Raw genomic sequence first — 144,179 nt, 5'->3', positions numbered from 1 at the left:
CGGCATGCAGAGAGGATTCAGATCCCAGTCTGTCCTGTCCTAAAGTTCTTGCTCTTTTGAAAACAGGTATTCTTATCTCCAGTTTTCAAGACTCTGGCAATAACCAGATATTTTTCACCATAACATGCTAGACATGCCTCCCCCAGCACTTTCTTTTTAGTGTGCCTAAAATGTTAAGAAATCAAAGTTTCCAATGGGATGCAAAGCAGCGCACACAATGGGCAGGTAGATGGACTGGGCTAAGGTTTTGGATGTGATGATAACAGAGAAAAATTTAGTCAGGAGTAGGGAGTGTCCCACACTCTGCTCTGCCAGTTGTCACTGCTTTCCCAGCATTTAATTCAATGAAAGACCAACATATGTTCAATAGGTGTCAGGGGACCCCTGTATAAACGCTGTGACCCTGCCCCGCATCCCAGTTCATAACACCTTCAAGGGGACTGTGACGATGGGGTAGCACAGTATTCCAGCCCCAGCACCACTCTGAGAAGCTTTTTCTCCAATTTGAAAATGAATTCATGACCACTGTAGCTGGAACTTAAGGGTTTCCCCACAAAGAAATGATGAATGTGTTCTTAGGCGTGTGCACATAGCATTTCAAACACAGTTACAAAAAGAGATACGGGCTATTATTTCACCTCACTCAGCTATCATGTGTAGAACTGTTTCATTTTAGAATAAGCAGTCAAAATGCTTCATAAATATCTTGAAATAAACTTTGAATTCAATCGAAGAGTTAGAGCTGGCTGGATTAACATTTGTTTTGCTCTGTGTTGTTCTGTGATCAAGAAACCATTGAACATTTTGTCTTGAGCTCTTGTGTCTCTTCTGTGAAGAAATATGATTTGATTCAGCTTTGTTTGCAGGATTAATCACTGGCTTGAAAGATATCTTGCCACCTGAATCCTTCCCTTTTATGGTGCCCCTGAATTTCTCCTCTATTTTTGGTGGTGTTCTCTGCCCCCAGCTACTGAAAAGCTTTAACCAGATTGGATGGGCTCCTTCTCAGAGTTAAGAATCCAGGTTTTTGGCCAACTGCTGAGGCGTGAAGCTGCCCCACTGCTGCTTTGGGGGGGACAGCAAGGGGACAGATGGGAGGCAGCATGGGGCTGAAGGCGGGCAATGGTTGCAAGACTGGAGTCCATTTGTGCATTTGTGCTTTGTCCTCAGTGAAGTGTTTTCTTAGCACTAACTGAAGTCAGGGCTTTCCACATGCTGCTAGTGGTGCCTGCGAATCCAGCAGATGCAGGTTTGATCCCTGGGTCAGGAAGATCCCCCGGAGGAGGGCATGGCAACCCATTCCAGTATCCTTGCCTGCCTGGAAAATCCCATGGTCAGCGGAGCCTGGTGGGCTACAGACCATAGCGTCGCAAAGAGTCGGACACGACTAAAGTGACTTTAGCATGCACGCATAGTACTTTTCTTAAAGCAAACTTTTTCTCTAAAAATATTCAGGAAGGAGGTCAGCATAGTCCTGTGAGCACAGACCCAGACCTCACATCCTTGCTGCTCCATGAACACCCCGCACTCGGGGCCTTTGGGGACATCAACACAACTGCTCTGAGCTTTCCTGTCCTTCAAGCCTCAGCATCCCTGCCACCCTCGCCCCGTGAGCTCATTCCAGTTTGCTCGTAGGATGGTTATTTCCCATCCTCTGTTAACATGTGCTTAGAGTCACTTGCTTACTCTGCGGCGTCCATCCCTTTTTGTAGCTCCCTTCCCACATTACAGCACTCAGGGACAGGCTATCAAGAGGCAAGCGAGAGAATCCATCGTCAGCCAGAGAAGTCCAGGAAGAAGAGATTTATTTTGCACATTTTTGGTAGAAACTGGTTGACGGGAAGCCTTTAGATCACAGGAGAAGTGCTGATTCTTAGGTGGCAGGGAATGGATGAGAGCAGAGAAAGCTAGAGCCTCCAAACCCAGGCACCTGGCATCCTGGCTCTCTGTAGGGGAGATCAAGAAGGAAAATGCGGTAGAGGGCACAGAACGATGCAGCCCTGACGCCAGGGGCCGGGGTACCAGCGCTTCCCCTCTGGTGCATCAGTGTGCTGTCTAGACTCGTCAGGCTCTGATCTCGTTGTCCCCGCTCTGCAGCCTCGCAAGCTGTGGCTCTCGCTGAGAAGCCATCTGCCATCGTCTCCTCCTTGAATAGAGACTGAACAAGACACACACGGAAGCTGATAGGAAACAGTGGGCTCTGTCAAAAGAGACATCGTTTTTCAGAAAATCCTGGAGCCTGGTGTACCGGGATTTGCTGGGGGTGGGAGGCAATTAAGTAGAAAGGATACAAAGAGGACGTTGGACAACACCCCCCACCCCGCTCCCGGCTCCTTTCCTTTGTTGATTCACAGCAGCTAGCAGGTCTCTGTGGGTGAGGGGAGTGTGGGGAAGGGCAGGGGACTGCCCTGGCTTCTGACACTTCCCCGCTCACCTCTCCTCCACCACCCTGGCTCTCTTCTGCTGTTCTGCCTCCTCGAGTCAAGTGAGTTTCGGTTGCTTCAAATCGAAGTGCTGAATTTAGATACGCCAGCAGCGCCATGCTGATGGACGCACCGTGCTCTGCATGCCAACAGAAGCCGCCTGCTGTCCCCAGGCGGCCTAGCTGTTCTCCCCGGGCTCCGGGCCGAACCCTAAAAGGCAGAGCTGGAGGCTTTGCTTCACTGCACCCATTGCCCCAGTCCCTTGAAACCAAAGCTTGGAAGGGGTGCTTTCATCTGAAAACGTTCAGATTTAGAAATTTTGTATAAATCGACACCGTCATTCTTTTTTCCTTTACTTAAAAATTTCATCCAGTAGCACATTAAAGCTTAGCTGAAAAGGTTTTAAAAAACCTCACGTTTATGTACCTATGTGTAGCCTAAAGGCATAAGTGATTTTGACTTAACGGTTTTCTACTTGTTTGACACAGTATCTGGAGCTGAGTTTGGGAACAGAGAAGTAAAAACTGCTCATGAAAATATATACAGCTCATATCCTTATAATGACCTGCTAGAGAAAATCAACTGTGGGTGGGTGGGCAAGTGACACTGGAACCCTCTTATGCCCCCACTCATCTGAAGAGCAATAGCTCCTTCCCCCACCCTGTTAGCTGATGTGACCATTCTCTTAGGAATGTGCTTTGCCAGGAGAGTCTCTCAGTCCCCAGCCCCAGCCTCACAACTACTGTGACCTTGACGCCAAGCTGACCTATGGGCTGCAGTGATGCTATAAACACTGTGCACCCAGGTACCCCCCATGTGAGAATGACTGGGGTACAGGCACATTGGCACTTCACTTTCAGGTGTAATTGACATGCAGGAACATGAAAGTCATCCCCGAAGAGCTAAAATTGCAAATAAAACCTATTTTGGAGTTTCCACATGTAGTTTGGAAAAAGCTTCTTTTTTTTTCCTTTTCTTAATCCTGGGGGACTAAGAAATAAACATTTGCAAAAGGAATGCAAATGTCATCTGTAAAGAAGACATGCATGCCACACTAGCGCTCAGGACTGTTGAGGATTTCCTCACCTCAATGGACGCTTTCCTTTGTATTAAGGTTTGAGATAAAATCTCCTGTCCCTGCCGCCAGCCAGCTGCCTTAGGCTTTCAGTATCTCTTTGCTGACCCCATTTCCAGCACGACACTCCCAAGAGAGGGCAATCAAGAGAAACAGCCTGCCTGTCATCTGCAGTGTGGGTTCCAAGGCCAAGGCCAGACCCCCTAACAATCAGTCGAAAGCTCTGAGGATTCCCATTTCCAACTCTCGGGCGGCAGAAAAGTGCTATAAATCTTTATAGATGAGGAGATGCTGCCATAATGCACTACTGTGGAAGTAGCAGTCAGAAAAGCTGCCTGGACGCAGCTCTGCACTCGGATCACCTGAGATGATGCCGCTCCGGCTGTGGGTGGCAAGCCATTGAGGACAGATTGCTGGCTGGAGGGTCTGGAGTCAGTCATCAGAAGACGGCTTAGGAGCCTGTCAATCATCACACTCAACATCATTTCCTGAGCTGGGGCTAACACTTAGTGCCCTGTGGCGGTGAGTCTGCCAAAACAGCGGTCAACCCTGCAGGAACTGGGGGTCCAGTGGAGGAGGGGACAGGTAAGAGAGCAATTACCAGATGGGTTATTGTGGTTGTTTAGCTGCTAAGTCACGTCCAACACTTTGGGACCCCGTGGGCTGTAGTCTGCTGGGCTCCTCTGCTCAGGGAATTTCCCTGGGAAGAATACTGGAGTGGGTTGTCATGCCCTTCTCCAGGGGATCTTCCCGACCCAGGGATTGAACCTAAGTCTCCTGCATTGCAGGCAGATTGTTGGTGCCTTAAATGGCAAGGGGGCCACCTGATGGTGTGATGGGGTTGAGGAGGGGAGATGCATGTTGACGGCAGGAAGAGGCATGTCAACCATTCTCAGGAGTTCCAGCTTTATTCTGCCACCCCCAGGGAAGCAGCAGCTCAAGACCAGAGGCAGCCGGAGAAGAGAGACCAGCTGAGGACGCCTGGCAGTGGTGGTGGGAGGGAGAAACAGCTCCAGCTGCAGGCGCAGTAGCTGAGGGTGTGGTGCTATCCTGAGCTGGAGACTGCAGGACTGAGCCAGTGCAGGTGAGCAAGGAGTTCAGCGTGAGTGACAGTGTGACTCAGGGCTTCGGTTTTGCCTGGAAGCCATACCAATTCTCTGAACGCTATAGACTAAATGTCCATGTGCCCACACCCCACATGCATTTACTGAAGCTCCAACCTCCAAAGTGATGGCATTTGGAGGTAATTAGGGTAAGATGGGGTCATGAGGGTGGGGCCCCCAGGCTGGGGTTAGTGCCCTTGCAAGAGGAGACACTAGAGTCTCTTCCTTCCACTGAACACCAAGGAAGGTCACCTGAAGACACAGCAAGAAGGTGGTTTACAAGCCAGGACGCGGGTGGTCACCAGAACCCAAATCTGCCTGTCCCTTGCTCCCAGACTCCACAACTGTGAGGGTCCCCTCTGTGACATGGCATTACAGCAGCCCCGGCAGACTAAGACATGGTTAATGGAGCCGCAACAGGAGCAGACGGATGGGGCAGGAAGGGCTGTCTGGGCATATCCTGTTTGATCTGTTTTAGAACCTCTGGAGGGGACTTGCCAAGTGGGTGGGTGGATAGAGGGTCCAACAGCCTCTCTGGGTCCACCTGACCCTGCATCCTCACCACAGCACTTGGACAAAAGTTCAGAAGTTCCCTCTTGCTCTGTCCTTGCTCCTCCCTCCTACCCATTCCCTTCGGGGAAGCTTTTCCTACAGGAAATCATGACCCCCCTTCCCCTCAGAAGCCACCAGGGCCGGTTCAGCAGGGAAGGCCAGGGATGCCATGTGGATGTGGCCCGGGGGCCAGCCCTCTCTAGTACACTCTGATTTGGAGGCCTGGCTGCTGCCTGGTTTTGAGCTTGTTTCTGATCTCATGGCTGTCTCAAAGCTTCCTCTTGTTCTTAACAGCTTCGGTGGCTAATGTGGTTCCTATTGTTTTCAAAGGCAGATCTGTCCTTCTTGAGCCATGATGGGAGAGACTACAAAAACACACTCAGCCTGACACTCCATCCTGGGACTCTCTTTTATCAGTTACAAACCCCAGTTCTTGGGAATAAAATTCCATCCCCATGTAGTGCTTAGCCAACACCTTCTTTTCTAAGGATCCTAAGAAGGTTCCCAGCCTTGTCTACTGATTAAGAAATTCCCAGACAACCCCAGGAGCAGCCCATCCTCCCTGGCCCCTCAAGGGAGGGAGGAGATAAGGGACCCAAGGTTCTATTCCAGTTGTCGCCGGGTCCCCTTGGCAGCACAGTTCATGCCCCGAGACTCCCAGAACTCGCATGCTAAGTGGCAACTCAGATCCTGGGCCCAACACCTCTCCCCACCAGAACCCCGAAGGTCCAATGGGTGGGAAGGAGAAAGAGAGGGCAGCTCCCAGGGCCTCAGGATGATGGGCCCATTCCATAGGCTGGCTCCTCCCCTCCCCCATCTCCTATCCCCAGGTTCCTGTGTGGAGGGGTAACAGCCCCTCTCCAAACCCCTCCTGAGACACAACGGAGGCACACTGGACCACTCCCACCTCCACTGGTCCTGCAGGTGTCCTTCCACTATGAGAGGACTTACAAAGGTTTTGCTGAAGAAGATAGATGGCTTCCTTGAAAAAAAGCATTTGAAATTGAGAAAAAGACTTCCCTATGCTCCAGTGGTTAAGACTCCATGCTTCCAAGCCAAGGGGCACATTTCCGATCTCTGGTCAGGGAACTAAGATCCCACTTGCCGTACAATGCAGCCAAAAAATAATTTAAAAAAATAAGATTGAGGAAATGAGCAAACAAGACAGATTGCTTCCATTACAGTTCCACCTGTGCAAATTAAATTTGGAACTAATAATTCCCAGATGAGTGTTCATAAAGGAAAAAAAAAAGAAAAAAAATCCAGCTTATTGATGAAGCTAACTACATTACTTTGCACACAAAGATCCATCTAGTCAAAGCTATGGTTTTTCCAGTAGTCATGCATGGATGTGAGACCTAGCCCATAAAGAAGGCTGAATGCAGAGAATTGATGCTGTTGAACTGTGGTGTTGGAGAAGGCTCTTGAGTCTCCCCCCTGGACTGCAAAGGAAATCAATCCTGAATATTCATTAGAAGGACTGATGCTGAAGCTGAAGCTCCAGTCCTTTGGCCACCTGATGCAAAGAGTCGACTCATTGAAAAAGACCCTGATGCTGGGAAAGATTGAAGGCGGGAGGTGAAGGGGATGACAGAGGATGAGGTGGTTGGATGGCATCACCAATTTGATGGACATGAACTTGAGCAAGCTCCAGGAGACAGTGAAGGACAGGGAAGCCTGCTGTGCTGCAATCCACAGGGTCACAAAGAGTCAGACACGACTGAATGACTGAACAACAACACATTCCTGAAAATTAAAAAGAAAAAAAACCACATAAATACTAATGTTGAAAACCTTCAGCATTCCTGGTCCTTTCAAGTGCCCCATCCCCGCAAAGTCCACTCCCGGGAAAACAAAATTTAATAAGCATAATCTCAGTCACCGCTCTACCTCTCCCCTCTCTTCCCATCCTACTAGGAGGTTCTGGCTCCTAGGAGTAGACTGTGGAAGCTGGAAGTTTGTAAGAATCACTGCCACTCTACAGCCCAAAGTTAGCTTATAACACGACAGAGAGGGGTTTTCTACAAACAGAAGCCCCTTTGGAGTCTCATCAAGCACAAATCAGTGTTGACAATTGCTCTTTTTTATATTTATAATCACAGATGTGGCCTTTACTCTCCCATAATCACTCCTCTTGATTCACTCCATTTTTTATGCTTCACACCATCACAGCAGCTGAAATTCAGGCTAAGGGACTAAAGGAATGTGTGGAGTCTGACGCAGAAAAGAACAGTATGAGATGAGCTGAGAAGCCTGCCATTGGAACTGGCTTTCTCTCCCAGGTTTGACAACCCACCAGATGCTGGATGAGCTGCTCTAAGACACATTGTCCCAGAAAACTTGAGAGCAGCCTAGAAAGCTCTCCAGCAGAAAATGGGAAGAAGGATGATGACCTGCCTGCCTGCTCTGGCTCTATCCAGGGCTCGGAGGACCCAACATCCTGGCTGCTGGGACCTGCTCCTGGCCAATTCGGAGATGACAAGGACATTGCCCCCTACGATCCACCCACAACCCTACCCCTACCACTCCAAACTCCTGGGATTGCCCACCTGCCTCCTCCCACCTGCCTCAGTCTGGGCTTTGTCGGCATGAAAGCTACAAGGTATAAAAGACATTAGCTGGAGACAGACAGGCATGGTTAAGGTGAGTCAAAAAACTGCTCAGACCCTGCATCCATAAGCGTCCCTGATTTCTATCACCAACGCAAGTCATGTGTTGCTGCTTTTCAAAGGTGAACCTGAAAGCAAGTGGAGACAGTAACTTTTGGATCAGGCAGCAAACTTCATCCTCATCTTCCCAGCTTCCCCTTTCTGGTTCCATACAGTATTGACAGCACAAACTAAATTATAAAATTGAAATTCAATGCCAATGTACTTAAATTTAACACAAGTAGAAGGAGTAAATTCATTAGGAAGGATTTAAAAGTGTTTCATTATGTGATGAAAACATACAGATATAATCCCTCTTGGCTACCTGTATTTTCAATTAGCATATTATACTGAAACTCAAATTCATTTTGCAAGTAAAATCAACATAAACTTAATTTTCGGCTGCTTATTTATAAAACAGCCAAGTGCCCCTGCGTTTACTAATTTTCTGAGGAGCTGCTCTTGTCGCTGTTGCTGTTGACTCGCTTAGTCGTGTCTGACTCTTCGCGATCCATGGACTGCAGCTCGCCAGGCTCCCCTGTCTTCCCTCATCTCCCGGAGTTTGCTCAAACTCACGTCCATTAACTCAGTGATGCCTTCTAACCATCTCATGTCATCCCCTTCTCCTTCTGTCTTCATTCTTTCCCAGCACTAGAGTGTTTTCCCATGAGTTGGCTCTTTGCACAGAGTGACCAAATTATTGGAATTTCAGCTTCAGCATCAGTCCTTCCAGTGAATTTTCAGGGTTGATTTCCTTTAGGGTTGACTGGTTTGATCTCCTTGCAGTCCAACAGACTCTCCAAAGCTATTATTTTACTTATATTTTTGAGGTGCTTAGAAATCCCAAATTTAGCCTTAATGTGCCTTTACTTACTCTGTCCAGCTCAATGTGAAAATATTAGCTTGCATAATAAAGCAAGGAAGTAAAAAGAAACACACAAAGTTGGGAACGTATAAAAAATTTCTCTAAAAAGTTCTAAAGAATAAAAGAAAACTACTAAAACAAATAACAGAATTTAACAAGATTGCTGACACAAGGTTAATATATAAAACAATTCTACTTCTCTGTATTAATAGCCAAAACAAAACTGAAATTAAAGAAATTCTATTTACCATAGCAAAAAATAACTAAGGTGTGCAATACCTCTTCACTAAAATCTACAAAACTGGTAACAGAAATGAATAAATAAAGATGTATAAATTGTTTGATTAAAAGACTCAATATTGTCAGTATGGGAATTGTCTCCAAATTAATGTGTAACTACAAGATAATCCCTGTCAAAACCCAAGCAGGAATTTTACAGAAAGTGGTAAGCTGATTTAAAATGCACATGGACATGCAAAATTCCTAGAATAACAAAACAATTTGAAAATAAAAGAACAAAGGCAATGGACTTGCCTTATTCCATGGTTGGCTATGAAATCGTAGTAATCAAAGAATGAAGTATTGGCATAAAATATTGACATAGATATATAGATCAATTCACTGAGTCTTGGTGTGTGGCCCAGCAAAAGCACTATTCTAGGGAACGTTCCATTTGAACTTGAAAAGTATGTAGACACAGCTGTTTGGAGGTACAGTGTTTTGGAGCTGTTCACGAAACCAAGTTGACTGGAAGTGGGTTCTACTCTCCTGTATACTTAGGGATTTGCTTCATTAGTCACTGAGAAAGGCATATGCAATCTCCACACATAATGGCTGATATTTCTAGTTTTCTTTCAATTTTGCCATTCTTGCTTAATATATTATGTGCATAAACATTTGTAATTTTATTTGTTACTTCTCTAGTTTCCCTTTCATCATCATGTTTTTTTTTTTTTTTTTTCCTCTAGTTTGCTTTAAGGCATGTTTTGTCTGACATTTAAATAACCATTCTATTTCCCCTTAGAGTTTGCAAGGTATATTTTTACATCCTTCCCACTCATCCTAGCTATGTCCTTGAGTTTAAAGTGCTTCCCTCTCAGGCAATATCTAACTGCATCTTGCCTACTCATGAAGTTTGAAAAGTTGAAAACTTCAGGCAATTGTTTATGCCATTCACATCTAGTGTATTTTTGACATGAATGAATTGATGTCTGCTGTGATGCTAATGTTTCTTATCAATTTGTTTCTTATCCTATTTTTGATCCTCTGTCCCTATTACAGATTTCTTTAATTCTAAACAAATATTTTAGTGCATATTTTCTCTTTTTACTTTTTAGCTATATTTCTGTATATGTTTTCCTGTGGTTGTTGTGGGTATTATGATATAAATCTTTAACTTTGCAAAGTCTACTTCAGGTTAATATTAACTTACTTCTGGTAAAATGTAGACATTTAGCAACATTGTATCTCCATTACAACCTTTCTTTCTTGTTGTACATATTTCATGCCTTTACATTATAATTATAAAAATACAGTCGTCCCCTGGAATCCTTGAAGGACTGGTTCTAGTACCCCACCACGGATAACAAAATTTGAGAATACTCAAGTCCTTTATATAGCATGGCATAGTATTTGCATGTAACCTATACACATCTTCCCATATACTTTAAATTATCTCTAGATTACATTTAACACCCAGTACTATGTAAGTACTATGTAAATAGTTGCAAATACAATGTAAATGCTATGTAAATACCTACCAGGTACAGGGAAAATTCAAGTTTTACTTTTTGGAAATTTCTATAATTTTTTTGATTTATGTCAGAACTCATAGACAGGGAACTCACAGAGGGCCTAGTCTACAGTGCCACAGTTTTGCTACAAATAGACGTCTGTCTTTTATGGAAATTAAGCGAAAAAGTAAAAACTCTTTTAAAGTTTGCTTAATATTTGGTGGCGCTAGTGGTAAAGAATCTGCCTGCCAATGTAGGAAATGCCAGAAACACAGGTTCGATCCCTGGGTTGGGAAGATCCCCTGGAGAAGGGCAGGGCAACCCACTCCAGTATTCTTGCCTGGAGAATTCCATGGAGAGAGGAGCCTGGTGGGCTACAGTCCATGGGGTCACAAAAAGTCAGACACGACTGAGAAACTTTCACTTGTTTAAAAAAGAAATATTTACTCTTCCTGGTGTATTTTGTTCTATCTTTCATATCTAAGATAGCCTCTGTGACATGTTCCCTCAGTTTAAAAGACTAATAAGCATTTCTTCTAGGACAATCCGGTTAGAACAAATATTCTCTGTTACTAATTTCCTGACAGTCTTTTTTTTTTTAATCAAGAATCATTTTGCTGGGCATTGCATTGTTATGCAATGCAATTTATTATTGTTACCGTTACTGTTATCGATGAGTTATTTTTTCCTTCTTTCAGCATTTTGAGTGATTCCATCCCAGTGTCTTCTTGGCTCCAATGTCTCTAATGAGAAGTTAACTGTTAACTGTATTGTCCCACTGTGTGTAACGCACCAATGTTCTCTTGATAATTTTATGATTTTCTCTTTATTACTCAGCATTTTGCCTGTTGTGTTTCTAGATTTTATTTTCTTTGCATTTATTCTATTTTAGGTTCACTAACATCCTTAGATCTGTAAATTGTATTTTCACCAAATTTGAGGATTCTTATATGCTGGTTTTAAAAGTAACTTTTCAGCTTCTTTCTCTCCCCTCTCTTCTCCTGAGACTCCAATTACATACATGTTGAACTTCTGCTATTGTCTCAGAGACCTCTGAAAACATATCATTGCTTACATGTATTCTTTGTTTTGTGTTGGGTGATTTCCATTGTTCTGCCTTCTAGTTCATGATTTCTTTCTTCTGTCATCTTGAATCTGTTATTTGACCTAAATTTCCACTGAGTTATTTTACTTTTCGGTTCTGAAACCTCCATTTGATTATTCTTTATTGTTTCCACTTGTGTGTTGAAAGTCCATTATTTATTCATGTATTAATCGCACATGTTCCTTCATTCTCTGTGCATTTTTTAATAATGTAAAAATCACCCATTTATTTTTGGTTGTGTTGGTTCTTAGTTGTGGCATGTGGGATCTTCATGGCAATGCTCAGGCTTCTCTCTAGCTGAGGCTCTTGGGGTTGGTTGCCCCAAGGCATGCAGGACCTTAATTCCCTGACCAGGGATTTAACCCGTGTTCCCTGCATGGGAGCGGGGAGGGGGGGGGTGAATTCTTAAGCACTGGACCACCAGGACAGTACTTGTATATATTTTAAATACTAGAAAATATGTTCAATAACTACTTACAAACTTCTGTCTGCTGAATCCAATGTCTGAATATGTTTGGAGTCTGTTTTTACTGACAATTTTCCATAACGATAAGGTGAACCTTCCTCTTTCTCTGGATGTCCAGTAATTTTAGCTTGAAAACTGGACCTTGTTGGGACACTTTTGTAGAGTTCTGGGTTCTGTTTCGTCTTTTTGAAGGTTTTTGGTGTTTTAACAGGCAACTGATTTACCTAAACGTAAGCTGTGAAATCTATTCTTAGAGATTTCTTCTTTTAAAAAGATTATTGGAGTACAGTTGCTTTACTGTGTTGTATTATTTTCTGCTGTATGGTAGAGTGAGTCAGCCAGATGTATACACATATCTCCTCTTTTTTGGATTTCCTTCCCATTTAGGTTATCACAGAGCATTGAGAAGAGTTCCCTGTGCTATATAGGAGGTTCTCGTTAGCTATCTGTTTATACATGGTAATGTATGTATGAAAGTCCCCATCTCCCAGTTCATTGCACACCCCCTTCCCCCCATTTGATGTCGTATGTCCGTTCTCTATATCTGTGTCTAGTTCTGCTTTGAAAATAGGCTCATCTGTGCCATTTTCTAGATTCTACATATATGCATTAATAAATGATATTTGCCCTTCTTTTTGTGCAGTCTTTCCTTATAGATTTCTATTTATCCTCATAGATCATGGATCCTATGTTGCTTCTGCTCGTGTATATTTTAAGCTGGGACCATATGGGTCTCTCCTCTACTTGAGTAGTCTAGTGGTCAGATAATAACTTGCTACACTCTTCTCTCAACTAGCAGAATTTTTGTAATTAGCTTGGAGCTTAGTTGGTAAAGGATCCGCCTGCAATGCAGGAGACCCCGGTTCAATTCCTGGGTCAGGAAGATCCCCTGGAGAAGGGATAGACTACCCACTCCAGTATTCCTGGGCTTCCTTGGTGGCTCAGCTGGTAAAGAATCTGCCTCCATTGCAGGAGACCTGGGTTCGATCCCTGGGTTGGGAAGATTCCCCTGGAAAAGGGAAAGGCTTCCCATTCCAGTATTCTGGCCTGGAGAATTCCATGGACTGTATAGTCCACAGGGTCATAGAGTCGGACACGACTGAGCGGCTTTCACTTCCACTTTCCAGCTCCATGTGGATGAAGACGGCATTCGAAGCGTGAGTCTCCCCAGCCTTTGGCTTTTAGTTCCCCACCTGCATGCGTAATGTAGCAGCCATCCCTGGGTATGTGGTGAGTGCCTTCAACCATCCATTCATTTCTTACTTCAGTATCTCCACCTAAATTTGTAGCCGCTCTACCTCTACCTCAAACCGAATTTGTCACCAGAAGGCAGAGCTTCCTGTGTTTTGCTGCCAGATGTGAACGGGGGTGTCCATTGACAAGAACACTATACAACAACATTCTCATTTAATATAGTAGCACTTTTTCATGAGAAAATATTCCTCATGCTGTTGTCTACTTTTGGTCATTTCTCATATGCTGAAACAGTCGTTTTTAACACTTTAATCAGCTTTATTCTTTTCTTCTGCAGGGGGAATTTCTCAACCTTTTCACACTGTTGTTACTGGAAGTTGAGTTTCCCAGACCGACACTTCATGACAATCTTCATAAGAAAAGTCTTGATTTATTGATACACAGGGTTTTCCTTATTTTCCACCACAAAAATGAAATAAAAATGTGCAAAAAATTAAAATAATTCTTCCCAAAAGTTCTATTGATCTAGCTTGAAATAATTATAGCTAAACCTAGCATTTCTTGGGTGTCTGCCAGTGTTGTCCAGCACTTTATGTAATATCCCACTTAATCCCCATACGAGGAAATCATAAGAAAAATGGTATTCTTACCTTTTTGCAGATGGAAAGCAGAAGCACAGAAACGAAAATTAATCTGACTAAAGTTAAGCAACTCATGAGGAATGAAGCCAGAATTCAAACCCAAACAATCTTGTCCCTGAGCCTGTGGTTTAACCACAGCACCTTTTACCTCTCAAGTTCCTGAAACTGTGACTCAGACAAGACTCAGAGCCAGATGCCCAGGGCACAAAAACAGCTCCACTCCCTCACCTGGGCAGGTGTGTGCCATCCACACCTCTGTGCCGGTCTGGTTCCTGATGGTGCCTACAAGATCCAGTCTGGTGAGATTCCTGTATTTTGTATGCAGAAATGAGAAGGCTGTGATGGGTTCATTTTTTACAATTCTCATGTACCGTATTTCAAGTCTGAGGAAGTAACAAAAATAAATGTCTGTGTTAAGTGAAAGCAAGATAGCCATTCATGAGGTATATTTTAGAAGTTCCTTGTATGATAGTATCATGGGAATATCACATCTGAATTCTTGCAAGCAGCCCTAAAACCAAGGCTCAGAACACTGGAATGGATTCACTGAAAGGGAAGTGTGTCCGTCGCTGACCAGCCCCTGCCTTGTCTGTGAAATGTTGGCCGAGAAGGGAAAGGAGGGCATGGGTGGATGCATGAACGACACGGAGGAGGTCTGGAGAGAGGAGAAGCTGGGGCTGAATCTTTTAAAACTGAAAGCAGGGAGAGGAAGTTTGTTCCACAACACAGAGATTCCCCACACTGCCTTTGAAACAGAGGTTTGTCTAGCCTGCACTGTGATTATGTCTTTTTTGCAGTCAAGTTATCTAAAAAGTACGGGATAATTTCTTAGGTAATCTGAGAGTAGAGAGATGCTTTGAAATGACGTGTCTTTAGCTGCCCAGCCCCCTTGCTCATGCATTTTGTGTGATGAATATGTTTCCCTGATGGGCTCATGTTTACAATTCCAGTAATGTGCTTAATGAAGCTTGTGAAAGCTTTATCTATCATATTGACTTTTTAAAAACCAGATTAGGATTTATTTCATTTCATTTATTCATTTCATTTATTTCATTTCAGTTATTTGTTTTCATTGTTTCACATTGTTTTTTTTTATCTATTTCTCTTTGATTCTTTGTATTTTGGGGACATTTTCCTCAATTTATTGATGTGGATACAAGTGTTTTTTATATAGTTTCTCTTACTTGAGTAATGGTAGCAATCATTATATATGGCATTTATTTCACACTGTAAGTTTTTGGTATAAAATGCTCTTGTTTAGTGCTTTCAAAATAATTTTAATTTCAATTTTTATTTTCTCTTTAATTCATCAGTCATCTAACAAAATGTTCTCAATATCTGAAAGATCAAGGTTTTCTTTCTTATCTTTTATCATTTATTTCTAACTTTTTTAGCTCATATTCAGAGAATATGATCAAAAATGCCTCTACTTTTAAAAAATGAGCTATGCCTTTTGTTGCTAAGTATATACCAACTTTTGTAAATAATCCATATATACACATACAAAGCACTCTCTAAAGAAAGTGCATTTCTCTGTACATATTATTTACTTACATGTTTATACACTTTAATTAACTTTTAAAATTTATGTTATTATTTTCTTAGGAGAAATAGCTGATCAAGTGATGTTTATAAAAGTCTTTCATCATGTTATTATGTTTATACTTCTAGTTTTTCTCTATGCTAAGTTGTTTGGAGTATTAAGATTTATTACTGATGCATCTTATTCACAGATTGGGACTTTTGCTTTTGTTATAATATCTGTCTACATTGTTTAGAGTTTTCAGTATTAAATCCTGCCCTATCTGATGTTGCTCTGTACTGCAAATGATGACTGCAGTCATGAAATTAAAAAAATCCTTGGAAGGAAAGCTATGAAAAACCTAGACAGTGTATTAAAAAGCAAAGAAATCACTTTTCCAACAAAGGTCCATATAGTCAAAGCTATGATTTATCCAGTAGTCATGTACAGATATGAAAGGTAGGCCATAAAGTAAGCTGAGCACTGAAGAATTGATGCTTTTGAACTGTGGTGTTGGAGAAGACTCTTGAGAGTCCCTTGGACTGCAAGGAGATCCAACCAGTCAATCCTGAAAGAAATGAACAGTGAATATTCATTGGAAGGACTAACGCTGAAGCTGAAGCTCCAATAATTTGGCAACCTGATGTGAACAATTGGCTCGTTGGAAAAGACCCTGATGCTGGGAAAGATTGAAGACAAAAGGAGAAGGGGGCAGCAGAGGATGAGATGGTTGGATGGCATCATCGACTCAATGAACATGAATTTGAGCAAAGTCCAGGAGATAGTGGAAGACAGAGGAGTCCAATATGCTTTAGTCCATGAGGCTGCAAAAAGGCAAACACAACTTAGCGACTGAACAACAACAAAAGCACTCTTATCTCTTGTTCCCACTTCTAACATCATTAGTTGCTAATATCAATCCGTGGGTAAGAGTTTGACAAAGAACAGGATATGTTCCTGGCTTCAAAGCATCTCTCCAAAAATGACTAATTATAAGTGGAGAAAGAACAACTTTCTGTTGCAACAACCTGGTTGGCACCACTTGAATGAAATTATCAACGATAGTTTTACAAATGAAGAGACAAAGGACATTCTGTGGCTATTGACATGAGACACAGAGAAGGATTCAGCATGACTTCTGCAAAGTTGCTGCAAAATATACGACAAGCTAAATCTACCGATGGGAAAATGTGAAACAAATCCAAGCTGAAGGTGACTCTGCAAAATAGCTGGCCTGAATTCCTTAAAAATGGCAATGTCTTGAAAGTCAAAGAAAGGTTGAGGCATTCTTCCATATTGGGAGAGATGGATTATATGTGACAACTGAATGAAATGTGTGATCCCAAATTGGATCCTTCACAGAAACAATTTGCTATAAATTATATTATAGAGACAACAGATGAAATATGAATGTGAAATACCGATTAGATAATGGGGGCGTGAATTTCCTGATTTCGACCATTCCTTCTTCTTAGGGAGCTCACACTGAACTGTCTAAGGGTAATCAGTGATCCTGGGTGTAGTACTGCGCTGTGCTGCGCATAGTCCCTCTGTCGAGTCCGACTCTTCGTGACCCCATAGACTGCAGCCCACCAGGCTCCTCTGTCCATGGAGATTCTCCAGGCAAGAACACTGCAGTAAGTTGCCACACCCTTCTCAAGGGGACCTTCCCAACCCAGGGGTCGAACCCAGGTCTCCTGCAGTACAGGCAGATTCTTCACCATCTGAGCACCAGGGAAGCCCAAGAGTGGTGGGTTGGGTAGCCTATCCCTTCTCTAAGAGATGTTCCTGACCCAGGAATCAAACCGGGGTCTCCTGCAGTGCAGGCAGATTCTTTACCAGCTGAGCCACCAAGGAAGCCCCATCCACTGTATAACTGACCCTCAAACAGTTCAGAAAAAATGTTATAGATATTAGAGCATGATAAGATAAATGTGACAAAATAGCAATGGATGGTTCTGATGGAGAAAGTTCTTTATAATATGCTTACATCTTCCCTGTAAAGTTGAAATTTTATCCAAAAAAATGTGTACCAAAAAAGAGAAAATTGTACATATTCATATTTTAACTGATCTACTTGACTTTATTCCCTCTGTCTCACCTAAGCTCATTCACTTTGTGTGTGTTTTTCTTTCCCATACTTGTGCTGTTTTGGTCACCTTACTACAGCTTCCCTTTGTATGTTGACAACTTTGCAGTTGTTGCATTTCCCATCCCCACTAGTGGATATTGTCCATTTCTCCGTGGTGATAATTCTACGGGGACATCTAGATAATTAGTGACAGCAAAGGACAGCCTATTTCTTCCATGTGAGGCCTTTCTCACACACCCCCCACACCCACCATGAGACACAGAGAACACATCTGCTGCTTGTTCCTACACACATATTTCTTGTCCTATAGTGTCACCACTCTGCTCCCAGGGGATCTCATCTTTTCCTCTCCAAGTTCCATGAATCCCGTCGCAGCATCATCCACCAAAGGCAGAACGTCTCCACTCCCAGGGCCGAATCCTCACCAGGCCCTCACAGGCTGAGCCAATATTCTGGCCTGTTTCTTCTCTGTCTCCATGTGCTCCCTGTTAGCAAATATCTGCTTATGCCATTGCCTGACTTGAAAGGTCAGTGGGGCCCCCCATTGTCTGAGGATGTAACAGGGGTGAAGATGGAGGTCATGAAGCATCCTGCATGTGTCCTGTGGGACCTCCTTCTTCTTGACTCAGGGTCCTGATACTCTGGGCCCTGGTGACCCCGGTGCGTCTGGAGCCTCCATTCCTCATGAGCAGCTAGTTGTCTCTTCAGAAAGCTCTTCTCCTCTTCTCTATCTGCCCAACCCCTCTTTACTCCGTAATGTAAAAGTCAACACCCTTGTCCTCTGGAATTCTCTCTGGATGAGAGAACCACTCTGGCAGAGTGGTTACTTCTGTGCCCCTTTATAACATTCATCATCAGAATCATAATGATGTGGTCTCCTCATAGCAGAGAGCCTGTCCCATTAACCTTGGCTTCCCTGAAGCCTCAGTAGACAGGATATATTTAGTGAATAAATGCATGAGTGACTTTACAGGGAACGGTGAACAGCAGACTCGGGAATCACTGCACATGTCATGTTCTCGCAGGAGGCAGGTTAGCTGGGGGTTTTGTGGTTTCTATGAGAATAACAAAGCAGTCCTGCAGGCAAAAAACTAATGATGATCTGGTTCCATCACTTCATGGCCAGTAGATGGGAAAAATGGAGACAGTGACAGACTTTATTTTTTGGGCTTCAAAATCACTGGGCATGGTGAGAGCAGCCGTGAAATTAAAAGACGCTTGCTTCTTGGAAGAAAAGCTATGACCAACCTAGACAGCATATTTAAAAGCAGAGACGTCATTTTGCTGACAAAGGTCTGTTTACTCAAAGCTATGGTTTTTCCAGTAGTCATGAATGGACGTGAGAGTTGAACCATTAAGAAGGCTGAGTTCTGAAGAACAGTCGCTTTCATATTATCGTGCTAGAGAAGACTCTTGGGAGTTCCTTGGACCGCAAGGAGATCAAACCAATCAATTCTAAAGGAAATCAACCCTGAATATTCATTGGAAGGATTGATGCTAAGGATGAAGCTGCCATCCTTTGGCCACCTGATGTGAAGAGCTGAATCACTGGAAAAGACCCTGATGCTGGGAAAGATTGAAGGTGGAAGGAGAAGGGGGTGACAGAGGATGAGACACTTGGATGGCATCACTGACTCAATGGACATGAGTCTGAACAAACTCCGGGAGATGGTGAAGGAAAGGGAAGCCTGGCGTGCTGCAGTCTGTGGGGTCACATATTAGTCGGACATGCCTGAGCGACTGAACGACAACAAGGCATCTTCTGGGCAGACCTCAGGTCGTGCCTCCTCTCTCCCATCACTCATTTCATCCGCTTAAAAGTGGAACCCAGAAGGATGCCCTCTTTGCAGCCACAGTATTTGTGTTCCTTTCAAAGCAGTCACGAGGAAAGTACTCATACTGGGCTCGTGGTGAATGTCAGGGCTGCTATGTCAGGCTGGGATGCTGAAGAGTCAGTGGGGAAAGATCCCACACTTGCTGATCCTGCTGCTTGCCCCCACCAGGGGGAGAAGGAGAACTGTGGCAAAGACCCTCGATGAAGGCAGCCTGTGCTACAATTAACAGGCACACGACACGCCAACAACAGTGGGTGTTTACCCCAGGCCAGGCTCTGCGGAGCTCACCGAGCATCCTGGGATGTCTATCAAACCCAAATCAAAAAGAACAACAGATCGCATTTCAATAAATTAAATGAACTTGAAACCAAAAAAAAAAGAAAAAATACAACCCACAGAATGATGTAGTGATTTCTAATTTGAGACTATAAAGGAAGAAAGAGAAGGGCAGGTTCTTAATGGAGCTCCTGATGGCCATTAAACATAGGGAGAAAAAGCTATTTCCATAAATTATGGAAATACTCACTGGTCTCAAGTGGCTCCCATTTTCATATTGTTTTTCTGCCTTAATGGCAGAGGCTATTTTTGTAACATCTGCTTTTAGGGACCCCCCCTCTCTCCTGGGCTTCATTAGAAATTCTGTGGCTCTTCTTTATAAGGAGTGTTGGTGTTGTCAGGGAAAGGATCGTGTGTTATTGTGTTCCTCTCGGGGCCATTATGTCTGAGTTGAAATGGTTTATCCACAGAGTCTGTTAAGATGTGACCCCGAAAACAGTATCTGGGTGATGTAACAGCGGATGTGGTATGCCGCATGGATGGATGCGCATCCAGGAAGGCCCAGGGGTGCTGGGCAAGGACGCCCTGGAAAGGTGATCTGAGGATACACAGGAGGATGTAAGGTTGACTGTCCCCAAGCAGTGTGAATTCAAAGGGCTGGACAGAGACTGTGTTGGATGAAATTTTAAGAAAAATCTGAGTTCGTTATCCAAAGCAAAGGTACTGCATTTCGTCCAGCTTACAGCACACGCAGAAATTAAACCCCGGCCGTCAAGGACTGCAAGGCCAAGGGAAGCATGATGGAAGTTTAATGACACCCTGGAGTGGGTGACAAGCCGCTCGCGTTGGAGCTGCAGAGAGGGTCTGCCTGCAGAGGGCTGCCAGTCACTACAGCAGCAGGCGCTGAGCGCCACACTGGCTCTGGGATCTCAGATGAGCAGGAAAACAAGGAGGAGGAGAAAGAAGGAGGTGAGGGAGGGAGGGAGCTGGTGAGCAAGTGCCAGCCCCCCCTCTTCACTCGCACAGCAAGAGGCACAGGGTCCTGGGGCCACCAGCGCAGTGGCTGGACCTTCAGGTCCCCAGCCCTCCATCCTCAGAAAGCACCCCAGAGACAACGGCAGGAAATGATCCTTTGGGGTGAAGCGAGATGTGGTTGCCTGGTTTCTTTTGTTATTTGGAGTTCTAGATTTCTGTATGAATTTTGTAGGTCTTTACATCTTTATCTTTCTGCATGGGTCATGTATCCATTTGAACTGCAGAGGGAAAAAATGAGAAATCATATCATTTTTGTTTTATGTAGAATTGAGAACACCATGTTGCAAACTGGCCAGGCTGCTGGCTGTAAAATACTTAGGAGAGAATCAAAATAAACACTTTTGAAACTCACATGAAACAGATCCAAAATTGGGCCAAAGGGGTTTTCTTCCTTCAGGAGTCAGGTCTTCTTATCAGGCAGAAGGATCACTTTGCCTACAAAGGTTCGCATTATCAAAACTATATTTGTTTGTTTGTTTTCCAGTAGTCATATACAGATGTGAAAGCTGGACAATAAAACAAGGTTGAGGGCTGAAGAATTGACGCCTTTAAACTGTGGTGCTGGAGAAGGCTCATGACAGTCCCTTGGACTACAAGGAGATCAAACCAATCAGTCCTAAAAGAAATCAACCTTGAATATTTATTGGAAGAGCTGGTGCTGAAACTGAAGCTCCAATACTTTGGCCATCTGATGTGGAAAGTCAACTCCTTGGAAAAGACCCTGATGCTGGGAAAGACTGAGGGAAGGAGAAGGGCGTAACAGAGGATGAGATGGTTGGATGGCATCACCGATTCAAGCGGACATGAGTTTGAGCAAACTCCAGGAGATGGTGAAGGACAGGGAAGCCTGGCGTTGCTGCCGTCCATGGGGTCACAAAGAGCCGGACACGACTGAGCGACTGAACAGCAACAAACCCAGACATAAGCTGGCGGCAGTGAAATCGGCAGCCGTGGCTGCAGGCCGTGAGGCTGTGGGCAAGCAAACGTGCAGAAGCATTTATAACCTGCATATTTGACTGTGTCTTCCCCTTCAGCGATCCATAACAGTATCATTTTACCACGAAATTCTTCTTAGGCACTAAAAAGTCTTACACTTAACTTTCTACCACCTTTACAAGAGCTGAGAGCATGAGACTGTCATAGACATTTTTTTTTTTTCTTTTACATAAATCGCTTGCCAGAATGTCTGACATCTCAGGCCCTGAAGCTTCCAGAAAGGAAACAAGCAGTGCAGAGCAGAGGACAGCTATTTCCTGCTTTGATTTCGGTCACAGATTTACGAGAAAGTGGCTCAGGACTGCATGTTAGTTTTAAAGATATATACCTCTCTCTCTGGATTCTTGTTGAGCTTATGGTCAGCAAAGTCCCTTGATCTTTTTCCTCTTTTCCATGTGATCAAGACAGCTCTTCCCCAACTGCACTGGTAGAGCTTGTTTGTTTGTTTATACCTGTTGAATCTCATCAACTAGTTATTCTGGGCTGTCTGTTGTTACATAAACAAGCCCTTCTTACTTGGCCAGGTGCCTGAAAAAAAAAAAGTCTTCTTTCTTTGCATTCCTTTGCCCTATAGTGTTCACAGGCTTGGTGCTCCTAGATGCATAAGAAAGGAGAGAAAAGTTTCCACTGCACTATTTCAGAACTGTGCATCGGGCTAACCATCACTGTCAAAAGTGTTAGGATTCTCCGAACTGAAATTCCCAAGCTGCGGTTCTGTCTCTCTTATGAATTCTTCAAGTTCACTCAGTCACCAGTGTTCACTACTCTTCTATCATTGTGGTGCATTTCTTTGACTAATTTGAAAACGTTATTGGAACAAACTTAGTATTCAAAGCAGATGAAATTTTTTATTAAACATCATTCTGACCTAATCTGATGTGTACGTATATACGAATACAGAATGCAGTTGCTCCTGGGGAGCATGCCTGCTCTCAACAGATCTCTTGCATGTTGATTACCCATGGGAGTCCTTGGCTGCACAAGTAGCCGTGTGCAGAGGTTGCCCAATGAATGACCTCCATAAACCAACGCCAAGATCAGCTGATCCCAAGCCCTGTCAGACCCTCCCAGGAAAGTCCTGAGAATTTCAGAGAAGCTATGCCTACCAAAAGCTAAACACACTGCTCAGCTACTGTAAAAAAAAAAAAAAAGGCAACTGTCCATGTTTAATCAAATGTCACGGCTTGGTCATCCTAAAGGTTGTGCACCTAAGGACGCCCCTCTGCAACCTTACACCATCAAGTTGGAATTAGAACAAAGAGACACTCACCAAGGTCAGAACGTGTGTCAAATTGCACCATCGTGAGACCAGGGATAAGACAATTAGTGTCTTCTGCCAACTCTATAAATAAATCTTATCCAAGTTTGCAAATAAAGTGGATTTATTCCATTAAAATACCACATCCCTCCAGGATTATCAGGAATGAAAAGCTTCATGTGAATCAATTCTTCAGTTAACTGAAGTTTACGCTTTCCTAAACTAATATCACCTTTCATGTCTTTTTGGTATTTCTCTCCGAAAAGGTAGTATGCATTTTTCTACGTTTTAAGCAGACACCTTTGCACTGGCTTTAATCTTCCCCTGATGTTCAAAGCCAAGATAAGGAAAAAGTTAACGCCGAGTCATGTCTGCTGTTGAGCCCCTCGGCATCTCCAACCCATGTCAGGTCATCACTTCCCTATCTGTCATCACGCCTCCTTTAAGAGCATCCCAATTTGGGGGCTTCCAGTCTGCTCTGAGCCAAAATTCCAGACCATACGACATGTTAAGCATGGCATGCAGAATAAGACTTTATTGGAATCTGAGCTCAAGCTTTTGTGAACTGTTTTAGGGAGATCAGAGGTCTCTCTGATTATTTGTTGAGGAATGAGGCTTAGAAGTACCTCCAGCTGACAGGGTTACTCTATGAACCACTGACCATCAACCTTGACGATACATCTGAGAAGTTTTAAGAAATACTGGTGCCTGCTCCCATGTTGCATGGTCATTATTGCACGATGCTGAGCATTAGGACTTCTGAAAGTCTACAAGGCAAAGATAAGAGGCAGCAAACTTGAAGAACCTTGGAACTAAAACATTAAAAAATTTTTTTTAATTGATAACAGTCAATTTGTTCTGGGGTAGTGATTGCTCTTCCTAGGTATTATAAATTGAATTGTATCCTTCTTCCCAAAATTCATATGTATAAATCCCAACTCCCCGGGCTTCAGCATGTGACCTCATTTGGAGTCATTAGAGATGTGATTAGTTAGATGAGAAGGGGATGACAGAGGATGAGATGGTTGGATAGTATCACCGACTCGATGGACATGAGTCTGAGCAAGCTCCGGGAGTTGGTGATGGACAGGGAAGCCTGGTGTGCTGCAGTCCATGGGGTCGCAGAGTCAGACATGACTGAGCAACTGAACTGAACTAGTTAGATGAGATCATATTGGAGTATTCTAATATGACTAGTGATTTTATAAGAACAAAAAGTTTGGACACAGAGACATATACAGAGAGAATACAAGCTGGAGATGAAGACAGAGGTCAAGATGAAGCTTCTACAAGTCAAGAAAAGACAAGGCTGCTAGCAAACCACAAGAAGCCAGGAGAGCGGCCTGGAGCAGATCCTTCCTTATAGCCTCAGAGGAAACCAACCTTCCAACCCCTTGATCTTGTACTTCCAGCCTCCAGAACTGAGATAATGGATTTATGTTGATTAGGCAACCCAGTTGCAGGACTTTGCTGTGGCATCCCTAAACACTAACATAATAGACATGGCTCAAGGCCTCGGAGATTATGTCTTGAATGTGCATGAGACACACTTTTTTACTGAGCATCTGGTATTGATGAGACCCAGTGGAGGCACTGAGAAAAGACGCTAGAGATTCAGGAATAAGAGGGAGCTTGGTTCTTAACTGTGTGTGTGTGTGAGTGTGTGTGTTCCTGCTCAGCCATTCTGTCATGCCTGATTCTTTACAACCCCAAGGACAGTAGCTCACCAGGCTCCCCACTCCATGGAATTTTTCAGGCAAGAATATTGGAGTGGGTTGCCATATCCACTTACCTGACAATATTGTCTCACAGAATCAAATGAGATTGCTTTGCAGACAGGCAGTACATGGTGAGGGTGATGGCTCAAAACACAAAATCATAGTAACACTCCTTCCTTCGATTTGCATGTGCAAATAGCAGGGAGAGCTCTGTTTTTAATAAATTTGCAGTGATAAGTGTAAAATGCACAAAAATTTGCATTGCAAAATATTGCCCCAAATGCTGTTTGCAAGAATTTCTGTTGTTTTATAAGTAATAATCCTAAACCCAAGATTTTGTATGATCAAATACTATCAAGTCAATTTCTTTTTAGGATCAATTTAAAATAGCATATTAGACTACTTATCTAAGAGAGAAGTATGAGATGCTTGGATAGCATCACCGACACAATGGAAATGAATTTGAGCAAACTATGGGAGACAATGAAGAACAGAGAAGCCTGGTGTCCTGCAGTCCATGGGGCCACAAAGAGTCAGACATGACTTAGAGACTGAACAACAACAACTGAGAAAGAAAGATAATTTGTGTCATTTTATGTATAACCACTAGTTTTTAATAAAATATATTTTGCATGGATACTTCTACCTGTTCATATTTTGTGAAAGTTAGTATATAGATGCAATTATCAATTGTCTTTGAATAAAACAGAAACTGCTTTGGAGAAATCAAAATGAAAGATTTGTTTCCCAAGGGAAAAAAAAAGAAAAATTGACATTTCATAAGCAGCAATATTTTACCCTTTTCTCTAGATATGTTATCATATCACTGATATATAATAAGGAATGGACACTGGTGGCGCCTCCCATGTGTCCATTTCTCTTGCCTCTTAGATGGGACCTCTGGCACTAGCTAGAGAACCTGATCCCACCCTCAGGGCTCCAGGGGTGAACGCATGCCCAGGTCAAGCCATGCTGCCCATCCCTGTGGGCACAGGGGTTGGTCGACTTGTGGGTGTGCTGGGAGAAGGTGGAAGTTATTTCCCCAAGGTTGACCAATTTGAGGAAACATCAAAATTTTTCTGAGACAAAACCATTCATTTCTTGTATATTGGAAATGAAAAACAAGCAGCTATAAGTCTACCGGCAGCTATCTCCAGGATGTGGGAGAGTCTTCCCGAGGAAGCCATCATAGAATCAAAGAGAAAGCAACTGAGTCCTGTGATCACTTATTGAAGGCGGGAGGAGAAGGGGACGACAGAGGATGGGATGGTTAGATGGCATCACCGACTCAGTGGACATGGGTTTGAGTAAACTCCGGGAGTTGGTGATGGACAGGGAGGCCTGGCGGGCTGTAGTCCATGGGGTCGCAAAGAGTCGGACACAACTGAGTGACTGAACTGAACTGTGCTCACTTGAGCCCTGGGTGAAGTTGCGCATGACTCTGTGTGTCTCCTGGACTCATCTGCTCAGCAGTTTAAGCCAGGGCTAGGAAAATCTTTTCTAAAATGCTCCAGATAATAATACTTGGGTCTTTGTATGTGACATGGTGGCTCAGCAGTAAAGAATTTGCCTTCAGTGAAGGAGACACAGGTTCGATCTCTGGGTGGGGAACATGCCCTGGAGGATGAAATGGCAGCCCACTCCCACATTCTTGCCTGGAGAATTCCATGGACAGAGGAGCCTGGCAGGCTACAGTCCATGTGGTCAAAAAGACTTGAGTGACTGAGCATGATCAGGCTGACTTAAGACACCATGTGTCCCATGGTATCTATTGCAGTTACTGAATTCTGGTATTGTATTGGGAAAGCAGCCATAGGAAATGGATAAAAATATACACCTCTCCATGACTTCAATAAAACTTTATTTATGAACACTGAAACTGGGAGTTTCAAATACTTTTCATGAGTCATAAAATTTCTCCTTTTGATTTTTTCAGCCACCTAAAAATACAAAATCAAGCCTTAGTTCCTGGGCTTACAAAAACAAAGGGCCAGATTTGTTCTGAGGACCACAGCTTGCTGACCCTTGACTTAAACTAATACATTTATATATTTTTTTATTTCAGGGTGTTGTGTTTTTCATTATTCATAACCTATAATTTCTTCATAGATAATAAAGATTGCATGGAAAAGAGAACATATAAATAGAGGTCTTATGAGTTAGTAAGAATTGGATGCAAAACGTGATGGTTAAAAGAAATAATTTTTAAAAATAGAAGAAAATGTTTTGGTCAGAAGAGTATGCTTTCTGGTCATATAAATGCATATACCCACTAACACACAGCAAAAGCATACAACCATATAATTCAGGAAATCTTTAAATCCTGGGAATTCAGTGTGAATTAACATTTTAAATATCAGTACTCTGAGAAGTCCTGGACTAAAGAAATAGTTTATTAACATTTGTTTAATCTGGCATTTCTCAACTGATTTTGTTCATAAATAACTTTTTCTTGGCCTGACTCTTAGCATTACTTAAAGCAACACTCTGGGAAGCTGGTCTGAGTCACACGCCGCTACGTGATATGTTTGGACAGGTTATACAGGCCCATTGATATTTCTCACTAAAATGGGAGAAGCCATCAATCTAGATGTCAGCAGAACAAAAACCCTGGGCACCCTGGTCCAATGAGGGATAATTACAAAACTCCTCCATCCATGGGATTTTCCAGGCAAGAGTACTGGCATAGGTTGCCATTTCCTTCTCCTACAAAACTCCAGATAGGAGCTAATGAAAGCCTGAATTAGAAACACCTGCATCTGAACCAAAAAGGAAAAGACCAAGGTCAGATTTGGAGGACAAGGGGAAAGAGTGATCAGGACAATGGGACTCTCAGTCTGGAAGACAGGGGATGGGAAGGGGAGCATATCTGGGGAGATCATTTAGATTCAGCTATACTGACTCAGAGGCTTTTATCAGGTGTTTGGACACTCCCAACTGACCTTTGGAAGAAAGCCACAGGGAACGCCACAGACTCAGCCATTATTGTTGTCAGACTTCACCTGGAGTCACTTGCCCACTGTGCAGCAAAGCCAGTCTACTGACACCAAGTTGTGGTGAAAGAAAGTACAGTGTTTATTGCAGGGCATGAAGCAAGAGGAACGGCCAGCTCAGGCTCAAAAGACCTCTAGCTCCTCGATGGCTTTCAAGGAAAGGCTTCTAAAGGCAACATTTGGGGTAAGGGTTGCACCCGCAAATGATTATGACTTTTACAAATTTAACAGTGAATGCAAGGAACATAATTCCTTGACCTTTTTGGAAGAAGGCGTTTAAGGGGAGAACCTGTTTAAGGAAAGGGAGATGTGAGTAGTACACGAAGATAAAGTATTGAATAGATGGAAGGAGGAAGGACAAGAAATACCCAGGAAGGATGGAGGGAAGGGGTTGGAAGCACAGCAGAATGATCACCTTGACAATGAGGAGAGAGGAGAGAGAGGAGACAGTCAGGTTGAGAAGGCAACAGGGTTGCTGCAGAAGGTCACATGGAATTGTCCTTCCTTCCTCATGAAATAGAGAGAAGAGGCATCCTTAGAAATGGAATCAAGTATCGGCGTGAGCTTGGCCATGTGGAGCCATGCAGAGGAAATAGGCTCTGAGGTCAGACACACAGACCTTCAATTTCTGATTCTACTTCCATTCACCAAGTAATTTTGAGCAAGAATCTCTATTTGCTTGTCTGGTTAATGGGGACAATAATAACTCAAATAACCTAGATACATATACCACTAGAGATGAGAGATGACAAAAGCCCACAGGTCTGCTATACAGTAAAAGAAAATACTAGTTTAACTTTCTACCCATCTTTGTTTCTTTCTCTCTTCCTTCATTTTCTTTTCCTCCCCTCCTTCCCCTTTCCCTCTTTTCCTCCTTATTTCCTTCCACAGAAAGGAAAAGGCCTGGGACAGTCACTGTTAGGAAGACCAGAGTGAATTGGTGTTCTCCTTTATAAGTCAGCTCCATGACTTTCCCACCCCCGCCAGAGCTGCACGGCTAATGAGAGGTCCCAATCGCCTTCCCCGTGTGTTTCCCATTTATTTACACACAGTCTTCCTGCTCCTTCAGCTTCGTAAATGAAATCCCAGAATCTAAAGTGTATGAGTATACTTAACCATGACTTGTATCTACTTTGTTGCCTTTGGGAAGAATTCCAATAAAATGCCCCAGGCAAGTTAAAACCCATTTTCCTTTTAAAAAGACTTTCAGAAAAGGTTGATTAATAATTCATTCTGGTATTTAATAACTATGTCAAGAAATCTTTCCTATAGATCCTCAACATTCATGTCCTATAGATCCTTTTGAGGAGCTGTGGTTAATTATCTAGGGCATTAATTTCTATTGATGTCACTTTTCCCAATTATTATGTCTCAAATGTATGACCAGGGCACACACATCAAGTAAATTCATCCTCTTCTATGCCTTTTTTCTCTTCATTCTGCAAAATAATTGACTCAGAATCTATCACATAAGACATCTAATCCTCAAGTAAGAGTGCACAAAATTCTGATGCATACCTCAAAGTCTCCACACTGCAGAAGAAAGCTTCCTGGTTTGCAGAGAGTAGCTGGCTCATTGGCATCACACTACATGAAGAAAAGGAAAAATGCCATTTTTTTTCAGATTTTCTCAACTTCTACCACTTGCTAAGTCCTTTAGTAGTCATCAGGGTCACCCTGAAGTCCTTTGCCACATTTGTTAGGCAATGAATAAAGCAAGGAAAAAAGTTATTCTGCAAAATGCAGCCCAGCTTGGGATGGTAGCAACTCTTATTTCTGGAGGTGAAGATTTAGAGACGTGTTTAACTTTGTCAGTTTTATCAAGCTCCATTTGTAGAGAACTGAGAATACAGGCAAGACAGAATGTGGCCCAGTCTGTGACGTGAGAGTCAAGTTAGACTCCCTCCGAGTCCTGGGGCTCTGCCCGGTCCTATGCAGTGAGCACTTGTTTCCGGTTGACCCAAGTCTTGTAGCCATGTTCTGAAACACTAGCCACACTTTGCATTTGTTTGCTATACCTGGCAACATTTTTGGAATGACCTTGAAAACCAAGTCGAAGGACAGAATCCCCTTGACGTTCTCCTAGACACACCCTATTGACTTGTGCCCCAGGAATTCTTACAGACAAGACTCTCCATGCTGTTGAGTGCATACACCACTACCATCAGATTCACCTATTTGCTCAGATTCCACATTTCTAACAAGCCTCCCAGTGATGGAGAAGCTGCTGGCTGGTGGCCCATTGATTGAGTAGCAGGGTTCCAGATGCTCTGGTCTGTCTGAACACAGTGAAATATGCATTTACAACAAAGGCCTTCGAAACATGTTTCTGAGTGATATCAAATATGTTCCTATAAAATTTGACCTTCATGCTGCAGAATTAGCATCAAATAAGCCATCAATATGCTTTTTTTTCTTTTTCAGAAAGAGCACCTGAGTTACCCAAGAGAGTTGTGTTCAATACTTACTGTGCGTTACAGTCACTAGGGGCAGGGGGCGTAGAGAGGAAGAGGAGATGTTAAAAAAATATAAATGTCTCAGCTGTATCCCTAGAAATTAAAGCAGAATATCTAGGGGTGGGTGAAGGCTTTACCCCTCAGGCTTACCCTCATGCATCTTCAAAGCACAGTCAAGGTGGTGCTCCACAGCCTTTAACTTTTGGCCGTACGTGGCAGGTGTTACTACTAGACAGTACACACGTGTGCATGAAAAGTCGCTTCAGTCTTGTTGGACACTTTGCAACCCTATCAACTGTAGCCCACCAGGCTCCTCTGTCCACGAGATTCTCCAGGCAAGACTACTGGAGTGGGTTGCCATGCCCTCCTCCAGGGGATCTTCCCAACTCAGGGATCAAACCTGCATCTGTTAATGCCTCCTGCATTGGCAGGCAGGTTCTTTACCAAGACACGTGAGCTATTAAAATAAAAGTAAATTCCCAATATTGGCTTCCCAGGTGGCATTAATGGTAAAGAATCTGCCTGCAATACAGCAGAAGCAAGAGACATGGATTCAATCTCTGGGTCTGGAAGATCCCTTGGAGAAGGGCATGGCAACCCACTCCAGCATTCTTGCCTAGAAAATCTCATGGACAGAGGAGTCTGGTGGGCTATAGTCCATGGGTTGCAAAGAGTCAGACACGACTGAGCACTCACTACTCACAACTTCCCAGTATTAGTTATTCCAAACACCCAGTAATTGGCAAGCATTTTCTTTATTAATTCCCTTTGGGTGCTCTTTTTTAAAATTTTGTTTCCACTGATAATTGAGCAAGGGAACCATTTTTAACATATAGTTTTTCCACTATAGAGCTGGATAAAATAACTTGTAATTTGCAACCTGTGTCTTTATTTAGGACTTCCCTGGTGGCTCGGAGGTTAAAGCATCTGCCTGCAATGTGGGAGACCTGGGTTCCATCCCTGGGTGGGGAAGATCCCCTGGAGAAGGAATTCGGTGCTCTTTTTTAAAATTTTGTTTCCACTGATAATTGAACAAGGGAAACATTTTTAATGTATAGTTGTGCCACTATAGAGCTGGATAAAACAACTTGTCATTTGCAATCTTGTGTTTTTATTTAGGGCTTCCTTGGTGGCTCAGACAGTAAAGAATCTGCCTGAAATGCAGAAGACCCGATTCAATCCCTGGGTTGAGAAGATCCCCTGAAAAAGGAAATGTATTTTAATCTTGCAATTTCCTATTTCTTAACCCTAGTTGAATATTCTTTCCTCTCCTCGAAGATAATCACTTATTTTAAAAGGATCTCACAGGGCTTGAGTCTATATGTCAGAGAGTTTCTTTAAATAGTCCCAGGAGAAAGTTTGATAAACGACTAAGTGTATTGATCCCTACTATCTTCATAAGTCAAGAGAGGATGCCCTTAATGGAAATGTGACATAGACGAGAGAGCAATTAGAACAAAAGGATGGGCCACCACTGAGCTGCCAGCACTTTGGAACAAGAGTAATGTTTTGCTTGTTTGAGGCAAAAATAAAAGTAGCGGGGCAGAGACGAATAGGCAGAGACCCCACAATTCCACTCCTAGCTACGTACCCTAAAGAACTGAAGACTCAAACAGGCATATGTGCACACATGTTTAAAACAGCACTATTCACAGTGGTCAAATGTAGGAACAATCCGTATGTCCAGCAACAGATGGCTGAATAAACTAACTGTGATCTCATAATGGAATACTATTCAGCCTTGAAAAGGGAACACATACTGATCATGCTACGATGGGGATGGACCTCAGAAACATTAAGTGAAAGAAGGCGGAACCAAACACCCATGTTTTTACCATATATGCATTTATAGGAAATATCAAGAATAGGTAAATCCATAGAGACAAAATCCAGACTGGAGGCTGCCAAGGACAGAGTGAAGAGGAGAAAATGGGGAAAAGTTTATGGATAAAGAGTCTTACTTCTGAGTGAAGGAAGTGCTTTGGAATTAGACAGAGGTGGTGGTTGTACAAGGTAGTGAACGCACTAAATGCCAGCAAAGTGTTCTTTGGCTTTGGGGGTTTTGTTTTTTTGATGTGAAACATTCTTAAAGTCTTTATGGACTTTGTTACAATATGGCTTCTGGTTTATGTTTGTTTTTTCAGCTGTGAGTCATGTGGGATCCTAGCTCCCTGATCCCACCTGCACCCTCTGCACTGGAAAGCGAAGTCTTTCCCACTGGACCACCATGGAAGTCCCAAATTATTCATTTCTAAATGTTTACCTTTTTTACATGAATTACAATAGATTATTTTCTAGTATGGAAACTGTTTGCCATATTTGATGATAGTGAGACTATGGAGCTGGAAAGGCAGATAGAGATTGTTGGTGAGGGTGATATTTTTATTAGAGTTGTCAGGGAAAGCCATCTCTAAAAACTGAACTTGGGGAAACTCGAAGGAGGGAGTGAACCATGCGGACATGCCTGAAAAGACTGCTCCAGGCAGAAGGCCTCCGGGGAGCATTACTGAGTAACCACTGGCAGAATGGCCAAGCTGGCTGGGTAAACATGCCTAGAATTTTGATTTGTAGGGGCTCATAGGGATAGAGGAGACCATTTATGCTGGGAATCAAAGGAAGTCCAGAATAAACCGCATGGAGGTAATGAGACCAAGTAGGACACTGGAGAGCCTGCCTAGAGACAGAACAACCCCACTCTGTACCTCCCACCTCTTATTCGTAAAAAAGCGTTAGTCTTGTGGGCCTTCTCCAGGTTCTACAGGGCGATGTAATGAGAAGTGAGAAAATGCAGAAGCAAAAATAGAAAAATGAGGACAAAATTAAAACACTTCTACCATAAAGCAAAGTCAAGGATCTTTAGTTCCTCATCAAGGTCTACAGATAGTGTCCTGGGCCACATCCTTGTGTTGGGTGTCAGATGCAGACACACCAGGTGGAGAAAGTTAACTGTAGGCTGACCACAAGCACATAGGCTCCAAACCAGCTGGACTCCAAAAATTGACAAGTAAGGTTCCTAAATACCAGCCTGTTACCTCCCCATCAGCCAATCAGAGAATTATGCATGAGCTGATCATGCACCCGACGACGCTCCCCGTCTTTGAAAAGCTGCCCTTGAAAGCCATTGGGGGTCTTTTGAGCGTGACCTGCCCACTTCTCTTAGCTTTGTTTTTGTTCAGTCGCCCAGTCGTGTCCGACTCTTTGTGACCCCAAGGACTGCAGCACGCCAGGCCTCCCTGTCTATCACCATCTCTCAAAGTTTGCCCAAGCTTATGTCCATTGCATTGGCGATGCCATCCTTAGCTTGAAATAAACACTGTACTTTCCTTCACCACAACCCACTGTCAGTAGATTGTCTTTACTGAGTGAGTGTGGGCAGAACTGTTAGATTCAGAATCACTTTTGGTAATTCCAAAAGGACTCCTGTTCTTAGTCCTCTCGTACCCAAGACACAGTGGCCTGGGGTAGGTATCACCTCTCAGATCCTGTCCAACGGCCCCCTGAGCCCCAGTGTCTCAGGGGCAGTTCCAAGTACTTGTCACTGACCAGGCATCACTGACCCCTGGTGCTTTCGATTCCATGAAAAGGAAATAAGTTCTGGTCCTAGTCTGTGAGATGCCTCTGGTAAGTGCCAGAACCTCACATGTGACAATATCAAGGCATTCTTCCCTACTAGCTTGCTTTGATTGAAAGTTTTTTTCTTTATTGAAGAGGGGGTGGGCATAGGAAGATATAGGACGTGGTCATCCGGTTTCAAGCAAAATGCTGCTTTTTTCATTGGATTTAACTCTCTGGGGTGAGGAGTTCCCCAGTCATCCAGTACTGCCTGAGTGGTAACTGGGAAAATCCCCGTGAGACCAAGGAATGTCCACACCCCATCTGGTCCAGCAGACAGGAAACCTTCCGTTCTCCAGGCAGGCAACTGTGACCTAGAGAGGCCACCAAGCAGTGAGTCACTTGGTTCTGACTGACTGTTTCTGATAAAACCAACTAGGAATAAATACAATAGCTAATCAGGGCTCTATTCCATCGTGTAGTCCCATAAGGCACAGTCTGCAGATCTGAGACATTTTCAGTTTTGACTCCTTGCAAGGGGAAAAAATGACATTTTCCTATGATGATATGTGGCCACAATAGACTCCAGAGAAAAATGGCCAAGATGAAACTCATTTGACATTCCAAAACTATTTTTTTTTTTCCTAACATGTACAAGTAGAAGAAGGTGGCTTGATGAAATATCTTTTATAAATTCTGACCTTGAGAAAATGAAAATATTCCTAGGAGAAAACTTAAATAATTTTTCCATGTACTTGAAACATAAACACAGCTCACATTGCCCGAGACTACAGCCTTAACTAAAAATTGAAATTTAAGGGGGAAAAAAGTTTTTAAACTCAAATGAGTAAACTTGACTTATCCCATCTGTTAAAGTAATTTTTATGATGAAATACTCGACTCACTGCTGCTGTTCAGTTATGTCTGACTCTTTGAGACCCCATGGACTGCAGCACACCAGGCTCCCCTGTCCTTCACTGTCTCCCGGAGTTTGCTCAGACTCATGTCCACTGAGTCGTTGAAGCCATCCAACCATCTCACCCTCTGTTTCCCCTTCTCCTTGTGCCTTCAATCTTTCCCAGCATCAGGGTCTTTTCCAAAGAATCTGCTTTGCATATCAGGTGGTCAAAGTATTGGGGCTTCAGCTTCATCATCAATTCTTCCAATGAATATTCAGGGTTGATTTCCTTTAAGATTGACAGATTTGATCTCCTTGCAGTCCAAGGGACTCTCCAGCGTCTTCTCCAGCACTACTCAACTAAGTTTTAAAGTTAAGCTATGAGGTCTCTCAGTTCAATTCAGTTGCTCAGTCGAGTCCGACTCTTTGCAACCCCATGGACTACAGCACACCACACTTCCCTGTCCATCACCAACTCCCAGAACTTACTCAAACTTATGTCCATCAAGTTGGTTATTCCATCCAACCATCTCATCCTCTGTCAGCCCCTTCTCCACCTGCCTTCATTCTTTCCCAGCATCAGGGACTTTTCCAGTGAGTCAGCTCTTTGTATCAGGTGGCCAAACTATTGGAGTTTCAGCTTCAGCATCAGTCCTTCCAATGAATATTCAGGACTGATTTCCTTTAGGATGGACTAGTTGGATCTCCTTGCAGTCCAAGGGACTCTCAAGAGTCTTCTCCAATAGCACAGTTCAAAAGGATCAATTCTTGGGCACTCAGCTTTCTTTATAGTCCAACTCTCACATCCATACATGACTACTGGGAAAACCATAGCTTTGACTAGACTGACCTTTATTGGCAAAGTAATGTCTCTGCTTTTTAATATGCTGTCTAGGTTGGTCACAGTTATTCTTCTAAGGAGTAAGGATCTTAATTTCATGGCTGCAGTCACCATCTGCAGTGATTTTGGAGCCCAGAAAATAAAATCTCTCGGAGTTTTCATTGTTTCCCCACCTATTTGCCATGAAGTGATGGGACCAGATGTCATGATCTTAGTTTTCTGAATGTTGAGCTTTAAGCCAACTTTTTCACTCTCCTCTTTCACTTTCATCAAGAGGCTCTTTAGTTCTTCTTTGCTTTCTGCCATATATGTGGTATCATCTGCATATCTGAGGTTATTGATATTTCTCCTGGCAATCTGGATTCCAGTTTGTGCTTCATCCATCCTAGCATTTCGCATGATGTACTCTGTATATAAGTTAAATAAGCAGAGTGACAATGTACAGCCTTGATGTACTCCTTTTCGGATTTGGAATCAGTCTGTTGTTCCATGTCCAGTTCTAACTGTTGCTTCTTGATCTGCATACAGGTTTCTCAGGAGGCAGGTCAGGTGGTCTGGTATTCCCATCTCTTTAAGAATTTTCCATAGTTTGCTGTGATCCACACAGTCAAAGGCTTTGGCATAGTCAATAAAGCAGATGTTTTTTTCTGGAACTCTCTCTCTTTTGATGATCCAATGGTTGTTTGCAATTTAATCTCTAGTTCCTCTGCCTTTTCCAAATCCAGCTTGAACATCTGGATGTTCACTGTTCACATACTGATGAAGACTGGATTGGAGAATTTTAAGCATTACTTTGCTAGCATATGAGATGAGTGCAATTGTGTGGTAGTTTGAACATTCTTTGGCATTGCCTTTCTTTGGGATTGGAATGAAAACTGACCTTTTCTAGTCCTGTGGCCACTGCTGAGTTTTCCAAATTTGCTTGCATATTGAGTGCAGCATTTTAACAGCATCATCTTTTAGGATTTGAAATAGCTTACTGAAATTCTATCACCTCTACTAGCTTTGTTTGTAGTGATGCTTCCTAAGGCCCACTTGACTTAGTTCACATTCCATGATGTCTGGCTCTAGGTGAGTGATCACACCATCATGACTATCTGGGTTGTGAAAATCTTTTTTGTACAGTTCTTCTGTATATTCTTGCCACCTCTTCTTAATGTCTTCTGCTTCTCTTAGGTCCATACCGTTTCTGTCCTTTATTGTGCCCATCTTTGCATGAAATGTTCCCTTGGTATCTCTAACTTTCTTGAAGAGAGCTCTAGTCTTTCCCATTCTATTGTTTCCCTCTATTTCTTTGCATTGTTCACCTAGGAAGATTTTCTTATCTCTCCTTGCTATTCTTTGGAACTCTGTATTCAAGTGGGTATATCTATCTTGTTCTCCTTTGCCCTTAGCTTCTCCTCTTTTCTCAGCTATTTGCAAGGCCTCCTCAGACAACCATTACGCTTTTTTGCCTTTCTTTTTCTTGGGGATGGTCTTGATCCTTGCCTCCTGTACAATATCATGAACCTCCATCCATAGTGCTTCAGGCACTCTGTCTATCAGATCTAATCCCTTGAATCTATTTGTCACTTTCATTGTATGATTGTAAGGGATTTGATTTAGTCAAACCTGAACGGTCTAGTGCTTTCCCCAGCTTTCTTCAATTTGAGTCTGAATTCAGCAATAAGGAGTTCATGATCTGAGCCACAGTCAGCTCCCAAGTCTTGTTTTTGCTGACTGTATAGAGCTTCTTTATCTTTGGCTGCTAAGAACATAATCAGTCTGATTTTAGTATTGACCATCTGGTGATGCCCATGTATAGAGTCTTCTCTAATGTGGTTGGAAGAAGATGTTTGCTATGACCTTGCAAATTCTCTTGGCAAAACTCTGTTAGCCTTTGACCTGCTTTGTTCTGTACTAAAAGGCCAAATTTGCCTGTTAATCCATGTATCTCTTGACTTCCTACTTTTGCATTCCAGTCCCCTATCATGAAAAGGACTTTTTTTTTTTTTTTTGGTGTTAGTTCTGCAAGATTTTGAAGGTCTTCACAGACCCATTCAATTATAGCTTCTTCAGCATTACTGGTCAGGGCATAGATTTGGATTACTGTGATATTGAATGGCTTGCCTTGAAAATGAACAGAAGAAATCATTCTGTTGTTTTCAAGATTGCATCCAAGTACTGCATTTCAGACTCTTTTGTTGACTATGATGGCTATTCCATTTCTTCTAAGAGATTCTTGTCCACAGTAGTAGATATAAAGGTCATCTGAGTTAAATTCACCCATTCCAGTCCATTTTTGTTCACTGGTTCCTAAAATGTCGATGTTCACTCTTGCCATCTCTTGTTTGATCACTTCCAATTTGTGTTGATTCATGGACCTAATATTCCAGGTCCCTATGCAATATTGCTCTTTACAGCATCGGATACCATGAGATCTCTAGTTCTGTACATAAAAAGTTAATTTTGAAAATAAGTTCTGTTTAATTGACTTAAAGAAAAGTAGAAAAAAAGATAGCGTTAAGTCACGTCCAACTCTTGGGATCCCATTAACTGTAGCCTGCCAGGCTCCTCTGTCCATGGGATTCTCCAGGCAAGAATACTAGTGTGGCTTGCCATTTCCTTCTCCAGGAGGACTTTCTGACCCAGGAATTGAACCCAGGTCTCCCGCATTGTGGGCAGATTCTTTACCAACTGAGCTATGTGGGAAGCCCTAAAGAAAAGTAAGGACTTACAAATCAAGTATTTCTAATACTACAGAAACTAATCCAAATGCATTTCAAGTTGATGTGATCTGAGAAATATTCAGTATTGAATTAATATCTCATATTAAACCTAGATTAATTTTGTTGGTTTAATTAATACAGAGACGGCTTTAGCATTATCAACATTGAATATAATACCTTTATTATACCTAGGTTTAAAACACAAATAAGGTCATATTTTGTATGGTGCAAAATTTGTCAGCAATAAAAAATTAACTTTGTAATAAAAGTGAGATAAAGGGGATAGAAGTTTTAGGTGAACTCTTTAGGAATAGTTACGTTTTAGGTTTTCCAGATTTTTGGTAACTTGAAACTTTAAGGTTTAGCTTATTTAAGTGATGCTGCTGCTGCTAAGTCGCTTCAGTCATGTCCGACTCTGTGCAACCTCATAGACTTTAAGTGATGAGAATTCATTAATTATCTAGACCATTTTAAAGTACTGAAGCATTGATTGCTAGACAAGTTTAAGTTTATCTACTTTTGTCTTTTTGTAAAAGAAAAATACAGATTTGGGATTTATAAGCACATGTCTTGTACTACATTAAAAGAATAATTTATACTGTGAGAAAGAACATGATTTTAGAAAGTGTAAAATATATCCGTAAGTTTGCCAGTCGAAACGATGGTATGACAAACAGTTCACAATTGATTGTTTCTGTGATTTGCTTTGCTAGAAATTGAGGGCTTTTTAGGGTGAAAATTGTAATATATATGTAATTAAAGCTACTAGAAATAATAAGAGAAATATTTCAGTGTATAAAAAAGTAAGATGTATGTTGTATGTAAAATGTATGTTGTTAGAAAAGGTATTTTAAAATGTATATTTTTTGTTAAGGAAAAAGAAAGTAATTTTGTCCTAGAGTTGGTCGCTTCTGGGCAGGAAAAAATAAGGGACAAACTAATATGGATGCAGAAAGTTGTGGAAAATTTGTAAAAGAGGAAATCTGAGAAAAAGCTGTGTACATGGTCAAGACTGGATAAGATTAGATTAAATTTAGTTAAATAAATATACTGTGTTATTTAAAGTAAGCTGGTATAAGACTATATTTTGGTTCTCTCTCTCTTTGTCAAGAGAAAAGGGTTTTTGGTTTGTTTCTTTGTTTTGTTTTGTTTTTAGAATTTCGAGCTACACTAGTACAAATTCTAAATGAAGGTATTTTTACCACTGGCTAACTTTAGGACAGGCTTCCCAGGTGGCACAGTGGTAAAGAATGCACCTGCCATTGTAGGAGACACAAGAGACACAGGTTTGATCCCTGGGTTGGAAAGATTCCCTGGAATAGGAAATGGCAACCCACCCCAGTATTCTCCTCTGGGAAATTCCATGGACAGAGGAGCCTGGCAGGCTGCAGGGTCACAAAGAGTCAGACAAGACTGAGCAACTGAGTGCAACTTTAGGACATGTCAAAGGGCCCCTGAACCTCAGAGAACTTCATCAGGATTATTTGGCATGTTACATCACATTTGTTGCTCTTGTTCAGCTGCAAAGTCATGCCCAACCCTTTGGACTGTGGTGTGCCAGGTTCCCCTGTCCCTCACTACCTCCTGGAGTTCGCTCAAATTCAGCTCCATCGAGTTGGTCATGCTACATAACCATCTCATCCTCTGTTGCCCCCTCCTCCTTTTGCTTTCAGGGTTTCCCAGCATCAAGGTCTTTTCCAATGAGTCGATTCTTTACATCAGGTGGCCGAAGTATTGGAGCTTCAGCTTCAGCTTCAGCATCAGAATCAGTCCTTCCAATGAATATTCAAGGTTGATTTCCTTTAGGATTGACTGGTTAGATCTCCTTGCAGTCCAAGAGACTCTCAAAAGTCTTCTCTATCACCAGAATTTGAAAGCATCAGTTCTTCAGTGCTCAGCCTTCTCTATGGTCCAACTCTCACATCCGTACTTAACTATCAGAAAGACCATAGCTTTGACTATATATAAACAAAGTCAAATTAGTGATAAAGAAAAACCTGCTTATATTATACCATATAGATAAATATCATTAATACAAATGTTCTAGAAATTATATATAGATCCTAAAATTTGGGTGTGTCCTGATATTATATTATCAATCACAATTCTAGTTATCTTGAATTGTTGAATGTCACACATTTCTTTGTCAATTGCAATTATAATCAGATCTTTAACTTTGCCTTTTTAAGTCTTTTGTCATTCATAGACAGTTATTGTTTCACTCTGATGCTTTTGCAGAAATGCTTTATCTTTCAAAAGAATCATAGAAAAGACTTTTTGACAAGTATAAATTTCTGATAACTTTTAAATCATACAACTAAACTGGGTAAAAAAAATTTTAAATTCTAATGAAAACTGGTTTCATAAAACTGTTAGCAAAAGATTAAGATCAAGGATTAGTTACATAAGACTAAGTGAACTGATAAACGTGCTTAACATTTTTATGGCTTTTGCCTGAAATGTTACTGGCTTTTAATCTGTGTTTTCCAGATACAAGGAAATCTTTTCCCTCAAGCTAATTATGACTCATAGCAACTTGGCAAATTACACCTTCGTAAGCAAAACTGAAGCATTTATCTTTTTTTCTCTACTTGCTCCCTCCAGAAACTGGAAACTCTTGCATTCCTAAAACTTTATCCGGTGAATGAGAAAGACCATCTCCTGACAGGTGCAGGAATCTCAGGATATTTTGGAGACCTTGAAAAGAGAAAATTTCACTGGAATAAATAAATATTACAAGTGGAATCTATGACTAGCCCTAGTGTGGCTAAACCCGACACCTTGGCAGTGGAAGCATGGAGTCTTAACAGCCGCACCACCTGGGAATTCCTGAGAGTCCTTTTAAAAGTTCAAGCAAAGATTCCCAATGAAAAGTTCTGGCACAGCCACTTTAGAAGAACCTAAGTGATCAATTCACCAGACTCATTTTACAAACAATTCAATTTTAATTTGACTGTGTTTGGGAAAATGAGGGCAATTTTAGAGCAAAAGACATCATGTTTCAGTGGATGCTAAATTCTAATTTTGTTAATTGAGTTCTATATTTATTGCAGTCATTGAGGCTGTTTCCCTCAGGACTGAGGAATATCAAAGAAAAGGAGGGATTTACATTGATCAGGATCCTGTGGGTTCTTCCCTGGGGGCCAAAGCCCACCTCCACCATGTTCTCTGCCTCTTGCTGAAAAAAAAGCTATAACCTCTTAGGCCATCCCCAAGTTCCAAAGGACAAATATAGTCAAAGAAAGGGGAAAATACAGAAACAAAGAAATGCAGTCAAGCAAGACAAAATAATCATAATTTGGTCATAAAATAAAGTCAGGGCATTTAGTTCCTCCTCAGTGGCTAAAGACAATAACCTGAGTCATATCCTTGATTTATTTTGCAGATACTAAACACCCACCCACACACACAACACACACACATTTCAGGTTCCATCACTGGGATGAGAAGATCCCCTGGAGGAGGAAATGGCAACCCACTCCAGTATCCTTGCCTGGGAAAGCCCGTGGACAGAGGAGCCTGGCGGGCCTACAGTCCATGGGGTCGCAAAGACTCAGACACGACCAAAGCGACTTAGCACAGATACATGTGGCCGCCAGCTCACAGACCCGAGAAAAGCGGCAGCCAGAAATCTGGCAGATGAGATTCCGGAAACGTCACTCTGTCACCTCACCATCAACCGATCAGAGAGCCCCAGCCCCCTCCCTCACTCCGTCCTTAAAAACCCTTCCCTGAAAGCCATCGGGGGGTTTGGGTGTTTGGAGCACGAGCCGTCCCGTTCTCAGAGCCCGGAGCCCCGCGGTAAGGGCTCTGCTCGCGTCACCACAGTGCCAGGTCCGTGGACGGGCTTCGCTCCACTTCGGACTAGTGGGCCCGAGGTCAGCCTGGTCACAGAAGTAGTGGGGAAATGGCAAGTCCATCAAATTACATGTAAGGGATTGAGGCTAAGTCTTGCTCCAGATCAGGTTATAGTACTTTTTACAGCTTGATTAAAACTTATGTGATTTAGTAATGACATAATTAATGCTTATAGAAATAGCATATCTGGGCAAAAAAAAAAAAAAAATTTAATATATGTTGTTAATTTATCGAGTTTCTTGGAAATCAACCACTTCAGGTCAAAAACCACTGCCTGGGCCTCATGACCTGGGCAGTGACCAAAGGGAAGCCCTGGGCGTTGAAAGCCACAGAGCAGACCTTGAAACACACACTGTACTATGTATACATATGTGTATATACACCCCTATATACATGCATTATGTTATATACACTATGCATGCATACGCAGTCTCTTCAGTCATGTCCAACTCTTTGCAACCCATATGGACTGCAGCCCACCAGGCTCCTCTGTCCGTGGAACTCATCAGGCAAGAATACTGGAGTGGGTTGCCAGTCCCTTCTCCAGGGGATCCTCCCAACCCAGGGATCAAACCCGAGTCTCCTGCATTGCAGGCAAATTCTTTGCCATCTGAGACACCAGGGAAGCCCACATGTTTATATATATGATACACATTTGTCATCTATATATATATATATATATATATATATATATGTACATTTACTGTATAGTATATACTTATACCAGAGAAGGCAATGGCACCCCACTCCAGTACTCTTGCCTGGAAAATCCCATGGATGGAGGAGCCTGGTGGGCTGCAGTCCATGGGGTCGCTTAGAGTCGGACACAACTGAGCAACTTCACTTTCACTTTTCACTTTCATGCATTGGAGAAGGAAATGGCAACCCACTCCAGTACTCTTGCCTGGAGAATCCCAAGGACGGGGGAGCCTGGTGGGCTGCCGTCTATGGGGTCGCACGGAGTCGGACATGACTGAAGTGACTTAGCAGCTGCAGCAGCAGCATATACTTATACATGTATGCTACATGCTATATATGCATTTGCTTTTTTGTTTTTTGCTCTTTCCTTAAAATGCAAGCTCCAGGAAGAAACTTCTATTGTTTTGCTCACTGCTGTATTCCTAGTGCTTATAATAGGTTCTGAGACATATCAGACCCTCAATCAATAGGTGAACAAAGAAGGAAAGAGTGAAATAGAAAAAGGGGGAAAGGATGGGAAGGAAGGAGGACAGAGGAGAGAAAGAGCGGTTGATTCCTGTTTCCAGCCCAGAGTTACTTAGACATCCCGTGAAACAAAATGCAATATGTGTGTGTACATGTGCACGCATGATTAGTACTAAAATTGGCTATTTCTGCAACGTCAGAAAAAAAGATCGTTTCTACACACAGCCAAGATAAAATGGATAGCCAGGTTTCTAAAGACTGGAAATTAAAGTGAAATGTTAGGAAATAATTTGGAGGGCCTTTCAAATTTGGTGAGAGAGATTCTACTTAGAAGAGATGGATCTGAAACGTCTGGAACTAAAAAGCACAGAAGGCTGAGGACCGACCAGCGAGCGTGTCAGCAGCAAATGAAAGCCCATGACAGACGTGCCTAAATGGGCAGTGTGCAAAGCAAAGAACCCTGGTGAAAAGAGTGGAAACAATACTCCACACTAAGCCTGTCAAAAGCCATCGCCCGAGCTGAGATGGTGCCGCTTTGTTAAGACGGGCAGCTGGGATCGCATCGTTGTATACAGCCCATCACGCGGTGTCCAGGGCAGAGGCAGAAGGCTCATCTGGGGAAGCAAGTGAGGGGGGCACTTATTTCAAAACGTCTTCCGCCAGCCACACTTGCTGGCCTTGATCCAGCATGACTGTTCTCCTAGATTAATTACCCATATTTGCATATGTGCTTTTTGGCTGCAGGCAAGGAAATAGTTGAAAGCATCACCTGGTGCCCTAAAAGATGGGCCCTGTCTACTATAACTTACAAACTGTTTATTTTCTTTGATTCCCATTTCAAATAAGATGCTTTCTCCGATGACGTTTCCTTGATTTACTGTAATATATGCCTAAAATCTCAGCCAGGGCACGACTGACTTCTAAAGCACTGTGGATGAAGGAAAAGATGTCACAAATAACTGTCAAGTTCCGCTGACAGATCATTTTGCTCATGTCATGGGAGACTTTTTAAAAGTTTTCTCCTTGAGTCTCTTCAGGATTGCTGGCATTGTGGTATAATCGATCATGTAATATGTGCCATCAAAAGAACTGAGGGGAAAGGAACTTTCTGAAAATCACACTGAAGTTTAAAAAGCTGTGCAGTTTTTCTTCAAGGAAACTGGAACTCTTACTTTTCCAAGACACAGTGAGCTTTGCAAGCTGCAAAAAGATGTGGTCCTATCAGTGAGAACATCAGCGTTCCCTGTCCTTCCTTGAGGAAGGAAGGACCCTAGCTTCCCGTGAGCCCTGAGCCCTGGTGGTCAAGGAGTTGGCTGGGGATGCGCACCTCAGCCTCTGGTATCACATCCCACACAGACTCCACGCCTGACATTTGTGGGAGACCTGGCAGTCCACACGCTTTCCAATCAACCAAAGAGGGAAGGGTTTTTTTTTTTCTTTTTGGCTTCCTTTAAAGAAATCAGGCTTTGTTTTGGGGGGCTTCAAAATCGCTGCAGATGGTGACTGCAGCCACGAAATTAAAAGACGCTTGCTCCTTGAAAGAAAAGTTATAATCAACCCAGACAGCATATTAAAAAGCAGAGACATCACTTTGCCAACAAAGGTCTGTCTAGTCAAGGCTATGGTTTCTCCAGTGGTCATGTATGGATGTGAGAGTTGGACTAGAAAGAAAGCTGAGTGCCGAAGAATTGATGCTTTTGAACTGTGGTGTTGGAGAAGACTCTTGAGAGTCCCTTGGACAGCAAGGAAATCCAACCAGTCCATCCTAAAGGAAATCAGTCCTGAGTGTTCATTGGAAGGACTGATGCTGAAACGGAAACTCCTGATGTGAAGAACTGACTCATTGGGAAAAAACCCTGATGCTGGGAAAGATTGAAGGCAGGAGGAGAAGGGGACGACAGAGGATGAGATGGTTGAATGGACATGAGTTTGGGTAAACTCCGGGCATTGGTGATGGACAGGGAGGTCTGGCATGCTGCAGTCCATGGGGTCCCAAAGAGTCAGACACGACTGAGCGACTGAACTGAACTGAAAGAAATCAGAAGGTCAAAGGACTTTCAGGAAAAACCCTGAACCACATGCATTCTGCCAGCTCCACTGGGTGGCCTTGCCCATGTGTTTGTTTTTGATAAGCAACAGAGACACCAGCCTTACAGAAAGGGCAGGACTCAGCAACTCAGACCCCTCCTCACTTTACCCTTGATGTCTCCTGGAGTCACATGTGCCAGCCTGGCTCAAGATGCTCCTCGCTGACCTGCTCTGTGGCCTAAATCCCCACCGCTCTGCCCTCCAGGGTTCCACTGACCATGTGTGGTCTCCTAGCTTCTTTCTCATTCTCCTGGATAAAACTTGATTTGAGCTAGCTCTAGCTAAGTCCCAGGTAAGGCATCTTACACAAAACACTTAGAAATTGTATGTCTCACACACACACACACACACATGCAAAAGAAAGCAAATAAAAATAAATACATCAAAACAACCAAAATATTTGCCCTTATGATTTTTTAGTGGGTGAAGTGACCTGCTTTCACGGGTCTGGTTGGAACCCGTTGGCAAAAGTCACATTGAACTCTTTCTTACACTGAGGCAACCAAAAGCTCTTTCTGTTAGAATCACATTAGGTTAAAAAAAAAAAAAGAGTTCATTATTTTTAATGTATTATGTTATTTCATTTATAACCATTTATATTAATGACCTTTTCATATGATATGTTATTTTTAGCTCTAGATCTCATTTATTGAGAAATTATGAAATATCTCTCTCCTTGTCCAAAGTCCTTTGTACATTCTGTTCTTCTTGCCTTGTTTTCTCTCCATGTGGACACACCCTTCCCTGGTCCTGTGAATTTTTATTCTCAAGAAATGAGTCAGCTGAAGTGCTTACCCGAAGCCTCTATAAGATAGTAGAGGTGACTTTGAAGAAAAACTGTGACCACCAATCATGTGATCTCTAAAGGAACCAGGGCAGAACAACGGTGACTCAGTGCAAGACGTACTGGAGAATAAAACTCCAACTCAGACACAATCCAGGAATTAACAGAAGAGCAGCTCAGTTTGAAGTTTCTAAGAAGTGAGGATAATCACTAGGAGGAGAGAGAGGGGACTGAGAAGGTCCCTGGAAGACCCCCAGGAAAGGCGGCTTTGTGCTGAGACTCCCAGGGGCTGAGGGACGCCCTTTAGAGGGGTGGGTTCAGTTCAGTTCAGTTCAGTTGCTCAGTCGTGGCCTACTCTTTGCGGCCCTGTGGACTGCAGCACGCCAGGCTTTGCTGTCCATCGCCAACTCCCAGAGTTGCTCAAACTCATGTTCATCGAGTCAGTGATGCCATCCAACCCTCTCATCCTCTGTCTTACCCTTCTCTTCCTGCCTTCAATCTTGCCTAGCATCAGGGTCTCTTCCAGTGAGTCAGCTCTTCTCATCAGGTGGCCAAAGTGTTAGAGCTTCAGCTTCAACATCAGTCCTTCCAATGAACATTCAGGACTGAACTCCTTTAGGATGGACTGGTTTGATCTCCTTTCTGTCCAAGGGACTCTCAAGAGTCTTCTCCAACATCACAATTCAAAAGCATCAATTCTTTGGCACTCAGCTTTCTTTATGGTCTAACTCTCACATCTACACATGACTACTAGAAAAGCCGTAGCTTTAACTAAATGGAGCTTAGTTAGCAGGTAATGTCTCTGCTTCTTAATATGCTATCTAGGGTTGTCATAGCTTTTCTTCCAAAGAGCAAGTCTTTTAATTTCGTGGCTGCAATCACCATCTGCAGTGATTTTGGAGCCTAAGAAAATAAAGTCTCTCACTGTTTCCATTGTTTCATCATCTATTTGCCAGGAAGTGATTGGACTGGATGCCATGATCTTAGTTTTATGAATGTTGCAATTTAAGCCAGCTTTTTCATTCTCCTCTTTCACTTTCAGCAAGAGGTCCTTTAGTTCCTCATCATTTTCTGCTGTAAGGGTGGTATCATAAGCATTGCTATGAACAAAGCTAGTAGAGACAATGAAATTCCAGCTGAGCTACTTCAAATCCAAAAAGATGGTGCTGTGAAAGTGCTGCACTCAATATGCCTGCAGATTTGGAAAACTCAGCAGTGGTCACAGGACTAGAAAAGGTCAGTTTTCATTCCAATCCTGAAGATAGACAATGCCAAAGAGTGTTTAAACTACCAGACAATTGCATTCCTCTCACATACTAGCAAAGTAGTGCTCAAAATGTTCCAGTCTAGGCTTCAATAGTACGTGAAACGAGAACTTCTAGATGTTCAAGCTGGATTTAGAAAAGGCAGAGGAACCAGAGATCAAATTGCCAGCATCCACTGGATCATATAAAAAGCAAAAGAATTCTAGAAAAATATCTACCTCTGTTTCATTGACTATGCTAAAGGCTTTGACTGTGTGGATCACAACTAACTGAGGAAAATTCTTCAAGAGATGGGAATACCAGATCGCCTTACCTGTATCCTGAGAAACCTGTATGCAGGTCAAGAAGCAACAGCTACAACCGGACTTGAAACAATGGACTGATTCCAAACTGAGAAAGGAGTATGTCAAGGCTGTATATTGTCACCCTGCTTATTTAACTTATAGGCAGAGTACATCATGCATAATGCTGGGTTGGATGAAGCACAAGCTGGAATCAAGATTACTGGGAGAAACATTAATAACCTCAGAAGGGTGGGTACCACTTACCATTTTCAAGGTGAGATACAGGTGGACCAGAACAGCATGAACATCTGGATGAACTCAGCTCCACCAGAACAAACGATAACAGAGAAGGAAGCTGGTGGGGCAATTTCACATGCTGTCCATCATGTAGGAAGAGTTACCACCTTTGTTTCTGAAATCCTTAGAAGCCAAGGCTGTATAGAAAGACCCCTAATGAGTTTGTCTCACAAGCCAGACTCTGCATTTTAAAATACAAAATGCCTTTTGTTTCATGATTTTCTTGAACTACAAGAGCAAATTTTAAATCAAAAGCATAACTCTTGTCATATACAGCAGAATTCCAAATGTAACCCATTTCCACATGGACTCAGCTATTCTGTGGGTCAACCTCTGGCCTCATAGCATAATAATTAGAACCTTTTCTAACACTATTTTGGGCTTCTCTGGTTGCCCAGCAGTAAAGAATATGCCTGCAATGGGTCAGGGGGACCTGGATTCAACTCCTTGGGCAGGAAGATCCCCTGGAGGAGGGCATGGCAACCCACTCCAGTATTCTTGCCTGGAGAATCCTGTGGACTGAGGAGCCCGGTGGGTTACAGTGCAGGGGGTTGCAAAGAGTCAGACATGACTGAAGCCACAAAGAACGCATGCACACATAACACTATTTGTCTTCATCCTGTTCCCCAGGGCCAGCTTTACAGAGCATGTGATAGTAAAATACGTTTAACAAAACCTGATACCTTTGGAAATATTCTATTGCAACTAAGACAAGAGCATACATTTCCTGTATATGGGCTGTACCATCTATAAGAAAATAAAATGTGGAGGAAATAGTTGGGAACCATTTTTGCAGCCCAGCTCAAAGTTCAGAAGTCACAAATGGGAGCTAAAGTTTCTAACCTCCCCCCAATTAAGCCTTCTGCTCTCTGTGCCTGGAACTCTGAGCACCTCCTGCTGATGACAGGGCAGTCTTCTAATCAAGAGAAGTGACAGCTCAGAGGTGGACCCTTGCTAGGACGTGAGGCTTTATCCTGCCTGCTGTTTCTGTTGACTCTGTTCCACTCTCAGCTCCCCGTCTGGGTGTGGAGCGAAGCAAGAAGAGGCCTCTCTCGAGAAACTGGACTCTGGTGGGAAACGTCAGTGACTGAGAATCACTAACAAAATACTAAACACCCCGATCCTTCCAGGTCCAGAGGGAGAGGACTCACTCCCCCTTCCCACTCTCCACCACTTCTTCACGTCTCCGTGAAAAGCAGGTGGCGAACTGGGAATCGTCATTGCAATGCTCATCCCCACCACCCCAGAACAGACTCTTTAAGGGATACCTGCAAAGACAGGCATGCTCCCCTGCCCTGTAGCAAAAGCTGATAGCTAGTGGGAGCCCACTGTATAACATGGGGAGCCAAGCCAGGTCCTCTGTGATAACCTGCAGGGCTGAGGGGAGGGGAGGGAGGAGGGCTCAAGAGGGAGGGGACGTATGCATATAATTATGACTGATTCACAAGGCTGTAAGGCAGAAACCAACATTTAACATTGTAAAGCAACCTTCCTCCAATTTAAAAAAAGTGAAAGTGAAAGTCACACAGTCATGTGTGACTCTTTGCGACCCAAGGACTATAGAGTCCATGGAATTCTCCAGGCCAGAATACTGGAGTGGGTAGCCTTTCCATTCTCCGGGGTATTTTCCTGACCCAGGAATCAAACCGGGGTCTCCTGTATTGCATGCAGATTCTTTACCAGCTGAGCTATCAGGGAAGCCCTAAAAAAAAAAAAAAAAAAAAAAGCAGCCTTTAAAAGAATGCCTAGCCCTCACAGGCATTGCATAAGGGTTTGTAATCATTCTTAGCTGAAAGAACGCTATGTCTGATGCTTTTCTGGCTCCTGTGATGATTTCTCAGCAAGTTCAGGATCTAGAGAGGAAGGGACATGGTTGCCGACCCTCCTTACACCTAACTGGCAGGCTCTGCTGCCAGTCAAAGGACATTGTAGCCATGCTGGGCAAGAAATCCAGTGAGGAAAGTCTATAGTGTGCAGAGAGAGAGAGGGAGCGGGGACCAAGCGACCAAAACCTGCAGTGGCAACACGACACTTTGCAGACCCCAGTTCCCCCTCGGGACACTCTGCGCCCCCTGCCCCCCACCTGTCCAGGTGTGCTGCCCCCGCGAGGCCCCGCGGACCGCCACCTGCTCTCTGAAGCCTGGCCTGCTGTATACCCAGCAGTGTCCACCTGACCTCTCCTAGGTCACAGAGAGCATCCGCTAGCTGCACAAAACAGATGAAAGAATGTTAATAGCGCTGTTATTAATGATCTAATCCTGCCCAGCATTTCAATAGAAATTTAAAAGAGCTGCAATATGCCAACTCTTCCCTAAACAGGACAACTGGTCACTCTTGGTGCGTGAGCTGCCAGCAGCCCATGCGTGGACCACACTGGTACACGTGTGCATGAAGGTGTGCCCTTCAGCTAGACAGGAGAAGGGCACAGCTGGGCCTTCTAGAACCTTCCTGAGTACCTTAGACTCAGTCACTGTCTCAGTAGATCTGCTCCCTCGGTAGAATTCTGTGTGGATTCCCATATTCACCCAAAGAGGACTAGAGCTTACTCACACACACAAAACTGAATTTAGTGTTTGTCTATCTCAACCTTATCTGCAATCTGCAGATAAGTGAAGGGCTTCCCTGGTAGCTCAGCTGGTAAAGAATCCACCTGCAATGCAGGAGACCCCCAGTTTGATTCCTGGGTCGGGAAGATCCCCTGCAGAAGGGACAGGCTACTCACCCCAGTATTCTTGGGCTTCCCTGGTGACTCAGCTGGTAAAGAATCTGCCTGCAATGCGGGAGACCTGGGTCGCCTCCAGTGTTCTGGCCTGGAGAATCGGGTTGCAAAGAGTCTGAGGCGACTGAGCGACTTTCACTTTCACTTTTTTTCCTTCATTTATTTTTATTAGTTGGAGGCTAATTACTTTACAATATTGTAGTGGTTTTTGCCATATATTGACATGAATCAGCCATGGATTTACATGTGTTCCCCATCCCAATCCCCACTCCCGCTCCCTTCCCACCCAGTCCTTCTGGGTCTTCCCAGTGCACCAGGCCTGAGCACTTGCCTGCCTCTCACTTGCACTTTTTAGCAGGAGGAGATCAGACACGAGCCAGAAATGAGAGGGATCCCTAACAATAGCAACAGACAACAGCAAATCACTCCAGGCACATTTCAAAGCCTTCAGAAATCAGCGGCCATAAAGGATTAACCCAGTCACAGACAATGCTAACGAGAACAATCTGTTTTCTTGCTATTTGTGACCTAAACACCAAAAGCTTCTAGAAATGACAGCAACATGCATAGGGTGGGACCATGATGCCTGAGCCTCACATGTTGCCTCAGAAAGTAGCTTGGGAAACACTCGTAGGGCCCTCCCTTTGAGAATCAGGATGAACACAGGATCTGGGCTGGATTCCTTTCTGCCCACTCTTGCTGGTCTGCCCGCTCTGTTCCTCTCTCCTCCCCTCTCCCTCCCTGTTCTCCTTGGACCTTGACAACTGACTGCAATAACAGCAAGGGGAGACCTCTCTTTCAGGAAACTGTGCTCTGATCTGAACAAGCAGTTACGGAGACGTGTCAGCAGGATGCTAATTAACCCCATTTCTTCTATGTACAAGGAAGGGACAGAACTAGCTTCCTCTTCTCAGGAACAATGGAATTTGGCATCCTGAAACATTTTTATAAAAGTAAAGACCAAAAAAACCCAAAAAACTAACAAATCAGTACAAATTCATCATCCACAACATAAAATGATTTGTCTCTAGAAAATCTTAACAAATCTGCACACTAAGGCTCCAGGATATAATGACAATGTTTTGCAAAATCAGATGAATTACGTATACTAGCATTGAAAACTTAGACATGGAAATTAATACAATACCAGTTACAAGGTCATCAAAATGTGAAATGTCTAGATATAAATTTAATAAAACCTATACAAGATCTGTACGCTGAAAAATACAAGATATCACTGAGATTTAAAAAAAAACTCAATAAATGGAGATATACATGCCATGTTTATAGATCAAAATGTTAAGAAGTCGATTAGCCAGAAGTTAATCTGTACATTCACGTAACACCAATCAAACTACAACAAGATGTTTTGTAAAGTTGACAAACTGATTCTAAAATCCTTATGGGAATTCAAATAACCTAGGAAATCCAGAAAGATGTTGAGACAGAAGAAATCAAATTTCCTACACGATTTGATTTAAAGGCTTTATGAGTGGTTTAGACAATATTGGCATAAAGATAGACACATATGACAACAGAACAGAAGATAAAGTAGATCATACATATATAATCAATTAATTTTCAAAGAGCTCCTGGACAATTCATTGAGGAGAAGAAAATCTTTTCAACAAATGATTCTAGAACATTTGGATATCCATATTAAAGAAACCTGGCCCTTAACCTATACCATTAAAAATTAACTCACAGTAATAAATTAATTACAATAGCCACAACTATAAAAGAAGTAGAAGTTCTTCTACAACTGTAGAAGAAAACACAGAGAAATATCTCTGTACCTTTGAGTAAACCAAAGATTTTAAATAGGACAAGAAAAACCAAATTGTAAATGAAAAACGATGATTTATCTTAGACTTCATCAAAATTGAAATCTTTTGCACTTCAAAAAGGTACCATTAAGAAAAAGAAAAGGTAGGCCACAGAAAAGAACATTTTTGTAAAACATACATTCTGCAAAATATTTCTATCTAAATATATCACAAGCACACACATACACATACACACAGCACAATTCAATAATTAAGAAATTATCTAATTTTTTAATCCAATGTTTCTTTGCAAATATTTTTCTAAAGAATATATACAAATGGCAAATACATACAGGAAAAGATGACTATCATTTTGAGTCATAAGGAAATTGTACATTAAACCACAGAATGATCAAAATTTAAGACACTGACAACACCCAGGGGTATCGTGCGTGCTAAGTCACTTGAGTCGTGTCCAACTCTTTGAGACCCCATGAACCACAGCCTGCCAGGTTCCTCCATCTACGGGATTCTCCATGCAAGAATACTGGAGTGGGTTGCCATGCCCTCCTCCAGGGTGATGTCGTAGGTTTGGACCAGTTGGAACTCTCCTGCCTTGCAGATGGGGTAGAAAATGGCAGAACCATTTTGGTGAAGACTTGGACAGTATCCTACCAAGTTAAACATACACTTATCACAAGATAAAGAAATTCCACTCCTAGGTAACTCCACAAGAGAAATAAAAGCGTATGTCCTCTTAATTTTTTTTCTTGTACATCTTCCTAATAGCTTTGCTTATTATAGAGAAAACCTGAAAAGAATCCAAATGCCCATCAACCAGTGATGGATAAACACAGTGTGGACCATCCATATAATGAGACACTACTTAGAAAGAGAAACTAATAAATCACTGATACGTACTACAACCTGTTTGAATCTCCAAGGTCTTCTGCTAAGTGAAAAAAGACACAGAAAACTGCTTGCACATAGGGTTCCATTCACACAACACTCTAGAAAAGGCAAAAGCATAGAGACAGAAAACAGATTGGTGTTTGCCGGATGGGGAGAGAGATCAATCACTAAAGCGAGCCAAGAAACACTTTGGGGTGAAAAGCTGTTCTTTATCATGGTTATGGCTAAACAACCGAATACTTCCATCAGAATTCATCAAAGTTTACACTCTAGAAATGACAGCAACATGCATAGGGTGGGACCATGATGCCTGAGCCTGATTTTAACATATACGCCTAAGCTGACACACACACACAAAAGCATAGCGGGTGGAATCTGGTCTTTTTTATGACATTTAAAAGAGCCTGGAAGATAAACTTCGGACTGTCAACAGTAATTATCTCCAACGGTTTTTTGTTTGTCTGTTCATTTGTTCTTGAGTTTTTATTTGGTGGTGTTTGTTTCTTTTTCTGGCTACATGTGTTAGTCTTTTTTCAACTTCTAGAATAATTGTATACTATGGGAATAATTAAAATTAAAATTTAATCTCAAATGTTATTATGGTTTTCAATCTATCATAAATTCTAATGAACCATATTCAGATAGAGAGTGAGCAAGAAACACCAAGAATCAGGGAGGGAGTCAGTGAAGCATCAGCGAAGCCCATGAGCCTTCCCAGCACAGGAGCCGCCCCACCCGGGGACCTCCCTACAGGACGGCCCGCCCCACCACATGGACCGCTCCTACCCATGGACCTCCCATCACATGTGCCTTCCCACCACGTGGACCACCTTACTGCAGACGGCCTTCTAACGGCTAAGGCCATAGAGGAACTATGTTTTCTGGACTCTTTATGAGTTTCGCCTCCCCCTTAACGTTCCACATGCCAATATTTAAAAATGAACCTCTTAAATGAAAGCAGTCATCTGGCTTCAATTTATTTCTATATTGTGAACAGAGCCACTTAGTAATTTCTGTGACAGAAATATACTCAGGGGGACTTCCCTGGTGGTCCAGCGGCTAAGACTCAAAGCCTGGGACTCAGGCGCAGTCACTGTGCAGGACACTAGATCCTGCATCTGGCAATTGAAAGACCCTGCATGCCACAACTGAAAAGACAAGATCCCACGTGCAGCAGGGAAGACCTCACGCACCTGCAACAAAGACCCAACAAAGACCACGTGCTGCCACTGAGATCCGGCGCAGCCAAATAAATAAATTTATTGTTGTTGTGGTTGTTTAGTCAGTAAGTCATGTCCAACTCTTTGCCACCCCAGGGACTGTAGCCCACCAGGCTCCTCTGTCCATGGGATTCTCCAGGAAGCAACACTGGAGTGGGTTGCTATCTCCTCCTCCAGGGGATCTTCTTGACCCAGGGATCCAGCCCACATCTGCTTCATTGGCAGGCAGACTCTTCACCACCGAGCCAGTAGGGAAGCCCCAAAAGCAAAACATAAACATTTTTTTTAAAAAGGAGATGGAATTAGGGAAATAGGATGGGAGATGTGAGCAGAGACAGAGATGTCTCTTGTGAGGCAGCAGGCAGCCACTTTCTGTAAAACGGATCCTTGGAGGCGGTAGCAAGTACTGTAATTTTCATTCGAAACGTAGAAAATCTATGGCTGTGATAAATTATAGAATTAGCCTCATTTACACTATAATGAACTAATTTTGATTCAGCAACCACTGTGTACTCTTCCTGGGAAGTACAGTCCACTCCTGAAGAAGGCATGGAGAATTCAAAGGGATTGGGAGGGTCTGGGAACACATGCTCACTCACAGGGGAAACCTGGGAACCTGTAGTAAGTCCACACGCAGTCTTGTTGGAAGCACATGGCTCCAAGGCTGTGTGCAGGATAGGGGTGTGAACTCTGGGGGCTGAATGCCCGGGGTTGCATCCTGACTCAGCTGGTCCTACCTGAGTCCTCCCATCCATCAAGTGGCCCAGGGGATGCAGGGGGCGGAGGTTAGTGGAACCCATCCTGCAAGCACCAGTGTTGACTTGTGGGCTTTGGAAATCCCTCAGCAGGGAACACAGACTCAGTAATCACCATGAAAGGTCAACCTCAAGGCCAGGAGGGACACGTGGGCCCTACAAGGGCTGACCAGGGGCTGGACTGCCAGGCCGTCCCCTTACTGAGGCCCCTGCACGGCTGTGAGCATCTTCCCAAGCCTCTCCCCCTGAAACCAGAAAGCCCACAGACAGAAAGAGCAGGGAGGTCTTCACGGGAATATTTTCACACCCTCTTGCATCCTCTCCGCCTGTCTCCAGGCCTCAGCAGCACTGGGTTGGGGGAACCCTGGAAGGGGGAAGCATGCTGGCAGCAGCCTCGTTCAGCATCAGCGTCCACTGGACCTCGGCTTCCTCTGCCGACCCCAGCAGCTGGCAGACGCTCACTTTCCTGAGCTGGGGCCACAGAAGGCCCCGCGGGGTGCGCCCCCAGAGTCCCTCACACCTCCCCTTCCCTCTGCTCTCTTCCCATCACCCTGCCCAGGCAGCAGTCTGGCTGAGCCCCTCCAGACACAAGCTAACTCAGATCCTCAAGGTCTTCCCGGTAAGACAGGAAGTCAGTGGAGGCGCTGGGTCCTTTCGGGGACAAAGACTGTCCAGGCGCAAAGCAGAGAACACGGAGAAATTCTGCAGAGCCCCCTCCATCCATGCTGAAGCCCTTTGCCTGCATCATTGCTGGGAGTGGGCTGACAGGTGGTCCCCAAAAGACACGTCCAGGTCTTAAGAGGGGACGTGTGACTGTGACTGTGTTTGGAGAAAGGGTGTTGATATAATCAAATTACGGATCTCCAGATGAGAAGCTCATCCTGGATTATCCTGATGGCCCTAAAACCAAAGACAAATGTCCTTACAAGAGACACGCAGAGGAGAGAGGCCGTGTGCAGATGGAGGCAGTGACTGGAGGGATGTGGTCACGAGGACCACAGGGGCCTCCAGGAGCTGGAAGATGCTAGGAAGGACTGTCTCCTGGAGCCTTTGGAGGGAGCGCAGCCCTGCTGACACCTTACTTTGGAGCTGGCACCAGCTTTGGGAGTTGGGAGAGAATATATTTTTGTTAATCTAAGCAAACAATACTTTGGCCATCTGATGCAAAGAGCAGAATCACTGGAAAAGACCCTGATGCTGGGAAAGATTGAAGGCAGAAGGAGAAGGGGATGACAGAGGATGAGATGGTTGGACAGCATCACCCACTCAACAGACATGAGTTTGAGTAAGCTCCGGGAGTTGGAGATGGACAGGGAGGCCTGGCGTGCTGCAGTCCATGGGGTCGCAAATCGTTGGATACGACTGAGCGACTGAACAAAAACAAAACAAACGACTTCGTGGTAGTTTATCAAGGCAGCCTCAGGATACTAATACATCACTCAAAATGACGAGGTCTGAACTCAGCTTCCCAGGAGGGCCCATCTGGGGACACATTTGTGGGACAGGTGAGAGCCGATGTGTTTATGAAACACAGCAGAACAGCAGCAATCTCTGAGGACCCGCCCAGCCCTGCGGCTGACCCTCCTCCTTCCTAATTCAAGGCAGCAAGAACCAAGGCATGGGGCGCCTTCCATGTCACTTGCGGTCTCACATTTGGAGGCAGAAAGACCAGAGGTGCAGCTGGAAGGGGAGAGGGCCTTTTTAAGGGGAGCTCCATCAGGCAGTCAGAACAAAACCCCTGCAGACCCCTCAGAAATGACTGGAATCCGGGTTGAGTGTGTGTGTTAAGTGGTTCTCCATCAGTCCATCCTCCGGTCACCAACTCCCGTCCTCTCGTTTTCCCTGCTGCCGGAGACGCCCCGTGGCTCGACAGGCAGCCCCCTCTCTTGCTTGTGGGTGCACTTGACTAGGTTTTCAGGCCGGGTTACTGCTTGCCCTGGCAACCGCATCGCCCACACGCCCCACTGGGCAGAGGCAGGTACAGCCAAAGCTTAGCAGGGGCTCCTTACCTTTCCAGAGGAGCCCCGGGACAGGCCCCCGCTGCCCACCCACTGCCCACTGCCCACTGCCGGCTGTGAGTCTGTGCAGACCCGCAGCGCCTGGCATGTCTCCCAGTGTCTCCATAACGACAGTAAACCATCTCATCTCCCCAGTCAGTCCATCGCTGCCTGGGAAAAAGTCCTCATCTGCGTCTTCAGCCAAAAGGATAGCTTTTCTTTGTAAAAGCTGATCCTGAGATTCAAGTATGTGGAATCCAGTTGTTTATTTTCCGGTATAGAAACAAGCCTTCCAAGTCTGCAGCAAAGCCCAGATTCAGTGCACACAGACTTGGAGGCAGAATTCCCTCTTCAGTTCAGTTCAGTTCAGTCGCTCAGTCGTGTCTGACTCTGTGCGACCCCATGGACTGCGCCACGCCAGGCCTCCCTGTCCATCACCAACTCCCGGAGTTTACTCAGACTCACGTCCGTCGAGTCGGTGATGCCATCCAACCATCTCATCTTCTGTTGTCCCCTTCCCCTCCCACCTTCAATCTTTCTCAACATCAGGGTTTTTTTTTTTTTTTTAAGAATTCCCTAAACACATGCTATTAGGCAGTCAAATCTGTAGAAGCAACAAGGGAATAATAATTAAATCACAGGCAGGAGATTCCAAGGAAATAATCTAGATGTTAAGGAAAGGTTAAGGAAATAAACAAGTCTAATGGTTGGGAGGCGCTTGGGAGTACACAGATACAAGGTCTGTGCTGTAGTAAGCACCACAGCCATCTCAGCCTTGGTCCTGCTTCCTGATCTGCTCAGGACTTGGTCTTTCCATCCATATAATGGACACACATGTGGTAACCATCTGAGACTCAAGTTGGGCTGGGGACGTTGCTTGGGTAATAACTGCAAAAAGTTTGGAAAACACAAAATGTTCTTTTGCACAAATCACACTTACTCATTAAATATTTTTAAATCATCAAAGATAAATCCAAGTGTAGATTTTAAAATCCCACTGACAGGAGGGCTCTGGACCCAAGCATTAGCTGGTCCTATGAAAACAGTGGGCAATTGTGAGGAGAGGCGTTCCCCATGCCTACTCCACCATCAACCATAGCACATGTATATAGTTAAAGAGCTGACTCACAGCTGGTCATTATTTACCCCCAGGGAACGCCGGACAGTATCTGGAGACATTTTTGATAGTCATCTGCTTGGGTGAGGGCTGCTAGTGGCAGGTGCTGTTGGAGAACAGAAATGTTGCTAATTATCCTACAACACGCAGGACCATCCCCACAGCAAGGGCTTATCCCGCCCCGAATGGCAATGGTGCTACGGCTGAGAAACCCTCACTAAAGTGACCTCAGATCTCTTCAGTTCCTGTCCTGAAAGGTCTCACTTGACGGTGCTGGAGGCGGTACTTCTCAGCTGGACCAACACCAGACCTACCTGCTACCGGAGAGATTACACCCTCTCCTAGTGTTCAGGTTAAGAGACCTATATTCATGGACATGAACTTGGGCAAACTCCCAAAGTTGGTGAAGAACAGGGAGGCCTGGCGAGCTGCAGTCCAAGGGGTCGCAAAGAATGAGACACAACTTGGCAACTGAACAACAACATTCATATTGCATCAGCTATAAACTACAGAGAAGTTACTTGGGAAATACAGAATCAGGAGGGTAATAAAATGGAGTGAATGCTCTTTCCAGACACCAGGTATCCCGCATCCTGGGACTCTTTCCACCCAGCGGTACTCACTCCCCCTGAGTGGTCACACGGACATGGGAGATTGAATTTAGGGGCCTCTGAGACCCAGACAAGAAAGCAGCCAAGGAAGGATGCAGAATTTCGCATCTGACTCGGGACGTTATTCACTCAACCTTTATTCACGGAGCCCCCACTGTGCGTGTCCCGGGTCCCACAGATGAAGCCAGTGTGGAACCCTCTCTGGGAGCTTATAGGTTGGCAGGGGAGAGCCCACCAACAGTCCACGCGTGATGCAGCCACAGGGGGAAGGCAAGCTGGGGAGGGCCCAGAGGGAGGGACGCGGTGATGGTAAGACCTCAGGGGCAGGCCTCTCAGATACGATGGGACTGGATCTGCTGAGGAGTGAATCACTGATCTTCAAGGTCAACCAGAAGAATGGCGAACCACCCAAGGCATCAACATGATGCATGTCTCTACTGAGTTAACCCACCACTTCCCACCATGGTTGTGTTCAGGTCTGTGTCATGCAAAGATGGCCCCACCTGTAATATTCTGCAGGACTCCGCTCCGGGCTGGGTCATCTGAGAACCATCTGTCAAGGCCAGGCACGGTTCACCCCGTTATCAGGACTCAGTCACCCAGCAGCCGCACAATGGGTCACAGCTGACCAGCACGTGGCCGGCATTCAGCCCACGGCATCCCTCCTCCCTAAGAGCCTGGCTGTACCGGAAGTCTATCCAGATCATTTAGCTAGAAAAGAACACACGGCAAAAAGAAAAGAATTAAATGCTGAAAAGAGCTTAAACAAGCAGGCATGCATGGGGCTGGTGCCTCTTCCCAGACAGCTTTATCTCTGCAGTTCACGCCCTCTGGTTGTGAACAATTTCAGGGTTGATGGGGTAGCAACCATCAGACATTCTCCTGGTTGCTGTTGATTTCTCCCCCCGCTGCCCCGGGAGCACATGATGGCCTTGGCAGAGAGAGAGCATTCATGTTCGTCTCCCACCTCATGAGGTCAAATCAAACCTTGCCAGGGCCGGGGCCCTGTTCCCAGCTGGCGAACAAACAAGTTATTCTGATGCACCGTGCTCCTGTTTATCAGGAACCTGGAGCACAGCGTCTGCATTAGGTTCAGAGAGAGCTGCAGCCTCCAGACTGTCCCAGGCCTTGTCTATCTTCCCAGGATGCGAGAGATGGAGGCCATTCCCCCGCAGTCTCCTATCCTGAGCCTGCTGTCTGCACCTCTGTACTGACCCCTTTACAAGGCTCCAGCCTGGAAAATAAGAGGTGTTGATCTCCTGTGGCCTCAGCTGGCAGCAGCTTGAAGCAGGATCTCAGTTCCCCTGTTAGAGACTGAAGCCAGACCATGAGGGTCTGCGGTTAGTGACAAGGCTCTGGCTTGTCTGCTTTGTAGAGATAAACTTCAACAAAGAGACACAAAATAGTGAAACAAGTCAAGTCTTTATTAGGAGGGAAAAGAAAGAGAGTACATGTGACTAAGCACACACAGACTCAGAGAGTTTTGCCTTCGTGGTAGTTTAGATCACTTTTATGGGCATTTCTTCGAGGTTTCCTGTGGCCGATCAAATTGCTTTGACTGGTTCTGAGTCCGTATTGGGTTTATCTTGGGGTCCTCCCCCTGTGCGCGTGCATCTATGAGAAGGTTGACATCACCTATTATGGGGTGGCATCCCCTCCCTTCTTGGCCCCCAAGGAGCCTTTCTGTGTATGGTTAGTTGGAAAGGTCTCCTTGACGTTGAGAATAAAGGATATGTGATCTCATTGTCTTCCATCTGGGCAGGGCTCAGTTCTTCTCTGCCCCTGCGTATATTATCTTCATCATGGAGTATCTGTCCACAGGCGACGGCTGCTCAGCCCAGGGCCCATTTATCTCATGCCTCAGTGGCAGGGGCAGGAAAGTGGGCAGGTCCTGGTTCTGCCCCTGCCCCGATGCAGCTCCTTAGACGAGCCCCAGGCTCCCGGGCCCCGTTTCCCCCATTTCACCTGCCACCCCGAGTGATGGGGAGGACCCATAGCAGGTCACAAGCTCTGTAGATACATAACGTGCTTTCATTATAGGCACCAACCCCTCCCCCAAAGTTGGCATCGAGCCCCACACCTGCCTGCCCCATGGCCCCTGGAGCAGAGTCTATGACTGCCTATTGCAGATTCCAACACGACCACCTTGGTAATACATGACCACGTGCCCACACAGAATCCCACCGCCTGCACATCACCAACTTAGCAGCACACGGTGACCTATTAAAACAATTTAGTGAGCACTTCCTGTGGATGTTTAACTTTTATTGAAAGAAACTCAAGATGAAAATTTTATAGTGAAGACAGGTCTCTGAGGATACCACCAGTGCCAGGACAGTTTTCCTCTAGGCCTGGCGAGTGGGGACAGGAGTCAGTTCTCACTTTGTACATTATTGCACAATTGGACTGTTTATAAAATAGAACTCATAGACTATGCACATAAGTGTATGATACAGACACACAGATATACATTGTTGTTGTGTAGTCACTAAGTTGTGTCTGACTCTCTCCAGCCCCAGGGACTGCAGCACGCCATGCTTCCCTGTCCTTCACTATCTCCTGGAGTTTACTGAAACTCTTGTCCATCGAGTCGGTGATGCCATCCAACCATCTCATCCTGTCATCCCCTTCTCCTCCTGCCTTCAGTCTTTCCCAGCATCAGGGTCTTTTCTAATGAGTCAGCTCTTCTCATCAGGTGGCCAAGTACTGGAGCTTCAGCTTCAGCATCAGTCCTTCCAGTGAATATTCAGGGCTGATGTCCTTTAGGATCGAATGGTGTGTGCTTTAAATACCATTTTATACATGGCATAGCTTTTAAAAGGAAGACCAAAGCATCTCTGCACACCATGACTGCTCCATAGAGAGCGCCTTGTCCCGGGAAGCTCCACGTAGGTTTAAACGGGCCTTAAGATGAGTGACAAGGAGGAGAAGTCAGAGGTGGCGCTTTCCCGCTTACGTGAGTGGAACACGGGCCGAGAGACGGTTTCTCTGGCTCCCCCGGGACCCTCCTGGGGGAATCAGTGGCTGGTCTGTAGCTGGTGCTGTGTCCCCTGCTGGGAAGGCTCAGGCAGGGGGAGTCAGGGGCTCTCCCCAGCCCCACATGGACCCACCCTGACCTCCCACGTCCGGTTCTCACCTGCAGCCTGTGTGCGGGACGCTGGGTACCAGTCCTCCTGCCCGGGTCCTCGGCCTCTCCTCCCCTCCCTCATCCAGGGGCCAGTCACCTCCACCTGCCTTCCAGCCTCCAGAGCAACCTGCTCTAGGGGCTTGTCCATCTTCACCCCGTGGGTTCCAAGCCCGACTTGCTCTCTGGCTGACGTGGGCCTCAGACAAGCCAAGGGACCTCTGTGCACCCCAGGTCCACATCCCCAACTTCGAAATAAACACCGTGCACCACTCCCCAGGCCAAGCCCCCTGCCTCCTGTGGAGGCAGCTGCCCACCAAGAGTTAACCAAGCAAAGGCAGCTCCGGAGCTCCAGGGAGGCCGGCAAGGAGTCAGAGATAATCATCATGGCGTTTATCTAGACCTCCCTTCTGAAAGGACATCTACAATCTCTTCTTAATCCTGTTACAAGGCTGTCCCTCGGGTGGGATCACGAGGATTTATCTCTGCATCTTCCATCTGGTACCCGACAATCACTGGCGCCAACTGGAAAAGCCCCTTCCGAGTTCTTTTTCAAGGACAAAGTAAATGTCGACTAGGGCCTGAGCCAGCCTGAAACCCCGAAGGAGGTGATGGATGTTGGCAGAAGGAACCGATTAATAAAAGAGTGAATCAGAGGTCTCAGTCCTGGCCAGACCATCTTTTATCACTGAGCTGCTGTGGGCAGATCAGGACAGACCCCGGGGGGACACTCAGAATTCCAGACCAAGTCTAAACTGGAGGATATCCACTTGAGACTAGGAAACAGCCCCCTTTCGAGGCCACAGCAAAAATGCATCTGTTCATCTGACATTACTGAGTCCCTTCTGTGTTGGGTATTGAAGAGACAGAGGCAGATAAAGGGAGAAGGAGGTGAGGATAGGGCAGGTCATGTCAGGTAACTTGGAAGATCTGCAGTCAGTGATTCACTCCTTCACTCACTCACCAGTGGGAACTCGCTGAGTGCCTGTGTACCAGCATCAGCTGCTCATTCATTCTGCTGTACTCTCTCTTCCCAAAAGACTGACCATCTTCCAAAACACAGATTAATTTTCTCAATTAATTTAAAAAACCATTTATTGTGTCTCCTTCAATTGTCTGTGTTCCTCTGCTGGACTTCAAGACTCCAGAAGGCAGAGACATTTGTCTGATTCCTTCACTGAGATTTTCCAAGCACCCAGAATATGAAATGTGGTGTGTCTGTGCGTGCTAAGTCACTTCAGTTGTGTCCAACTTTTTGCGACCTTGCTCCTCTGCCCAGGCAAGAATACTGGAGTGGCTTGCCATGCCCTCCTCCAGGGGGTCTTTCCAACCTAGTGACTGAACCTGCATCTCTTGCAGCTCCCGCATTGCAAGTGGATTCTTTACTGCTGACCCACCAGGAAAGCCCATAGCACATGGTGAAGTGAAGTGAAATGAGCTCAGTATCCGACTCCTTGCGACACCAAGGACTGCAGCCCACCAAGCTCCTCTGTCCATGGGATTCTCCAGGCCAGAATACTGGAGATCTTCCCGACCTGACTTGAACAGGGATCTGCTACACTGCAGGTGGATTCTTTACCAGCTGAGCCACCCGGGAAGCCCTATGGCACATGGTAGATGCAAGTAAATCTCTCTCAGTAAATGAAGGTCCCCTCCACATGCATACTATTGTCACTATGGATGAAACGGTTAACTGGTGAGAACCTGCGTCCAGCACAGGACACTCTCCTCAGTGCTCTGAGATGACCGGCACAGGATGTATGTGCGGGTATGGCGGATTCATTTTGCCTTACCCCAGAAACTAACACAGCATTGTAAAGCAACTATACTCCAATAAAAGCTAATTCAAAAAATAAACGAGGGTCACCTCTCCAAGGCTGCAACCACAGAGACTGCATTCAGCGCTCCTGGAGGCTGAGATGGCTTTTCTCCCAAAGCTTCGCTCAGGGCCGGTCTCTCTGATCCTGAGGCTATGATCCTGAACTCTGTAGTTCTGCTCAGGACTGTCCCAGGGCCAGCCTCTCCTGGTGACATGTGCCCCCACGGCCCTGGGTCTCTCACGGGTCTTCTGGGGCCCACGTGTGCACCTCCGCATCCTCACTGCCAGTCTGGGACAGGCACCCACAACCGGTCCACTGGTCTGATCTTTCCAAACCTCTCCTCCGACTCCAGGTCAAACTTCCTTCAATGCTTTGGGCTCCCCAAGAAGAGAAGGAAAAGGGAGTATGAATGGTGGAGGGAAGGGAGGAGGGGGCACAGGTGGGGAGTCGGCCCCCTCCTTGGGGAGGTGAGAGATGCGGGCTAACAAAGGACAGGCCCGCTCTGGCTGGCCCCCACTCCCTTTCTCTGCGAGGTGCCCACTCAGCCTTGAAGGCTCTTAAAGCACAGAGCCGTTTTGTCCCCACGCTCGACAGCCCCTCCCTGGTCATCCCAGCGGCAGGTCTCCAGGCTCAGGGATGCCTGAGCCCCCGTCAGAGAAGGGGCTGCAGAACAGCAAAGGTCCGCCAAGGCCGAGCTCCGGGGAGGGCGGCGGAGGACCAGCGCTTCCAGCCCAGAGTGGACGCACGGCGGGCAGTGCGCCGTCGGGGGCCACAGGGACCAGGGCTGGGGGCCTGGCCCGACGGGGCGCCGCCAGGAAGTGGGAGCGGAGCTGGGCCTTGAAGACTGGGGGGAGGAGAACCAGCGGGGTGTGGAGCGGCGATTCCTGGTGGAGGAAAGGGAGACCCAAGAGCCGGGACTCTCGCGGAGCTCAGCGTGGGGAGGAGGCTCCAGGGGCGGGAACGGCGGTCTCCAGGGGGTGCGGAAACCAGACCTAGGGGTGCTGTCTGCTCACCGAGGGGCTGGGGTGTTATCCTGGAAGGAGGCTCACTCTGAGAGGCACGCGATCACTCTCCGCTTTAGGATGACGCGGGGCCCTAGTGCGGGCATGCCTCCGCAGGAGGACGCCTGGTGCCAAGTCACGTTCCTGCCCGTGAACCGGGGCACCTGGGGGAAGACCATCCGACTACTTTCAGGAGGAGACAGTGCTGGCCCTGACGCTCACCGGGATATTGCAGGGAAAAAAAGAGAATATATATATGTTTTCACAGCACTGAGCATAATTTATAAAGCACATTATTTTGTTTTTAAAGTAATAAAAAGAAATTTGCCTTAGGGATATCAGGCAGCTACCCATTCAGGATGGCGTGGGTATTTCCTTGTCCAACAGCGAGATCATTTCGACCTTCAGTGGCCTATTGAAATGGCTCTCCCTACTTCATTGCCACGCACATGTAGATTATGCATTAAGCAAACTTTCAGCTATTCAGAAAGCAAACCAGTATTTTCTAAGGAAATCACTGAAATTAATGAAAGCTTGTATTTTACAGACTGATCTATTACTATCATCCCTTTGAATTTATTTAGTTTAATTTTTCCTTCATGAAACTTACAATTCTACCAAAAGGTTTTGCTATCAGACTGTTATTCCAAAACCGACCCTTGAGCTAGTTAGGATGAAAAAATAGACAAATCATAGCATGGATCACGCACAGGGACATGCCTGCTCCTATTTAAAATAGCAAATTTTTAAAAATGTAAAACCAAGCACAAGCCTGCTTGCATATAGTATCTGGCATACAAATTTTCAGGGTAATTCTCTTAACCCTCATGGAAACTCTGTAGGTTGGATATAGCCTGTAGTCCTATACACTGTGAAATAAAATCCTTTTTTTCTTTTTTTGCGGCTTATCATGAACTTTTCAAACCAGGTTTTTTTTTTTTTATTTACTTATTTTTAATTGAAGGATAATTGCTTTACAGTTTTGTGTTGGTTTCTATCAAACATCAACATGAATCAGTCATAGTCAAACCAGGTTTTAAAGAACTGACTTGGGTGAAAGCTAACTTAGTAACAGGCTTAAGGTTTAACATTCAGAAGAAGCAGGTTCAATGTCAGGAGGGAAACAAAAGCAACTTGTCTATACTTTGGTGCAAAAAATAAAAGGCTGAAACCTAGAGTGTTTTGATTCAAAGAGCATCTCCCCGAATAGGTTTACAAACACTGTGGGAATAAGTGAGATGGATTAGCCCCAGCCTCCTTATACTATGTGTGGACAGAGGTGAGGTGAGGGAGAATCAACCCATCTCACGGCACCATTAGGCTTCTTGTTTCTGAACCAGACCTAGAGTTGAAGATTGAAAGGAAGGCTTCATCCATCAAGTACAACAGTGTGATATTGTTTGTAGCAAATCAACCTTGACTGGTTGTCAAGGGCTGTCTGAAGGCCAGCAGGATGGATGGGATGGGTGGGCATTTCCGGAGGTCCCAGGTGTGAGTCATAATGACAGTGCAGTGGAGCCATAATTCAAAGTGTTACCTAAACATCCTTGAACTTTTTTATGTGCTCACTGTGTTCTCAAAGGACATGAAATGGAATAGGAGGTGTTATTCTTGTTACAGGTCAGGCTGGGGCTAGGCCGCCCAGTGCAAGCCCCTGCTGGGCCAGGGCTGTGCCACCTCGGGCCAGTTCCTTAAGTCCCATTTGTTTCAGTTTTCTCATCTGCGAGATGGGGGGCCGGGAAGTCCCTACTTCTTAGTGTTGCTTTGCAGACTGAGTTTATGTGACAATGCCAGGCACACAGGCTAATCCTTAAAATGAAGGAAAAATTAGAAGACACTTGAATGGGCTTTTGGGGCTTCCCCGGTGATTCAGATGGTTAAGAGTCTGCCTGCAGTGTGGGAGACCTGGGTCTGATCCCTGGATTGGGAAGACCCCCTGGAGAAGGAAATGGCAACCCACTCCAGTATTCTTGCCTGGAGAATCCCATGGACAGAGGAGACTGGCAGACTACAGTCCATGGGGTCACAGAGTTGGACACGACTGAGGAACTTCACTGATGAATGGGCTATAATGTTTTTTAATGTATTATCTTTTGAAAAAGATGGATCCTGAGAGGAGTCAGTTAATTCATGAGGGTACAATGCCCGCAGGGTCAGATGGTAAACCTGTTTAGGGTGGGGGTGCAGATCTCTTTCTCAATTCCTTCACAAAATTTGGCATAATGTCAGTGAGTTGGCACTTCAAGAACCGATGACCAATCCCAGGTGACTGTTTGTTACAGGAATTCAAGCTTGGGAAAACATCTATTTTGGGGAAATGATTGGATTCGTGAGTTCTGAACCACTAGGGGACGATCCTGGTGGAGATTTCGGCTTTCATGCCAACTCCTACTTGATGGGCTTCACACTCATCCTCCAACATTTTGTTTGTACAACCATCAAAGAACCGCCTACACTCTAATCTCAGGCTCCTTCCCTTTACCTTGCTGGTCCTCATGTTGGGAACCGCTGCCCCCCATGATTTGTCCAGGTCCCAAGTGGCTCAGCGGAAAGAATCTGCCTGCCAACGCAGGAGGTTAGAGTTGAATCTCTGGGTTGGGAAGATCCCCTGGATAAAGGAATGGCTGCCCACTCCAATGTTCTTGCCAGGCAACAGAGGCCGTATGCATATTTGTTAAGTGAACTGTGGATGCCCTCCAGCCAAAATTCTAAAATAGTGAGCAGAGTTGGTTTAATGGAGTTGTTGCAACAGGGGCAAACATGCAGCTTGGGGCTCCCAGGGTTCTGCAAAAAGAGGGATCAGGAAGCATGTGTAGGATTTGGGCACTGGTAGGCGATCTTAGGGAAGCTTCAAGAAAGCTGGGCTTTGTTTTAAATTGACCACTGCTGGGATGGGAGCCATTCTATGACTGGGTGTCTCATTATCTCATCTAGCAGGTCAGAGCAATGCAGCAAGGCTAGAGTTGAATTGTTAACCCTGGCACTCCCATCGGGCAGGACTGGGGACTCTAGTGACACATGTGTGGTTGGAAAATGTCCTTGTTGTTGACTGTGCTCAGACACAGTCATCCTGTGGTCCTGGGATTTCTGGCTCCATCAAGGGCACAGAGATTTGTCACTGCTGTGGGTCTGGAAGACTCATGTGTCCAGGTGGGGGGCACCAAGATCTGGCTGATCAAATCATAACAGTTCAGGTGTCCCAACTCTCTGCTTCATCTCAGCATATGCAGCAAATACTCCTGAAGTGGGAAGGGCAAACCACTTCAGCATTCTTGCCTTGAGAACCCCATGAACAGTATAAAAAGGCAAAAAGATATGACACTGAAAGATGAACTCCCCAACTCAGTAGGTGTCCAATATGTTGTTGAAGAGCGGAAAAATAGCTCCAGAAGGAATGAAGAGGCTGAGCCAAAGCAGAAGCAGTGCCCAGTTCTGGATGTGTCTGGTGATGAAAGTAAAGTCTGATGCTGTCAAGAACAGTATTGCACAGGACCCTGGACTATTAAGTCCATGAATAAGGGCAAATTGGAAATGGTCAAACAGGAGATGGCAACAGTGAACATTGACATTTAAGGAATCAGTGAACTAAAATGGACAGGAATGGGAGAATTTAAATCAGATGACCATTATATCTACTACTGTAGGCAAGAGTCCCTTAGAAGAAATGAAGTAGCCCTCACAGTAAACAAAAGAGTTCAAAATGCAGTACTTGTGTACAATATCAAAAACAACAGAATGATGTTGTTTCATTTCCAAGGCAAACCATTCAATATCACAGTAATCCAAGTCTATGACCCAACCAGTAATGCTGAAGAAGCTGAACGGTTCTATGAAGACCAACAAGACCTACTAGAACTAACACTTAAAAAAAAAGATGTCCTTTTCATTATAAAGAAATTTAATGCAAAAGTAGGAAGTCAAGAGATACATGGAGTAACAAGCAAGTTTGGCCTTGGAGTACAAAATGAAGCAGGACGAAGACTAACACAGTTTTGCCAAGAGAACGCACTGGTCATAGTAAACACCCTCTTCCAACAACACAAGAGATGATTCTACATATGGACGTCACTATACGGCCAATACTGAAATCAGATTGATTATATTCTTTGTGGCTGAAGATGGAGAAGCTCTATACAGTCAGCAAAAGCAAGACCAGAAGCTGACTGCACCTCAGATTGTGAACTCCTTATTGCAGAATTTAGGTTTAAATTGAAGAACTTAGGGGAAACCAGTAGGCCATTCAGGTATGACCTAAATCAAATCCTTTACAATTGTACAGTGGAAATGGCAAATAGATTCAAGGGATTCGGTCTGATAGACAGAGTGCCTGAAGCACTATGGACAGAGGTTTGTAACATTGTACAGGAGGCATTAATCAAAACCATTCCCAAGAAAAAGAAATGCAAAATGGTGAAATGGTTGTCTGATAAGGCCTTACAAATAGCTGAGAAAAAAAGAGAAGCTAAAGGCCAAGGAGAAAAGGAAAGATATACACATTTGAATGCAGAGTTCCAAAGAATAGCAAGGAGAAATAAGAAAACCTTCCTAAGTGAACATGCAAAGAAATAGAGGAAAACAATAGAAAGACTATTTAGAAAGTCTAGAAAGACTAGAGCTCTCTTCAAGAAAATTAGAGATACCAAGGAAATGTTTAATGCAAAGATGGGTACATTAAAGGACAGAAATGGTATGGACCTCAGAGAAGCAGAAGATATTAAGAAGAGGTGGCAAGAATATACAGAACTATACAAAAAGGATCTTCATTACCCAGATAACCATCATGGTGTGATCACTCACCTAGAGCCAGACATCCTGGAATGCAAAGTCAAGTGGGCCTTACAAAGCATCACTACAAACAAAGCTAGTGGAGGTGATGGAATTTCAGTTGAACCATTCCATATCCTAAAAGATGATGCTGTGAAAGTGCTGCACTCAATATACCAGCAAATTTGGAAAACTCAGAAGTGGCCACAGGACTGGAAAAGATCAGTTTTCATTCCAATCCCAAAGAAGAGCAATGACAAAGAATGTTCAAACAACTGCATAATTATGCTCATTTCACATGCTAGCAAAGTAATGTTCAAAATCCTTCAAGCTAGGCTTAAACAGTATGTGAACCAAAAATTTCCAGATGTTCAGGTGGGATTTAGAAAAGGCAGAGGAACCAGAGGTGAAATTGCCAACATCCATTGGATCAAAAAGCTAGAGAATTCCAGAAAAACATGTACTGCATCATTGACTATGCTAAAGGCTTTGACTAGGTGGATCAAGAGATGAGACTACCAGACCACCTTACCTGCCTCCTGCGGAAGCTATATGCAGGACAAGGAGCAACAGTTAGAACCAGACATGAAACAAAGGACTGGTTCCAAATTGGGAAAGGAATATGTCAAAGCTGTATATTGTCACCCAGCTTATTTAACTTACTTGCAGAGTACATCATGTGAAATGCTGGGCTGGATGAAGCCCAAGCTGGAATCAAGATTGTTGGAAGAAATATCAATAACCTCAGATATACAAATGACACCACCCTTATGGCTGAAGTGAAGAGGCATTAAAGAACCTCTTGATTAAGGTGAAAGCAGAGAGTGAAAAAACTGGCTTAAAACTCAACATTCAAAAAACTAAAACCATGGCATCTGGTCCCATCACTTCATGGCAAATAGATGGGGAAACAATGGAAACCATGACTGACTTTATTTTTTTGGGCTCCAAAATCACTGAGGTTGGTGACTGCAGCCATGAAATTAAAAGACGCTTGCTCCTTGGAAGAAAAGCAATGACCAACCTAGACAGCATATTAAAAGGCAGAGACATGACTTTGCCTGCAAAGGTCCGTATGGTCAAAGCTGTGGTTTTTCCAGTGGTCATGTGCCAGTGGCTCATACTGGAAGCCTGTTAGATAGCTTTTCAGAGGGCAGGGGTCCATTCACTTTTGGCAGCAAATTCTGTTGGATTTGTTGTTCAGGGCACGCTCCACTCTGAAAGTGGAGGCTCGAGAAGGGTTGTGCTGCCCGCTCGTGGACAGTTTCCATGTCAGTCTCCCTTCTTCGTGAGGGACAGACACGTGGGAGCCTGCAGACTCTTCCCTACACCCTGCTCTTGCCTTTGTGAGACTTTGTGAGGCTGGAGAAAGGCAGGGAGGCAAAGGAGAGCTGTGGGGGATCGGGGAGCAGAGGTCTGCATGTGTCTCTAGGACCCTTGCCTCCCCATCTTGAGTGCAAAGCAGTCCACTATGGACGGTGCACTTACCACCTTCCTCAGGACTCGTGGCCACAGCCCCCAGGTTGTGGAGCCACAGGACAGTGAAACAGATTGCTGCCGCCATTGGGAAATAAGAGAACTGGTCAACCAGTTCAGCTCCGCCAGGAGGAAAGGCAACTACAGTGAGGATGTTATGCACTTTGGAATTGAAATGTGTTAAACACATTCACTTGAGGTTGTCTCTTTTCAATTTCCTAAATGTAACCAGCAAGAATAAACCATTTAAGAAAGAAACCTGAGTAACTGCATGATTTGCAAGAGAATAGAGTACATTAACCCTCACACTTTGAGACATGGGGAATGTTCCTCTTCACAGACTCATTTAGATGGAAAATGAGTTTCTTTGCACATTAGCACCCTAAACATACCCTACAATAAAAAGATAAAATAATTTATGGAGATCTGTTCCCACTCGAAATTCAGAGCAGGCCGTATGTCTCTGGCAGCCTTCCAGAAGGTTTTTGCTTATTTAGACTTGCAAACACCTTTGAGGTGGCTAGTGTCTGACCCAGAGGGGAGGAGAGGGACTGGGGCTAGAATCCTGCAAGATGAACTCTGAAGATATCGGAGATAAAGCTTGGCTTGAGTTCATGCATAACATATGTTGCTTCTTCCAAGGCTCCTAAAACCAGCTATTCATTTCAAATGGAAATGAAATTTTCCAACGTACTGAGCCTGGCACAATGCTTGTGCTTTTGTAGAGTATTAAACTCTTTGGTGCTTAACTTTACAGAAAAAAAGCAAAATAAAACTCACTTTCTGTAATCAGATGGGACTTGCATCTAAGCTGCTACTTTCCCCCTGTGTGGCAGTTTGCCTCATATTTTGCTAAAGCACATTTTAGTTAATGTGCTTTAGCAAAATATCTGGTTTCAATAGCCAGCCACAAAGCAGACAGTCACATTTAGGGAAACTAATTCACACAGCATTTATATATTATATCCATCTCCAGTCCTTTGGCCACCTGATGAGAAGAGCCAACTCATTGGAAAAGACTCTGATGCTGAGAAAGATTAAGGACAGAAGGAAAAGTGGGTGACAGAGGATGAGATGGTTGGATGGCATCACTGACTCAATGGACATGAGTTTGAGCAAACTTTGGGAGATGGTGAAGGACGTGGAAGCCTGAAATGCTGCCGTCCATGGGGTTGCAAAGAATCAGACATGAGTGTCCGAATCTTTGTGACCCTATGGACTATACATTCTGCAGTCCAGAATACTGGAGTGGGTAGCCTTTCCCTTCTTCAGGGGATCTTCCCAACCCAGGGATCGAACCCAGATCTCTTGCATTGCAGACGGATTCTTTACCAGCTGAGCCACAAGAGAAGCCCCTTAAGTGAACAACAACAGCAAATCTTTCATTACTGATTATTCAATATATAAAGTGTTTAGAAAAACAAATTCAGCAATCAGCATTATGTTACCAGCACTGTAATGATGCTCAAACATGATGGAACCATTTTTAAGTGAGATGGACATTTTATTAACTTAGAATGTAACCTCTGTGTTTTGTTCGCAGTTGTGCATGTGTTTGTTGTTGTGGCTGTTGCTTTAATTTGGAAGGAGATCTTTGAAATCTCAGAGAAGCGCAGTGCCTCTCCTGTCTGCATCAATATGGTTGACCTTGTAGTCTTTCCGGAAAAGCTAGCCCTCCATTATTTGGTTCACAACCATCTTCATTAATTAAATATATCATTAGGGAGAAATTCACATCATCTTCATAAAAGCAAGCCAAAATGCCAAGACAAAAGAACTCTGGATTTATGCAGTAAACATCCACTCAAGTGCAGAAGGAGTTTCTCATTAAATAAATCCTTTGAGATCATTAAGGAACATTTAACACTGAAAGTCTATGATGCTAAGCAAAACCAAACAAAAAGTAGACTTTGTTGTAAACTAAAGCCAAAGTCTGTTCATAAGTCTGGATTTCTATGCAATTCTTGCCATAACATTTTAAATGTAATTAGCACATCAATATATTCCTATTAATTGGAGGTACTGTTATTTTGAAACAAATATTGCATAAGATGCTTTGTGAGTGTACAAATCACACTGGAATAGGTCTCCCCTCAGAGACTATCTGCATCTTTAACCTGTTCCTTGAAAAACATTTCCTCCCAAACATGCTGGGCTCTCGTCCCAAACCCCAGGTGCCGTTGCCTCTGGTCTCTCCCAAGCCAGACGGGAAAGAAATGTGCCCTGCCCTTCACCTTTCTCTGCTTTCTCTGGAGCCCGTCTCCCTGCTGCGCTCTGTGATCCTGCTTCCTGGCTTCCAGGAGACAAGGAAACGCCCCCTAGGCTCTATCGGTGACGGTGACGGGCCCTCTGACCCTCCTCTCGAGGGTGCTGGGGAAGAAGGCAGCGGACTGAGCAGCTGCCAGCACTGCCACCCGTGGGGAAAGTTCCTAGACGCTCCCCATCCTAGGGTCACTGGTCACATCCGCCTAGAGGTTCAGTCCAACATGATGAAGGAAGACCTGCGGCTTCTCTCCATCTGGAGTCCTGCATTGCCTAAAGCAGGGAACCCACGAAGATTTGGGGTTGTATAAAGCAGAACTGGAGACCTGAGAAGAATCTGGGATTATATGAGAGCATGCCGGGGACATGGAGCGGAGGGTGGATAGAGCTACACTTCACATCGAGACAGAGAAATGTTCGCTGATGGACTGGAGGACGGGGCTAGCTGAGGAGTGCATCTCCTTAAAGAAAGCATCCAAGACTCTGCAAGGAGCCAAGACTGAAAGGTGGCCGGGGCTGGTGAGACATCCCAGGCGGCAGCAGGAGCCAAAGAGACTCTGCAGTAGGTGAAGTGTCGTCATCGACTTGAGCCTGTTTGCTGCGCTCTGGCGTGTGGCCGTCCCTTGTTAAATCTACCTCTTGTTTTATTTCTGAAACAAAAAAGTCTTGTAAGATTTGGGGGATGCACCTATTAGGGATGGTTTTCCAGCTACGTGAACAGTCATGGCACACTGCCACGCATGGGAACACCACTGCATACGACATAGCGAACACTCGACTCACACACACCACACGCTCGCCTGTTCACACTCTCACACTCATACATCACAACTGACCCGCAACCATATACATCTGCACTCACACATTCATGCACAAACACACATGATCATATGCTAAAACATACAACCAATGACACATTCACACAGTCATGCACACTCACATTTATACTCACATTCACATGTGCAGAGATGCACATACTCTTATTACAAACACACACACACAGCCCAATTAAATTTACTTCTATGGTCCTAACACTACACACTGCTGGGAATGATTGAAGGCAGGAGGAGATGGTGACAACAGAGGATGAGATGGTTGGATGGCCTCACCAACTCAATAGACATGAGTTTGAGTAAACTCCAGGAGTTGGTGATGGACAGGGAGGCCTGGCGTGCTGCAGTCCCTGGGGTCGCAAAGAGTCGGACACGACTGAGAGACTGAACTGAACACTACACAAAACACCTAGACACCCCTTGTGAAGCTGTGATCCAAGGCTTATTCTGTACCCATTTTATAGGACAAGCAGTTGAGACAGTGAGCGAGTCACCCAGGCAAGGCTATGCAGAGGTCATGGAAGCTCTGAAATCAGCAACCAACAGCAGACCCAGACCGGGTCCCCTCCATCCAACTCCTCCTGCCCTCAAACCTCATGTAGGATTAATGATAACTGCACTGTGGGTATGCTCATCTAATGCAAAGTCAGAAGGGCAGGGACCATAATGTGACTTGCCGCCAAATAAAGAAAATGCTTCCCTGTGAATTCTCATGTGTTTGGGGTCAGCAGAGGCCGGTTCTGGGTTTAGTTCTGCCTCATAAACAGAGACCTCTGTGCCCGGCAAGTACATTCAAAGGGCAAGGTCACTGAGCCAAGAGGCCAGGCAATGCCTGAGACCACCTACGGCAGCATCTTCCCAGGAGGACCCAGGAGGCCCACTCTGAGGTCCCACAGGACTCACCCCCAACCCCCGGCTTCTGCAGCCAGTTCCGGCCTGCTCCCACCTGCCAGCAGTCCCACTGCTCCACACTCCTCTGAGCAAGTCCTGGGTGAACGAGTCTCTGCAGCAGATGGCTCCTGGTGCCGATGATGACTGACTGCCCCTTCCCCAACAACCCCAGCCCTGAGCGCCTGGTGTCACTCCACGGACAGAGCCCCGTATCAAGATGTCAAGGCAGAAACTGTCAATCCTGACAGCCTCAAATTAAAGATGAGAAGATTACTGAATCTCTCTGCCTGTAATTACCTGTAAATCACTTTTATTCCTCTGGTCCTCGTTCCAGAAACACCATGTGGGATAGACCCTGAGTGATCAACAGACAGCAGCAGATGCTGCCTTTCCAACACTTGTTAAGAGGCCTTAACTCGAGAACCCTGAATCTCTGCATTCATCACTCATGCCTGCCATGACTATCTTGGATCTCTAACTGCTGATCCATGGGGGAAGGGCAACCTTCTCTCCCTGAAGTGGTCCCTTTTGACTCATTGGCTCAGTCTCCTTGCCAACCATCCACATGGATCAGCCCCAGCAGTTGAAGGCCAGAGGGCCAGTAGCTCTCTGGCACTGCTTCTGATGCCAGATCCCCTAATATCGCTGGCCTTTCTGATACGGACATGGACAGTAAGAGAGCTTGTCTTCTGGACAAGCTCACCATGGACAATAAGAGAGCTTCCTGCATGCCCTCACCCAGGAAGGGTGAGGAGGAGAGGCTGTCCTTGCCCCCATAAGGCTGCAGGTGCCTGGGATGTCGCAATCATTCCTCCCTACTCAGAGAAGATGAGCAATCATCCCAAGTTCACATGGCCGGTCAGTGCAACGAGTATACTTTGATATCTGGTCTATGGAACTCCAGTTCTGCTCTCTTCAGGAGTGCTTGCTGGACCCAAATTTCTTCAGTGAGGCAAACGCCTGAATGACAGTGACACCCATTTTGCAAAGAAGCAAAGAGGAAGCCTGAGACCATGGGGAGCCCAGGTGTCCCTGCCCAGCTGGCCCCCTGCATTTAGGAGTCATGATGAGCAACTGCTCAGAACCACACAGCCAGCCAAAGGACAAGGATTTTAGAGCCAACTACCGCTTTTCTCCCCACATCAAGTCTCCTGGGAAGAAGAAGACGACATCTCCCTTGGTGGCTCAGAAGGTAAAGAATCTGCCTGCGATGCAGGTGAACCCAGGTTGGATTCCTGGGTCAGAAAGATCCTCTGGAGAAGGAAATGGCAACCCACTCTGGTGTTCTTGCCTGGGAAATCCCATGGACAGAGGAGCCTGGTGGGCTACCGCCCATGGGGTCACAAAGAGCCAGACATGACTGGAGAGACTGACACTTCCACTTTTTCTCCATCAGCTGTTCTCTTTATGGAAGTACATTTTGGACAGGATGTAATAATTCCTTAACTCAAAGTCACTATTTTGGGCTTCCCAGGTGGCGCTAGTGGTAAAGAATCTGCCTGCCAACACAGGAGACGCCAGTTTGATCCCTGTATCGGGAAGATCCCCTGGAGAAAGGAATGGCAACCCACTCCAGTATTCTTGCCTGGAGAATCCCATGGACAGAGGAGCCTGGCAGGCCACAGTCCACAGGGTCACAAAGAGTTGGACACAACTGAAGTGAGCACACACATTCTGTACAGACACACTGTCCACTTAGTGACAAAATCAGGGGGAAAGTGCATGATAACTGCAAAGATATCTCTATTTTTGAAAGGTTAATATGAGGCTTATTAAAGACATGTATCTGAGAACTGGGTGAACACTTCAGCACAGTTTTGTTTAAGAGAAAGATGGACAGCCTGTGAGAGCCACTGGATGCTTTTGTTGATATCAATACTTATACTGGGGAGGTTTAGCTCACAGAAGGAAGTACAGCCTCTCCTGAGAGACAAAGAGTTCCCAGAGGTGGAAGGAAATGTGAGTCTGCTTTTAACATGGAGATGGGTTTCTGTGAAGTGACATTCAAGCCAGACTCGGCAGTTTGGAATGAAGAAATGAACCCTAGTGATCTCGTTGGCAAAGCCATGTGCCAGGTGGTTTTCCAAACATGGTTGCACCGTGTTCACAGTTGGTAAGACTTGAAAGTTGAACATGAAACAAGTGTGTGTGTGTGTCTGGGTGTTGCCTCTTGACTCTTCCAACCTCCACTGGACTCATTATTTATTAGGCAAATTCTACTGAGCACCTCTCCGGTACCCTACCCAGCATCTTCTGTAAAATAAGCTTGTTTTTCACGTGTTGTGTTTACTCAGTACCTGCACTTACTCCAGGCAGCAGGCCAGGTTTGAAGACACCATGGGAAAGAAACTGAACTTTTGTTTTCAGGAGGCACCAGCTGAGCAGATTGAAAGAGACTCTAATGTCTATAATGTTCCAAATTAAGTTCTTGACAAGTGAAATGTTTTTGACATTAAGTTTAAGTGGAAGAAAAAATCAGACTTACTGGCTTTTAGCTCAACAATTCAATAGAACGCTCTGTTGGAATTATTTTGCCCAAACTTTCCTCCTTAGTGGTCATGATTGTAATGACTACTCTCCATGCTCCTTGTGCCTGGGGTAAGCGAAGTCTCTGTCTATCCTGAGTCACATGGGGTGATGCACAGAAGGAACACTGAACACATCTGTGGGTGTGCAGACCACCTGATGCCCACCTGAGTGGGCATCCACAGGTGGCTGGTTTCCCAGTGATGTTCTAGTTTTGTTTTTGATGTTTGAAGCCCAGACATCTTTCAGGCTACAGTCTTCCTTCCCTGACCCTCAAAAGTGAAGCTTCTCCAGCACGATCTCCTAACCCTTCACACTCCATCACGTTGCATTAAATGTATTGGGGGGGGGGGTGCTTGGCTTAGTCTTAGTTGGACTGGGAGTTCCCCAAGGATGTTTTGACTTATCTTTGCATTCCCTAGCAGAGGGCTTTGTGCCTGGTGCATAGCAGGTATTCAATACATATCTTGAATGGATTCAAAGATGATGCTTCAGTCCAAATAAGCAAACTTCCTCTGCTGTATAGTCACTAATCTGTGGTATGAGCCTCAAGTACAAGGAAAGAGGGGCCTACCCAAGTAACATCTGCTGACCTGTGGGAAGAAGTTACAGGGACCTCACATGGTCATCTTCTGCTCGTCTTCTGGAGTATGGTCAACAGACATATTTCTTCTCCCACACGTTTGTCTAAAAGAACATCTCACAGGCACTGGGGAACATGACAGGGATTCAGGGTCTCCCCTGGAATCATGACAGGGTGGCTCCCCTCTCAGAGCCACCAGTTCAGAAACCAAACTCACATTCCCAATGGAGTGTCCCGCATGTTAAAGGACATTGGCAAGATGAGTCCCTCTCACAGCTGGTGGGGGGAATTACCAGACACAAGTGGGGTTCAGGGCGGGGGGGCTCAACTGTAGACTGCATTATTTCCTACAACATAAAATCAGAGGACTGTGCTTTAACTTGCCTTGAGCTGCTGGAAATAATCAGGAAGGTGAGAGCTGAAGGCTGAGAAGCAGTTAGCACATGAGGCCCGGAGTGCACACGGTGAACACAAGAGGATGCATGAACAGTGGACCAGGGGCTCCGGGAGCATCCCCCACCCCACCAGGGGGAGGCTAGCTCTGGTGGTGATGCTGTCAGAACCTCTTAGGAGACCCCTCGGGCTTCCTTTCAGCCAAAAATGAACGTGGGAACTGATTTTCTCTCTTACACCCAGATGGAATTACTGATACTATATGTATATTACATATTATGAGTACACTATATGTATTACATATATGTATATATGTGATGTGTGTGTATATATATATATGTTTATATATATATATATGTGAGGGCTTCCCTGATAGCTCTGTTGGTAAAGAATCTGCCTGCAGTGCAGGAGACCCCAGGTCGATTCCTGGGTCAGGAAGATCTGCTGGAGAAGGGATAGGCTACCCACTCCAGTATTCCTGGGCTTCCCTTGTGGCTCAGCCAGTACAGAATCCACCTGCAATGCAGGGGACCCGGGTTCGACCCCCGGGTCAGGAAGATCCCTGGAGGAGGGCATGGCACCCCACTGCACTTCTTGCCTGGAGAATCCCGTGGACAGAGGAGCCTGGCGGGCTGCAGTCCACGGGGTCGCAAAGAGTCAGACACGGCCGAGCAGGGGAGCACAGCGCTGGGTGTGCTATGTGTGTGTGCGCGTGCTACGTTGCTCCAGTTGTGTCTTATCATTGTGACCCTGTGCATCGTAGCCCACCAGGCTTCTCCGTCCATGGGACTCTACAGGCAAGAATACTGAAGTCGGTTGCCGTTTCCTTCTCCCAGGGACCTTCTGACCCAAGGATCGAACCTGGGTCTCGGGCCTCCTGCATTGGCAGGCAGGTTCTTTGCCACTAGCACCGCCGGGGAAGCCCTTCTAACACTTCAGTTCAGGGCAGTTCAGCCGCTCAGTCGTGTCTGACTCTGTGACCCCATGAACCGCAGCACGCCAGGCCTCCCTGTCCATCACCAACTCCTGGAGTTTACTCAGACTCAAGTCCATTGAGTCAGTGATGCCATCCAGCCATCTCATCCTCTGTCGTCCCCTTCTCCTCCTGCCCCCAATCCCTCCCAGCATCAGGGTCTTTTCCAATGAGTCAGCTCTTCTAATACTTAAAACGGTCTTATTCATTCATCTGTAATTTCAGCCGTTTCAGGGGTAGTATAGGAAGTCGTGCTGTGGGTTTCCGCCGTTTCCTGGGTGGCCTTCTTAGTGGGTTAGTGGTCATTTAGCCACCCTCCCTCACTCCACTTCACAAAGTGTCTGTTCAAAGCTTGTGCCCATTTTTAAAAAATTGGGTTATTGGCCTTTTGCTTGTGCATTTGTAGCTATCTTTATATATTCTGGATACAAGTTTTGCCAGTGTCTTCTCCCTCTCTGTGGCTTTCTTTCCTATTCTCTTGCTACTGTCTCTTGGGGAACAACATTTCTTTATCTTAATATAGTGCAATTTATTGGCCCTTTATGTAATGATCAGTGCTTTCCGTGTCCTGCTTAAGAAACTTGTCTATCTCACAATGTTAGAAAATAAACAGCAAGTTAAACTTCAAAAAATAGAAAAAGAAAATAATAAAGATAAGAACATAAACTGGTATTATCTTCTAGATTCTATATGTAGGTATTAATGTACAATATTAGAAACCAATACAACACTGTAAAGCAATTATCCTCCAGTTAAAAAGAAATAAAAATTTCAAAAGAATATAAATCAATAAAATAGAATCAAAGAAAAAGCTTCTTAGAAGAACAAAATTACATGTACACCCACGGCAGATTCAAGTCAATGTATGGCAAAACCAATACAATATTGTAAAAAAAAAAAGAAGAAGAACAAAATTAATTTTCTAGCATGAATGTTAAAAAACATAAAGAGAGAATATGCAAATACAAATACTAGGAATGATAAAAGAGGTGGCTATGTAGGTTCTACACAAATTAAAATAATAAAGATTATGTTAAAGTTGCGCAGCCTTGTCCGGCTCTTTATGACCCCCACAGACTATGCAGTCCATGGGATTCTCCAGGCCAGAATACTGGAGTGGGTAGCCTTTCCCTTCTCCAGGGGATCTTCCCAACCCAGGAATCGAACTGGGGTCTCCTGAATTGCAGGCAGATTCTTTAACAACTGAACTATCAGGGAACAAATCTATAAATTTGAAATACATTTCAAAATTTGAAAGTTTAGATAAAATGGAAAAGTTGTGAGCAAAAATGTTGCCAAAGCCAACATAATATGGAAAATAATAATAATTATATATTTATTAAAGGAAATCATCACCATATCTAGGGGCTTCCCTGTTGGCTTAGACAGTAAAGACTCTGCCTGCAATGCAGGAGACCCATGTTCAATCCCTAGGAAAAGGGAATGGCAACTCACTCCAGTATTCTTGCCTGAAGAATTCCAAAGAGATGAACCTGCTGGGCTATGGTTCATGGGGTCACAGGGAATTGGACATGATTGAATGACAAACATGTTTACCATATCTATAAATACATTATTTAAATGTTTTAAAAAGGTAAGTGTTAAAGAGGCAGAATTGAGCTGTTGTTTCATTATTAAAAGGTAATATGCTTTTTAAAAGGAAATCTAAAATAATCTACAGATAAAAAATACTAAAAGTAATAAACCAGTTTACTAAGTCCAGTGGATACTACACCAGCAAAGATGATTAGAAAATAACAAAGGTCCGTCTAGTCAAGGCTATGGTTTTTCCAGTACTCATGTATGGATGTGAGAGTTGGACCATAAAGAAAGCTGAGCACAGAAGAATTGATGCTTTTGAGCTGTGGTGTTGGAGAAGACTCTGGAGAGTCCCTTGGACTGCAAGGAGATCCAACCAGTCAGTTCTAAAGGAAATCAGTCCTGAATATTCATTGGAAGGACTGATGCTGAAGCTGAAGCTCCATTACTTTGGCCACCTGATGCAAAGAGCTGACTCATTGGAAAAGACCCTGATGCTGGGAAAGATTGAGGGCAAGAGGAGAAGGGGACGACAGAGGATGAGATGGTTGGATGACATCACTGACTCAATGGACAAGAATTTGAGCAAGCTCTGGGAGTTGGTGATGGACAGGGAGTCCTGGTGTGCTACAGTCCATGGGGTCGCAAAGAGTCGGACACGACTGAACTGACTGACTGACCCCTTTCTCCATTGGTAACCACAGGTTTATTTTCTATGTCAGACCACGAGGTCTCCTCTGACCACACCCTGGCCCTCTTAGTCTGTTCATGGGGTCGAAAAGAGTCGGACACGACTGAGTGACTGAACTGAACTGAACTATGCCTTCTCTGTTGGTTAGAAGACTATGATGTTAACTACCCTCTAAAATTATCTCAGAATTTTATGTGGTTCCAATTAAAATCAAGTAAGTATGCCTTTTGTTATTTATTTACCCCTCTGAAATTTCGACTGGGATTTTATAAACATTATAGAATGGTTTGGAGAGAATTAAAATCCTAAGATATTAAATTTTCTACTCCACGGATTTAAGCTGTATTTGAACTGCTGCAGAGAGCTGGGAATCAGGGAGGCAGAGACACCTGACCTTGGTTAACAACAGGGAAATCACTACCGCATTGACTCAATGAAAGGCAGTGTGACTCATTTTCATGGTCAAATGCATACATGCAGTAGAGAGGAAGTCAGAGCGAAAGAACAGTGGGTTCCCTGAGGAGACCCAAAACGAGCTGGCACAATGGATGATCAATGGCCTCATCAATAACCAGCAGCCAAGCCCAGGAATCTGGGCTGAGGACCCTCCTGGGGACCGGGCACTGGCCATTACTGCCACCGCACTGAAGCTTCCTCAGTTAATTGAATGTTCACAGAAGGCCCTGATCCCCTCTCTGTGTTCATTAATTCTTTAAGGCTGAGACCGGGGTCACCAGCAGATTATTCACACAGCAGGTAGAAACAGTGCCTTGACATTGGAAATTGCTGACTGCAAAGTGCCATATACCCAGACTCAGAAGAGACTCCCAGGAGGTCACAGTGAAATGAGCAGATCTTCTAAAGCTGGCACTGTTTTCAGGAATAAGAAGGCACAGTGAGTGAAAGGCTGAATTTTCCAAGATTGTCCGGCCACCGGGGGTCAGGGGGAACCAGGGCAGGAAGCCAGGTTCCAGATCCCAGGACTTCTGTCCTTCCCTCCTCTCTCTGTGCCAGCCCCAGGCCTCAGAATCTCAGGGCAGTGCAGAATTTACTGAAGCAGTTGTGTATTTCCTTTGAACTGAATTAGGATACCCTGGTGACTCAGCAGGTAAAGAATCTGCCTGGAATTCGGGAAACCCAGGTTTGATCCCCGAGTTGGAAAGATCCCTTGGAGAAGGGAACAGCTACCCACTCCAGGATTATTGCCTGAAGAATTCCATGGCCAGAGGAGTCTGGTGGGCTACAGCCCATGGGGTCACAAAGAGTCGGACACAACTGGGCCACTTTCACACTTTCAGAAACATACACACACTTTCTCTAACACACATATACTGTATTTCGCAACTATATTGATGCTACTGTGATTAATAATATAAAAAATTACTCCAAGCTGTTACTGAATTCATATCTTTTACAATAATGTGTTTCCTCAATTAGTGTTTGTTAAAAGTGCAAGCATCTCATGAAATTCTCACTAAATTGATGAAATTCCAAAAGACGTCCTTTATTGGAAGCATTGAAAAGCCACTGCCCTGCTGTGCCCTCCTCTTTTTCTTTCTAACTTTCCATTCTGAAAGAAACAAGATTACGAGGTAAAAAGCAAGAATTTGAGAATCTCTTTCTTTTATGGCTTAGATGATAAGAATATCTTTGTGAATTCTATGCACTAACCCACACGCATGGTAAACAGTGAACACTTCACATTCTTCTTGAAAGGTAGCAATTTCTAAATTGACTTGTTGCCACTGGTATCAGACCTGTGAATGATGTGCAGGGAAAAGTAGGCATTCCATTATGGATAAAATTTGAAGCTGCAAACTACTCAAATGCTTTCTCACATCACAAATTACTTTGAATGCATCTTTAAAATAGGACAAAGGAGCAAATTCATGGTGTTTTAGGTAGTTGGCATTTAAAATCTACAGCACTGTCTTCTACGGTAGACAGAAAGATTACATGCATTCACATAGAATATCATCTTTATTTTCAGCAAACAAAAGTAAACCCAGTTGCAGAACAAAATGTCCTTGGATTTTGCAGTCTCAGATGTGTGTTCTAATTGAGGCCACCCCCTTTACAGGTTAGGAATATAACATTTAAATCAGCCTGATGGGTCATTGGGTAAAGAATCCACTTGCCCTGCAGGAGACACAGGAGACTCAGCTTCAATCCCTGGGTTGCGAAGATCCACTGGAGGAAAAAATGACAACCCACTCCAGTATTCTTGCCTGGAAAATCCCATGGACAGGGGAGCCTGGTGGGCTAACGTCCATGGGGCTGCAAAGTGTGGGACATGACTGAGCGACTCAGCACACATAGATAAGAAGCACAGCCTGATGATCTGCTGGGTTTCTTATAGAGAATCCATAGCGCTTCCGAAGTCAGACTCAACAGTCAGAGGATGCAGCGATTTGCTCATGTTGCTGAACAAACAGTGCTGAGCCATTAGGTGAACTAACAGTGATATGAAATTGCAAGAATTTCTGTAGAATCTGTTGTTCTCTCACAGACCCTGTATTTGTGCAAAGTCAGCTTTGGAAGATCTAAATGTGTGCACATGCACACACATATATGCAAGCATGTCTCTGTGTGTGTGTACTTAGTCAGTCAGTTGTGTCCAACTCTTTGAGACTCTGGACTGTAGCCCACCACACTCCTCTGTCCAGAGGAATTTTTCAGGCAAGAATACTGGAGTGGCTTGCCATCAGCTTCTCCAGGGGATCTTCCTGACTGAGGGATCCAACCCACGTCTCCTGTGTCTCCTGCGATGGCAGGGGGATTCTTCACCTGCTGAACCATGGGTGAAGCTGGACCTAAATGTAGGCTTTGGATTTACTTTAAGGTATCAGACTCTCCAGGGAGACAGACTGAGTCAGAGGCACGTGTGCAGAAGTTTGCTGAAGACCATCCTGGGGTGAAGGGAGGAGGAGGCAGGACAGTGCAGAGCGAGCCAAACAGACCGGCACGGCCACAGTGGTCTCAGCTGATCCCTGGGGTCTCAGGAGCTGGGATGACCGTGCCCAGGGGTCCCTCTGCCTCCAACCCTAAAGGAGGGTCACACTGATAACCTTCCACACGTGCTCCTGCCACGGGGCTCATCAGCAGGAGGAAGCCAAGCACAGCTCACAGAATGACCTGTAACAGTCAAATGAGTGAGGTTAAGAACAGCTCCCTTTGACCGAGAATCTGCATGCATCAGGCACCAAACTGGGCTCCTACAACCCTTGTTTACAGTCATGAGCAGTCCCTAAGTTAGGTGCACTCCTAGAGCTGCTGTTACAAAGGCCCACAAACCAGATGGCTTAAAACAATGCAAAGCAGTTTCTTCAAAATTCTGGAGGCTGGAAGTCCAGCATCAAGGTGTGGGCAGGATTGTTTCTTCCTGAGGACTCTGGGGGAGAAGGTCTTCAGTGCCTCTCTCCTACTTCTGGCGACAGCAGGCACATTACTTGTCTCTACCTGTCATTACAGTGTTCTCTTCTCACGTATCTGTGTCTTAATCTCCTCTTCTTACAAAGACACCAGTCATATTGGATCAGGAACCTGATCTACTCCAGGAGCGCTTCCTCTTAACTAGTTGCATCTTCAAGGGCCTTATTTCCAAGCAAGTCCACATCCTGAGATACTGGAGGTAGGACTTCTACATATGAATATGGAGGGAACCAATTCAACCCATAATAATAGGCAGGTATTCTTACTGCCATTTCATGGCATTTGATGGCATTAGTCAAGATCCACTCAGGAACATAGAAATTCCACTAGTCATTTTAACAAAGAGAAATTAATATACACAATTATTTAACTAAGAAGTAAACCACCTGATGTGAATAGCCAACTCATTGGGAAAGACCCTGATGCTGGGAAATTAGAGGGCAGAAGGAGAAGAGGGTGACAGAGAATGAGATGGTGGGATGGCATCACCAATTCAGTGAACATGAGTTTGAGTGAGCTCTGGGAGATAGTGAAGGACAGGGAAGCCTGGCATGCTGCCGTCCATGGGGTCACAAGGAATCAGACACAATTTGGTGACTGAACAACAGCAAAGCATTGAAAAGGAACCAGATCATAACACGAAGACACAATGTGCAGGAAACAGCCACTCTCTGAGCTGGGGTCACCAAGGGAAGAGGGTGAGCTGATTAGGGTTCAGGATGGGTGAGCGCGTGGGGAAGTTGCATCACCAGTATTGATGGTCCAACTCAGGATGCTGATACTAAAACTTAGCTGTGGGAGTGTTTGTCAGGCTGGTATTCTCATCTCTGAGTGGGTGCACTGGGGCTGGTTTGGGGGCGTGGAAACTGGGATCAACGGGCACTGTCATGGTGAAGGCAGATTCCTAGAACCATCACTCTGAGCAGATCAAGTCCCACTCTGACCCCCAGCCTAGCGGTCTCCCTCCAGCATCCTCTTTGTTAGAACCTCACGGGAATCAACAGACAGAGAGCAGAGTCATGGTTGGAAGAGCCCAGGCCTCAGCAACACAAAGCAGAGTCCAGAAGACTGAGACACTACCTCCTTTCCAACCCACTGGGATTCAGAAGATCTCAACTTGCAGGAGGGGCTCAGGTCTGCGACACCCTCGACTCAGATCCTGGTCATTCGAGTTTCATTGCCTTAAGGCGGATATTCAAGAACAGCTGCACGTGAACTGCTTCTACTGTAAAACCAAAATCCAAGAACTAATGGCTGTTCAGTGGCTAAGTCGTGCCCGACTCTTTGCGACCCCGTGGACTGCAGCACGCCAGGCTCCTCTGTCCTCCACTATCTCCTGGAAATTGCTCAAATTCGTGTCTAATGAGTTATAATGAGTTGGTGATGCTATCTAACTATCTCAACCTGCAATTTCTGATAAGGACCAGCCTCATTAGCCAAATGTGGATCATAAGTAAGGAGTCAATTGTGCTCCCTTACAAATACACTCAATAGCAGGGCTTAGTAAAAATGCTTTTTAAATATTCCAACAGGGGAACAGCAGCTGCAATGGCTGACCCTCAGAATAAGGAAGGAAACATGGGATATAAAAGCTTAGTAAAGTCAATCAGCTGCTGTCCATCAAATAAGAAAATATTGGATTTAGGATGGCAACATGTGAAATGAAGTCAATAATCTAGAAAAAAAAGGTCCTTATGATCGGAAGCCAACTAATACGTCCGCTGGTGAAGAATAAAGGGGTGCTGGCTTCTGAAACAATAGTCCAGGCATGCGTCAGTCATACCTCTGATCTGTAAACAGGCATTTTCTAGAAATATTTAAGCTGAATGTTTACAAATTGAATTACCTTTTGCTTACACTTCTGTCTGTCTTGCAGGCTCTCTACTTAATAAAAAAAAAAATGAACAAGCAATAGAACAATTTCAATGTTCTATGCAAGTGAGACTTTAGAGAACCCTAGAAAGTCTCTATTTTTTCTGTATCAGACAATCCTAAAGTGCAGCATTTACGTGACTGCCACCCTTTCCCATTGTTTTTCACACTTTATAAACCTTTCATGAATTTGCAGGATGGTGACAGAGTTTCTCTGGGTCCCAGTTGTTTAAGGAAATTAAACCACAGCAGAAAACCAGTTGTATCTTCACATAAAGTAGGACATAGGATTCATTAACAGAGGTAGGTGGAAAGGAGACGCTTTGCTTGATCTCCAGCCTTCTGAATGTGGTGGTAGCTTGGCCTTGACTTTCCACAGGATGTCCAGTTTCTGCTTGTTTCTGTCCCAAAACATACCCCCTGGGTGCCAATCATTCCTGTGTTCCCATCAGGGTTGAATCAGTGACTCTGGAGCCCTGACTCCATCATCCTCTTCCCCAGGGACCCCATCGCTCCATCTGTCTTCTCCTCTGGGCCCCTGACTCATTACTCACAGTGCAGTTGAGAAGAGGAAATGCAGGCACCAGAGTCAGGTGGAAAGGACTCAAACTTTCACTCTGTTGCTTTCTACCCATGAGACCTCTCGGCTAGGTTCATCTGCGAAATAAGAGATGTTGATTTTGCCAACCTTGGAGGGCTTTTCATGTGATTCAATGAGACTGTATAAAGATGTCTAGCACACAGTAGGAGTTTCACAAAGAGCCCCCTCACCTCAGCTCATGATTTTGTGTTTGTGACCCTCTGTGACTCAGGTTCCTGGGTAATCAATCATTCAAACGGGCAAAAGGGAAAAAAACCCTTCAGACAGACAGCTTGGCTACCATCTCTATCTTCTGAGCTTTCTTTGAGATACTGAAGGAACATTTCGAGATAAAATCCAGCTGCATTTGTACAAGTCACACTGGTAAATATAGACATCTGAAGTCTGATACTGCAGTATTAAAGTCAGAATGTGTAAGCACAAAAGAAATGTCTAGACCACTCACACTAATATCCTTGTTTCTTAGCTAGCAAGGGGCACCCTTAGATTAAACTGGTACCATATTTCTCAGTTTATGGGGGTGGGGGTGCTATAGCTAATGATGTCAAATAAAGAACAGATACGTTTTTCTCACCGGTCTGGAGGCCGAAAGTCAGATCGGGGCCTCAATGGTGCAGTAAGCAACTGCTTCTGGGTTGCAGACTTCTTGTGCCCCCACATGCAGGCAAGGGCAGAATGAGAGCAGGTTCTCGTGTCTTTTCTTCAAAGGGAAGTAATCCTACTCGCGAGGGCACGTCCATGTGACTTAATCACCTACATGGCCCCACCTCCCAGTACCATCACGTTGGGGTTAGGGGTTCAGCATATGAATTTGGGGAGACATGGACATTCAGTCCATTGCATCATTTGCTGGACAAGTGCTGAATGTACATTATCCCATTTAGCTCTCACAGCAACTCTAAAGGCTAAGAATCATTCCCAGTTCATGTGCAGTTAAGACTTCGAAGGATCCTCCAGCCACTGAGCAGCAATGTCAGGACTGAGGGTGGCCCAGGCTTTTTCCATCTTACTGCACCACACCCTTTCAGCCTTCTGTAAGCTCCAGACAGAGTGGCCTTCACCATTATTTTCCAGGGCTGGACACTTGAGTATTTAATCTTGCCTGGTGCTTCTGATAGTCTAAAACAGGATCAAGTGAGAATGTGGAACGGATCCCATGCGGATCCCCTGTAAATCATGCAGCTCAGACTGCAAAACAAGCAGGCCCTCATGCGTGCGTGCACACGTGCACACATACATAGGTAAATTTATGCTCGATGCAAGCCTGAGTAGGTACCTAGTACTGTCGCATACACTTTGGATCAGCAAGTCTTATAACGTTGCTCCTGGTGAGTCTGGATCTGTGGAAAATCCTCTTCTTAGCCGGTGTCAGGGCCCTGAGGTGGACATCCTCTATAACAGTGAGAGCAGCTTCGGGACAAAGAGGTCACCCTGGAAGAGCGGGTGTCCCAGGCCCAACCCCCGAGCCAGCCTGGGGGTCTACGGAGTGCCGAGGTCACAGAGCTCCCCTTACGGCTGGAAAAGGCTTGAGAACATTTGTCTCTCTGGGAAGTAATGGTTTCCGTGCATTATTCTCTCAGTAGCCTGAGAAATTCTCGAGAATGAAGAGATAAGTGGAGTCGACAGGGAGGAACTTGACAGACTGTGAGAGCCCTGTGGGTCTCTCCCCGCTTCTTTATTAAGCAGGAAAAAAGCCAATTGCCGAAGCACAGGCCGAACGCCGGGATCCTGGAGTGTCAGATGCGATTGGCTTCAACAAAGGGGCCGGCATGGACTGAAGGATTAAAACTGCTCCCCGTGGGTCGGCTTCCCTGCCTGTACGTATCCTGGAAATCGATGGACACTCCGCACGGCTCACCAGGCTGTCTTTGAGCATAATTAATTAATCAGGGCATTAAGCCACCGGAATGAAATCTACTTTTCATTACGTGCATTCTTAACAAACAGCGACTCTGGGTATTTGACACTTGTAAGAGTGTTAAGGTGACTGCACTTTATGTAATACGAAGAAAACTGATGTCCTGTTTCTGATGCTCTCCTTTTACACTAATTTTCAAGCAACGTGTTCAAATTGTATGAGACAGTTATCCGTTCAGGGAAAACTCCCATGATCACTGTGACCTCACAGTTCAGCCTTATGCTTCCACGTTTTCACCCTGGTTATGGAATTTAAGAATTAATATTAGAAATCTCCCTTTTAAAACATTGTACTAGGAATTCAGTGAGATGTTGAGAAGAAAGATAATTTACACAAATTTTATGTAGCCTCTGAGTTTCGTTCAAGTGTGACCATCAACAACTCTAAATTTTATGTGCGAGCACGTGCGCGTACACGTACACACACACACACACACTCACACACACACGTCACTGCTCCTTTTCTAAGCATCTGGTCCTGATGGCATGTTTCTATTTTCTACTTCTCCCTCCCACACCTTCTGAATCTGATTGCTCCTTTCTTTGTGATGGCTTTCTCATAATCCTCCCTACTCTCATAAGCTGTTTTGCCATAATTTACCTAACGATTCAAGTTCAAAAGTGCAACCAATTTCAAACAGGAAAAATGAAAACAAATCCACATGAAGACAGATTAAAACGAAATTTCAAAAACTGAAAGGATAATAAAAATTGTAAAAGCAGCCAGAAATAGATATATACACGTGTGACTACGAGTGTGTGTGTGTGTGTGTGTTTGTAGAAAGAGAGACGAAGACAGTCCTTCAAAGGAATGAGAATCCTAGTTGACTTCTTGTTGACAACCATTGAGGTCAGAAGACAAAGAACTGACATCTTCAATAAGTGGGGGAGAAATAATCTGTATCCATTAGATATATCTTCCAGGAATGAGGGCGAAACAATTGCTCTTTATAACAAAGGCTGAGAGCAGTGGCAACAGCAGACTAAAGGAAATTCTTAAGAATACAGGTCAAGTAGAGGAAAAATTAGCTCAAGTCGAAGGTTTGAAATGCAAGAAGAAAATAAGGGCAAATAAAGTAGAAGTGTTAGTCACCCAGTCATATCCGACTCTTTGCAACCCCATGGACTATAGCCTGCCAGGCTCCTCTGTCCATGGGATTCTCCAGGCAAGAATACTAGAGTGAGTTGCCATTCCCTTCTCCAGGGGACTTCCCATCCCAGGGATCAAACCGCTGTCTCTGCATTGCAGGCAGATTCTTTACTGTCTGAGCCCCCAGGGAAGCCCCAACAAAGTGGAAATACATGGGTAAATCTAAATAAAATTTACTATATAAAAATAATGTCTCTTGAGGATTAAGAAAGCTTTAAAATAACAATAATAAATTAAGCAGGCAAGGATAAACAGTCAAGTGTTATAATCCCCTTGCATTGTTCTGAAAAAAGGATGAAAGTAACAAATTGTTTTAAAAGTAGTAAGTTACGTAGGCATGGTACAATTTCTAGAATAAGTATTAAGAGAACAGAAGTAGAGTGCCTGACTTTTATACCAGTGAAGAGGAAAGTTTGATTTAAACAATACTCTGTTAATAGCTAGTGAGAAGCTGCCATATAACACACAGAGCCCAGCCCGGCACCCTGTGAAGACCTAGACGGGGGGGATGGGGCGGGAGGGGGGGCTCGCCAGGAAGGTGATACAGGTAAAATTATGACTGGTCCATGTTGTATGACAGAAAGCAACACATTTTAAAGCAATTTTACCCCCAAAAAATGGATTTTAAAAAATACTCTTTTAAACTAAGGGACAACAAAGGAGAGAAAAATACACAGAACATGTGGGGAAAGTTCAAACTACAAAGTAAGATGGTACATTTAAACCCAAACGGCAACCCACGCCATTGTTCTTGCCTGGAGAATCCCAGGGACGGCGGAGCCTGGTGGGCTGCCGTCTATGGGGTCGGACGCGACTGAAGCGACTGAAGCGACGTAGCAGCAGCCACAGGGATCTAGAGAGACGGTACTGATGAACCTGTCTGCAGGGCGGCAGTGCAGACGCCGACACAGACAGACGTGTGGACACGGCTGGGGAAGGAGAGGGTGGGTCGAGAGAGGAGCATCGTACACACGTGAAACAGACAGCCGGTGGGATTCGCTATATGACACAGGGAACCCAGTCTGTGACACCTGGAGGGATGGGATGGGGAGGGAAGTTTTTAACAGGCAGGGGCATATGTATACCTCTGGAGGCTTCATGCTGATGTATGGCAGAAACCGTTGCAGTATTATAATCATCCTCCAATTTAAAATAAAAGACTGTAAAAAATGAAAAAAAAATATATACCAGTAAGTGTATTAAATATAAACAGAATATTTCCATAATACAGAGCTTTTAAAAAACCTTGTAAGAAAAACTCTAGGTCCAAGTGTCTTGTCACAGAGCTTTTCTCTGTAAAAAAATACACAAATACATTCGTATATATAAACTCATTTGGAGGACAGAAAACATCTCATGTCACTTTCTGAAATTAATATAAAACCTTAACATAAAATCTGACAAGAACAGTAGGTGAAAGGAAATTATGCAGATCAATATTTCTCAAATATCCCCTGGAGAAGGAGATGGCAACCCACTCCAGTATTCTCGCCTGGGAAATCCCATGGACAGAGGAGCCTGGTGGGCTACGGTCTGTGGTTGCAGAATCGAGCACAACTTAGCAACCAAACCACCACCATACGCAAAAAGTCTAAATAGAATATGAACAAATTGAAGCTGGTGAAAAGTATAGTTATCATGAATAAATTAGGTTTAACTCCACAGTGCAAGGTTGGTTTGATTTTTGGAAATCAGTTGATATAATCCTACATGATAACAGAACAAATGAAAAAAGTCACAAATGCAGAAACAGCACTTGATAAAAAAGTTTTCTCATGATAAAAATCACAAATTGCCTAATAAACTAAGAACAGAAGAGATTTTTCTCAGTCTAATGAAATTATTCTACAAAAGAAAATGTGCAGCAAATATTGAAATTAATCATTTAAAAGTTAATTTTTTTCTTCTGAGATTAGGAACAAAAAAATAATGATGCTTTATATCACAAATTTCTTCCCATGGTGTACTGGAGGGCCCAGCCATATGGATAGGCAAGAATAACAAAGAAAAGAACAATATAAAAACTGAAAATGGAGATGATATGAATTTTATATATAAGAATGAATTCATAAAAAATCCATTAGAATCAAAAGGAAAATCTAGCAAAATGAAAGTTTACAAAAACTCAGCATATAAAAATAAATTTCATTTCTGCATACCAACAATGAAAGGCTCCTAGAGGAACTTCAAATCACTCGTGAAGAAGAATAATTTAGGAAATGGAAAAACTGTTTACCACCCCAGAATCATTATTATAAAGTACAATAACTAAGGCATCATGCCATAGTTTATGAAGAACCTAATGGATTAAATGGAAACAAATCCTTATATGCATGTGCTCTTGGCCCAAGCCCATGGTGACACTTAAGACCAAAGGATGTGTCCTTTTGATAAGTGTTGAGATAGTTATTTACGTGGAAGAAACATGTATGAAATCAGAGCCCTGCCTCATATACCATACATCACAAGTTTATTTTCAGGTGGATAAATGCCACAAATATGGGAAGAAAATACTAAAGCATGTACATAATTGCATAGAGAAATATCCTCATAACTTTTGGATAAAACTTTCTTTAATGAGACCAAAAAGAAAAACCCTACTAATCATAATGTTTGACTACATTACTTTGGAGCATTTATGTTTACTAAAAGACATGACAGAGTGAAAAGAGAAGTCCAAATGTTTCCCAGTTTTCCTGTTTGTGTCCGACTCTGCAACCCTATGGACTGTAGCCCGCCAGCTCCTCTGTTCAGGGGATTCTCCAGGCAAGAGTACTGGAGTGGGTTGACATTCCCTTCTCCAAGGGATCTTCCTGACCCAGGGATTGAACCTGCATCTCTTAGGTCTCTTGCATTGCAGGTGGATTCTATACTGCTGAGCCACCAGGGAATCCCTAGCTGGTTGTTATTGGCTTCAAAAACTGAGATAAGAACCAAAAGATGATGAGGAAAAAGAGGACTTGGTCTGAACATATTGAACTGGAGGTGCTGTGAGATGCCCAGTAAGACCTAAAATCTTGCAAGGGAAAGAGTTCACGCATTAAGAGTTTCATTGCCTCTGGAGAACAAGCTTTCCTCAGATGGCTTTTCTCCCCTAACTGGAATCTCCCCACACATATATAGCTTTCCTGCACCTGCAGAAAGGTGATTCACATTACCTGTCTAGAGAGCTACCCATCTCTAGCCACTCACCCCCTGAATCTGCTTATTGGACCTTCAGCTCCTGAAACACACAATAATTTTCCCTCGCAAACCACCCCCTCCTCCTGACTTTGCTTTTCATCATGTTTCTAATCATGCAGACATGAAATTCTCCATTCATTTTTCATTCTTTCCTCTCTTTTTCACCTCCCTGCATAGCCAGTCAGTTGCCTAGCCTTGGTCAGTTTTCTCCATGTGGTTCAGTCTGCATTTCCAGTCCTTCCCTCCTGTTTGCATTGACCACCCTCTCAGCCGCCACGCCTTCAGCATCTCACTCCCGAATTCCCTGACCATGCTCCTGACCATCTCTCTGCCTCTGGTCCACCCACTACCAGACCACTTCTCCCACGACTCCATCGCTTGGTGGTGGTGGTTTAGTCGCTACGTCATGTCCAACTCTTGCGACCCCACGGGCTGTAGTCTGCCAGACTCCTCTGTCACTGGGATTCTCCGGGCAAGAACACTGGAGTGTGTTGCCATTTCCTTGATCACTTTGCTTGACCACAGTGTTTGCTAAACACTGGGGAGTGTGGCTGCACCCGTCACATCCTGGACCCCTCATGTGGGTCTATGTGGTCACCGTTCTCCTTCAGCTGCTGTCCCTTCCTTGTCCTACCTCTGCACCGCTGCCCAGGTACCCCCTCCTGGATGTTCTCCTTCGTATCCAGTGTCTTAAATTCTATTTATTTTCTCATCATCTCACTTAAAGGTGGCTTGCACTTGAATCACCTGAGCGAAAGCCTGCCTTCTTCTGAAATACCAGCCTTTGCGATCTCTCCTTATAAGCCTGCTTTTCCACTGATTTGGGTGCAGTTTCCCGTACAAGTTTTGGGTTATTATTATTATTGGAGTATAACTGCTTTACAATGGTGTGTTAGCTTCTGCTGTACAATGAAGTGAATCAGCTATATGTACACATGTATTCCCTCCCTCTTGGACCTCCCACCCCGCGTCCCAGCCCTCTAGGTCATCACAGAGCAGAGTTGAGCTCTCTCTGCTATATACACATGCATATATGGATTTAACCCATTTAACCCATTAGGTTCTTCATGAGCTAATGGCATGATGCCTTAGCTTCCCACTACTATCTGTTTTACACACGGTCGTGTATATATGTCAAAGCCAGTCTCCCAGTTTGTCCCACCCTCCGCTCCCCCCTCCATGTCCACAAGTCCATTCTCTATGTCTGCATCTCCTTTCCTGCCCTGCAAATAGACTCATCTGTACCATTTTTCTAGATTTCACATATACATGTTAATATATGATATTTATTTTTCTGTTTTTGACTTACTTCACTCTGCATGACAGGCCCTAGGTCCATCCACATCTCTAAAAATGACCCAATCTCCTTCCCTTTTATGGCATGTCCCCTGAGAAAACCATAGTTCAAAAAGACACATGTACCCTCAGTGTTCACTGCAGCAGTATTTACAATAGCCAAGACATGAAAGCAACTGAAAGGTCCATTGACAAATGAATGGGTGAAGAAGATGTGGTCCATATGCACAATGGAATGTTACTCAGTCCTTGCATCTTTTAATCTTGACTCACTAGATAATGAGCTGTCTCTGGTCACAGACATGAGGTCGTGTTACTTTGTAGCCTCAATGATACCTAACAAGGTATTTTCTTCATAAAAGATGATAAATAATGAAGCATCCATGTTTTCACTGTTTTCTTACACCAAAATGTCCACTTAATGGTAAATTGTTCTAAAAATTCAACTGCCACCTGCTTCTCCAGGAAAAAAAGGTATGTTATCAATTTCTTTGAGTAACACATTGGACACGTAAAGAATTGATTAAATGTGTCCAGTTTTAATGGAATATTACTCAGCCATTAAAAAGAATTCATTTGAATCAGTTCTAATGAGATGGATGAAACTGGAGCCAATTATACAGAGTGAAGTAAGCCAGAAAGATAAAGACCAATACAGTATACTAACGCATATATATGGAATTTTAAAAGATGGTAACGATAACCCTATATGCAAAACAGAAAAAGAGATACAGATGGACAGAACAGACTTTGGGACTCTGTGGGAGAAGGCGAGGGTGGGATGTTCTGAGAGAACAGCATTGAAACAAGTATACCATCAAGGGTGAAACAGATCACCAGCCCAGGTTGGATGCATGAGACAAGTGCTCGGGGCTGGTGCACTGGGAAGACCCAGAGGGATGGGATGGGGAGGGAGGCGGGAGGGGGGATCAGGATGGGGAACACATGTAAATCCGTGGCTGATTCATGTCAATGTATGGCAAAAACCACTACAATATAGTAATTAGCTTTCAACTAATAAAAATAAGTGAAAAATTTTTTAAAATGTGTCCAGTTTTAAAAGCTTTCTTATTATGGATTTCTATATCTTCCACATGTTCACCTCACCATATGGTTTCCTCTAGATAATTAAAGATTTCCAGAAAACTATTCAAGAAAATTCAACTTCCTCTAAATATGGAGCAAGAGGACCAGAAGTGAGATATTTATCACCAAAGAAAACACTAACCAAGAGATCATTTACACTGGTTCTTGAGATAAATTAATCTTTCAGTCTTCTCTGGTGGAGGATAATACCTACTTTCAAAATAAGGAAATGAAACATTATTTGGTCCAATGGAGAAGACAAGAAAAAGGAGGAGGAAGATGAGGGAGACAAGGAGGAGGAGAGGAGGAAGAAGAAAGGAAAGAAGCCATGAAGCATGAGCTCTAACTGCACAGTAAATCAAATTTTACTGTCTCTATTCCTTCCTTGGAAACTAAATGCCTGCTTCAGTAGAGCAGGCTTCTCAATGACAGGCTGCCTGGATGGCCACATTTAATTATCTGAACAATCAGAATGGGAGATAAAAAGCAAACAAAAAGTCACAGGTCATCCAGAACATCCATTGTAGCCATTCATTCTGAGCTGGTCACATCTTGGCGTGTCGCCTAGCAACTCTCAACTGGACCCCTTCTGTTCTGTAGGACTGTGAATCAGCTCACCAGAAGGTGCTTCTTGCACCCAGTGGTGGGGCTGGGAGTGGGGAGAGTGGGGAACCGGGTATAGAAATCCCGATTCTCACGTGTTTGAGGTCATCTTGTCTACTCCCAAAGTGGGGATCCATGTGCACCCACTTCTATTTCTGACTCTTTGGAGACCCTGTGGACTGTAGCTCTCTGGGCTCCTCTATCCATGGAATTCTCCAGGCTGGAGTGGGTAGTCATTCCTTACCCACTGGAGTGGGGAGCCTCCCTTTCCAGGGGTCAAACCAAGTCTCCTGCATTGCAGGCAGATTCTTCACTGTTGGAGGCACCAAGGAAGCCCTTTATTTCCAGAAGTCAGGGCAACTCTGGGGCTGTTGGGGATTTCAGGCAGTCCGGCTACAGTAGACAACCCGCCATCTCTGTGGCCTCTGACACTTCAGAGGATGCTCCCAGGTCTCTAAAGCCAGCAGGGCACCTTGAGATTCTTCCGGAAGAGTTCATTTTCCTGGGTTCATTTTTTGCTTCACTAGGGAAACCCCACACCCCTAATGCAGACCAGCTCTACCCGTTCACTAAGTAAAGAGCAGATTCTTCAGCTTCTGGGAGGTCCAGACTGTCCTGGTGCTCACGGAGATGGGCAAGAGATTCACATGGATTTTCTCAGGAGCTACACTGGAGGCGGCAGCTGTCCAGTCACTCCCCAGCATCCAGCAGCATCCAGGATGCTACTCCAGAGTCTCCATGGACCAATGTCCCCTCTAGCATTTCTCAGAAAAGTCGTACGGCCTCGTTATCCTATTCCTGAACATGGCCAGAGGAACCGCCCCCACTGGGACTAGCTGAGCCCATATGGAAACACCAGATCCAGTACCACTGAACCCACAGAATCTCACATCCCACAAAATCACTCTAGTTCAGTTGAAGGGCACTAGCTTAGACCTAACGCCTAAATTCTTGGCAGAATCGAGGCAGCAAAATTTCTCCCCAAGGAGAAAAATTGATTGTTGGAGGAAATCTTATACATTTGCAATGGCTTGTGGCCCTTCAAAGCTGAAGGCTGTTTAACAAAAATCTGTTCCTTAACGTTTAATGCATCTCATCAAATTAAATTAGAATTTTTTCCTCAGTGGAATGATACTGAAAACAAGTTCAGAAACACTGACCCAAGACTTTTGATTAAAGTTTACCAAAAAGTTCATCAAAATTAAGAACTATGTATATCAAAGAAGCACTCAAGGAAGTAAAAGGACAATCTAGAAAATGGGGGAGATGTTTGCAAATCATGGATCTGGTATGAATCTTGTATCTAAACTACAAGAAGACCCCAGGGATACTATGGGTTCATTTCCAGATCACTGCAATAAGGTGAATATAGAAATAAAGTGAGCTACACAAGTGTTATGGCCATGGTTACCCGGTGCATATGATATTCATTGTATGAATATTCAACGGAGGGGCTGATGTTGAAGCTGAAGCTCCAATACTCTGGCCGCTTTATGTGAAAAGTTGACTCATTGGAAAAGACCCTCCTGCTGGGAAAGATTAAAGGCAAAATAAGAAGGGGGCGGCAGAGGATGAGATGGTTAGATAACATCACCAGCTCAATGGGAATGAGTTTGAGTGAACTCCAGGAGATAGTGAAGGACAAGGAAGCCTGGCCTGCTGCAGTCCATGGGGTCACAGAGTCAGACGCAACTGAGCAACTGAACAACAATATAGTGCGTATAAAAACTATATTTACATTACAGTTTGTGTACAATAGCATTATGTCTAAAAAATAATATATATGCCTTAATCGAAAGATACTTTATTGGAACCTCCCTGGTGGCCCAGTGGTTAAGACTCTGAGCTCCCAACGCAGGGTACCTGGGTTTGATCCCTGGTTCAGGAAATAGATCCCGCATGCCATAATTAAAGATGCCTCATGCTGCATCTAAGACTCAGGGCAGCCAAATGAGTTTACAAAAAAAACCTTTATTGCTAAAAAATGTTAAATATCATCTAACAACATGGGGTTGCCACTACCTTCAATATGTAAAAATGACAATATCTGTGAAGCACAATGAAGTGAAAGAACAATAAAATGAGATCTGCCTGCATAGAAAGGCATTTTAAAACTCAACATTAAAAAAGATAAATAGTCCAGTTAAAATATGGGCAAAGAATTCGAATAGATATTTTCCCAGAGAACATATACAAGTACATAAAAAGATGTTCAGCATCCTTAATAGTCACCACAGGGACATACCGCTTCACACCCACTCAGGCTGGCTTTAATCTGAAAAGGAGAAAATCACGAGTTGGCAAGGATACGGAAAAATAGGAATCCTCATCATTTCTGCCAAGAGTGTAAAACAATGAACCCACTGTGGAAAGCGCTTGACAGGCCTTCTAAAATTTAACATAAAATTACCATATCACCCAGGAAATCCATTCCTAGGCAAATACGTAAAAGAACTGAAAACACATGTTCACACAAAGATTGAATACATAAATTCAAAGTAATATTACTTACAACAAACAAACAATGGCAAGGAGTGGAAAGAACCCAGATGTCCATCACTTGATTGCGTGGATAAACAAAATATTCTGGAATATGTAGAATATTCCTTAAGATGGAGTATTATCCAACCATAAAAAGAAATGAAGGCTTGAAGCTCAAAAATATGCTAAATGAAAGATGCCAGACACAAAAGGGGATACATTGTATGACTGCATGTATGTTAACATGAATTGCCCAGAACAGGTAGATCTATAGCATCAATGAGGGTTTGCCAGGGGCTGGGGAGGGAGGGGATGACTGCTGCGGTTCAGGGTTTCTTTCTGGAGTGGTGAAAACATTCTGGAATTGAATGGCAGTTGTGTTGCACCCATTGTGAGCATACTAAACCCACTAGAGCGTGTTGAATATCATGACAGGCCCACTATGTGCTCAGTCGCTCAGTCGTGTCCGACTCTTTGCAGCCCTATGGGCAGTGGTCCGCCAAGCTCCTCCGTCCATGGGGTTCTCCAGGCAAGAATACTGGAGTGGGCTGCCATTTCCTCCTCCAGGGGATCTTCCCGACCCAGGGATCGAACCCACGTCTCTTGCAATTCCTTCATTGACAGATTCTTTACCACATCTGGGAAGTCCATGTGACTTACATGTTATTTTTTTAAAAATTGGCCAAAGTGTTTTTCCCGGACAAACCTGTAAGATGCAGGTGTGCATTCTATTTAAGATGCAGAGGTTAAAGTGGGGCCATGATCTTTTAATCTCAGTTCTTGGGCTGATGTCAGGAAGAGATGTCAGCCTGGTTATAGCATCCCCAGGTCACCGCTCCCCAGATGCCACACCCTCCTAGACCTTGCAAATTTTCTTTTTTTTTTCCCAAGGGGTTGGCCATTTATCTTCTTAAAAAAAAAAAAAAAAACCCGATTATCTTATTTTCTTCCTTGTCCATCATTTTCCTTAACAGAACAAGCTACAAAAAAAAAACTGGGGAAGGGGGTTATATTATCTTTGTAGGCTGACATATTTGTGGAGGACCTATGAATAATAACAAGAATTCAAAAGCTCCTAGGTTTACTCCTGAATCGGGCAAAGAGCAAAGAACAACACAAGAAGGAATTTCGTTGACAACAATCATCGTACAACCTTGATTATGACAGTGCAGTGGTGATGACTATGTTCACGATGGGATATTCCTTGCCCAAACACCAGACAGGCTAAAATCAGCCGTCTGCTCACAAACCGGAGGAACAAGTGCAAACAGTCATCTGAAGAGTGGGAACCAGAATGGGTAAGGCTTCTCTGGAGGTGAGACTCTGACATCAGCGGCTCCTCACCTGGGTCACCCTCCCTCACTTTGGGTCCTGGTCTTTCATCTAAGAGAGCGGAGCAGATGCCCCGCTTTTTCAGTTCTTCCACCAGGTCCCTGTTCTGGTGCATCTGCAGGAGAATGTCAGAGCCCCTCACCCCCAAACTCGCCATGGAGGTACACCTGCGGGATGGTGGGCCAGCTGGAGTAGCCTTTAATGCCTCACCGAAGCTGGGGGTGGTCCAGCACGTTGTAGGCTGAGCAGTCGCAGGATCTGCAGCAATACGTTGCTGAAGCTGCACTGGGGCTGCTCCGGCATCCCCTTGAGGAAGACCACCAGCTTGGCCTTCTTCATCAATGCATCCAGGTGCTCTGACCAGCTGCATGCCCGGCCCAGGGATCCGCTCATCCCTGCCCGCTGGCCGGAGCCCTGGACCGCTGGTGACCTGGGCCCAGCCCACAGCTGCAATTTTTCCATGGAAACAAACAAAATGATCTCCAGCGAAAGAAACATTTGGCCAGGTAGGGTGTCATTTGTATCATCTAATTGCACAAAGCTCAGTGATTAAGCCACTGATTGCTCCCGTTAAGCAAGCACAACGATGCCTGGTAACTGCTGGGAAGATTAATCATTGCCAGGTTCTGGGGATATTCGTGCTGAATACCTATGAAATCAGAGAAGAGATGAACTCAGATTTATATGAGGATTTGGCACAAAAAGCAAGCAGTGGCTCTATTTACTCTCTGCCCATCTTAGCAGACGTTCAATAAGTGGAGTTTCATCTTCCATTATTTTGCTCCAAGACAAGAAATATTAATACAAGACAAGTACCATCACACAGTGATAGCCGTCAAGAATCCGGGAGGAATTCTCCGCTAATAACAATCTCTGAGGCCAACTTTGTGGCATTACACGAACTGAATTTACAGCCTCTGCTCTCGAAAGATTAGAGAGAGATTATTCCTAATATAGTCAGTAGTCGTCCCCTCTAGAATCAGAGAATCCCAAGCTCGCTACTTCAAAAGAGATTCTGAGAATGGGTCTATGACTGCATTTTTTAAAGTAGAATCAAAGTATTTGCTTGGTTTTAGTTGGGCTGTTGGGCCGCTGGCATTTTTGGAGAAGGAAATGGCAACCCACTCCAGTATTCTTGCCTGGAGAATCCCAGGGACAGAGGAGCCTGATGGGCTGCCGTCTACGGGGTCGCACAGAGTCGGACACGGCTGAAGCGACTTAGCAGCAGCAGCAGCAGCTGGCTGGCATTATTACCAAATTACTTGGAAGCGTGTGCCCGGGGGTGGGTCTGGCTGGTGGCAACGAGGTACGTGAGTTGAACTGGCTGTGGTCCTGGAAGTGGGGCAGGAAGGAGGCAGAAACACAGGTGAGAATCTCAGGGTCATGGGGAGGCTTCATCTGGAATGGGAGAGGGGGAGGTCTGTACTCCCCCTACCCCCCACCCCTTGGCCCCCTGCCGCCGACGGCCGTGTCCCTGGGTCAGCCCTGGGGGCTCTGGGCCAGCCATCCCTGGGACCTGGCACGCTGAGAACAGTGCAGCCCCGACCAGCAGGGGGCGCCCTGCCCTCCTGCTCGGCACAGCCGGTTCCGCAGGGCGTCTTCATGGGGCAGGGCTCCCACCCCGACGGGCCTCAGTCCTAAGACCTCCCGGCATGATAATCTGCAGCGTCGGCTCTGAGAGCCGCCTCCAGGCTTCGTCATTCTACTCCTGGGTGTTCACCCCTCCCGCGCCCGGCAGTCCCGGTGCCCCCACACGCGACATGCCACCCCCCACTCCCCACCAGGCCGCCCACCCCGCCCTCCCCTGTCGGCTCAAGCCCCTTTGTTCCAGCCTCACTGGAGAGAGGGGACAGCTGGTCACCCTCCTCAGCATAATCAGCCCCTTTGATTCTTGAAAACGGTTATTACATCACTTGACTAAATCATCCTTTTCCGTCTTCTCCGATTCACAGTTTTGCAAGCCCTGAAGCACTGTCCCCGCTTTCTGCAGGACCCCCTCCCCATCACCCCTGCACACAATTTGCAGACTCTCTGGTGGGACGCCCCTATTTATTGGTCTCTCATTATGGGAATGAGTGTAATGATTTAGCAGAGGCCTTTCTATCTGCGTTTTAATACCGATTTGTCACTAATTCCCCTTGTCGCTTCCCTGTTAGCTTCCCAGCAGACACCCCCTCACCACTAACGAGCTGGCTCCTCCTGCTAATTAATCTCCACCGGCCCCCTCCTACCCATCTGACTCTTGGCCTGAGTGAGAGATGCTGGTGGGGTCCCCGCAGAGGCAACAGCAGCTGTTGGCACACCCAGGGGAGCCTGCCGGCTGCCACACGGAGGCCTGGAGACGGAACAATAGTTGGAGGTGGCAGGACGCTCTCAGCTTCAAACCCTCCCCCCAGATCTCCTAAAAAAGAGAAGGAAAGTGAAACACCAGCAAGAACTAGCCCCTCATATTTCAAAGGTAGTTTTTTATAGATTTACGAGAGTTATAAGGGTTGAAAAAAAAAGTCTGGATTCTTTAGGCAATCATTTGCATGATTTCTCCTGTTATTATCAAGAGAGCGTGTGTTGTCAACTTTCAGATCACACTCGCCCCAGTAGGAACACCTGAGATGCTGCCTAGCTGATTCCCTTCATGATGCACCAAGGACCACAGCCTCTCTCCAAGCATCCTGCATCTTGTTCAGGATGCCTTCCATCACCTTCCATCTTGCATTCCTTACAAAACACACAGGGAACCTCTTCGCACTCAGCATACGTTGATTTCCTGCCTCACAGACCAATGTTTTCTCCAGTGACGTTTTTCCTGAAGTTTCTCTAACCTCTGTAATGACACAGAGTGTGTGTCTTTAGATAGCCCACACTCTACAGTCTACCCAAGCACCTTCCCCACCTTTTCTTCGTTTCCTTAACACCCAAGAAAAGCTGCAACTTAGTCAGTTCTGCTGACATCCATTTTCCCAAAGCCTTGAGCCTTTATGAAGTCTTCTGCTCAGGGCTTTCCGACTTATTCAGATGCGGTCAGCAGAATAGTACATCCATCGTTCACAAGAACACAACCAGGTATTAATAGGAAGGTCTGCTCGTGAGGGGATGGCTAATTTGGGTTGATTTTTTGTGCATTCTTTTGTTTTGCTGAAACTGAAGTCATTGACTGGCAATAAACTGGCCTTGGGTGAGATGCAGTCTTTGCACTGAAGGCTAAAAGAGTGTAAGTGACCCAATAAGGGAGGGTCCTGGATGGCCCCCTCTCCAGCCAATTAATTAGCTGGCATCCAGCCTCGCTTTGTCTCACAGGCTGGAAAAGGCGTTATAATTAGATTTTCCCGTCCTTGCTGCAAAATAAGGGTCGTTTGTCTTGCATGCCCAATCACAGTTGCACCATGCTTATTGCAGGTTTAATCCATGTGCTGAGAAATTACACGGGAATCAAATGCACACTGGCATCAGAAAACAACTCCAGATTGCCCTCAGTGGTCAAATTTCATCTGAAAAATAAGTGCTGATTTACATGAATTTACATCTGAAATGCAAATCACAGGGCTCCCCAGAGGCAGCAGAAGGAAAGTTTGAAGGCCGCTAGCTTCTCCTTTATCTCGAAAGCAGAAGTCCCGTTGGTCTTTAGAGTGGAAACCCCCAAACAGGTTTCCATCAGCAGCCCTGCACTCAGATATAAAGCACCAGATTACATGAACACAGGCCCCTTTATGCTCCCTGCGGCAATTCTGAACCATGAGCTTCCATCTGCGCTTGATTTACAGTAGGCGGTTGCTCCACCGCCTGTTAACAACAGGGGAGATAGAGGCATTGCTGGGGGAATGGGGATGCTTCTGTTTCAAAGAAAACCGTGGCTAGGGGGAAAGTGGTGGGGCTTCCCTGGTGGCTCAGAGGTAAAGAGTCCGCCTGCAGTGCAGGAGAACTGCGTTCCATCCCTGGGTTGGGAAGATCCTCTGGAGAAGGGAAAGGCTACCCACTCCAATATTCTTGCCTGGAGAATCCCATGGGCAGAGGAGCCTGGAGGGCTACAATTCACGGGGTCGCAAAGAGTCGGACACGACTGAAGTGACTTAGCACAGACTGTACACGGGGGCCAGTGGAAACAGTTGGCCATGTCATCCGGTCACACCTGGGAGTGGATCAGGAGAAGTCAGTTTGGGTGTTGAGTTCAGCATTCACCCAGCAGCCTAGGAACGGGTTCGTGTGTCTGGAATGAGACATTCAAGGTAGGGGGCAGGCATGTTTGTGAACATACATGTGTGTGCCTTGCACTCGAGTGTGAGTATGTAAGAATGTGAGTGTGTATGTGCGTGCAAATAGGTGTGCATAAGCACTTGTGGCCAAAGTCTTCTGTATGTTAAGTGACATGTTGAACTTATGGCAAGTGAAAAGAAAATCTAGCTGTAAAAATATATATTTTTTTTTATTTAAGAAAATAAGCCATGTCCATGACGTGTTACAGGTTGAATTCCATACCCCCTGCCTCAGACCCACTGCTCCAGTCCCTCCAGGCTAGGAACTCGGGGTCATTAGAGAATTCAGCCGGGCCTTACTAGACCATACAGGAAGCAGAAAGCAAGCGTGCCATGATGACTTTATTATTCCAGGAGACGTGGGAAGAGGTGGGGGAGGCCTGATTAATAAGGCGCCATTTCTTCTTCACTATGGATTTACTGTTTAGACTGAATATCAATACCTGACCTTGAAAGATTGTGTGTGCGCTTGTTCTCAGCCGCTGAAGAGTTACAAACAGACAAGTGTGAAGATGCAGCTCAGACGGACGCTCTTGGTGAATTTGAAGGGCCCTGGTGCCGTGACGGAGGGAACCTCTCCCCTCTCGCCGCCCATCCCCACCGAGACACAAGCAACGAGAAGCATCCTCTAGTGGGCTGGGGTCCCTTCAATGGGCACTGTCCTGCAGGCCCACCAGGAGCTGCGGGAGCAGATGGTTGTCTTGTCGAGTTGTCACTCTCTGGAGGGAGTCTGCCAGGGGGCCCGGGGTCTCCTGGGCTCTGACACCAAGAGCTCATCCTGATTCGCCCAGATTTCAGAGACAGCAGCCCTGTGGGGGCACAAGAAATCAGCTGTTTGCAACACTCGTGCACAGAGCAAAGACGGGATGACTTGCAGCAAAATGCACTTTTTTATGAGTCATGGCCTTCCACAACTTTCTAGCTCGAGCTTCTGTTGTTCAAAAAATAACGGCTTAAAAAATGTCTATGTTCTGTGACTATGTGTGCATGCGTGCTAAGTCGCTTCAGTCGTGTGACTCTTTGAGACCCTTTGGGCCTTAACCCGCCAGTCTCCTCTGTCCATGGGATCCTCCAGGCAAGAATACCGGAGTGGGTTACCATGCCCTCCTCTAGGGGATCTTCCCAACTCAAAGACTGAACTCGGGTCTCCTGCATTGCAGGCAGATATTTTCCCCATCCAAGCCACCAGGGAAGCCCTGGATTGTACTATTATCCTAATTTAAACCACAGTCTTTTTCTCTTCTTCCCCTATTCTTCCCCCTCTCCCCAATTATGGAAGCCCTCTCTCTATTCCCACCTGATAAAGAATTCCTGTTGAGGAATCAGGTTGCAACACTGTATTCAGAGTAAGGCAGTTGCAAGGACACATACAAAAGAGGCATCACTTGTTTACAGAAATAAAAACATACAAGTTTCTCTGCAGCTCATCTTCCTATCTGCATAGTACTTTGTAGAAATCTCCCCAACTCATCTGATGTAGCTGTTAATGCATTCAGTATCCACATACTAACTTACGCAGTGCATACGTCAGGAATTATTCAACCATTCAGCAGTTTCCCTACCAATGGGCAATTAATTGGATGCTGATCAGATCTGCCACCTCAAAATAATACATTTGTCCATATGTGCCGGCAAAACTCCTGTGTTCACATCTGGGAAATGGGTTTCCAGGTGACAGATGCCATTTTGTGAACTGTAACAGCCCTCGACAAAGGAGGGCACGCTTTATAGCCCATCAGAAAGGCCCCTTCTCACACTCTCCGTACACCTGCCCCAGTAGCGGGGCCCCTGTTCTTTGTTGAGTTTTGATGTCAGATGTGGGTAAAGTGGCAGTTGCTTTCTAAGCTAATTTGCATTCCCCTGAGGTTGGTGAATTTGATCTTTTCATAGGCTTGTAAATCATTTAGATTTGCTTTCCTCTGGATTTGTGATTCAGATCTTCACCCATTTGTCTTTTGAGCTGTTTGATTTACAAAGCTCATCATGCTATTTCAGGATTTCCCCAGTGGCTCAGTGGTAAAGAATCCGCCTGCCAATGCAGGAGACATGGGTTGGATCCCTGGATCGGGAAGCTCCTTTGGAAGAGGAAATGGCAACCCACTCTAGCATTCTCGCCTGGAGAATCCCACGGACAGAGGAGCCTGGCGGGCTACGGTTCATAGGGTCGCAAAGAGTCGGACACAACTGCATGTACGCACATGCAGACCCTGAAGCTCAGCTGGGAGGGTGTGCATCTCAGCTCTGCGTCTGGAGAACCATGCTGCCTGCTCTTGCTTCAACTTCCTCACGTTTATGCTGCGGATAGAAATTCTATCTCACGGGGATACAGGAAGCCATGTTAGGAAGATACAAATATTTATAACCCAGATGTTGGTTAACTCAAGCTCATTTCTATTTATTCAGTGTACAGTATCACAGGATTTACAAACTTTTCAAAATTTTTGTTATAAAAATGTGTACTTACTTTCTATTGTAATTTTTTTAATTTTTTACTAGAGTATATTTGGTTTATAATGTTGTTAGTTTCAGGGTACAGCAAAGTGATTCTGTTATACATACATATTCTTTCTCAGATTCTGTTCCATTACAGTTTATTATAAGATAATTGAATATAGTTCCCTATGCTACACAGTAGGTCCTTGTTGTTTATCTATTTTATGTACAGTATGTATATCTGTACAGAGAAAGACAAATATCATATGATATCACTTATTGGTGGGATCTAAAAAAAAAAAAGTGATCCTGATCCAATGAACTTATTTACAAAGCAGAAAAGGTTCACAGGCATGGAAAACAGTCTTTTGGTTACTGAAGGGGAAAGAGTAGGGAGAGATGAATTTAAAATGTATCTAGTTTTAATGTTCAGGCTTCCCTTGTTCCTGACTCGGTTAGGGAAGTTCCTATCCTCTTTCAGTCTGTACACAGCTTCCCAGAGGGTCACAGACTTTTTAACCCCAGAAATACAGTTTTCTCCTTTTCAGGCTGGAGGTCCCTGCAGTTCCTGCCTGCTTCTGCTTCCACCTAGAACTGGTTTTCGGGTTTTGTCCCAAGCTGATCAGTCCCCTGTGGTTGGGCTGGTGGAACCCTGTGCCATCTCTTTGTAACCAGGGTCCTGGTGAGAGAGTCAATTACTACATAGGTTGATAAGAAGTCCAGGGTCCCCGAGGAAGGGAAAAGGGTCCGAGGCTCTCAAGGAGGAGAAAAGGACAAGTATTCTTTTCTACTGGGTCTGGTAAGACCTTTCTATTGTTAGTTCTAATCTTGTTAATTTAAGATGCACGTTGTGGGAGTGGGTCTGGGAAAAGTATATAAGGCCTTGGTAAGACTAGTGGGGAGGGGCACTCTCCCCCTTCTGATGTCTATGTCAGAAGATTTCCTGCCCCTTTCATACTTTAATAAAACTCTGCTACACAAAAGCTCTGGAGTGATCAAGCCTGGGCCCTGGGCCCAAAGCTAAATCTTCTTTGGAGATCATGGATCCGACATCGTTCACCGTAAGCTATCACTGGGAGAGGTTGAGACCCTAAGATCCTCAGGCAGCGCTGCATGCAGTTCAGTAACTTCCTCCCACAGTGCAGGCAGGCTCTAGTGTATAAAGGATACGTGATCGAAATTAATTGAGTGAATAACTTTATTTCTTTAATACTTCCCAGGTGGCCCAGTGGTAAAGAACCCACCTTTGAGTGCAGGAGACACAGAGATTGGCGTTCAGTCCCTGGGTCGGGAAGGTCCCCTGGAGTAGGGAATGGCAACCACTCCAGCATTCTTGCCTGGAGAATTCCATGGACAGAGGAGCCTGGTGGGCCACAGTCCGTGAGGTCACACAGAGTCGGATACGACTCACCAACTGAGCTCACACACCAATGATTTCCTCCTGTTTTAAAGTTTGGCTATTAAATAAGTGGTGGTTGTCATTATTTTCAAGCATTTAAATAGAAAATTGCATTTTTACAGTGCTTTCCAATTATTATTATTCCCTCTGGTATTTGTATGAGATTAAAGGGTGAGAATTCCTCTTTTGCCATAAAATATATTAAAAATTAGATTACTTAGTTTTATCAACAGTTTGTCTTTTGGCAATGACTTTTCATGTGCTTCCTTGGGCATCTTTCTCGCTTCAACTCATACTTTGATTAGTATCGATTTCTGACTAATTATTCTACTTCCTAATTAACTGCTTTGGTAAGTTAAAACAAATTTATGGGGTTTCTTTGTATTCAATTGCTGAATAAGTGTCTTCACTGAGATTGCAAATCATTTGTGCTTCCCTGATGACTCACATGATAAAAAAAAGTCTGCCTGGAATGCAGGAGACCCAGGTTCAATCCCTGGTTCAGGAAGATCCCTGGAAAAGCGAATGGCTACCCACTCCAGTTTTCTGGCCTGGAGAATTCCACGGTCAGAGGAGCCTGGTGGGCTACAGTCCATGGGGTTGCAAAGAGTCGGACATGATTGAGCGACTAACACTTTCACTTTCACTTTGGCAGATATACATTTTTATGCTTTTTATTGCCAATGACTCAAGAAATTAATGATTTAATTGATTAATTAATGACCATCATCGATATTGACTGCACAGTCCAAAGATGAATGGAGAACACATCTTCCCATCACATTGGCTTTCATCATATTCTCTTCCGCACTCAGAGTGGGAAAAATATACCCTTCTCCAAAACAAAAGCTTCTTAGCAGTCATTCTACCAGTGCTGCAGAGTCTGTTCTTTTGAGACTGGAGTACACATCTGCAGTCTGTACCTGTTTGGTATTTAATTCCTCATGACATCAGAAGAGAGAGTGCAAACACTGAATAAAATGGCATTTTCCGTCAAGACCAGAGTCTGGGATTTTACTATCCTCATAGCACTCAAGTGGAGGCTTAAAGGATGTGTTGGTCCCTAACTGGAACACTGCTAGAGCTTTGGACCATCTTGTGTTAATGACTCTTGACATTCCAACGCCCTTTCAGGTCATGGTCTTCCAGGTTCAAAACCTTGAACAGCTCTGCTTTGGGGTCACACGGATCCCAAACCATTAAGTCAGTCATGTGAGTCCTTTAGCCACTTTACCTCCACCCATCTTCCCAATCCCATCTACTCTGCTTGGTGCATTTTGTACCCAGGGCTCCAGAACCCCCAGTTAACTCGTTGCCCTGTCTCCCCTGTCCCCTGGGCTGAGGCCCCGCTCTGGTCCCACCGCTTCGCTCTGAGTGGACCTTTCACATCTCTCCACGTCCGGTCTCCGTCCGCCTCTCCAGGACACTCTCTCCTGCACTAGCTCTGTCTCCACGGTTGCTCAGGGCATGTGTGTGCTGCAGGCTAAGTCGCTTCAGTTGTGTCTGACTCTGTGCAACCCTATGGACTGTAGCCCACCAGACTCCTCTGTCCGTGGGATTCTCCGGGCAAGAATACCGGCGTGGGTTGCCATTTCCTCCTCCAGGGGATCTTCCTGACACCGCGATCGCACCCATGTCTCACGTCTCCCGCATTGACAGGCAGGTTCCTCACCACTAGTGCCCCCTGGGAAGCCTGCACTCAGGGTATGGGATGTGTAAAATAGTTCTCAGGGTCCTGGGCCCATCTCAGAAGCTGGCTCTTGTTAGGTCTTTCCAAGGAAACTCTCCTCTGACTTCAAGGCCCCCAGATCTCCTCTGTTAGACAGCATATGAGTCATGCTTGCATCATTATTTGCCAGGCTGCAGTGAACAGCCATGTCGCTCCTGTGACGGTTGCAGCGGGCAACTCTCAGCAGAGTCCACCTTTGGAACTTGCTTTTGGCTGAAAAAAGACACCTCGTTCAAAGTCATGTCTCATTCTCAGGGATGGCCCATGAACAATGACTGGGCAATGAAGCAGGACCAAGGCCCCGCCCTCTCCTCCAAATGTTTGTTGCTGTTCAGTCGCTAAGCTGTGTCCAGATCTTTGCAACCCCATGTACTGCAGCACGCCAGCCTTCCCTGTCCTTCACCATCTCCCAGAGCTTGCTCAAACTCATGTCCATTGAATCAGTGAAGCCATCCAACCATCTCATCCTCTGTCATCCCCTTCTCTTCCTGCCCTCAGTCTTTCCTAGCATTAGGGTCTTTTCCAATGAGTTGGCTGTTTGTATCAGGTGGCCAAAGCATTGGAGCTTCCACTCAACATCAGTCCTTCCAGTGAATATTCTGGATTAATTTCCTTTAGGATTGACTGGTTTGATCTCCTTGCTGTCCAAAGGACTCTCAAGAGTCTTCAGCACCACAGTTTTAAGACATCAAGTCTCTGGTGCTCAACCTTCCTTATGGTCCAACTCTCACACTCATACATGACTGATGGAAAAACCATAGCTTTGACTACATGAACCTTTGATGGCAAAGTGATGTCTCTGCTTTTTAATATGCTGTCTATGTTTTTCATAGCTTTTCTTTCAAGGAGCAAGCATCTTTTCATTCCATGGCTGCAGACAGTGTCCTCAGTGATGTGGGACCAAGGAAAAGGACTTCTCTGCTCCAGACCTGCCCCCAGGATCCACTGAGGCCTGTGTTGTGACTGCATAACTCTCCAGCACCCCATCCTGCCCAGTCCTTCTGTCTTCCTCCCCTTCAGATGTGGGTCCCCAAAGAGCTTCCCAATCAGCTATCTGCACGCAGAGCTTCTCCATCTCAGAGGTGCTTCCTAGGCAACACAAGCCAGGACACAAGACTCTGGGCAGAACTTGAGGTCACAGAACAGCTCAAGGTCAACCTTTTATCCTGCAGAACAATGATTGCCTTCAATATTGGAAGACCCTATCACTGTCTGTCAAACTGAATGGCTCATTATATAATGAACAAGGATTAAAAGTAGTTCATGTTTAGGGGGCAATTGCAGACTGTGCTCCCTCTTCTCACAGATAAACCAAGAAGCATCAGTGAAATGATAGAAAGATCCAGCGATTTTAAGTAATTTTTCCACTTCTCACATGCGGCACTTGGAGAGTTTATAACAATTACTAATGGCATCATAAAGCAAGACAGCTTCTTCAAAACACACAGTTAAGAGTTGGAGCATAAAGAAGGCTGAGTGCCAAAGAATTGATGCTTTTGAACTGTGGTGTTGGAAAAGACTCTTGAAAGTTCCTTGGACAGCAAGGAGATCGAACCAGTCAATCGTAAAGGAAACCAACCCTGAATATTCATTGGAAGGACTGATGCTGAAGCTGAAACTCCAATAGTTTGGCCACCTGATACGAAGAGCCAGCTCATTGGAAAAGACCCTGAGGCTGGGAAAGATTGAAGGTGGGAGGAGAAGGGAGTAACAGAGAATGAGATGGTTGGATGGCATCTCCAACTCAATGGACATGAATTTGAACAAACTCTGGAAGATAGTGAAGGACAGGGAAGACTGGCATGCTACAGTCCATGGGGTCGCAGACTGAACAGTGACAACAAAGCCAGATCCTTCGTTAAGAAATAAAGCTCATGCACTGACTACCATGTGTTTATCTGACTTTCCAATTTTGTGTGTGACAAACAGGCATTCTGTAGAAGTTCATCCTTATTTCATCTGGAGAAGCAGGGCTGGACTGGATTGCAGTTTTAACTAAGGCTGATTATGCTCCATGGAGCAGAAGGGGAAAACACTAGCTGGCTTCAGCCTCCTGTTGTGAAATATGATGTGTGCAGGATTGGAACGTAGTTGTGAGATTCACCCACAGGCCATGCACCTGGGAGTTCAATGGTCCATACTACAGACGGCTGTCATCTCACAATGAAACATGGAAGGACTCGCAATCTGGAGAAGGTGAAGAGGCATTTAGATGAACATACCCATCACCCCACAAAGTCAGCCACTCCAGGTGTCACAGTCTCCTTCTCCACCAAACGTGCAGGCGGACGTGCTCAACCAGCGTCTCCTCCACCGGCTGGACTCGGCGTGTTCTGTTGCCATCATTTCCCAGCTGCCGCCCTGAGCAGTTTCCAAGGGCCAGGAGCGGTGCTGCGTGTTTGACTCGCATCTACCTTGGCTCGTTGAATCCTCACAAAAGCCCTGTAAGATTAGTGTAATTATCGCTATTCTGCGGATGAGAAAATTGGGGCTTAGAGATATCCAGTAATTGACTCAAGTCCCCACTGCCATTAGGTGGAGCAGGGGTGATGCCCGTGTGATACCCGAGTGCTCAGATGCACCGCCTCCTGCCTTATTAAGTTCCCTCCACCCCAGAGCCCCATGCCCAGCAAGAGAGTGCGTTCATCATGGCAGCAGAAGTATCACCTTGGTCATCTCCACAGTATCTCCTACCTACCCAGCACCTAAAGCCCTGTGGTAAAGGAGGCCGGGGGGGGGGGGGGGGGTAACCTGCCTCTTGAGAAACCTGTATGCAGGTCAGGAAGCAACAGTTAGAACTGGACATGGAACAACAGACTGGTTCCAAATTGGGAAAGGAGTACGTCAAGGCTGTATATTGTCACCCTGCTCATTTAACTTACATGCAGAGTACATCATGAGAAACGCTGGGCTGGAGGAAGCACAAGCTGGAATCAAGATTGCCGGGAGAAATATCAATAACCTCAGATATGCAGATGACACCACCCTTATGGCAGAAAGTGATGAAGAACTACGAGCCTCTTGATGAAAATGAAAAAGGAGAGTGAAAAAGTTGGCTTAAAGTTCAACATTCAGAAAATTAAGATCATGCCATCTGGTCCCATCATCTCATGGCAAATAGATGGGGAAACAGTGGACACAGTGGCTGACTTTATTTTTCTGAGCTCCAAAATCACTGCAGATGGTGATTGAAGCCATTAAATTAAAAGACGCTTACTCCTTGGAAGGAAAGTTATGACCAAGCTAGATAGCATATTAAAAAGCAGAGACATTACTTTGCCAACAAAGGTCCGTCTAGTCAAGGCTATGGTTTTTAAAGTGGTCATGTATGGATGTGAGAGCTGGACTATGAAGAAAGCTGAGTGCTGAAGAACTGATGCTTTTGAACTGTGGTGTTGGAGAAGACTCTTGAGAGTCCCTTGGACTGCAAGGAGATCCAACCAGTCCATCCTAAAGGAGATCAGTCCTAGGTGTTCATTAGAAGGACTGATGCTGAAGCTGAAACTCCAACACTTTGGCCACCTGATGCAAAGAGCTAACTCATTTGAAAAGACCCTGATGCTGGGAAAGATTGAGCACAGGAGGAGAAGGGGGACGACAGAGGATGAAATGGTTGGACGGCATCACAGACTCGATGGACATGGGTTTGGGTGGACTCCGGGAGATGGTGATGGACAGGGATGGTGAGGTTCATGGGGTGGCAAAGAGTCAGACTGAGCTACTGAGCTGAACTGAAAGAGTGTGATGAAAGAATGAGGAAAGGAAGACAGCAGAGTGTCTTGGTATAGTTTCAAGAGAAAACTCCATGGTGGGGAAATATTATCGGTCACCTCCATGCATGTAGACTGAGTCCCTTCAGTCGTGTCTGACTTCTTGCAACCCTATGGACCATAACCCACCAGGCTCTTCTGTCCATGGGATTCTCCAGGCAAGAATACTGAGTGAGTTGCTATGCCCTCCGGCAGGGGTCTTCTCAACCCAGGAACTGAACCCCCATCTCTTAGGTCTGCTTCATTGGCAGGCCGTGTTCTTTACCGCTAGTGCTCCCTGGGAAGCCGGCCATAATAATACTGTACAACCAGCACAAAAAAATCTGACAATAAGCATTTACTTACTTTCATACACCTGTGGGTTGGTGGATTTCCAGCTGGGCTCCACACATCTCTCATCCTCCTCCTGAGACCAGGGCTGATTCAGCATCTTATTCCACTGGTGAAGACAGACGGGCCAGAGGGCAAGCCCCAGAGCACAGGCACCCTCTGAGGCTTTGGCCACAGCATGTCCGCCAGTGTCCCACCGGATGAGAGAAATACCCAGGGGTATGTGGGGCGGGGCAGGGCAGGGCAGGGTGCAGGCGACTCCCAGTGATGCTCTCACCTCCCGGGAGACCAGAGCTGCCTCCTCCTATGGCAACTGCTGCTGCCTCCTCTCCCATCCTGCAGAGCATCCCCAGAGCCCTCCTGGGCCCGTGACACCCAGCATCTTTGCCCACAGTGGAGTCAATCAGTCTCTTTACAGGGAGCAGCGTGAGAATCGCTCAACAGTTGCAAATGCAAAATAAATATTTCAACTGGACGCATAAAATACTTTTTACTATTCATGGCTTTGGATTATCCATGCTTCTGGTCCCCTTTATTTACATGATTAGTCAAGATCTGCTCTAGTTTTGAGTTAGCCCCTTGTCCCATGTAAGGCCGGTTCTCATACAAACACGTGGGCTGCGGGCATCCCTTCCGGGGCAAAACTCATGTGAAGGAGACTTGTTTATAGAGTCCTTTTCCCAGCATCGAAGGCTCCCTATTTTGGCAACTTTCTAAAATGTTGATGGTAGATACATGGTAAATATAAAGTGTTAATTAAAAAATCATTAAACGCATAGTAGAGAGATGATGATACTTGTGTAGATTTGTTGACATAGTGACATTTATAAAGGTCTCAGAGTTCCAAGTTTACATAACAAGAATGTCTGTGAAAGAAAGTGAAAGTGAAAGTCGCTCAGTCTTGTCTGACTCTGTGTGACCCCAGGAACTATACAGTCCAGGGAATTCTCCAGGCCAGAATCCTGCAATGGGTAGTCTTTCCCTTCTCCAGGGGATCTTCCCCACCCAGGGATGGAACCAGGGTCTCCTGCTCTGCAGGCGGATTTTCTTACCAGCTGAGCCACGAGGGGAGCACCAGAGAAACAGGAGAGGATGAAATGCACCCGGCCGACCTGCCGCCAAACCGCAGAGAGCAGCGCTGCAGCTTCCCGAGATTCCCAGGTGCCACCTGCTCACAGCAGCCGGCGCCAGTGAAACAAAGGGAGCCCACTGCTCCTAACACAAGGAGGCCGCGAGTGAGAGCCCGACAGACAGAAGCTAAGGCTGTCCTGAGAGGCACCAGCTCTGGAGTCAGTGCGGCAGGGAAGCAGGAAGGGCTGGCTGTGCACACTCGGAGGCGTGCTGCCTTGGGGGCTCACGGAGGGTTGGGAGAAGCAGAGGGCACCCTGAGCGTCCCCCTGCTGCAGAGAGTCCAGGGCCCAGAGGTCCAGCCCGGCGGCAGCTCTGCCCAATCCACCTGAGAGCCACATCCGTTCCCCCCAGTCCCACCCAGATCCACTGGAGGGAAGGACAGATCACCTGGGACTGGGCCTGGGCCTGGGAGCTTTGGCGGGGCAACACAGAGCTATCAGGGCGTCTCTGAAACAGAGAGAGGGAAGGGGGGTCACTGCAGCCCGTGGTTGTCATTAGCAATATTCTACTTCCCGTAACTTTCCTCTCTCTGAAATGGCATGAGTTGTGTGTTTCATTTTATTTGTGAGGCTTCATTACACAATGTGGGCTTCCCTTGTGACTCAGCTGGTAAAGAATCTGCCTGCAGTGAAGGAGACCTGGGTTCGATCCCTGGGTTGGGAAGATCCCCCGGAGAAGTGAACAGCTACCCACTCCAGTATTCTGGCCTGGAGAATTCCACGGGCTGTATAGTCCATGGGGTCACAAAGAGTCGGACACGACTGAGCACCTTTCACTTTCACTATTATACAACATTGCACAACAGGAAATTGCTCCACCCCTCCCCCTTCCCACTCCACCCCTCTGGTCCTTTGAGGATCACACTTGAGTTTTGGGGGGCTTCCCTGAAGTCTCAGATGTTAAAAAATCTACCAATACAGGAGACCTGGGTTTTATCTCTGGGTCAGCAAGATTCCTTGGAGAAGGAAATGGCAACCCACTCCAGTCTTCTCACCTGGAGAATCCCAGGGACAGAGGAGCCTAGTGGGTTACAGTCCATGGGGTCGCAAAGAGTCAGATTTGGTTTCTCTCTGTTCTGTAACAATTAACCACAGGGTCCCTAAGTTTATGGGTAGAGAGATGGGAAGATCCAGGAAGAGAGTGTGACCAGCTCACACACAGAAGGAAAAGCCTCCACGTCGCCCCAGAGGGCAAGGGAGTCCGGCTGTGCGCCGCTGAGGCTGTGGACACGGGACGTGCCAACCTGACAGACGCAGCTCTGACAGGGACACACGACGCTGATGAGATAAGTGTGTGCAAAGCCACGGATCGTTCCAACCGCCTGGGAGGGGAGAGAAGAGGACTGACAGGCAAAGGGGCTGAAAGCAGCAGGTCTGTTGACTGTACATTCACATTTCCCTTAACACAGAGGGCTAAGGTAAGAAATAATTACTCCCCAAGACTCCCATACCCCAGGCTTGAGCCCACACAATAAAGAAGGTGGATATAGATGCTCTGGGAGAAAATCATGGGCATGCTGTCTTACAAACATGGAGAATTCCAGGGAATTCTCCAGGCCAGAACACTGGAGTGGGCAGCCTTTCCCTTCTCCAGGGCATCTTCCCCAACCCAGAATCAAACCCAGGTCTCCCACATTGCAGGCAGATTCTTTACCAGCTGAGCTATCAGGGAAGCCCGTAGGGTGATATCCATGAGTGTAATCCTAAGATAAAAAGGAAAAAAAACTTGGATGTGGGGATGAAAAAACATTAGAATCAACTTTACCCGAAATGTTTTTGGATGTAAATGCTGGGTAGTGAAATGATCTGTGTGGGTGTCACAGGAAAGCTTGGGAATCCATCTTCGTGGTGCTGGGACACTTTCCTGGAGACGGCACAACCTCCCCGACACCGAAGCAGGGACTCATGTGCACCTGCTACCCCCAAACTCTTCTAAACAATATTGACAAGGGCAATTTCTTACCAGGAACAGAATAGATAAATCTAAATTTCAGAACTGGACAGATACAAAGGACGGAAGATTTGATCTGGATAAATTAGTAGCAGGATAGCCAGGGGGGAATAGCTAGCTCAAGATAGCTCAGCCTCCACACAGAAAGAGCTGCTGCATTTGGAAGAAAAAAAAAAAAAAACTCGGAAAATGCCCTAGCAGGTAGGGAGGATGATGAATTGTGTGGGAACACAGCCCAGCTCCGCTGCCAGAGAAGATAAATTCCCTCCCAAGTCAGAGGAGGGGAGGCATTCAGAATTAATGTGTAATAATGGCCCTGTTTCGAGTCTTGGTAAATCCACGTTGAAATGGTTTGTTCTCTTTTTGAACCTCCTGTTATCAGAGGGAGCTTCTGACATTAGTGGAAAGGTCAGAGTCCTGGGAGATTATGGGCAACCTGGATCCAGCCAGAGCAAACATCCCCAGAAAAAGGTTTGATGGTGAGAGAAAAAGGAGCAAAACTGCTCTTTCAGAATAAAGATAACGTGACGTGGCTTTAGTGCTCTGCTGTCGTCAGGACACACTTGAACTGTGTCCACACAAGAGTCTGGCTGACGGTCAGTGCAGTGAGGTTAGCAGTTCCCAGGGCCCCAGAAAATCCGAGGCGGTTGGCTGGCATCACCGACTCAATGGACGTGAGTTCCAGCAGGCTGTGGGAGATGGTGAAGGATAAGGAAGCCTAGGGTGCTACAGTCCTTGGGGTTGCAGAGAGTCAGACACGACCGACCAACAGCACAGCCTGTCCTGGCTTCACTCCTTCGGTGCCCTGCTCCTGCCGTTCTCCGCATCCTGAGGGTGGAGTGGGCAGCCCTGCTCTCCACTGAGCACCGGGGCTGTGGCTCCGTGCAGCTCTGCAGAGACCAGGAACTTCCCACCATCACCCCTGTTGTTGCTCCCCCGCTGAGGCATTCCAGGCCCCTGAGGTCTCAGCCCCTCTGATCTGTGGTCCATGTCTCCCGTTCCACTGGTTGAAACCACCCCTGCCTCCGTCTCTGGGTCCAGGGAGGGCTGAGTGGCTGTGATCCTCCGGCCTGGCCCTGGTGGCCTCTGGACCAGTGAGGTGATGCTGAGCCTGCATCCCAGGGCCAGTCCCACAGCACGAGAGACGGCTGGTGTCCGTCAAAGAACGCCTGCTGCACACTGGGCCTGCCTGTCCTTCTCTGAACCAGAGCATCCACCCTGATGGGAGCGTCCTTGCTAGTCAGTCTTCCTGTGTTTAACCAGAGAATAGGAGATTTAGCCTTTAACTAATTAATATTCCGGGCAGGATTATACCATGTTGTGGTCTGCATAGCCCATTTGAAAACTGAAATCCAGCCTTCCATTTGGTACACCGTACTGCCTGCTGGAAGCAATTGACTTTCCTTGAAGCATCATCTATTAAGAGACTGAGCCTGAAGATGGAGTTGGGGTGTGGCTATGCCGAGCTCCCCTCAGAACCAGGGTGAGACAGCAGGGCTCACAAAGTCTCGGGGAGCCGGCGGGCGGAACCCTGGTGTGGAGGGGGCAAGGATGGCAGGTCCCTTTGGATCTTGTCTTCAGAGAAGAAACTCACCCTGCATCCGAGACTGGATTCAAAATGGAAAAAGACTCCAAATAGACGGCACTAGTGGTAAAGAAGGGACTCCCTGGTGGTTCAGAGGGTAAAGCGTCTGCCTGCAGTGCAGGAGACCCGGGTCCGATCCCTGGGTTGGGAAGATCTCCTGGAGGAGGAAATGGCAACCCACTCCAGTATTCTTGCCTGGAAAACCCCTTGGATGGAGGAGCCTGGTGGGCTACAGTCCATGGGGTCGCAATGAGTCGGACACGACTGAGTGACTTCACAGCACAGCAGTGGTAAAGAACCTGCCTTTCGATGCAGGAGACACAAGAGAGACGGGTTCTATCCCTGGGTCGGGAAGATCCCCTGGAGGAGGAAGTGGCAACCCCCTCCAACATTCTGGCCTGGAGAATCCCAGGGACAGAGGAGCCTGGTGGACTACAGTCCAGGGGGTTGCCAAGAGTCAGACACGACTGAGCAACTGAGCAGATTGACTGAGAGCAGAGAGTTTGTGCCGGCATCTCCCCAGCTTCTCCCACTGGAAGGCGGTCCTCTGTCCTCCGAGGCCCGTAGGTGGTGCGGATCACTGACCACCGTGGACCTGCCCATGTGAGGGTCGGATCCCAGAGCCAGTCGTGTCAGGAGCTGACCCCAACCACGAGCAGTCCCGTGCCAGCTCTGGGACACCTGGGCCCTGCAGCCAGACCCTAGGACCTGGTTTGCCTGCCGGGAATGGTACTAGTGCTAGGACCTGGCTTCACCAGCCTGTGGGCAGGCGCCAGCCTTGGGCTCTCCTAGGCCCCAAGTCCACCCACCAACGGGCCAGCATTGCCTGGAGCCCCTTGCGGTTCCACAGCCAGCCTGGTGACCCAGCCCCACCCACCGGGGGCTGGCAGCCCCACACAAGGCAGGCATGGCAACCAAATGGACCAGGGCCAACCAGGCTGACCCGAACAGCCCCTGTAGTCAACCTGCCACCGCAGGAGGACCCACGCAGACGCACCAGGGCACCACCGGAGCGTGGAGCTCTGCTGACGACAGGGAAGAGCGCTGCCGGGACCCTCAGCGTGTCACCTACAGAAGGCCACCTCTCCAAGGTCGGGACGCATAGCAACATACCAGATAGATAGAAATAAAAACAAGCTAGGCAAAACAAGGCGACAGAGAAACGCATCCCAAAACAAGGAACAAGATTAAAACCCCAGAAGACCTGAGTGCAGTGGAGATAGGCAATCTACCTGAGAAAGTATTCAAAGTCATGACTGTAAAGATGATCAAAGAACTCAAAAGAAGAATAGGGGACCCCTCCTCTGGTGGTCCAGGGGCTAAGACTCTGTGCTCCCCATGCAGGGGCCCAGGGTTGATCGCTGGTCAGGGGACTAGATCCCACATGCCACAGCAAAAACATCCTGCAACTAAGACCTGCTGCAGCCAAATAAATAAATTAAATATTAAAAGAAGAAGAAGAGTAGATGTGCAGAGCAAGAAGTTAGATTTTTTTTTTTTTTACAAAGAGTTAGGAAATACAAGGGCTTCCCTGGTGACTCAGATGGTAAAGAATCCGCCTGCAATGCAGGAGACCTGGGCTTGATTCCTGGGTCAGGAAGATCTCCTGGAGAAGGGAATGGCAACCCGCTCCAGTATTCTTGCTTGGGAAATCCCGTGGGCAGAGGAGCCTGGTGGGCTACAGTTCATGGAGTCCCAGAGTCATACGCGACTGAGCAACTAACACTTTGACTTTCAGGAAATGCAAAGAACAACCAACCTAATGAAGAAGAATACAATAGCTGGAATGGAAAATACCCTAGAACAGCAGTCCCCAACCTTTTGGGCACCAGGGACCTGTTTTGTGGAAGACAATTTTTCCATGGACTGGGGAAGGGGGTATGATTCAAGCACATTACATTTATTGTGCCCTTCATTTCTATTATTATTACATCAGCTCCACCTCAGATTGTCAGGCATTAGATCCTGGAGGTTGGTGAATCCTGCTCTAGAAGGGATCAATAGCTGACCAAATGATACAGAGGAATGAGCCAGCAAGTCAGAGGTTGGAGACATCGAAACCACTGATGCTGAACAGATGAAAAGAAAAAATGATAAAATGAATGAGGACAGTTTAAGAGATCTTTGGGACAACATCAAGTATACTAACATTCACATTTCAGGGGTCATAGAAGGAGAAAAGAGAGAAAGGAGCAGAGAAAATACATGAAGACAAAATACCTGAAAACTTCCCTAACCTAGGAAAGGACATAGATATCCAAGTCCAGGAAACAAAGGGAGTCTCCAACATGATGAACCCGAAGAGGAACACATCAAAACACACTGTCACTAAAATGCAAAAAAGTAAAGATAAAAAGAGAATACTAAAAGGAGCAAGGAAAACCAACAAGTTACATATAAGGGAACTCTCATAAGACTGCCCACTGACTTTTCAGCAAAAACTTTGCTGGCCAAAAAGAAGTGGTGCAATATATTCAAACTGATGAAAAGGAAAAAAAACAACAACCAAGAATACTTTACCCAGATAGTAGGTATAGAGGAAACATACCTCAACATCATAAAGGCCAGGCGGCACTAGTGGTAAAGAACGCGCCTAACGATAGAGGAGACATAAGAGGTGCAGGTTCAATCCCTGGATCAGGAAGATCCTCTGGAGGAGGGCATGGCAACCCACTCGTATTCTTGCCTGGAGAATCCCATGGACAGAGGAGCCTGGCGGTCTATGGTGCATGGGGTCGTAAAGAGTTGGACACGACTGAAGCCACTTAGCAGCAACATATTCAGTGATGAGAACCTGAAATCCTTTCCTCTAAGATCAGAAACAAGACAAGGATGCCCACTCTCACCACTTTTACTTTCCACCAAATTTCCCTCCCACGTTCCAGCACATCCCCAGGGCTCTGGCCCAGAGAGCCTTGGAGGGTTCTAGAGTCTGGAGAGTAAGGGTGCAAAGGCTCGAGATTCAGGTACTGTAACTAGACCAGGGCTAAGTAGGGTTCATCTGGCTGTCCTGCCTCTGTCTTTCCAATAACTGACTTCCAAAAGGCTCTCTTGTCCAAGTCCTGCCCACTCAGGGCCCTGCTGAGGGACAGTGGGTGTCTATCCCATGGGCATACTTATGGATACAGGCGATAGGACTGACTTTATTCTTCTCGGAATTCTTAACTTTCATTCCTCTGACCCACAGGGGGTGATTATCATTGGCATCCTCAAGTAGCCATGTGAGAGCAAACCATCTTTGGTCAACATGACCTGCAGAGCCTCTGGATCAGCCAGAAGCACCTAACGTTCAATCCTTTAAGGGGAATGCTGAAACAAGAAGATGTGTCCTGACTGTGTTCTTGTGGGATACTTCTGGTCTCTCCGGGCGGGCTTCCTGGCTTTCCTGTCTCCTGCTGAGAGCCAGGGTTTCATCTTGACTTCAGAGATGGAAAAGCTGACCCTCATCTGCAGACAAAGTACAGGGACTCAGTAGTGACCTGAGGCTGCTGGTTCAAGAGGACCAATATATGACCCAAGGGATCTGCTATTGTGACAAATACCAGAAATCAACCACGTTTTAAAGAAAAATTACCTTTTTACCTTTATCAAAAAAGAGGAAGGCCTTAAGGTAAGCAGATATTAATATTTCCCAAAAATGGCTACAAGGTGATTTCCAGCTTCCAAAGGTGCTCTTTCAACAAAACCTTTGTTTTATCAAGAGATGGACTCAGTTCTCCCCTCTCTCTGTGTTTGCAGTAAGTCGTTTCAGTCGTATCTGACTCTGTGCGACCCCATGGACCAAAGCCCGCCAGATTCCTCTGTCCATGGGATTCTTCAGGCAGGAATACTGGAGTGGGTTGCCATTCCCTCCTCCAGGGGATCTTCAACCCAGGGACGGAACGCTTGTCTCTTAAGTCTCCTGCAGCGGGCTCTTTACCACTAGTGCCATAACTGTTGGTTGCTCAGTCATGTCCGACCCTATGGACCAGCGCCGTACTTGAGTGCACATTCACAAACGTGTGAGAAATCAAATGAGGCATCAGTGGTGGCTATGACTGCCGGGGCCAGGCCATGGAAAGCCACATGGATCCCACTTTCTTGTCTGTCTGTCTCTCCATCAGGGCGAGCACCTCTGGAGCCCTGAGCACCACGCAGCTTGGCCACACTAGGAAGGCCACAGAGAGGGACCAGCAATGCCCGAGGGGCCCCAGCAGTCAGGGTGCCCCCAGCCCAGGCACCGATATGAGAATGAAGGAGCTGTGGAGGTGACCCCTCCACAGGGACCATCTGACCACAACTTCATGAAACACCACAAGCCAGAAATTCCCAGCTGAACCATTCCTGAATTCCCGACCACAGAAACCAGGGTCAGGGTTGTTTTACCACTGTTTGTCACACAAGGGTAGATAATGAACATGAGGCAGAAATGCACACTCTTTGCTGATCCACCATTTGTTCACGGAAAGATTGGAGACTTCCTTCCGGCTTCCTAGCACCACCTTTCCCCATCTGACTCACAGAAGGAGGTCATTCCCCCCAACTAAGTTCTCCACTGAACCATAAAAGTCTTTAAAATACAAATGTACGGACAGGGAGCCCAGAAGCCAGCAGGCACTCGTGACTCTGCAATGCACACACTGCTGACACACGAGGGTCACCCCCTGACCTGGGGCACCGTCGGCCTCACCGCAGGCAGAGCTCGACGAAACACATCCCCCTGGGAGCCCAGCACAGGCGAGCCGTCTGGCGCAGAGCTGTGGGGACAGGGGCGGCTGGGGAGGTGCCCGCGATGGGATTGTTGAGGGGAGAGGGTCAACATTGTCAGGGAACAGGAGAGTTTTCTTCACACAGTTTTGCATCCTGTGTGATTATGGTATAATGCTAAGCACCCATGGATCTAACTTAATTTTCTTCCATGAAACCTCTCAACTACTCTGCATAATCAGTGGCAAGAATGGCTGCTCCTGTTTTCCAGCTAAAATTCATGGAATAAGGAGCGACTTGATGCAACGCAGCTCCCTAACCTGCAAATGGGAATCGTGATGTACTGGGATATATTATCTGTGCAGACATATTATCTGTGGTGGGTTAGTTATTATCGTGATTTAACCTTCAACTTGGTAATGAAAAGGTTATGCTATATAAAATGCTTTGTACTTCCCAAGAGAGACACTCAAATATGTTGCAATGATCTATGGGCCCGGTGGAAATAGCTGACACAAAATCATAAAGCTCAGACAGAGTGAGGAGAGCAGGTTGGACTGTTGAGGAAGAAGCTCAGTGCCTTCCCCATCACACTGCTACAAAGAAAAGCTATTCCACCTTTTTAATGAAAAGGGCCCAATCATCTTAGGTGACTTGGAACTCCCAAAAATAAGAAAAGATAACCAAGCACCCACCTTCGTCTCTCCTTTTCCTACTGAGACATCAATAAAATGAGAGTAAAATGATTACCAGAAAGACAGAGGTGGGGGAGGGAGAGAGGGAGGGAGGGAGAGGGAAGAAAAGGACAAAGGAGGAAGAAAAAAAGACTCACAATGGCGAAGAGAACAGAAGAGATTAGTCAACAAATGAGAAATTTCAACACATTCCAAGAAGCTTAAAAACTGATAAATTAAAAAAAAAGTCATGTTCTGAAATTCACAGAACTGGATAGAGCAGAGAACAAGAATAATAACTGTTCTAAAGACAATGATCACAGTGACCATAATGTCAGCTAACACGCGTTGAGTGGGGCTCATGTGCTAAGCCCAGGAGTAAACCTTTGACACACACTTTCACATCCAGTGTTCACAGCAACCTTGAAGCAGCAGTGGGTTGTTATCTCCATTTGTCATTGAGGAGATGGAGGCACAGAGAGGCGGCATCACTTGTCTGAGGTCACAGGGCTGGGTACCCAGGGAGTCTAGTTCCAAACTCATGCTACAGCATGCATCTTATATCATATCTCACATATCATGCCCCAAAAGGGGGATAATCTGTCATATTCAGAACCCAAGATAAGCTCTGGACCCAAAGATGGCGGGGATTGTGAATGGGTATGAAAGGGGAACCAAAAACAAGTTTGGAGGACAGAAGAATTGAAAGCATAACCATGAAATATCTGCTTGAGTTGACCCTCAAACTCCCTGCTCCTCATCCCCAGGTTTTGGTGAACACAGGGCCCCAACATTCCAGACTCCTCCAGGCAAAGTAGGTATGATAGATGCATAAGGGATGGATGGACACACTGACAGAAGAATGAATGGAAGAATGGATGGATGGATGCATGATAGATGGATGAATGGATGGATAAGATGGACAGATGGATGGATGGATGGATGATGGATGAATAAGATGGACAGATGAATGGATGGATAAGATGGACAGATGGATGGATGGATGATGGATGATAGATGGATGGGTGAATGGATAGGTGGATGGACAGATGGACAGATAAACAAACAGATGAATTAACCCTTTCTTCAAAGTCAGCCATCCCCTCCCTCACTTACTCACAAGTAAGCCTGTCAGTCAAAGGCCTCCCCCCATACACAGAACTCTCCAGAAGCTTTCATATTCAGGGGCCAGATTTCCACACTCCACAGCAGAAGCACTCTCACCAGCCATCAGTATATAGGAACTCCTCCTGCCATCCTTGAAATAACTAGACAGCAAGGATCATGAGACAAATCAGGAAAAACATCAGAAAGAAAAGGGACAGACTGGAGAAACTGACAATTCAACTGACCTTTGGTGGATGTGCTATTTCAGAGAAGACCGTTGCAAAGTGAAACACCTTCTGCTTATTGGATTCCTCAGAGTGCTTTGTGAAATTACTGCAGCCATCAAATATACTGCCCTGGCTTTCTCCCTACCTCACTTCCTTCAGGCCAGTGTTTTAATGTCATCGTATTATCAGGGCCTTTCCTGCCTACAGACTATGAAGCAGCCACCCCCCTGCACCCTGCCACCGTCAACCCTGGCACTCCTCACCTATCCCACCTGCATGTCCGCCCCCGCAGAGCTCAGCACCATGGCGCACACCAAGTAATGCCCTGTTTGTTCACGTCCTGTGGGCTCCCCACATCCGATGTCTCCATGAAAGCAGGGGCTTTGTGAGGCCACAGGTCTGAAAGCTTTAGGGCCGGCAGAAGGCTGGAGACCCAGAAGAGAGCAGATACTGCAGCTGCAGTCCAAAGGTGGTCAGATTCCGTTCTCCTTAGGGGACACCAGGCTTTTCTCGTAAGACCCTCAGCTGATTAGGCCAGACCCACCCACAGCATGGAGGGTCACCTTCATGCACAGTCTACTGCTCTAAATGCAAACGGTGTTTGGCCAAGAACCTGCCTACCAGTGTAGGAGATGCAGTTTCCACACCTGGGTTGGGAAGATCCCCTGGAGGAGGAAATGGCAACCCACTCCACTGTTCTGGCCTGGGAAATCCCATGGACAGAGGAGCCTGGAGGGCTACAGCGGGCTACATGGGATTGCAAAGAGTTGGACACTGACTGAGCTTGCATGCAGACAGGCGAGGTGATATGAAGACCCAAATCCTGAAGGACGCATTGTGCCTTCCAAGGCAGAGATTGTGGGAATGCTCACAGAGATTTCTGGGAGCTTTGAAGTCCTACCACAAACACAGAGTCCAGACCCAAACCACAGTCTGTTGACTCTCACGAGGAAGCACATGTCATCTGTCTCTCCCCCACCACACTCCAGTGCTGCCCCTGGAGTCCAGACCTCTGACGTCTCCCTGCACTGGGTCTCAGCATCCCCTGAGCTCCGGGCGCTCCGGGCGCTCTGGTGCCCTTCCCCCTGCCCACCCCCCTGTCGCCATAAGGAAGCCGCGTGTCCTGCACAGCCCCGCCCCTTGCTCCCCACACCGTCACACTGCCGCTTTCCTCACAGCATACTCCAGGCTGAAACGCCTCCCTTCTCCCTCTGTGTCTGGATCCCTGGATGCCCGCAGTGCACACAGCCTGCATCACTGTGCTAAGCATTTCCTTGGGCGCTGTCCCGAGCCCTCACCAACTGCCACACGCGTGCTAGCTTGCTTCCCCAGGCCCACGGACGTGGGTCTCCCCTCCTGCTGCAGTGGCCATCATCCCATTAACAGTTGGAGCAGAAGCAGCAGAAAAGATTAACTACTGCATTTGTATCTTGGTCTTGGTGTCACCTAGAACCCAAGTTTATGTTTACTTGGGCCACTGTATTAGGTGAACGTGTGTTTTCTATTTCTATTAGAGGTTTCACCTCTAATCTCTGCAATGTTTATAGCCCTACTTAAATGCTATTTTGATGTGTGTGTTAGTGACTCAGTCGTATCTGGCTGTCTGTGACCCCATGGAATTGTGGCTCACCAGGCTCCCTCTGTCCACAGAATTTTCGAGGCGAGAATACTGGAGTGGGTTGCCATGTCCTCCTCCAGGGGGATCTTCCCAAACCAGGAATGGAACTCAGGTCTCCCACATTGCAGGTGGATTCTTTACTGTTTGAGCCACCGAGGAAGTGATTTAGATATGACTAAATAATGAAATTCCCTAAAATGATACCATGCACTGAAGTATTTTTAGATGGTAGGAGAAAACACAAGAATGGAAGGAGAAATACAGGCAGCCTGGTTTAGAGCATGCTGTCTGGTTCCGGCCATCAGATTGCAAGTGGATGAGACTGTGAGTCACAGAGTGAATTGCAGACGCCAAATGTCAGCCTCCTAATTCCCCCATTAGTGCAGGCTGCAAGGCCTCTCTGTGATCCCTGATCGTGTGTCTTACATCAAGGATGTTGACGGCGGCTGGTTCCTCCCAGCATCTCTAATGAGCAGCTCTGGGAGAGGGGGAGAGAGAGTCCTGATCCCCCTCACCATCGTCGCCAGTGCCTTTAATCAGGGCTGAGAAGCCTGCTGCCAAACCTGGCGCTAATTACACATTCCTTAGAAACAGGATTGGGTTTACTGCAGCCCTGCACAGACAAGGCTGTAAACAAGAGTGTTTCTTCCTTCCACACCGAGAAAATACCTGTCTGTGTGGTCAGACAAAGTGGGGGAGCACCAGGGGTCCAGAGGAGAAAGCGATGGGGTGAAGACTCCTCGGATGGAGCGGGGAGAAGCCGGAGTCCTTAGATGACTGCAGTGTAGCCTCAAGAGGGGAGGGCTCTCACAACCCACCCAGGCTGCCCCCGGTCACCAGGACCCAACCGAGCTCCACGCAGGGTCCTCCTGGGGTCCGGCTGTCCAGTGCCCCAGCCCCGCAGACTGCAGGAGCTTTCCTCTACCATGAACCTAAATCCTTGGTCTCCGTGTCTGAGGTCCCTGCACTTGCTGGCTTGGCCGCAAGAGGCCCTGCACCCCCGTTTACAGCCCTTAACTCTCCCCTTCCTGCCCACATGCCCGTGGGACGTCTTAGATGCTGGCAAGTTCACTAGACCCAGAAGCAGGGGTCGCCAGCTAGAAGACAGGTCCGTGAACCTAGCCTGAACCTCCATCGGGCAACGTGAAATGTAAGACTAAAAGGAGACGTCTTCTTGTCTGCCTCACATTTCAGTCTAACCCACTGCTGGCCCCCTTTGCAATCTGCCCGTTGACTATCTTAGGGATCAAGTCTGATCACAGCTGCTTACTGAGATAACAAACTTTCGCTGAGACGCTCCATGTGCTCTGAAAGGGACCCCTGGCACAGTGTCCAATTCCTTCGTGTTATGGACTGCATTGTGAAACCTGTACATTGAAGCGCCCTCCCTAGTACCTCGGAAAGTGGCTGTATTTGGAGGTGGGGCAGTTAAAGAGGAGAGTCAAAGTGAGGTCATTGCAGTGGGCACCAATCCAATGCAACCAGTGTCCTTATAAGAGGAGGAGATGAGGACACAGAGAGACCAGGAGCAGGACCACGTGGAGAGAAGACCCTGTGGGGAGGCATCTGCATGCCAGGGACACGGCACTTCGGAGAAACCAACCCTGCCCGCCGCTGATCTTGGACTTCCAGCCTCCGGAGCTGTGGTTTATGCTGCCCCAGGCCATGGTGCTTTGTCATTTCCCTACACACCCAAGCCCCAGCTCATCATCTGCAGGCGATCCGCAGGCTCCTTCCTCTTCTCACCCTTTCTCAAACCATCCTTCCCCCGGAGTCCCCTCCTCTCTGCTGCCCTCGGAGCCCTACCGGTCAGAACCTTTGCCCCCCAGCGTGTGTCATGACTTGCCACTTCTTCATGTTGTCCGGCCATCCTGGGAGGTGTCTCAGGCCCCCACAGGTCACCTGGGAGCGTCTCACAGGAATGCATTCAGGAATAAACATGTGTCCCTCCCTCACTCACGGGACTGGGGCTCACAGAGTCTGCCTCTCAGGCTCAGTTCGGGTCTCAGATTAAAGCTACAAGTTACTGGATCACCTGGTTCCTGTGCCACTCAGCTCCCCCACGTGGATCCTGCATCTTATCCTCCATTCCAGCCTTGCTCCCCCAGCTCTGCGCTTTGCCCTCAGGCAGGCGTGCTCACCACAGGCTTCTCTGGGGGCTCAGAGAGGAAAGAATCCCCCTGCGATGTGGGAGACACGGGTTCCATCCCTGGGTCGGGGAGATCCCCTGGGGAAGAGAATGCAACCCCCTCCAGTTTTCTTGCCTGGAAAATCCCATGGACAGAGGAGCCTGGCAAGCTACAGTTCATGGAGTCGTTAAGAGTCAGATGTGATGCAACTAGCACACACATATTGTATCATCATCACGGGCATCTCTCACTGTGATTATCTGTGGCCCCTTCCGAGAGCAGCAATCCCTCGAGGGACCCCTCTTCCTCCCAATTCCCCTAATGACTGGCATAGGACTGGCCATGTCTATGGCTGCCCTGCCCCCAGGCACATGCTAAGTCACTTCAGTCATGTCCTACTCTTTACAAACCCATGGCCTATAGCCAACCAGACTCCTCTGTCCGTGGGATTTCCCAGGCAAGAGCACTGGAGTGGGTTGCCATTTTCTCCTCTAGGGGATCTTCCCGACCCAGGGATCAAACTCACATCTCCTGCATTGGCAGGCGGGTTCTTTACCACTAGCACCTCCAACAAAGGACACCCGGAATATAATTAGCATGATGACTCATGTCACGGTTTTATTGACATTACTTTTGTGCCCCCCCACCCCATTGATAATTTTGAAAATACTGAATTTGATCATTGAAGAATCTTGTTTTTCAAGGAAACATGGATGTGACTGACGCAGGCCTGTCAAGTCGGACCCCTCATTTTATAGATTTTTTTCCCCAGAAACTATCACAAAAGCCCTGTAATGAAGGCATAAGATCAACAGACTTGAAACTTCAAGTTGAGAAGAAACTCTTCGATGCCTCCGCTCAGGCACCAGTCAGGCACTGTTCTCGTAAGTCACTGAGGCCCAGAGGCTGCATCTGATGGCCTCCGGCAGTGGCTGAAGTTGCGACCTGAGAGTACAGGCGCCCTCATTCACCCGGATGCTGGAGGCAGGAGCTCTGAGAGAGTGGGAGGAGGCGGGGAGTGTGGCGGGGGACAGACCCCCGGGAGAGGCGGACCAGCGGGCCTGCAAGAGGGGTCCTGCCAGGCTCTCCGCCCTCCAGCTCCCGCAGAATTTCTGCTCCTCGATGCTCCGCTGGCATCCGCGAGCTCCCGGTGACTCACTCTTTGTTGTAAACTAGTCTGGTTGGGTTTCTATCACTTCTAACTAAAAAAAAAAATAATGCATTCCTCTGACAAGGCACTCAGTGCAACCTTTAAACTGGATGGAATCATCACTGTGTGGGGCGTCCCTGGTAACTCGGCGGTGATGAACACGCCTGCAATGCAGGAGCTACAGGAGATGTGGGCTCCATCCCTGGGTTGGGAAGATCCCCTGGAGGAGGGCATGGCAACCCACTCCAATATCGTTGCCTGGAGAATCGCAATGACAGAGGAGCCTCGCGGACGGCAGTCCACAGGATCACAAAGAGTCGGACATGACTGAAGCAACGGGGCATGCAGGCAATCACTGATTTAGAATAAATGCTGTGGTGTGTGCAAAAATAATGAAATGCAGTTAGCTCGCGTCCGTGTCCACAACCCCGCTAACCTGAGGTCTCGGCATATGCACCCCACTAGGTGGCATCCAGGTAGTCTGATACATCACTGCCACTGTTTATATGCAAACGGAGGTCCTAAGACACTTGGGAAGCTGTGAATAAACATCCCATTCATTCGATTGGCAGCATCAAGCTGATTATCATCACCACCTTGATGGTTGGTGCAAAGGTGAACTCTCAACCCCCAGATGCATTCCTGTAGGCAGGGAATTGGTCGGGGTGGGGACAGCATCCCAAGAAAGGGGCTTATTCCAGGCACCTCTTCCAATTCCTGCTTACTCAGTCTGGAGCAGGTGCCCTTTCCAGCTGCCTGCATGGAGGGGACTGGGCAAATGAATGAGTTCCTGTCTGGAAAATGTCTCAGAGCTTCTCGTGAAAGGTGGGAAATAAATACATGTTGCTCTTCCCATTTGGTATTGAGGAAAGATCTCTTCAAGAAGCAAGCTCTCTTTCTTCCGCTAAAATCTGGAGTATTTCCCAGAAGCTGCCGAAGTGGGGGAGTCCAGGGGAGCGGGGGTGAGGAAGGTGGGCCCGGCACCCCCCGCAGACTTGGAGGATGTCACGGCAGGCTGCATGCCCCACTTCTGGCCAGATGCCAATCCATTAAAAGCAAAGAGTAAAGATGTATTCCTCCACTGGCATTATATCCACACATAAAATCTGGCCCCGTAACTGCAGACCGGTGCCAAAATCTGTTTTGTTCATTTAAATTTCTGTATTTATTTTAATTAAGCACTAGCAGAATGCCATTTGCACTGCCATATTGAATACCTTTGTAATTAACAGCACCGAGCTGGAGAGATGGGCTTCCTTCGCATTCTTTTAATGAACTGAAATATTTCAAGGACAAGATCAGAATCAGCAATAATTTCTTTACGGAGGCAGAATGCGGGGGCTGGGGACCATGCCATTCATTGACAGTAACTGTAAGTTTTAAAAGCCAAGGACTTATCAGAGTGTATTTCTGCTTTTAGAGTCATTATCAGTAGTAAGAAAGCTTAGCAGTTATGTTAAATATTCTGAGTGAAAAAAAAAAATCTTCATTCAATTTGGAAAAACAGGTAGAAAATCCTAATTTGCTTCAATGGGGAAAGCAACAATGACCATTCAAAGTGTTAATAAGTCACATGGTCCAGCTTACCACCTGAGCCCTAAATTACTGGTCCTGAGTCTGTTCTCAAGGCTTCCTTCAATTAGACAAGTGGTCCATCTCTCTACTTTTCCATTATTCCTTTTTCTCTAACACCTCCCAAACCCTCCCAACACTGAAAGCATTTAGAGGAATTTTTTCGGTTGGTTTGTTGAACTGGAATTCATTCCCGTATGTACATCAGGTGTGTGTGTGTGCCAGTGCTCAATCGTGTCTGACACCCTGCGACCCCACGGATTGTAGCCTGCCAATTTCCTCTGTCCATTGGATTTTCCTGGCAAGAATACTGCAGTGGGTTTCCGTTTCCTTCTCCAGGGGATCTTCCTGACCCAGGGACCAAACTCATGTCTCCCTACACTGTAGGTGGATTCTCTACCACTGAGCCAACTGGGAAGCCCATATACATCAGATGCCTTTCCTTGCTACTCCAAAAAGCAGCCGTGAAGACAGCAGCATATCTCCTGCATGGCCAGTAAGTACAAGGAAGCCACGAGTTTGCATTGACACTGAGAGCTCAGAGGAAGGGGACCCTGCCTCTCCTCCACACAGCCCCAGCCTAACTCTGTTGCGTCTCCATTTAGCCCTGAAAGACAATAGTTACTGCCTCATTGAAAACCGTCAGCTGCAGCTGAACACAAAGAAATCAGCCTGTCCATCTGCAAACTACATCCTTCCCGCTAAACTGCACAAGTGCACACGCGCTCTTGCTACTATAAAAGGTAGGGGTGGGGCATCGAGGGCTCTGGGTGTGGGGGGCGGCGCTCTGATCGACATGCTCTGTGCTACATATAAACTCCCGAGACTCAGCAAGATTTTTTGTTTCATTTGCTGAGTTGAACAGCCTTGTCTTTTTCTCCCTTTTATGCACCTCAGCTCTGAGCTGAATTTTCACAAATGCAAACTGCCAAGTGAAATCCCTTCGATATTAAATTCCTCAACCATCGTAAAAAAGGGGGAATTGTCTGCCATGTTAAGGAAATGAAATATATTTTAGATTGAATAATCTGATGAATATGCTATCCAGTCCCAAACAACTTAATAAAAATCAGTCAGTTCAGTTCAGTCACTCAGTCATGTCCGACTCTTTGCGACCCCAAGGACTGCAGCACGCCAGGCCTCCCTGTCCATCACCAACTCCCGGAGCCTACTCAAACCCACGTCCACTGAGTCAGTGATGCCATCCAACCATCTCACCCTCTGTCGTCCCCTTCTGCTCCCACCTTCAATCTTTCTCATCATCAGGGTCTTCAACAAGTCGGCTCTTCACATCAGGTGGCCAAAGGATTGGAGTTTCAGCTTCAGCTTCAGCCCTTCCAATGAACATCCAGGACTGATCTCCTTTAGGATGGACTGGTTGGATCGCCTTGCCGTCCAAGGCGCCAGATGATCTTTCCTCCACGAGGCCTCCTTCCCCCCAGTGAACACTGCCAGCACTTGGTGGTGAACACGGCCACGCCCATTTCACAAAACCACAGCCATCGATCCGGCTGAAACAGGCTGCAGCTCCAGCAATTTATCCATTCAGGTTCTCAAAATAGCAGGACGGGGACTTTGCACTTAGGAACCCTCTCTCTGTTCAGGACTCCTCTGGCAGCTCAGAAGGCAAAGAGTCCACCTGCAATGCAGGAGACCTGGGTTTGATCCCTGGGTCAGGAAGATCCCCTGGGGAAGGGAATGGCAACCCACTCCAGTATGCTTGCCTGGAGAATTCCGTGGGCAGGGAGGAGCCTGTCGGGTTACAGTCCATGAGGACACAAAGAGTCAGACAGGACTGAGCGAGTAACACAGAAAGCATTGCGTGGGGCTTCTCTCCTCCCTCTAATCCCAATTAACACAGCTCTGGGAACAACCTGAATGTCAGCCAAGACCAGCCCGAGGACACGGGATGGGTCTCGGCTCAGCTAGGTGGTCAGCGGAGTCTCCCTCGAGCTGCTCCCAGGACACATGGCCCCCCACGTCTCTGGGCCTCCTCCTGGCCAGCCGGTCCCCAGCCTGCCTCCCTTTCAGGAAGGGCTCTGCTGGGAATCCATGTGACTGGCAGCGGGGCAGAGCAATAGGCAGAAAAGTAGAAATAAAGAAGACTGGTTTTAGCTCTAAAGAAAAGCCACAGAAGTTGGAGAGGGGGGGGAGACGCTGATGTTGGGAAAGACTGAAGCCAAAGGAGAAGGAGGCGACAGAGGATGAGATGGTTGGATGGCATCACTGACTCAATGGACATGAAGGTGAGCGGGAGATAGTGGAGGACAGAGGAGCCTGGCATGCTGCAGTCCGTGGACCCCTACCCCTGAGCTGGTAGGACCCCCACCATCCGTGAGCTGGTGGGACCCTGCCCCCAATTCCTAGGCTGATAGGAACCTCCTCCACATCACTGGGCTGGTAGGAACCCCCTGACAGTTTGTTGCTAAACCACGGAAGGAGACCCCTGGCCTTCCTGCCTGTTACTCTCTCACCCTCCATCCCTGAGCTGGTAGGGCCATCCCTCCCACTCCATTCCCTGGGCTCCTAGGAAACCCCCCACCCCCGACATCCCAGAAACTGCCTCCAGTTCTGAGAGAGAAGGTAGGATTCAGAGAAGCCACCAGAGTCCCATTGGCTGTAATGTGGCAGCTGATGGACTTATTTTTCATTTTGGGAGAAGCAGAGAAAACCAACTGAAGTCTGTGAGCCTCAGAGGGGACCCTTCGTGGTGTATCCTGTATGTTGGCTGGTCCAGTCTTCCTTTCAAACACTTTGTAAACCATTGTAAGGAGATCAAGGGATTCAGAAACAGAAGGGGAGAGGCTGGGTCAGGCAAAGACAGAGACAGAGATGGCTATGACTAGACAGTGGTATTTCTGGGCATGTTCACATCTTTCTGCTCTTTCTTACTCCAGAGATGGAGCAGGTCCAGAGCCCACCGTCCGTGAGGGTAGGGAAACATCTGAAATGAGTGCAGACCCAGCCAACTTTGGAGACAGAGAGACACAGTGAGTGTGAACCTAACATGCCCCCCGGGGATGGAGGGATGGTCCTGTCTTCACAGAAGGAATCCCTTTGCCCGCAGCCCGCCTGCTTCAAACACCATCCCTCCACCTGCCTCTTCTCATGTACCCACAACCGGTGAGATAAAACCCAGAAAGGAAAGGCTGTCTCCTCCCGTGCACGGCCCTCTGGATGGTCTCTGACAAGGCCGGCCTGCCTGGTACTCAGTCCTCCATCCGCCCCGGAAGCCGGGAGGCTGGCCCGGGCCCCCTGGCACAGCCTGAGTCTCCGAGGGAGCTGAACCCACCACGGCAAACAGTGGACAGCGTGAACGGCTTTCTCCTGGGCAGGGAGTGCATGCAGGCATCAGTGGTCCGGCAGAAGCAGGCCCCAGGCCCTAGAAGGCAGCCCGCCCACACCTCCTGAGGGTCGCCCGTATCCTCCCTGGGTGTACCTCATCCTGTCCATTCTGGGGTCACCCTAGCACCCCGGCAGGGGCAGACACACCCCAGCCGTGGGAAGGGGCAATGTCGCGGCTGCTGGGCTGGTCCCAGATGCTTGTGTGACATCAAACAAGCAAGGTGGCCTTTGAAAGCAGAAGCAGGCCTTTTACCTTAAAAAAAAAATAGTATCATTTATACTCCTCATTGCTTCAAAAGTCTCACTTCTGAAGTCTCACATTTTACCTATTTTTTAATAGGCTTCATTTATGTATTCGTTTTGGCTGCGACTGGGTCTTCTCTGCTGCACGCGGGTTTTCTCCAGCTGCGGCAAATGGGGGCTACACTCGAGTTGCGGTGCACGGGCTTCTCCCTGCAGTGGCTTCTCGCTGCAGCGGCTTCTCCCTGCAGTGGCTTCTCGCTGCAGTGGCTTCTCCCTGCAGTGGCTTCTCGCTGCGGTTGCAGAGCACGGGCTCTGGGGCACAGGCTTCAAGAACTGTGGCACAGGGCACACGGCCCCCAGGTTCTAGAGCGCAGGCTCAGTGGTTGTGGCACAGGGGCTTAGCCGCTCCGTGGCGTGTGGGTTCTCCCTGGATCAGGGGTGGAAGCCGGGTCTCCTGCATTGGCAGGTGAATTCTTTACCACTGGACCACCAGGGAAGCCCTGAGGTCTTACACTTTAAAAGATCAGATTGATGGAGAAGGACTAGAGATCTCTGCTTCCAAGGGGCTCATTGTAGCCTTGCAGGGTACAGTGGACCCCAAAGGTGCCAGCTCTCGGGGCCCCGGTGCCTGACTCGAGCTGCTTCTCATCCACTCTCCCATGTCCTCTCTGGCGATGACACCGCACTGGAGCAACTGGAAAGCACTTGACCTTGGATGGCAGGTCTCAGGTCGCTGCAGGGCCCTGTGTGATGACTCTGGGACCTGACTGGTTCAGCTCTGTAAATCCGATAGCCACGCCTGCTGCCTTTGTGCTCACAGGCCTAATGTGAGGGTTAACAAGCTCCTAGTCCTGCTCTGAGAGGTGCCCAGGTAACACACGGCTCCCAGCTTTTAGCAAAAGGCTTTCCTTTGTTACGTGGAGTTACTGAGGTCTCCGTGGGAGGTGAAGTGCCATCCTAGCTCGCACAGGTTTAAAGAAATGCCTCCAATACTCTTCCTGGTCTTACAGTTCTCTATTTTTTTTTTTTTAAATTATTGTTCCACCTCAATTTTGTGACAAACGTTAGGAAGACATCTCCTATGAATTATATTTTTTACACCAAACAAATCTCTCTGATTTTATTCCGTGGTCACCTGCCAATTGTGCACATTAGACTGCTGCTATCAATAGCAGCTTAACATGCTAGCGTTTTCTTACACAAAATCGGAGTTTGTTTTGATTAATGTTGACAAGGAAAGTGCAACCTCTTTTACTTCTCCTTTGCATCAGAACACCTGTGGAAATGTTACGGCTCAGCTACAAGCAATGGGGATACCCGCTGACACTTCACAGCCCGGGTCCGAGCTCCCTTAAGCAGCACGTCTTCTCAGATGCCACAGCTCACATGATTACAATGCCAGCCAGCACAGCATTATATTCTGTTCTTCCCGGGGTTCTTGGCAGCCGAGACACAAAAGCATGGACTGATGAGGGTGCCCCATTCATTCGCAGGCAGTTTGTTCTGTTACGGGAGACATGCATCCAATGTGCAGATGCAGACCTAAGAAATGGGTGAGACCTCACTGCTGGTCTACAGCTGCCGCTGGGTGAGATCAGGGGCCTTTAGTGGAGCAAAGGGGGACCCCAGGGTGATCCTCGAATCCTCACACCTCGAGGGGAGAAGCCGAGACTGGATTGGCCTTGTTTTGGAACCACCTAGAGCCTTTTGGGTCAACTCTGGGCCACCCTGGACTCCAAGGCCGTTGAGACCAGGAGTGAGGAGTATGTGGTGTAGACTGATTCCCAGCTGGCCAAAAAAGTGGAGAAAACTCGAACACAGCCAAAGCCAGATGATTCTCCATCTTCACCTTCCCTCAGATCCTTCTCCCATTTTCTGCAACAGGCATCAAGAAGACATTACTGGGAACACGTACGAGAGCAAAATCTCACATCGGGAAGTAAAAGTGAAAGTGAAAGTCACTCAGTGATGTCCGGATGTCCGACTCTTTGCGACCCCCTGGACTACACAGTCCAGGGATTTCTCCAGGCCAGAGTCCTGGAGTGGGTAGCCTTACCCTTCTCCAGGGGATCTTCCCAATCCAGGGATCAAACCCAGGTCTCCCACATTGCAGGAGGATTCTCTACCAGCAGGGGAGCTCTGCTAAGACCTAAATTCTGGAAGAGTGTAGTCAATGCATTGGGAGACAGACTATGTCTGCAGCCACTGATTCAGGAAGCATGGCCCAGGCTGATTGCTTTTCACCCTCCCAAGTTTAAATTATGACCAGAATTCTTGTTTCGGTTTGATTTTTGGTTTGGTTTTTGTTGTTTTACATTTTGCATTAAGTTGCTCTTGAAAAAAACAGTAGCTTTTATTTCTTTGCCTGTGTCTATGTCCTTTTGCAACATGATTGTTCACCTCTCATCAAGAGGTGAAATTTATTTCCCTAATCTCTGGATCTGCCTTTGTGATGTGAATGTGACAGAGGGGTGGTGTGCCAGCCCCAAGTCTAGCACCCGTCTGCTCGGCTCCCCTTCCAGACGCTCCTGGAACAAACCTGCACTCACCACTCACCTGGCAAAGATGAGAGGCTGTGTGGATGAGAGCTTCCTCCTATACTGTCTACTCTCTGGGTGATCCGCATGCCTGAGCCTAGCCCAGGCTGGAAGAACAACACAGAGAGGTGAAATCATTTGACTGAGGTCACCGTACTAATGGCAGAAAGCAAAGAGAAGCTGAAGAGCCTCTTGATGAAAGTGAAAGAGGAGAGTGAAAAAGCTGGCTTAAAACTCAACATTCAAAAAACCAACATCATGCCATCTGGCCACATCCCTTCATGGCAAAGAGATGGGGAAACATTGGAAACAATGACAGACTTCATTTTCTTGGGCTCCAAAATCACTGCAGATGGTGACTGCAGCCATGAAATTAAAAGACGCTTGCTCCTTGGAAGAAAAGCTATGAACAACCTAGACAGCATATTAAGAAGCAGAGACATCACTTTGCTGACAAAGGTCCATCTAGTCAAGGCTATGGTTTTTCCAGTGGTCGTGTATGGATGTGAGAGTTGGACTATAAAGAAAGCTGAGTGCCGAAGAATTGATGCTTTTGAACTGTGGTGTTGGAGAAGAAGACTCTTGAGAGTCCCTTGGACTGCAAGGAGATCCAACCAGTCCATCCTAAAGGAGATCAGTCCTGGGTGTTCATTGGAAGGACTGATGTTGAAGCTGAAACTCCAATACTTTGACCACCTGATGCGAAGAGCTAACTCATTTGAAAAGACCCTGATGCTGGGAAAGATTGAAGGAGGGAGGAGAAGGAGACGACAGAGGATGAGACGGTTGCATGGCATCACGGACTCAATGGACATGAGTTTGGGTGGACTCCAGGAGTTGGTTATGGACAGGGAGGCCTGGTGTGCTGCGGTCCATGGGTTCACAAAGAGTCGGATGTGACTGAGCAACTGAACTGAGCTGAACTGAACAAGATCCCTGAATAACTTGGATATAAGTGGATTTCCTAAGAAATTTTGACATCATGGTGCTTTGAGTATATCATAATGACATAATCTGAGTTTTTATCAAAGTCAATAGTAATTTTATGGTAAAAATCATTTTTTAATTTATCAAACTGCACACTTTAACATCGCATGTCAACAGTACCTTGATAAATCTGTTGGAAACTTCTCAAGCAGTACACATTACTTATTTTAATTCTAAGTTTTTTGACTGTAAAGCATGTGGGATCTTAGTTTCCTGACCAGGGATCCAACCCATGCCCTCTGTATTGGAAGTGCAAAGTCTTGACCTCTAGACTGCTAGGGAAGTCCCTTCAAAATCACTTTTAAAGGTCAAATTTAAAAGCTGTTTTCTTGTGCACTTGGGAAAACTCTAAAATAAGTAACATGAAATTTTACATTATAAGGCTAGACAGTAAAAGGGTTTTCTAAAAGCTTGAGTGGGAAATGGAGAGAAGACAAACTCAGAAATGAAAAACTATGGAATTGACTGAATTAACATGCACTTTTATGGTACATCTCTGTTAGATGACAGGATAAATGTCAGTAATATAGAATTACCAGCCAGCCAGAGTTTTCTTAATTTGACAAAGCTTAGAGCTTTCAACCGCATAATGAAAACAAAATTTAGACAAATTAGGAATTTCCTAAGCTTTCAGCAAAACCATGGAGTTGACTATCACAAGGCCCTCTCTGTCACCCAGTTGTGGGGATGTCACCTGCAATGGCCCACTCCTGGGTATTGCGGGTTGAACAAAATTTCAACAAAATTCATATGTTGAAGTCCTATCCACTCATGACCTCCGAATGTGATCTTATTTGGAAAGAGGGACATCACAGATGTAATCAGTTAAAATGAGGTCATTAAGGCAAGCCCTGCAAGGCTAACTCCACACAGCAAAACAAGTCTGGGACACAAACACATATCCTACAGTTCAATTCAATTCTGACACTCTCCACCCAGAAGTGGCATCAGGTCCTACAGGTTAAGGGCTCAGTCCTACAAGACTATCCCCCCTACCCACTTCAGATGCCAATCACAAGTCCAGGCTGCCCCGCCAGCTTCTGGTCAACTGCAGACTGGGGGTTCCAAGGACACCAGCCTTCCGTTCAATTCAGTTCAGTTGCTCAGTCGTGTCTGACTCTTTGCACCCCATGGACTACAGTACATAAAGGCTCCCTGTCCATCACCAACTCCCGGAGTTTACTCAAATTCATGTTCATTGAGTCAGTGATGCCACCCAACCATCTCATCCTCTGTCATCCCCTTCTCCTCCCACTTTCAATCTTTCCCAGCTTTAGAGTCTTTTCAAATGAATCAGTTCTTCACATCAGGTGGCCAAAGGATTGGAGTTTCAGCATCAGTCCTTCTAATGAATATTCAGGACTGATTTCCTTTAGGATGGACTGGTTGGATCTCCTTGCAGTCCAAGGGACCCTCAAGAATCTTCTCCAACACCACAGCTCAAAAACATCGATTCTTCAGTACTCAGCTTTCTTTATAGTCCAGCTCTCACATCCATACATGACTACTGGAAAAACCATAGCTTTGACTAGATGGACCTTTGTCAGCAAAGTGATGTCTCTGCTTTTTAATATGCTGTCTAGGTTGGTCATAACTTTTCTTCCAAGGAGCAAGTGTCTTTTAATTTCATGGCTGCAGTCACCATCTGCAGTGATTTTGGAGCCCAAGAAAATAAAGTCTGCCACTGTTTCCACTGTTTCCCCATCTATTTCCCATGAAGTGATGGGACTAGATGCCATGATCTTAGTTTTCTGAATGTGGAGCTTTAAGCCAACTTTTTAACTCTCCTTTTGCACTTTCATTGAGAGGATCTTTAGCTCTTCTTCACTTTCTGCCATAAGGGTGGTGTCATCTGCATATCTGAGGTTATTGATATTTCTCCAGGCAATCTTGATTCCAGCTTGTGCTTCATCCAGCCCAGCATTTCACATGATGTACTCTGCATATAAGTTAAATAAGCAGGGTGACAATATACAGCCTTGACGTACACGTTTCCAGATTTGGAACCAGTCTGTTGTTCTGTTTCCAGTTCTAACTGTTGCTTCCTGACCTGCATACAGAGTTCTCAGGAGGCAAGTCAGGTGGTCTGGTATTCCCGTCTCTTTCAGAATTTTCCACAGTTCGTTGTGATCCACACAGTCATAAGTTTTGGCGTAGTCAATAAAGCAGAAGTGGAGGTTTTTCTGGAACCCTCTTGCTTGAGTTCTATCAATTTGCAGAAGTGGCTCACACAATCAGGAAGCTGGTTTGCTGACTTGATTACTGGTTTATTATAGAAAGTTTATGATTCAGGAATAGCCAGATGAAAGAGACGCTTAGGGCAGCTACGGGGAAGAGCACGAGGCCCCCATGCCCTCTTCAGGAAGCACCTCCCCAGCTGTTCACCAACCTGTGCCTCAACAACCCAGTCCTTTTGGGTTTTTATGGAGGCTTCATGGCATAGATCTAACTGATTAAATCACTGGCCAGTGGCTATGGATTCAACCTCCAGCTCCTCATTTCCACGCCAGAAGTCAGCAAGTGGGACTGAAAGTCCCAGCTTCAAATCAGGGTTGGGTCCCCTGACAACCAGCCTGCGGCTGCTGCTAAGTCACATCAGTCATGTCCGACTCTGTGCGACCCCATAGACGGCAGCCCACCAGGCTCCTCCGTCCCTGGGGTTCTCCAGGCAAGAACACCGGAGTGGGTTGCCATTTCCTTCTCCAGGGGATCTGCCCGACCCAGGGATCGAGCCCTGGTCTCCTGCATTGCAGGAGGATTCTTCACCAGACTGGGCAATAAACGTCAGTGGTTTAAGCCGCGCATACTGTGGTACCTTGTTAAGCGTCCCAGGCCATCTACTATGCCTGGTGATGCCCTTGGCTTCAGAAAACAGCTGCTCTGCCCAAACAGCATGCCCTAGGTGTAGTTGAAGGCCCACTTGCCCACCTCCAATGGTGGTCACTTGAGGGGTCACCCAGGGTGACAGCTCCGCTGGGGGTGGCGGGAAGGGCTCAGCTGAACTCGCTCCATGAGGCGGCATCTCTGGGCCAGCCCTGCACCCTCACTTCCTTAGAGCCCCGCTCCCAGGGCAGACAGTTCTGCAGACAGTCTTCTGCCAGGACACAGTCTGTGTCCTGGGAACCCACCTGCTAAGAGCTGTAAAACCATAACTCTATCATTACGGGTATTGGTCCCCACAGGGAGTTGACTTTATTAGACTTTTGTAGACGCGATGCCCTGGAGTGAAACGGCAGGATAATGGGTCTGAACTCACGGAGGATGAGTCCCAAGGCTGCTGGATGCCCTCCCGAGTCTGAATCCTGAGGCTTTGGCCGTGATTGATGCCCTAAGGACAGTGGCGAATCAGTAGCTCTGATGCCAGAACTGGAGTGTTTCTGGGGGCTGATGGATAGGGAGGAGAGTGCCTCAGTGCTGGGGGCACCCAGACAGACGGCTTCACATTGTCAGAGGTTCTGTCAGGGAAGCATCCCACCCTCTCTTTAACCTAACCCCAGGACGCAGCTGGAACAATACTGACTGCCTTGGGGCCCCAGGGGATCTGGGAGGGAGGGTGGGGTCCCCTTGGAGCCCCGGCACGGTCACCTCTAATCCCGGGGCTTCAGCAATGGGGCGCTCAGAGCTTGGCCCCCTCCAGCCCTTCCTTTCCACCGCCCAGCTCAGCACCTGCCCTTGGGGAGGAACAGGTCCTTGTTCTTCGGGCTCACAAACGGAGGAACTGGTCGGGGTCTCGGGAAGGGAGTTGGGGCCCAGAAGGATGCAGGAGGGACTGGCAGAGGGCAGCTGACTTGGACTCAAGCCCAGGGGCAGCCTGCTCACCCTCTGCTTTCCACACTGGAGCCCCTCTTGTTCCCCAGTTCTAAGACCAAAGCAGAAAGAGGAAACCCTGTATAAAGAGGTTTCTGTGAGAAGATGGTCCTCTTCATGATAAAGACGGTTTTCTCGGGGTGGTCACATTTCAAATGATTCTACCTTTGTAAGCAATGTTTCTTAAAGGTAATGCTCAATACTTTGCAATAAGCTTGGATCAATTATATGCCCAAGGAGCTCCAACCGGTCCATCCTAAAGGAAATCAGTCCTGAATATTCATTGAAAGGACTGATGCTGAAGCTGAAACTCCAATACTTTGGTCCTGAGGCAAAGAACTGACTCACTGGAAAAGACTCTGATTCTGGGAAAGATTGAAGGTGGGAGGAGAAGGGGACTCTCCAGGGGGCCAGGTGAGCAAGCGGCATCTGTTGCCCAGCACCAGGCGTAAAGCATCTCTGCTCACTGCATCGCGGCGTCAGAGTCACCAAGGAAAAGCGCACGGCCAAGCCTGGGATGGGAGAACACTCTGCTCCCATGGAGATGAGACAGAGAAAGGCCAGCTTCTGCAGTAAGGACTGGTCCCCAGGCCACTGGGTCCCTGATGCAGCCGATGCAGGATGGAGGGATGAACGTCTGAGTCTGCCTGTCCCAGTTCAGTTCAGTTCAGTCACTCAATCGTGTCTGACTCTTTGCGCCCCTATGGACTGCAGCACACCAGGCCTCCCTGTCCATCACCAACTCCTGGAGTTTACTCAAACTCATGTCCATTGAGTCAGTGATGGCATACAACCATCTCATCCTCTGCCACCCCTTTCTCCTCCTGCCTTCAATCTTTCCCAGCATCAGGGTCTTTTCCAATGAGTCAGCT

Source organism: Dama dama, chromosome 25, assembly GCF_033118175.1.
Source record: "Dama dama isolate Ldn47 chromosome 25, ASM3311817v1, whole genome shotgun sequence".
NCBI classification, from domain to species: Eukaryota; Metazoa; Chordata; class Mammalia; order Artiodactyla; family Cervidae; genus Dama; species Dama dama.
This window is presented reverse-complemented; position numbering follows the sequence as displayed.